The sequence below is a fragment of the Salvia hispanica genome, chromosome 1 (assembly GCF_029641045.1).
Source record: "Salvia hispanica isolate PSC_SH4W2 chromosome 1, Shi_PSC_v1, whole genome shotgun sequence".
NCBI classification, from domain to species: Eukaryota; Viridiplantae; Streptophyta; class Magnoliopsida; order Lamiales; family Lamiaceae; genus Salvia; species Salvia hispanica.
In genome coordinates, this window is record NC_142692.1 from 22,667,593 (window position 1) to 22,790,648 (window position 123,056).

The 123,056-nt window shown below is 36.0% G+C and overlaps 15 protein-coding genes, 1 long non-coding RNA gene, 1 other non-coding gene and 2 pseudogenes across 26 annotated transcripts; 11 read left to right on the forward strand and 8 right to left on the reverse strand.

Moving 5' to 3' along the window:
- The first annotated feature begins 6,735 nt into the window (after positions 1-6,735).
- On the forward strand, positions 6,736-16,248 carry LOC125221022 (uncharacterized; annotated as a pseudogene).
- Positions 16,249-17,447: 1,199 nt separating this feature from the next.
- On the forward strand, positions 17,448-20,874 carry LOC125219256 (DHHC-type zinc finger family protein). The gene is made up of 7 exons (XM_048121182.2): positions 17,448-17,866; positions 19,438-19,530; positions 19,612-19,713; positions 19,808-19,876; positions 19,972-20,070; positions 20,141-20,236; positions 20,354-20,874. Exons 1-7 carry the CDS (start codon positions 17,594-17,596, stop codon positions 20,465-20,467), a joined length of 846 nt encoding a protein of 281 aa, XP_047977139.1. The 5' UTR covers positions 17,448-17,593; the 3' UTR covers positions 20,468-20,874.
- Positions 20,875-35,976: 15,102 nt separating this feature from the next.
- LOC125218656 (suppressor of disruption of TFIIS-like) lies at positions 35,977-38,451 on the forward strand. 2 transcript variants are annotated; one of them, XM_048120373.1, is made up of 9 exons: positions 35,977-36,131; positions 36,823-36,877; positions 36,958-37,023; positions 37,118-37,215; positions 37,299-37,336; positions 37,430-37,517; positions 37,606-37,935; positions 38,010-38,075; positions 38,148-38,451. In XM_048120373.1, the coding sequence occupies exons 2-9, from the start codon at positions 36,829-36,831 to the stop codon at positions 38,304-38,306; spliced, it is 894 nt and encodes a 297-aa protein (XP_047976330.1). In that variant the 5' UTR covers positions 35,977-36,131; positions 36,823-36,828; the 3' UTR covers positions 38,307-38,451. The 2 variants fall into 2 exon arrangements, with proteins under 2 accessions (XP_047976330.1, XP_047976329.1); XM_048120372.2 differs by lacking the exon at positions 35,977-36,131 and adding an exon at positions 36,398-36,663.
- A 640-nt stretch (positions 38,452-39,091) lies between these two features.
- On the reverse strand, positions 39,092-40,345 carry LOC125185207 (mitochondrial inner membrane protease ATP23-like). Its single transcript, XM_048081707.2, has 5 exons — positions 40,054-40,345; positions 39,864-39,985; positions 39,655-39,792; positions 39,480-39,578; positions 39,092-39,404 (listed from the first exon to the last, which is right to left on the reverse strand). Exons 1-5 carry the CDS (start codon positions 40,175-40,177, stop codon positions 39,276-39,278), a joined length of 612 nt encoding a protein of 203 aa, XP_047937664.1. The 5' UTR covers positions 40,178-40,345; the 3' UTR covers positions 39,092-39,275.
- A 606-nt stretch (positions 40,346-40,951) lies between these two features.
- LOC125217752 (mitochondrial inner membrane protease ATP23-like) lies at positions 40,952-43,130 on the reverse strand. Of its 2 annotated transcripts, none has more exons than XM_048119277.2 (5): positions 42,983-43,130; positions 42,797-42,918; positions 42,584-42,721; positions 41,484-41,582; positions 40,952-41,293 (listed from the first exon to the last, which is right to left on the reverse strand). In XM_048119277.2, the coding sequence occupies exons 1-5, from the start codon at positions 43,080-43,082 to the stop codon at positions 41,165-41,167; spliced, it is 588 nt and encodes a 195-aa protein (XP_047975234.1). In that variant the 5' UTR covers positions 43,083-43,130; the 3' UTR covers positions 40,952-41,164. The 2 variants fall into 2 exon arrangements, with proteins under 2 accessions (XP_047975234.1, XP_047975236.1); XM_048119279.2 differs by having other exon boundaries at positions 41,178-41,305.
- A 79-nt stretch (positions 43,131-43,209) lies between these two features.
- LOC125217754 (membrane protein insertion efficiency factor) lies at positions 43,210-44,333 on the forward strand. The gene is made up of 5 exons (XM_048119280.2): positions 43,210-43,356; positions 43,437-43,509; positions 43,592-43,651; positions 43,739-43,879; positions 43,955-44,333. The coding sequence occupies exons 1-5, from the start codon at positions 43,234-43,236 to the stop codon at positions 44,011-44,013; spliced, it is 456 nt and encodes a 151-aa protein (XP_047975237.1). The 5' UTR covers positions 43,210-43,233; the 3' UTR covers positions 44,014-44,333.
- A 6,859-nt stretch (positions 44,334-51,192) lies between these two features.
- LOC125222516 (uncharacterized) lies at positions 51,193-54,188 on the forward strand. The gene is made up of 10 exons (XM_048125179.2): positions 51,193-51,344; positions 51,441-51,676; positions 51,762-51,966; positions 52,162-52,252; positions 52,329-52,474; positions 52,546-52,789; positions 52,857-52,961; positions 53,034-53,216; positions 53,298-53,502; positions 53,582-54,188. Coding segments are annotated over exons 1-10 (1,905 nt in total). The 5' UTR covers positions 51,193-51,342; the 3' UTR covers positions 54,070-54,188.
- Positions 54,189-54,224: 36 nt separating this feature from the next.
- LOC125222517 (uncharacterized) lies at positions 54,225-56,250 on the reverse strand. Of its 2 annotated transcripts, none has more exons than XM_048125180.2 (2): positions 56,113-56,250; positions 54,225-55,499 (listed from the first exon to the last, which is right to left on the reverse strand). In XM_048125180.2, exon 2 carries the CDS (start codon positions 55,460-55,462, stop codon positions 54,353-54,355), a length of 1,110 nt encoding a protein of 369 aa, XP_047981137.1. In that variant the 5' UTR covers positions 55,463-55,499; positions 56,113-56,250; the 3' UTR covers positions 54,225-54,352. The 2 variants fall into 2 exon arrangements, with proteins under 2 accessions (XP_047981137.1, XP_088918514.1); XM_089062388.1 differs by lacking the exon at positions 56,113-56,250 and adding an exon at positions 56,001-56,021.
- A 10,979-nt stretch (positions 56,251-67,229) lies between these two features.
- Positions 67,230-69,295, reverse strand: LOC125219012 (putative glycosyltransferase At5g03795). Its single transcript, XM_048120849.2, has 3 exons — positions 68,915-69,295; positions 67,934-68,489; positions 67,230-67,726 (listed from the first exon to the last, which is right to left on the reverse strand). Exons 1-3 carry the CDS (start codon positions 69,213-69,215, stop codon positions 67,243-67,245), a joined length of 1,341 nt encoding a protein of 446 aa, XP_047976806.1. The 5' UTR covers positions 69,216-69,295; the 3' UTR covers positions 67,230-67,242.
- A 1,084-nt stretch (positions 69,296-70,379) lies between these two features.
- Positions 70,380-73,116, reverse strand: LOC125224202 (putative glycosyltransferase At5g03795). 3 transcript variants are annotated; one of them, XM_089062788.1, is made up of 4 exons: positions 72,913-73,115; positions 72,640-72,781; positions 71,608-72,138; positions 70,380-70,917 (listed from the first exon to the last, which is right to left on the reverse strand). In XM_089062788.1, exons 3-4 carry the CDS (start codon positions 72,108-72,110, stop codon positions 70,431-70,433), a joined length of 990 nt encoding a protein of 329 aa, XP_088918914.1. In that variant the 5' UTR covers positions 72,111-72,138; positions 72,640-72,781; positions 72,913-73,115; the 3' UTR covers positions 70,380-70,430. The 3 variants fall into 3 exon arrangements, with proteins under 3 accessions (XP_088918914.1, XP_088918913.1, XP_088918912.1); XM_089062787.1 differs by having other exon boundaries at positions 71,608-72,181; positions 72,913-73,113; XM_089062786.1 differs by having other exon boundaries at positions 71,608-72,181; positions 72,640-73,116.
- Positions 73,117-76,909: 3,793 nt separating this feature from the next.
- On the reverse strand, positions 76,910-77,935 carry LOC125217685 (uncharacterized). Its single transcript, XM_048119205.2, has 4 exons — positions 77,705-77,935; positions 77,352-77,455; positions 77,161-77,279; positions 76,910-77,077 (listed from the first exon to the last, which is right to left on the reverse strand). Exons 1-4 carry the CDS (start codon positions 77,910-77,912, stop codon positions 76,984-76,986), a joined length of 525 nt encoding a protein of 174 aa, XP_047975162.1. The 5' UTR covers positions 77,913-77,935; the 3' UTR covers positions 76,910-76,983.
- A 141-nt stretch (positions 77,936-78,076) lies between these two features.
- Positions 78,077-78,907, forward strand: LOC125217687 (uncharacterized; annotated as a pseudogene). Its single transcript, XR_016134552.1, has 4 exons — positions 78,077-78,267; positions 78,411-78,493; positions 78,560-78,678; positions 78,743-78,907. The product of XR_016134552.1 is annotated as an uncharacterized LOC125217687 (transcript).
- Positions 78,908-79,309: 402 nt separating this feature from the next.
- Positions 79,310-79,382, forward strand: TRNAR-CCU (transfer RNA arginine (anticodon CCU)). Its single transcript has one exon. It is a non-coding gene; the product is annotated as a tRNA-Arg (tRNA).
- Positions 79,383-84,034: 4,652 nt separating this feature from the next.
- On the forward strand, positions 84,035-86,232 carry LOC125217686 (MD-2-related lipid recognition domain-containing protein / ML domain-containing protein). The gene is made up of 4 exons (XM_048119206.2): positions 84,035-84,222; positions 84,860-84,961; positions 85,602-85,762; positions 85,950-86,232. The coding sequence occupies exons 1-4, from the start codon at positions 84,123-84,125 to the stop codon at positions 86,061-86,063; spliced, it is 477 nt and encodes a 158-aa protein (XP_047975163.1). The 5' UTR covers positions 84,035-84,122; the 3' UTR covers positions 86,064-86,232.
- Positions 86,233-86,338: 106 nt separating this feature from the next.
- LOC125217684 (uncharacterized) lies at positions 86,339-90,426 on the reverse strand. 3 transcript variants are annotated; one of them, XM_048119201.2, is made up of 4 exons: positions 89,804-90,426; positions 89,007-89,162; positions 87,814-88,497; positions 86,339-87,673 (listed from the first exon to the last, which is right to left on the reverse strand). In XM_048119201.2, the coding sequence occupies exons 1-4, from the start codon at positions 90,164-90,166 to the stop codon at positions 86,618-86,620; spliced, it is 2,259 nt and encodes a 752-aa protein (XP_047975158.1). In that variant the 5' UTR covers positions 90,167-90,426; the 3' UTR covers positions 86,339-86,617. The 3 variants fall into 3 exon arrangements, with proteins under 3 accessions (XP_047975158.1, XP_047975160.1, XP_047975159.1); XM_048119203.2 differs by lacking the exon at positions 89,804-90,426 and adding an exon at positions 89,586-89,712; XM_048119202.2 differs by lacking the exon at positions 89,007-89,162.
- Positions 90,427-93,907: 3,481 nt separating this feature from the next.
- Positions 93,908-96,545, forward strand: LOC125219859 (uncharacterized). The gene is made up of 3 exons (XR_007176218.2): positions 93,908-93,991; positions 95,508-95,570; positions 96,348-96,545. It is a non-coding gene; the product is annotated as an uncharacterized LOC125219859 (long non-coding RNA).
- Positions 96,546-100,393: 3,848 nt separating this feature from the next.
- On the forward strand, positions 100,394-102,951 carry LOC125185495 (calcium-dependent protein kinase 26-like). Its single transcript, XM_048082023.2, has 7 exons — positions 100,394-101,390; positions 101,466-101,609; positions 101,700-101,852; positions 101,918-102,033; positions 102,123-102,290; positions 102,371-102,595; positions 102,689-102,951. Exons 1-7 carry the CDS (start codon positions 100,601-100,603, stop codon positions 102,809-102,811), a joined length of 1,719 nt encoding a protein of 572 aa, XP_047937980.1. The 5' UTR covers positions 100,394-100,600; the 3' UTR covers positions 102,812-102,951.
- Positions 102,952-113,549: 10,598 nt separating this feature from the next.
- LOC125218726 (protein WVD2-like 4) lies at positions 113,550-116,089 on the forward strand. Its single transcript, XM_048120465.2, has 8 exons — positions 113,550-113,707; positions 113,883-114,422; positions 114,500-114,552; positions 114,660-114,740; positions 114,858-114,942; positions 115,040-115,111; positions 115,208-115,315; positions 115,507-116,089. The coding sequence occupies exons 2-8, from the start codon at positions 113,904-113,906 to the stop codon at positions 115,828-115,830; spliced, it is 1,242 nt and encodes a 413-aa protein (XP_047976422.1). The 5' UTR covers positions 113,550-113,707; positions 113,883-113,903; the 3' UTR covers positions 115,831-116,089.
- Positions 116,090-119,895: 3,806 nt separating this feature from the next.
- LOC125222081 (fasciclin-like arabinogalactan protein 17) lies at positions 119,896-122,487 on the reverse strand. Of its 2 annotated transcripts, XR_007176467.2 has the most exons (3): positions 121,073-122,487; positions 120,227-120,375; positions 119,896-120,130 (listed from the first exon to the last, which is right to left on the reverse strand). XR_007176467.2 is itself a non-coding variant. In XM_048124513.2 (2 exons), the coding sequence occupies exons 1-2, from the start codon at positions 122,331-122,333 to the stop codon at positions 120,302-120,304; spliced, it is 1,335 nt and encodes a 444-aa protein (XP_047980470.1). In that variant the 5' UTR covers positions 122,334-122,487; the 3' UTR covers positions 119,896-120,301. The 2 variants fall into 2 exon arrangements, 1 of the variants encoding a protein (XP_047980470.1); XM_048124513.2 differs by having other exon boundaries at positions 119,896-120,375.
- Positions 122,488-123,056: the final 569 nt, after the last annotated feature.

A 123,056-nucleotide genomic window follows, 5' to 3' on the forward strand; every position in this document is an offset into this window, starting at 1 on the left:
ATTAGAGACCCTTGTATCAGCAAAATGAAAAATCCGTTCTTGACACTAAAAATTAAAAAGTGGCATCACCAGAATTCCTATGAAGATATTAAGTGGGTGTTAAGATTAGGGGTGTCGAAACGGATAGCGGGTATCGGGTATTTCCCAACCCGACCCGATACCCGACGGGTATCGGATACCCGTTACCCGCAAAATTCGGGATCGGGTTCGGTTCGGGTACAAAATTTTCAGAATGTCAGGTATCGGGATCGGATATACCCGATACCCGAATAAATACCCGATTCAAATTTGAGAAATAATGAATTTTCCCATATTTGTACAACTCATCATCTAATATCATTTACCTCAGTTTCAATGTGCGTCAACTTAATCAACTACCACCACTATTATTTCAGATTTTATTCAAAAACCATATCAATTTGAATCAAGATGAAATGAAATAATTTGGGACAACTTGGGTTAATATCATTCCAATTGCCATTACAAAAGTAATTCAACTAAACGTAAACGCAAACTTTTATTGTTAATTTTGAATATCAATTGAAATGAAACAACCATCAACAAACCAGTTTACAAAAATAGTTGGATTTAGACAAAAAAAAAAAAGAAAAGAAAAAAACTGTAAAATAAATTCAACATTAGAATTAGAATCGTAGATAAAATCAAAGATAGTAAGTACATTTCCAAAAAAAATATTAAATATTGTAAATTTTGAGAATTTACATGATCAATATTCTAATTTCTACAAGTAATGATATATTTGAACTTTGAGGTTTGCCGTCTTATTTCTATCAATAGTGTGTCTATTTCTATTTTTCTTTGTTTAAGATTGTTGAATATTGGACTCCTTGCTTTGGGCTTCCTTTGTTAATTGGTTGGGCTAGTCTTTGCTGAGCCCATATGATTAATTGTTGGCCAAAATTGAGCCTGGCCTGTTTACTTATCTAGAGTAGCTGGATGTGCGACACCTGGCACCTCCACGCGGATCAAGGCTCACAGCCGTTGGATGAGTGTTGTGTTTGTTAAGTGAGAGAAGGTTGTTTGACTTCTCTCATTCGATTCAATCTCTCTCTCTCTCTTGCTTCCAGAAACCGCCTTCTCTCTCCCCTACTCTCTAAGATTCCGGCGAATCTAGCTGGAGTTCTCCTTCGAGCTTTCTGTTCCACCGATGTTGCTCAGTTCCTAAGAGTTCTACCGGTGTATATTGAGTGTTAGGCAACTCCTTCGGTTTCCTTCCCTTTCTAGGGTTTGGTCTTCTGTCTGTGACCAATCCCGAAGTGCTTGAAGTGTGTGGTGAGGGTTCCTGTGTTCTTGGCTGTGTTCTGAAGCTGTGGGTGTAAGTCCGCGTGTGAGACGGCTGTGGTGTGCGGTGACCGGTGAGATCTAGGGTTACACTGATCTCTGGTTTGAGTTCGTTCAACGGTGCTCTCCTTTGTGACTTGCTGTGAGGATTGGGGAGGTCTGAGGCCTAGTGCAGTCACTGATGTGACCTGAGCCACTTGTGGCCCGATTCTCTGACTTAGTCCTTTCTTGTGGTTTAGATCCTTCGGGATCATTTCTTGTGTGACTAACTCTTCTATTAAGTGTGCAGGTGCAATCAGAAGTGATGGAATCTCAAAACTAGAGGAGTACTTGAGATTAGCCTAGGATTTTGATTGTAACTCTTGTACTTAGTGAGTAATCGTGATACCATTGCTGTATTGGCTTGTACCTCTGAGATTAGCCATCTCAGACCCAATCAATAAAAGAGGTTCCGGTAATTAGCGAATCCCGGGTGATCTGATCTCTACAAAGATATTAATCATTATTATAGTATTTGACAACACTGAATATTCTTTAATTTATGCTGAGTGTTTTGGATCTTGGCATACTTCCAATCTCAGAAATATATAAATAAATACATAAGCTTAAGTTGTGTAAAAATATTAGGTAATAAGCTTATTCACAAGTTAAAAATATCAGTAATAAGCTTATTCACAAAGGCCATCCCACATCGTTGATTGCATAATAAATGAGTCCTTAATCAAGGTATAAATATCGGCATATTTGCATTCATTATTTCAATCTAACTTGCCCGTACCCGCGATTGCGGGTGCGGGTTACCCGATGCGGGTATCGGGATACCCACAAGGCATTGCGGGTCGGGTGTCGGGTAGTACAAATTGTTGTTTTTCGGGTTTGGGTACCCGCAAAATCGGGTGCGGATACCCACGGGTACCCGTTTCGACACTACTTAAGACCATTAACATTTCACGGAGAGTCAACACTATAATAAAGAGTGATTTAAAATCAAAACTAAAAAATGTAACGAAAAGCTTTACCTCTTTCTGAAACTGGAAATCTCATCAATATCTTGGTTGATGTAAACACTAGATATATTAAAGTGCGTATTCGCTCGAATAGTAATATTTAACCTTTTAAAGTTATAATTTGATTAATAAAAAAAAGTTATAATTTGTCGCAACAGTAAAATACATATAATTAATAAAAAAAAATGACACTTATCGTGGAACAAAGTAGGTTTACAAAATTGGACAATAAGAATAGGCATTTTCCCTCTAATTCTTTCCATTTGTTGAAGATATAAATCAACGACATCCCCCACAATGTCCAAAAAAGCATGGATGTGAAAAAAAGGGTTACAAATACGTTCAATAAATAACAAAGCAAAACAATGATTCAACACTTATTGAGTATTTGATAGTTGGATTTCGATGAATCTAGATGCAGAATACGTAACAATTTTTCCCGAGTCGACAACCACACCAATTAGAGGTGGATAAACGGTTCTCGGTTATTAGGCTAACCGAGAATCGAATCGAAAAATGTCAGTTATCGGTTAACCAATAACTGAAATCTCAAGTTTGGTTCGGTTCCGATTAGTATACTTAAAAAAAAAATACGATTAATGTTGATTAATATAAATCTATTAGTCATAATGCAAATTTCTTGTGGTAACCCATTGGTTATGGAAATTGCCTTCCAAACTCTAGGTCTTGCGTTCGAATGACATGTTCAAACAATATAGTAGTATTAAAAAGAAATTGAAATAGACTATAAATCTAAATTATAAAAGAATTTGCATACAAAATATAAAATCTTATACTAGGAGTATTTTTTTTACTACCATATGTCAAACTATAACCACAGCAAATTTGATATGTATTTATCGAGTTAATAATTAACACATGTACGTGGGGTTGACTTTGTTCAGTAGAGAAGTGTTAACAAAATGGGAAAAAATAGTGATATAAATGAAATACCAAACACATGAATCATCCAAATATTTAATCATATAAATACTAGTATGATATTTTGGAAGAGAAACATGTTATTTGAATTGATTCTGTATACGAGTGTAACAATGTTCATAAGATTTTATTTGCTAATTTTTTTTCTCATTTAAATATTTCAACTTCCAGTGTAAATATATTTTTGAAGATTATTACTTGGATTCCCACATCGCCTAGACCTAGAATAAGAAAATGGGTGGATGGATATATTAATTATTAATCCTATAAAAGAGGACAACCATATTATTGATATTGTTGAGTAATGGGCTCTTCCAAAAGCCTATTGGCAATGTAATATGCATTCCAAATTCCCATTGGCAATTCAGTCACGTCGGTTTTGTGGTTAACCGAGCTGGTCACCGATTAATATTTTGGTTCGGTTGATATCTGAAAAATATAGAGGTGTAAAGTAAAGTTAAAGATGTAAAACTTATTGATTAAGTGTTGTGGGGTTAATGTGAATGAAAAAAATATAAAAAGTAAATGAATGTAGAATATTATTTTGGGTTATGTTTAGTGCAGTGGTCATAAGAAGTATATTTAAGTGTAAAGCTTCAAGCAAATAGAGAATAAAGGAGAGTTGATTATGAGAAAGATGGTGGCGGTTTATTCCTGGAAGGCGTTGGAGAAGTTCGGCGGTAATGATTAGGGCGTGAACGGCGTGGTGTAGAAGAGTCGGAGTTCAGGCGAATGACGTCGAGAGGTGTAGTGTGTGACTTTGTGAGGGAGAACCAAGGGTGGAGAATTTTGTGTAAGTTTTTCTACTTGCTTTTCTCTTTTTTCTCTATTTGCATGAAGATTTAAGGCCCTATTCTCTTTTTTCTCTATTTGCATGAAGATTTTAAGGCCTTATTCTCTTTTTTCTCTATTTGCATGAAGATTTAAGGCCCTATTCTCTTTTTTCTCTATTTGCATGAAGATTTAAGGCCCTATTCTCTTTTTTCTCTATTTGCATGAAGATTTTAAGGCCCTATTCTCTTTTTTCTCTATTTGCATGAAGATTTAAGGCCCAGGATATCATATTTTTTAATTTTTTCACTATTCAATAGTATTTCTGTACAATTTTAATATGTTAAAATATTTTATTTTTAATAATACCATAATTTTATTTTATATATATATAAATTTAGACTTCGTATGATCCTACTGTTTATTACTCTCTCCATCCGCGAGTAGGAGTCTCATTTCTTTCCTGCACAGGTTTTAAAAAATGTTAAGAAAAGTAGGTGGAAGAAAGTTAGTGAAATAAATGTCTCATTTGTATATTATATTAGTTTAAATGATATGTGAGTGAAATGAGTTATTGGAGTGTGAGGCCTCTTTACCATATATGGTAATTATGAACCGGAACTCCTATTCGCAGACGGACCAAAATGGAAAAACGAAACTCCTATTCGCGAAAAGAGGAAGTACGTAGTATTTCATAAAATAAAATAGATCGTGCATAGCACATTGTATAAAGAAACTATAAAAAAAAAATATCAAAGGCTCGTAAACCTAACATGTAAATAAAACTAGTATTACCTCCCGAGCTATGCACGGGTCATAAGATTTTTCAAATAATAAAGATAAATTTTAAAATGAGCGGATTAAAATTAAAAAAAATCAGAGGACAAATGGAGTACAATGATATTTATAGTTAAGAACATGTAAACAATTCAAAACATTATAAACAATAACAAAAGTACATAAAATATACTTCTCTCATCCCACTTTAAATAAAGTATTTCATATTCGGCAAATGATTTTATACAATTTTAATTTACAATGAGTTGTGTAAAATAAAATAAAACGGAGAAAAAAGAGGAGATAATAATGCACAAAATTAAAAATTTATTTATTAGAATAAAATATACCAATAAAAGAAAATGTGCTACTAAGGATTGAAGAGGAAATATATAATAAAACCTTATTACATATAAAATATAAATATATAAAAATGTGTTTCAATAATTTCAAAATAAAAAAATAATTGTACCTTATTATATGGACTTTAAAGATAAAAAATGTACTGCTCCATAATGGTAACACTTTATAAAATAAGATCAAAAACTGTTCTAACCAAAATATGAATTTGTTATTAAATAATGTAGATTTTTATTCTAATAATGTACATCGACTAATAATGTAGTATTATAGTCTAATAATGTAGATTTTCATCCTAATAATGTACACCGACTAATAATGTAGACATTTAGTATAATAATATAGCTTATCACAACCATCCAATCCAATAATTCAAGGGTTGTGATATTTCCAAGAATATATCAATAGATATTACTTCCTCCTCCAATTGAAATATTTCATAAATATTAATAGGTCCCACATTTCACAAAACTTTTTTCAAATCACTTTTTTCAACAAATTTAAATTGATTTATGTCATAATTTAAATTGTGACAAATCTTGAATTTAAAGTATAATATATCGTGTGTGATCATTGAATTAAGTTCTTTCACTCCAAGATAACATTATTTTTGGACAATTAAGATTAAAAAACATCTTTAATTTAAAGTTAAATATACCATTTAAATTAAAATTTGCTTTAAGATAATTAATCATTAAAATTTAACTAAATATATTTAATTGGATAGCCAAAAGCCCAACATTTAAGTCCATTTAAAACCTAATAAAAAAATGAGCCGTCGACCGTCGACCGTCGCCTTCTTCATCTTATTCTTCTTCCCCATTTTTCCGTTTCTGCATATCTCTCATCTCTCCGTCTTCTTCGAATAGTCTCGCCGCTCAATCGCTTTGCTTCGCTGCCCGCCTGCACATGCCGCCCCATCGCTTTGCCTCGCCAATTCCTCCGCCCTGCTTCACCGCTCGCAGGAACCTGGCCCGCTGCCCTCGCTGTAGTGTGCTCCGTAGTATTTTGGTGGTTCCACCAGCCACCTAACCGGCACCACCGGCGGCGGTTGCATTTCTCTCATTCTCCTTCCTCTTCTTTTTGTTTTCTTTTCACCTTTCTCTCTCGTCCATCATACAGTGGACTATTTTTTCCCCAATAATTTTTGCCATTCAAATTAGTACTTACTGTAAGAAGTTAAATGTCCATTTTGATTGTATAGATTTTTTGTCCACTAATATCTTCCTCTTTTTTGTCCAATAGTTGCAATTTCTTAAAATGATTAAAAGAGTAAACAAAATAACTTCACATTTTCCCTCCAAAAAGGATAAAAATGTCTTTTCAATAAACTGTCCCTTTAGATGAGTATAGATATAGATTAAACAGTGAGCAAATGAATTTTTTTAAAACTTGGCCCATTAATATTAATACTCCTACAATGTAAACAGAGCCGAAGACTATAAAAACAAAATAACAGTGAAATACCAGAAACAGAATCCTGAAGAATATAGCGCCGTCGCTTCTTGTGCACGTCAACTTCTCGGCCATGGCGGCGCTACCGGCAATGAGATATCTACGTCGGGACGGACCTCAGTAAAGCTCAATCCCACATCCCTGCAGTCCAGTATGAAAGTTGATCCCGAAGGATATAGCTCGGAGCTCTCGCTTGTTTACGATCAATTTAAATCGTCTCCCGACCTCTTTCATCAGCAAGCCGCCTTGAATCAATGTTTTTAGCCCATGTTGCGCCCTTTTACCCCAAGGAGTTGGCCCAATTTCCTACTGAATTGGTCCAGATTCTGGAATCTTCGGCCAAGAGTCTGCTCCCGGTGCAATTGACGAAAGCGTTGACACTTTTGGTCAATCGAAAGGTAACTATTTTCTCGGATTGCATTTTTCGAGATTTATGTGAAAACCTGAAGGAATATTGCTTTGTTGCATTTTCTGTGGAATTGGATTATTTTTCTGTGTATTGTTATTGTTAATTAATTGATATTATTAGAATTTAGTAAAATATAAATGCTTATTTTCCTCACTGTTTGGCCATAATTATGCAAAAAGTAACATGGAATATGGTGGCATACTGGAAATGTGTTTTTTAATCATGGTGTGTTATGATCGTTGTTTTTACTATGTGTGTAATTCTAGTCTAGGTACAATGAACAATCTCTAAGTTCTTGGTATGATTTCTTGCATTCCAGATCATAGATATTGCTGAGACACTGCCTGGCAAAGAGTTGCAAAAACTGGCATTTTCCCACGTTATTGAAAGCATTAGGCGGATGAATCAGAAACATAAGAACGATACGAAGAATAAGGCACTCCAGAACATTTTGTTTCGAATGCTGCAGGTGTATAGTGTTTACATGCTTTTGGCTCTCTCATCTCTGATTTTTTCATTTCTGAAGTGTGATGCAACTGATCTTTGTGGAAAATCAGCAAGAGGAAGAAGCAATATCTAAGCGAGCTAATTACCCAGTGTGATCTCCATTGGAGGAAAGTTTGGTGTGATGATAGGACAGCAAATGCTATATGTATGGCATGTTTTCATCCGTCAACAAGGTTTATTTTTTTGTGTTGCTTCATAAGTTATCAGGTTGATATCTAATTGTCTCTATAAATAAATTTACTTTGCAGAATCATGATTGCTGCCTTGTCGTTTCTTCTTGATTTTGAGAAGATCGAAGATAATGATAGTGATGATTCTGACAGCCAAGATGACCAAGCAACCCCACAGCCTCAAGTATTTCTGAGTAAAGAAGCTATATACAAGGTGTGTTTCATTCTTTCAACTGTTTATAGGCTTAGTAATGCGTTTACATCCTCGAGTACTTGACTCATATTTGAGGATTATGCTTTTTAGCTCCATGAATCTCTAAAAAATTGTTTATCTGATATATATGGCTGGTGCTTGAGCCAAGTCCTCGCCAGTTTCTTTTATCAACTTTTCTTGAATTAATTGTTTCAGACATCCATGATATATATGTACCAAATGTTTATGATTTACTTTGAGCAATTTAGGCAAACTTTAAAGGCACACCATCAAGCAAAAAGAAGAAGAAGAAGGCAAAACTGCAGCGTTTTATCCGAAATATGAAGAAGCAGCAGGGTTTATCATCCGAGAAAAGTAACACAAACTACTCCTCACCACTAAACCATTTGATAGATGCACAGGTTTGCTTAATAATGTGCACTGTCTCTTCTCTAATATATTATTCTTTGAAGGTGTTGGGGGAGACTGACACTGGTCAAATTTTGTCCACAGGGTTTTTCCGAGAAGCTATTTTCTCGACTGCAGTCTAGCACCAATGAAAAATTTGAGGTAATTCATTTGTGTACTTTCACATAGGACGATGGCTTGAAAATATATGCTTTAATGACGTGTTAAATATTTTGTTTGTCTTCTCATAGGTTAAAATGATGATGCTTAAAGTAATTGCACGAACTATTGGACTTCACCACCTGATTTTGTTGAACCTCTATTCTTATCTTTTGTTGAACTTCTATTCTTATCTTCAAAAATACGTCCAGGTATGCTTATCCCTAAACGATATAAGTGTTAGAGATCATGGTCAATCGAATAATGGTGTTCAAGTGAAAGAAGACAAACTGCAGAGGAAGTTGAATGGTGTTGAAAAAGGATCTCGGGATGAGTTGGCACTTGGTAAAGGAGGACCACCGAGTGCACAAGGTGATTCAGGTGTGCAACACACCAAAGATAAACTTGAACAATGTACCGAGCAGGACCACCTGAGGACGTGGAAGGACGTTGTAGTGCTTGGTGCAGTGAAGAAGAGATAATTAAGTTTCTGTTATGATTAGCACAAGATTAACATATGATTCTAGATTGTTCCTGGTGATAGTATAAGTATGTAGTATAGCTTTCAAGAGCTGCACGCAGAAAAATAGTTCATATGCTATTTTGAGTATTGAATACAAAATCACTTTCTTCTTCACGATGCTTTCTTGTGTTTTCTTTCATGGTATCAGAGCAGGATCTTTTTGATCCTGGCTCTAGGGACCTATCTTTGCTTTTGTTTCCTAGCTTGAAATGGCAGAATCAAACGATTCAAACGCCAACTCAATCCCCTTTTCTGTTTTGCCTATTTTTTCACAACTCCCACCAATATCAGTGAAGTTAACAGATGGGAACTACCTTATGTGGCAACAACAAGTAGAAGTAGCCGTATGGGGATATGGATTGGAAAGATTTCTCACTGGAGATGCAGTTCCACCACCCCAAATGGTGCCAGATCCAGTTCAAGGTGCGGCAATACCAAATCCAGCCTTCATTACCTGGCAAAGACAAGACCGGAGGGTAGCTGGATGGCTGTTGTCTTCACTATCAGAGGGCGCACTGGTGCTCGTGGTAGAGTTGAGATCTGCAAAAGATATATGGAGAGCTTTGGAGACTAACTTTGCAAGTAGATCCACAGCAAAGGTCATGCAATACCGCCAGCAAATGCAGAATAAGAAAAAGGATTCCCTTCCTATGAGTGAGTTCTTGACTAAAATGAGAACTTATTTTGATCTCCTTGGTTCAGTTGGGTGTAGAGTGTCAGATGGAGAACAAATTCTTCACATCCTGGGGGGTCTTGGACAAGATTATGATCCAGTTGTATGCTCAATCACCTCAAGATCTGATCCTTGGACAGTAGCAGATGTTTGTGCTTTTCTCCTCAGCTTTGAGTCAAGAATGGAAGCAACTAGAGCTCATGCCACTAGTGTTGAAGGATCACAACCCTCACTCAAGCTCCTGCAACAATCTGGCCAGAAAAAGGATGTTACTCCCTACAACAACAAATTTGAAAATAATGGTGGAAGGGGAGGATCCAGGAACCAGAGAAGCGGAAGAAGTGGAGGAAGAGGATTTGGCAGATGAGGAAACAAGATAATCTGCCAACTTTGCGAGAAGCCGGGCTATTCGGCGGCTAAATGCTGACATAGGTTTGAGCAAAACTACGCTCCACCTCAGGCTCAGATAAGGCCAAATCAGCCTTCTCAGCACCAATCCTTCTTCAACCCCTCAGCAAATCTGGTGCAATCTGGAACGAGATCTCCATCAACTCTTTCTTTTGGGAGTTCTCCTGAGTATAACTATGATGTAGGCACTTCTACCAGCTGGTATCCAGATTCTGGAGCTACCAATCATGTGTCAAACGACCTCAGTAATCTCAACATAAGCATGGAGTATACTGGAGGTAAGAACCTACTTCTTGGTAATGGAGAGGCAGTAGCTATAGCGAATATAGGAGAATCTGTGATTCAGCCTCACTCTTCAAATTTTTCAAGAATATTGCATCTTAAAAATCTCCTACATGTTCCTAACATCACCAAGAATCTCCTTAGTGTTTCTCAGTTTGCTAAAGACAATGCAGTATTTTTTGAATTTCACCCTACATTCTATTTTGTTAAAGATTTGCACACCAAGGAAATCGTGCCCAGGGGGGCACTTGAAAAAGGACTCTATCACTTTTTAGTAGATCGTTCTCCAATCAAAGGAAGCTCTAGTTCCAGTAGTTCCAGCCTCTCATCCATTCCAGAAAATCCAACAGCTCATTCTCTTCATATGCAAACTTCAAATTCTAGTAGTAGTTCAATGGCTGATTCAACTCTAGATCTTGCCTTATGGCATAATAGGCTTGGACATCCTACTCTAGATGTAGTGAAGCATGCTTTGAATGGCTGTAATATCCCTTATCAATCAATGAAAAATCATTCTCTTTGTGATCCATGCTCAGTATCAAAAGCTCATAGACTGCCTTATTCTCTATCTCATTCTGATCATGGTGTTGTCCTAGAATTAATTCACAGTGATCTTTGGGGACCATCTTCCATCATTTCCAGAAACGGATTTTCCTATTACATATCATTTGTAGATCATACCACAAGATTCACTTGGATCTATCTCCTGAAACATAAGTCTGATGTATCTGCAGTTTTCAAGCAATTCAAAATTATGGTTGAGACTCAGTTTGATTCAAAGATTAAAATTCTTCAGTCCGATTGGGGTGGAGAGTTTCAGGGTCTGTCTCCTTTTCTGAAAGAGTGTGATATTGTTCATAGGGTCTCTTGCCCTTATACTCCCCAACAAAATGGATTGGCAGAGAGGAAACATAGACACATAGTTGAAACTGGTCTAGCTCTTCTATCTCAGGCTTCTCTCCCACACAAATTTTGGGATGATGCTTTTATTACCGCTACTTATTTAATAAACATGATGCCCTCCAAGATCATCAAAAATATCTCACCTTTTGAGAAACTTCATTCCAGTAAACCAGATTATTCTTCCCTTAGAGTATTTGGTTGTTTGTGCTATCCCCTGATCAGGCCTTACAACAAGCACAAACTGAACTACAGATCAGTAAAAGCTACATTTTTGGAGTATATCACATCTCATAAGGGGTATAAAGCCTTACTTCCTGATGGGAGAGTGATAGTTACTCGAGATATTATCTTTGATGAAAATGTTTTTCCCTATCACTCTATGTCTGAGAAAGGTATAGACCTGGTCTCTTCTAGTCCACAGTCAGCTCCTGTACCCATATCTGCAACCCATATTTTATTTCCTGACCCTCCACCACCACCTTCTCCTACTGATCATAACCCCATTAGTTTTCCTTCATCATCTCATTTTCAGTCAGACTCATCCCCCCTTCAGTCACTCTATCTATACACAACAATTCTCCAGATTTAAATTCCTCTCCAGTTGTTCCCACTGAACCTGAAGCCCCTCCTCAAACCATTCAGTCCACCCATCACATGACTACTAGAGCTAAGGCAGGAATCTACAAGCCAAAAATTTTTACTCTTGCTCTTTCTCCTAACATGTTGCCTAGGTCTGCTCTAGAAGCCATTTTAATTCCAATTTGGGAAGCTGCTATGCTTGCTGAGTTTATTGCTCTCTTAAAGAATGGTACTTGGGTTCTAACAACATTGCCTCCGGGGAAGAACCTCATTGGTTGCACTTGGATTTTTAAATTGAAATTTCACATTTCTGGTGACATAGCCAGGCATAAGGCTAGGCTTGTGGCTCAGGTGCTCTCTCAACAACCTGGTTTTGATTTCAATGAGACCTTCAGTCCGGTGGTGAAGCCTACTACAATTAGAGTTATTCTATGTTTGGCAGTTTCTCTTGGTTGGCTTGTGACTCATTTGGATGTTAATAATGCATTTCTAAATGGTGATCTTGGGGAGGACATTTATATGAAACAACCTTTTGGTTTCGAGCAAGGTGGACCTCATTTGGTTTGCAAGTTGAAGAAAGCCATATATGGCCTCAAACAAGCTTCAAGGGCATGGTTTTTCACTATATATTCTGTGTGGGTTTCACTCAATCTAAGGCTGATGCCTCAATGTTCTTCAGAAAGAGGGGTGATGAGGTGATATACCTTCTAATCTATGTTGATGATATGCTAATAACAGGTAATTCGACTTCCTCAATTCAAAGAGTGATCTCACAGTTGAACTCCCATTTTTCTTTAAAAGATCTTGGGGAGGTGAATCTGTTTCTTGGTGTTGAGATTGTCAAAACTGATAATGGCCTACATCTTTGCAAATCTGCCTACATCAAAGATCTGTTAAAGAAAGCAAACATGGTTGGAGCGAAAGGCTACCCTACACCTATGGTTTCTGGATGTGAATTGAGTAAGAATGTTGGTGAACCTTTGAATGATCAGAAACTATACAGAAGTGTAGTAGGCGCATTGCAGTATGCTGCAATCACCAGACAGACATCAACTTTGCTGTAAACAAAGTGAGTCAGTACATAGGTGTAGAGTGGAATCATTCAGGCACTATACAGAAGGCTACCCTACACCTATGGTTTCTGGATGTGAATTGAGTAAGAATGTTGGTGAACCTTTGAATGATCTGCTACTATACAGAAGTGTAGTAGGCGCATTGCAGTATGCTGCAATCACCAGACAGACATCAACTTTGCTGTAAACAAAGTGAGTCAGTACATAGGTGTAGAGTCAGTACATAGGTGTAGAGTGGAATCATCTCCTTTAGACACTCATTGGAGAGTAGAGAAGAGGATTCTTAGATACTTATCAGGCACTATTGATTATGGAATTCAGATCACTAAGTCGAGTGGAATCATTTCTGCCTTCTCTGACTCAGATTGGGCTACAGACTTAGATGATAGAAGATCTACAAGCGGGTACTGCACTTATTTTGGGAGAAACCTCATTTCTTGGTGTGTTAAAAAGCAAAATGTGGTGGCAAGATCCAGCATCGAAGCAGAGTACAGAAGCCTAGTGCAGGCAGCGTCTTAAGTCAGTTGGTTGGACTTATTGCTGAATGAGTTGAAGATTGGAAGTAAGAAGAGTCCTGTGATTTGGATGGATAACATGAGTGCAATGGCACTTGCATCTAATCCTGTTCTACGTGCACGTACTAAGCATATAGAACTTGATGTTCATTTTGTTAGAGATAAAGTCTTGGGAAAGAGATCGAATTGAGACATGTTCCAACATAGGATCAAATTGCAGACATCTTTACGAAGCCTTTGCATAGACAATCCTTCGTGAAGCTTAGAGACAGACTGGGTGTAGTGTCTCTATCTACGCTCGGATTGAGGGGGCGTGTTAGAGATCATGGCCAATCGAATAATGGTGTTCAAGTGGAAGAAGACAAACTGCAGAGGAAGTTGAATGGTGTTGAAAAAGGATCTCGGGATGAGTTGGCACTTGGTAAAGGAGGACCACCGAGTGCACAAGATGATACAGGTGTGCAACACACCAAAGATAAACTTGAGCAATGTACCGAGCAAGACCACCTGAGGACGTGGAAGGACGTTGTAGTGCTTGGTGCAGTGAAGAAGAGATAATTAAGTTTCTGTTATGATTAGCACAAGATTAATATATGATTCTAGATTGTTCCTGGTGATAGTATAAGTATGTAGTATAGCTTTCAAGAGCTGCACGCAGAAAAACAGTTCATATGCTATTTTGAGTATTGAATACAAAATCACTTTCTTCTTCACGATGCTTTCTTGTGTATTCTTTCAATAAGGAGGGTATTCATCCTGATATTTATCCAAGTCTGCTTGTATTCACTGTAGCAACATCAACCAGATCTTACTACTCTACTTGCAGCAGCTGTTCAAGCCTGCCACGAAATGGTAACCTCAATTTTATTGGCCGAATTTATGTGTTTTCTGTTCTTGATTCCTCATGAGCTTATCTTATTTTCTGGATAGTATTCTCATTCTGTCATTCATACATTTTGGATTCTTTATACTAGGTACCACCTGATGCAGTTGAGCCATTGTTTAAGCAAATAGTAAACCAGTTTGTACATGATCGATCGCGACCCGAGGTACCATTGTGCTTTATTAAGAGGAACCTGGAGTTCAGTGTATCTTGAGTATCTTACAATTTTCATCTTCCTTTTTTTCCGGAAAATCACTGTTGGTTTGAATGTAGTTCGCGAAATATGTCTTCGCATGCCTTTGGTAAGTTCATAATAGTTTTGAAGTATGTTGTTAGAAATGTAGTTGCAGAGACTAACTATGCATTTTGCTCCTAATTTCAGTTGATGACTGAAGAACTGTTACAAGACCTTGTATTATATAGAAAGTCACATGAGAAAGCAGTTTCTGCTTCTGCTCGATCACTTCTTACACTATTTAGAAAGGTATATATCTCTCTCCACCCCTTGTGATTGTCTTTACTCAAGTAAGCACCTTTATTGGAAAATCACTTGTGTTGTGTCGGGATTTATTTCATAGAATCTGAAATTTTGGTTTCTAGATTTGCCCATCATTGCTAGTCAAGAAGGATAGAGGGAGGCCTGCTGAACTTAAAGCTAAACCTAAAGCCTGGCGTGGTGCATGTTGAGAGCAATATCCCAGGCATTGAGCTATTGGAAGAAGAAGATCAAGGGAGCCTATTATCAAAGTCAGCGACATGTTACATTCATATAGAAACACACAACCCTTTGGGATACTAGCCAAAAAAAAAAGTCTTCATTCAGAATTAAGAAGCACAAACCTTCAGCTCTCTGATTCTTTGGAAGTCCTCGTTGGAAAGAATTCCATCATTTGAGGATGAAGTGAAGTTTCCTGCTAATTTCTTCAAAGCACGAAGACTGTTATTGGCAGCATTCAACTGTCCCTCAAAATAAGAGAACTTGCTTTTCTTCTGTTTTAGTTTATTGCTATCAACATCAGCCTCCTTCCCAATACTATTATTGGTTTCTAGTAAATCATCATCTTCACTCTCTACATCACTGATTTCACTAGCACCGTCAACACTGTAATCAATATCATCTCCATCAGAATCTTCATCATCTTCGCCGCTTTCATCACTGCCATCAACCAATTCATCATAAGAGCCAATGGAGCCCCCGCCATCACTTTCGCATCCTCCATCATCTTCAACAAGATCAACAGAATCATCTCCTTGGCTATCATCCCCATCAATACCTCAGACCAGCTTAGCCTCAAGAGGGTAGATGCTGCAACACTCGAAGTGAGCTCTCCTATTTCATATCAATCACACGCAACATGATATTTGTTTCAAGTACCCTGATAAATAAAAGGAGATTCCGATTAGAAATGACACAGTTCGTTTAATATCTTCCTTTTTAGGAAATTCAAGCTTCATTAATTGAGTATTCAAGTTGGAGCATTATATTATTTATTCCTTACCAATCTTAGTTCTTCTTCTCTTATTTTAGTGAATACAAATCTAATGCATTTGCTATTGTGCATCAGGCAAACATAAAGAGGAAGCTGATAAAGGAAGAAAAATTGGCATTGATCAGAGAAAGAAGGGAAGACAGAGGGAAATATCAAGCCTGGAGCTCTCTAAAGAAGAAAAATGTATGTTACCTATGCTGTAAGAACTTCATGATCAGAGAGGGACCTTTTGATTCCACATCGTAAGCAAGATTGTTTTCATGATTATATACCAGTCTAGGTGTTTTTTATACGTATCATTGTTGGACAGACTGGTGGTTTAAGCAATCGGGAAAAGGAGCACAAAAAGTCATGCCTGATGCCGCAAGAAAAGGCAGGATATCAAGAACGCGCCAACAGAAGAAGATAAAACAAAAACATTCAGATAAACAATTCCGTGGAAGGAAAGTATGGAAATGATATGCGGTCTGGGTAATCTTGGTTTGTGTTTTATGCATACATCTTCGAAATCTAGATCATATGTTGACCCAATGCTTATCAGTTCATCTAGAGAATGTCTGGAGTTGAGTATCGCACAACACACTAAATCACTCACGTCAACCCTCATTGGTGATCTAATTAAATCCTTTTTTTTTCGTAATTTCTTTCAAGACTTGTGTGTCTTGTATTGCTATCGACTATCGTGTTGGACAAATTTTCGTCTGGGCAAACTAGAAGTCAAGATCATAGAATTTTGTCTTGAAATCATCTCCTCCGACCTCACACTGAGAGCAACCACATAAGTTTGAGTATCTTTCCTTAGAATTTTAGATTTGAATCATGAGCTTAAGAGAGTTTTGTGTTGTTAATTTTTAATTCTACAAGTGCGTTGTTTTGTGGAATCAGGAAGTGGTTCATAAATATTTGCATGTATCGTACTAAATTTTTTTGGGTTATTCTTCTCAATATGAGATAACGTAGATATCACCCATAAATGAATAATACGTATACACTTTCAATTTTGACTCATATTCTTATAGTACCTATAAGATAATAAAGCAATTAATTGCAATATATAACAATTTAATTATCTTCGTAATTTATTGGCGCATAGTTTGAAATTTGCACAAATATTACTCCTACTATGTAGTACTTACTAGTTAGTAGCAGATCTAGGATCAGAAATAGAAGGAGCGAAATCTATAGTATCAACTTGATTTAGTGCGAATGTGGCTTTTTTTTCAGTGTTTGGGCAACACCAGAGGCAAACGAAGAGGGCGGACATGGTAATTTTACGTTCCGATAAGGAGAAATTAATCACACGGAGGGGGTGACCGCTCCTTCTTGTCCCCCAGATCCGTCAGGGGTATTTACATTTCACTTTAACATATATCGTCATGTATATTTAAACACTTTAACTTTTTAAAGGCCTAATGTAAAAAATATAAAAATGATGGTTTTTTTACTAATATTAAACCGTAATAAACATTTTGTGCCTATATAAAAAATAATATTGGAATTATCCGACAAAAAATTGACTTTATCTAAAAATGTGGAGTAATTAAAATGAATCACGATTCACGAATGAAAACATTTTTATGTGAATTTTAAACATTTAATACGGAATTGGACAAAATGCTAATAAAAATAAAAAGAAAACTGGAAAAATTTAAAACCCATTAAAGAAATAAAAGTGGCAGCATCGGCAAACCGCACCAAATTAAAACCCCAACCAGATTTCAGGCCCACTCGCCGGGGACGCCGCCGTAATCCGCCATTACGCCGGCGCCTCCGTCTCTTGGCAGTTCGGTGAAAGATCAACGGAATGGGGCGCACGTGCAAGTTCTCATTCCACGTCGCCGTCGTCGCCGCGGCAATCTTCTACATCTATTTCTCCACGGTGTTCGTCTTCATTGACCGCTGGTTTGGCCTCGGATCCTCTCCCGGCATGCTAAACGCCGCCGTTTTCACTTTCATTGCACTCGTGAGCATATCCAGCTACCGCCGCGCCATTTACACCGATCCGGGTCGGGTCCCGAGCTCATTTGTGCCCGATGTTGAGGACGCCGACACCCCGATCCACGAGATCAAGCGCAAAGTTAGTCATTCTTTTGTTTTTCTTCTGTTTCGCCTATTATTTTGAATGTCTTCTTACGGTATTTCCCTCGTGATTTTGTTGCCTTGGAGGAATTTGGGCGTTTTAAGTTAGTGCGGAATTCTTGCCAAAATTGATACTCCTATTTCTCTCGCCTTTTCCAGAATTGCTGTTGTATTCTGAAATGTCTGCTTAAATCTAATGCATGTGCTGATTCCGCTGATTTCGGAGTTGTTTGTGAACTAGTATTATACAGCTGTCAAATAATCTGCAGCTTTTTCAATACTTGAGTCATTTTAGTTTGTCCAGTGCTGATTCTAGCCATGTCCCTTGTGATTTAAAATTTTCTCTTACTTTCATTCTATTGTATTTGAAAATTAGGTTTGTCCCCATGTTTTTTGGAGTTTGTTCTGGAATTGATATTAGAAAGCTAGATCAAATGTTTTATGCTGATTGGTCTACAAAATTGGACTTTGATAGGCAGAAATCAATCCCTAAAGATTGGAATCATCACGATGCTGATTGGTGGTGTTAGCTTATTTGGCCTTGGCTTAAATTTGTTGCCTTGATTTTTTTTGGGATTATGTGATGTCATTCAATGGTTACAACCGTGTCATAAAGTTGGGGTCTTGAATTTCTTTCTCTTGAAAAATGCAAATTGAATTTGAAGTTAGCATAGTTCTACCAAATATGGTTACCAGACAGTAGAAATACTGGTTTCGAGTTTTCATTGTTGTTGTTGTGTTTCGTCCTTGTATGAGAGCCAAATGTCAGTTTTTGAAATTCTATTTTTCCTATCCTGCTCAGCACGTTAGTATAGTCCTTTTTCTTTAGGTGGGACTTTTGGCCACTTACATTAGTTTGTAACATAAGCTTGTTGATAGGTTATCATAATAGCGGTGGTGTCGTTTATAGTTCATTCATTGAGCCCTCGAATCAAATTCTGTTTGATGCGCGGCAACATTTAAATTGAACTCTATTGTGGTAAGGCCCCTTTGGAGATGTCTTTATTGTTGTGTTTCTATGTTGGGTTCTGTTGGTCTAACAGATGGCGTTTCTTGCTACCCAATATATGCAAGCAAGATGTCAGTGGCTTAAGTTACATTCCCCATACTGCATGAACTGTTGATATAGTCATTTTCTTTAGGCTGGTGCTTGTGGTTGGTGGCACTAGTCTATAACTCGAGTTTGTTTGTACTAGGTCGTCATCATAATGGTCATTGCGTCATTTTTAGCTCATTTATCGTGTTTCCAGATGAAATTCTATATGTAACTTTTAACTTCAGAAAATTAGTTCACATGAAATTTGTTTCCTTGATATTATCAACCTTTAAGTGATAGCATTTGGCAATTTAAATGGGTACTATTAGATACTTGCTTAAATTGCTCTTAAGATAGCCTTTCGGATTAGGTAGAATACTCTAACTATTGGAAACGTGAACGCATTTGTTCAGACAGCAACATTTACTTAAGTGATTCTTTTTCGTCTTTTTCCTGTAGTTTATTTGGTGCTGGATGTGGAAGGGCATGATTCTTAAATATGATTTCCTGAAGTTCTTCAGAATTGTCTGCAGGGTGGTGATTTGAGGTACTGCCAGAAGTGTTCGCACTATAAGCCTCCTCGGGCCCATCATTGCCGCATCTGTAATAGATGTGTTTTACGAATGGTATGCCCAATCCATGTAATGCTTCTCCATTTTCTCGACTGCCCTGTATAATGCTGTTAAACAGTTGCCTCTTGATGCTAGGATCACCATTGTGTTTGGATGAATAACTGTGTGGGGCACGGAAACTACAAGATCTTCTTTGTCTTTGTGTTTTATGCTGTTCTTGCTTGCGTATACTCCCTGGTACGCTTTACTTTGTGATGCACCCTTGTTACCTTTGTCTCGTCTGCATTCACGCTTTGATATGAATCATTTTATCGACCTTGTGTTATTTTAGGTATTGCTTGTTGGAAGTGCGACAGTTGATTCTCATCAAGACGCTGAAGACTCTTCCAGAATAATACATGTGATTACTTCTAAGTTTGTTTTTTGTTTTTTGTTCTATTGCTTTCTCTGGATTTATATTCTTTGTTGTTGGACTGACTAATGATCTATATACAGGTAATTTCAGGTTTACTGTTGGTACCCTTGTGTTTGGCGCTAGGATTTTTCCTCGGGTGGCACTTCTATCTTATTTTACAAAACAAGACTACAATCGAGGTTCTTATAGTAGTTTCCTTCTACTTTTCGGCCAAAAAGAGTAGTCTTAATTTATTTTTTGCCTTGCCAGTACTATGAAGGTGTAAGAGCGATGTGGCTTGCCGAGAAAGGAGGCCAGATCTATTCACATCCATATGATATTGGCACTTTTGAGAATTTGACAGCAGTTAGTGCTCTTTCTGTCTCTTGTTTGCTGCTTCAAGATCCTTTAGTACCATCTTTCTGGAAAACTCGAAAAGAATTTTACTTGTCAAACCTAATTGGTTGTCTTCATCTCCTACAGATTCTGGGTCCAAAAGTTCTGTGCTGGCTTTGCCCCACTTCAGGACATATTGGGTCTGGCCTTCGTTTCAAAACCAAATACGATGCCATCATGGGATTGTCGACTCCAGATTGAAGACGAGTCTGTGGCCTCAGATGATATACACTCAATACTCTGCTGATGATGGTAAAGGATAGTTGCAAAATTCAAACATGTAGTATTAACCAAAAATAGTCTTGTAGCTGAGGTCAGTAAGCTTTCTCCTGTTCGAGCTGTAGCGTGTTGTATCATGTAGGTTTTGTTTCATGCCCACTTCTCCGCGTTGAGTTGGAAGTTTGAGCTTCCCTCCGGTAATCTGTATAGAAGATTTACAGCATTCTGATGTACAAAAAGGCACTTAGCACCCCAGTTGGCCTATACAAGTAGAGGAGCAGGAAACTGTAATCATCTGATCACCAAACATTTTTCTTGCAATACATGGTTTGTATAATTTGATCTGATTACATTTTTAGATCCCAGGTATTTCCAATTGTTTGTATTTACATGGTCCGCTAACTTAGGTCAGTAGCCCTGCTGCACAATCTCAAACACAGATTTAACCTGATAATTAAAACTTAAAATTCTTAAAAACGAAATTAAAGATACATAGTAGTAATAAAACTAGATCTTAAAATCTCGCCATTTTCATTTATAATTTTTAAAAGAAAAGTTAAAATAAATGCAAATATGAAGTATGAAATAAATTATTTCCTTTGTATTTGATTTAAAGACCCGTTTTGATTCGGGGGATGTTTTAAAATATTTTTTTTACTTTCTAAAAAAAATGAGTGGTTTGTTAGTCATATTTTTATATATTGATTTTCTAATGAAATATGAGCGTAATGATTTAATGGATTGTGCGTCCACACCTTTAAACTACGGACGTACCGAAATATGATAAAATATGACATTATTGTACGTAGAGAGATGGTAGTAGTGTTTCTTATGCAGCCCATTTCAGTCCAGCCCTGAGCTAAACCAAATTTATTAGTAGAAAAAACAGTTCAGCCCACTTCAGTTATGACCAAACTAGGCAGCTAACTGAGTCTTCCTGGCTGGCCTACCCAGAAATAATTTTGCAGTGCCAAAATCGATTTTTTTTTTCAACGACAGAAAGAGCTAAAATAAACAAAAATTGCTACAATGTATAAATCATATATGAATATTTTAGGTTGGGGTGTTTCAACGAACCCAAGCACCATTAAAATTCGCCACGAATCACGATTACCATCTTGCTGCATCATGTCTAATTTCTCTTTAATCGTTGTTGTTTTTTTTTATTTTTATATAACTTTAGCGTTCTTATCGATTCGAATTGTTGAAGCTGCGACTTTGATAATGCTAGAGTTAATATTCTCTGAGTTTATATTCTTGAATGAACATAATGGATTATTTCTTGCAGTTCTGCTGACTTTTACTTTTACTTTGATCTAAATCAATGAAGAAATTACATGGAGTTAGTTAGGGGCTTAAGCCCCTACTGAATTAAAATACTCTATATTTTCATTTATATAACATCGTCAAATTTTTTATAATTTATATTAATTATTATGTAAAAATTCCTATTAATTATCACAATAAAACATAGAGTAATTGTGCGTCGATCCCTGATCCGAATTATTCTTGAAACTGCAAAAAAGGTGAGATACATCATACAAGTTGAATTTCTGTCGAAACCAATCATATTCTATTAATATTAAATTAAAAAAAGCGCATTCTCATTTAATAATTAGTTAGGACTATCCAACCTAAATAAAAAACTACGAATTTGATTGGTTTTTTTTATAATAATTGTAATAATAATAGTTAATATTTTTGATCCAGATCACACTATCAAAATTAGTGGGCCGTGCCATTTTGAGATGGATAAGGTCATGAGATTGGCATCAACAATTAGTAGACTATTCAAAATTTATAATTCATTCGTCCCATAAAAGTTAAGTAGTATTTCTTTTTAGTCCGTCCCAATAAAGTGAGTCATTTTCTTTTTTAACAAAAGACAAAACATCTAATCATTCTTACTTTATCCATCATCATTTACTTTACTCTTTCTTATCTTTTCTACTTTTTTCATCTCTCCTATTTATTTAATATAAATTCTTAATCTCTGTGCCCAAAAGTTTTATCTCAACTTTTATGGGACAGGGGCACTGATGGAGGCAATTCAAAACAAGGGGGGATGGTGGTTCCCCCAAATTTTTTTCCTTTTCACTACTATTATTATTATATATATAATTTTATTAGTAATGTATTTTATAAATTTTTCAAAAAGATAGCTGTGAATATTGAAGGAAGAATCGTCTAAGGAAATAAAATAAAATATAAGCTTGCTTCCTAGAGATGACTTCTCTTCTTTTGACAAAGAAAGTGTATTCAAACTTGCAAATTTTTATCCTTCCAATTTTTCAAGTATTGATTTGAGATCTCTTGATTGTCAACTTGATATACTCATGGAGAATATGAGAAGAGATAATGGCTTTCAGAATTTGCAAGATCTTAGTTCTTTTTCAATGAAGCTTTTTGAAACAAAGAGGGATGTGGCTTACCCCTTTGTCTTTTTGCTTATCAAGTTGATTTTGATTCTTTCAGTTGCTACCGCAAGGGTAGAGAGAGTATTTTCTGGAATGACGTTTGTAAGAATAAGTTGCGAAATAAAATTGGTGATCAACCTGATGATTGTTTGGTAACTTACATTGAGAAAAAAAATGTTTCTACAAGTCTCTGATGATGATATAGCCCATCACCTTGAGAAAATGAAGACTCGTAGAAAAATAAATTAGATGTTATGTATAGTTTTTGGTTTATTTTATTTTAAAATACATGAGTTAAAAATTGAATAATATTTCAAATATTATTTTACCATTATTTTTTTATTTTCTTAGTGTTATTTAATTATTTATCATACGACTCGTACCCTAGATGATAAATCCTGGATCCACCACTGGACGAAGGGAGTAACTTTTGTGGCTTACTTGCTGCAAACTGCCATCTTTTAGAAAAAGAAATCTTATTTTCATGGGACTTTTGTAATAATAAGCACTCGTTAATGAACATATGTTATACTACTCCACACATATTTGTGGTTGTAAGAAAACACTAAGCTTAAGTTTTGTTTGCTCCACACTTGTAGTATATTTTATGGTTTAGTGGTCACGAGATTTTACACTAGTTTTTAATTTTTATGGTTATTTAAAAGATTTACGTTAAATAGTATTCCATATATTATGATGTGATGGGATGTCATCAACTATAAATTATAACACATGAGATGAGCCAATGACAGCCACGAAATATGCTTAATTATCATTCGAACCATATATATAAAAGTATAGAAGTGGTATAAGAAAAGGCCAATTTCTGAGTAGGAGTTGACACTAATTTTGTTCATTTTTATGTGGATGACCTTATGTTGATGGACAAATGGCTGTAATGACAATAAAAATGGGAATTTATGGCTTTTGAGCTATATATGACAGAGGAATCCTATGTAAAGTGACACATATTTTATTGCTTCCATGTAGGATAGACATTGAAAACTTATCTGTTTTGTGGCATGGAAATTAATAGTTAATTAATTGTGTACACTTTGCCATCAAAAGAGATTAGACGTGACTCAAGTAATCTGTACGAGGCTAGCTAATCCTAATTACTCCATACATAAAGTATAAGATATGAATTATTATAATAATATAATAAAGAGATAGATTTTGCCAAGGGTCCATTTATTTTGGACATGGATTTTAAGAAAATTATATTTTTTGAGTTAAGCGGGGAGAATAAAATATAAGCGGAGAAAAAGTAGGAGATATAAGAGTGTCCACAATACCAACGCCGCAACGCCTATGGCTGCCCTGGGGAGCGCCACAGTAGAGGAGAGAGCGCCGAGGAGGCGGCGAGGACGGGGCGGTGGAGCGGCGGTCAAAAATGTTTTTTTTTTTTTTGACATTTTCTTAATTTATTTTGTGATGACTAGGCAGGCAAGTTTTTGTGGCTGTGCCGCCTTATTGTGGACACTCTAAAGAGAGAATAAAGTATAAATATAAAGGTGTTGCTTTTTGCCAAAAAAAAAAGAAAAAAAAATTCGATTACTTACAGTGGAACAACCAAAATGAGAAGTTCATTACTTATAGTGGAATGGACGAAGTATGCCAAGATGATAACAAGATCATGTTAAAATTTAAGATAGAGTAAGACTAGATAAACTGTTCAGGAGTAGTAATTATCATAAAATTAGTTTGGTGTTTAGCATCCTAGATTATGTATATCAAAGTAAATGCTATTGATAATTGGGAAAAATAGTAGGAGTATTAGTTTATATTGGTGATACTTAGGCATTTTATTTGTGATTCATTAGTCTACATTAGTTAATTGAGGAAAAAGTGTGGTGGTTTAATTAATCAACATATTAGGCTGTATCTGACTAAATTGAATAAATTAAATATATTACTCCATTCGTCCCATAAAAATATGTGCACTTTCCATTTTCGTCTGTCCCATAAAAATATGTGCATTCCAATTTTTGAAAAGTTATATCAATTTAATAATGTAGGTTCAACTATCCCCTAATACTACTTTAACTATCATTCCCCTCCTCTCTCTTACTTTACTATACCAGTCTTCTCTCTCTTACTTAACCAATTTTTTCTTAATTCTCATGTCGTCCCAAATATACATATTTTTTTGGGATGGAGGGAGCATGATTTAATTTGGCTAATTTGATACTAATCAATGAATTTACTAATTTGTATAATCCCTGTCGATTGATTGATGAACAATGAGGAATCAATTAGGAAAACGTTGTGGAAGCTTTGATAAAACTGGATAGATGATCAGATAGATTGAGTGGATGTTCACCCAACCTAAATGAATTTAAGAATGTGGAGTAGTAAAATGACGCCAAAGAAGTATGATTATTGACTCAAAGAAAGATTGTCCAAATTTTGGTTGAACTTGACCTTTAAATAGGTAAGAGACATCCTAAAACTAAAAGGAAAATCTAATTTGCAGAAAAGCATTTCAAACCAATTAATAATAGTCAATAACTTTATATCTATTTACTCTATTTAAAGGAAACACTAATTTATATATAAGCAAAGCAAATTAAGCCAATTAATATTAATCATTAATTTTTCATCTACTTATTCTATTAACTAGGAAAATAAATATCCACGAAAAACAACTTAACAACGATGATTTCATCATTTATCATTGCCTTTCATTGTGGTTGAATTTATTGACTTATAAATTGATGGGAATGTATGTCTTCAAAATTGAGTATTGCTAAACAAGTTGAGTCAATTTAAATAGATTTCACGGTGAAAATAGTCATTGGATTGACATCTATTCCATTGGAGGAGGCCCAGAGGTCCAAGTGGGATTCTTAATTCATAAGACTCTGCCTCATCTTAATTGAGCTTAGTTTTACAAGGCATTTATGAAGGAAGTCAATTTCATGGATCAAAGGTTCATATGTTTTGGTATCTAGAGCCATAAGTTTTTGCCTTGCAAGAGTTTGGTTGGATTCCTCATTTTCCTTGTATGATCGGAATAGGAGTAGTTAGAGATAATGGTTGAATCTGAAATTCTAACCATATGTAATATGTTGTTGTTCAGTGGTGTGTCTACAAAAATATAGCTCAACATTCCTTGATTAGTTGGTCCATTGATTGGCTGAATATTAGTATTACGTACCATGCTTTGGAAATTAATAGTTAAATTGCGGATCAATTCCTAAAGCTAATTTGTCGAGGATATATTTTCCCTATTTGAGGAGTGTGTGTTTCCTAGCCCACTATTGTTTAATTAAGCCTTTAATTATGAGTGATATTAGGTGAGGATTGGGAATAGGGAGCATTAATTGGAAAGTGAGCTCTTCATAATAACCTTCCTACTTGCGTGTGTGTTGGTTTTTTTGCAAACCACAATGGGACTTGCCCCTCCCTAGTTGTTCATATTTTGCTTGTGTAGTTCCACCATATTGTTAGGGATTTGCAATGGAAGACTTATATAACAAATCAAATAAATTAAAAAAAAAAATTATTTGGTCGATTGTATAATTAATTGCTTTCATGCTTAAACAATTAATTACATACTTAGAACGCAAATTATTCATATAAGGAATTAAATCCTATAGTTTGATCAAACTTATAGGACTAGTTCTAGAAATGAAATAGAAATTGGCTTGAATAAAAGTTGAGAAATTTGAATCCGTTAAGGGAATTTTGGAAAGTTATCTTTGTTGAGGGCTCGAGGCTAGGGATTTTGATGTATTCTGAAAGATATACTATGTCTCATGTCTCGTCTTCAATTTATAGAGTTTTAATAGGTCGGATTAGGGATCTATTTACTGAGGTCACAGAACTTTAATTTCACTAATTAAATTAAACTTAAATTTAATTTGAAGTCAACAAAATATTAAAAAGAATTTCTAAAAATATAACTTATGCAATGGTTTAAATTCTAACTTCTCCAAACTATTTAGATAAGGACGATAGGATAGCATAAACAAACAAATTATGATTAAAAAACTGATCCTCTATCCATTCTCTAATAAATTAAAAATAGTTAAATTTCTTCATACTCAACATTCTGCATGTGACATGTAGATTATGGATAAACTAATATAATTATTTAGTTATTATTTGTAGAGCTAGGGCTTTCATTGCAATAATTGTAGAAATACATCATCTAAATCATGTAGCAAGGGTTGAAAATAATATATTACATGTGTACACAGTACATATATATTACTATTACATTAATAGTAGTTTTTTGTACATACATCTAAACTACATTATTGGCGATCTTGGGCTTCAAAAGGCAACTCGATTGTGATCAATTATGACAAGATCCACAATCCATGAAAAATGAGCACTTATCTTCAAGCAATAAATCATTTTATTTTTCTAAGAACAATATTATTTGTGGACCATCTCTTAAACTAGACTAATAAGTGTTAAATATTTATCTCATTTATAAACTTACTTTAATTAGTATTACCTTCGTCCTTGAAAGTTTCACACAGTTTATCGTTTCGATTCGTCCTTGAACTTTTTACCATTTTTGGTAGTGGACCTCATATTCCACAACTCATTCCTACTCACATTTTATTATAAAACTAATACTCCCACCAACTTTTTCAACTCACTTTCCATTACATTTCTTAAAACTCGTGCCGGATCAAAGTGTGTCAATATTTGGGGGACGGATGTAGTTATGACGAAGATAATCAAAAATGATTTTAAGGCGTGTAATTTGGGAGCTTCATTCCTAGTTAATAATTCAAACATCATAAGAAAAATAATTGTTGGATTCGAATTCAGGGCAAATAATTGCAAGTTCATTCATCTCACTACTCAATTATCTAATACTAATAAAAAAAACTTGATTTGTTCTGCTTTTAACTTTAAACAAATGAATAAAAAGAGTAATCGAATATATTTGTTGATGTATCATTATGAAAGTAAATGTACTATAAAATAAAAAATAATACTCATATGAACGGATGCAAATATGCTCACGAAAATAGATGGAATATATTTTTCGTGTTACATATTTTACACAAAAAAACTATTTCATGATGCAAGATATAGAAATGTTTAAATTTTGGCACAAGTATTTATTCATTGAATATAAGTATATTATGGATTGTGATCAATACTAAATTAGTCATAAACCTTAAACGCCGAGCAATAATAACCTAGAGTTCATTATATAGTATGACCTCAAATAGAAATTTTGAATTTTGACGTTTCATAACAAAATGGTGGTAAAGAATCAATGGTTTAGGTGGCATTAATAGTTATTTAATTCCCATGTTGTAGCTGAAATAAAACAATATTTAGGATCTCCGTTGCTGTAGCTGTCACAAAGCCACCAACTGGATGGCAGGATTCAGGTATTATTAATCACAGATTTCAGCACCAATTATTTGAATATTTCTATTTTTATATACTATCATATATGTGTCGTGATCACAGCCAGCCAGTGAGCTCAAATAATTGCATAGGTCATAAAATATTGAGTTATTGTGATGATATTTTTAGGAAATAGAATTGGGGAGAAAAAAACCCCACGAAAAGTAATATACATATTGCCAGATTATTTGTTGGGACAAATGATTTCATTGAAGTGTTAAGTAGCATTTGTTACTATAAATAGTATGTTACCGTGTCTTTTTCATTAATTAATAGATATGAAGGAAAGATGGTTCTCAACAAAATAAATACTCAGAAGGTCTTGATCTTCAAAAAATATATGTTCAAAGTGTTCCAGCAGCTATATATTCTGTATGTAATACTAATTACTTATCCCTTGGTTTAAAAAATATTGAATATATGTATTTATTTTTTATAATAAGGTGTTGTGTGTACTTGTTTTTAAAAATAGAGGGAACATCTTTTTTAGTCCACGAACTTTGTCAAAGTATCATTTTAGATCCGTAAACTTTGAAAATATCATTTGAGGTCTGCCAACTATGGGTTAATATCAATTGAAGTACTTTTTTACTATTTCCAAGATTTTCTGGACGAAAATACCTTCAATATTTTTAAGGGTATATATTTTTAATAAACTTATCATATACTCATATTTTTTTATAAATATCTTTACTATATGTTTTTGATGAATTTTCTAAATATAATTTGACCTTCAATATTATCACTTAATTTTATGACATGCAAGAAAAGATCCTTTTTTAATTTTCTATTATTAAAAAAAAAATTCTTTTTTCAATTAAAATTCTTTAATATAAAAAATTGAAGAAGCAATTTTACTTTCATGTCACAAAATTAAGTGATAATATTGAAGGTCAAACTATATTTAGAAAATTCGTCAAAATTATATCGTAAAGATATTTATAAAAAATATGAGTATATGATAAGTTTATTAAAAATATATACCCTTTAAGGTATTGAGGGTATTTTCGTCCAGAAAAACTTGGAAATAGTACAAAAGTACTTCAAATGATATTAATCCATAGTTGATAGACCTCAAATGATATTTTCAAAGTTCACGGATCTAAAATGATACTTTGACAAAGTTCGTGGACCAAAAAAGACGTTCCCTCTTAAAAATAAGTATATTTGAACCTATATATTTATATACTAAAATAGTATGATAAGAAAGACCAAACAATAGTCTTCTCTTTTCCCTTCAAAGAATATTCTGGGATACCATTTTGTACTTAGTTTATTGATTCAATTATTGTTCTGATTAATTAAAAATTACTATGGAGTTATGTCATAAGACTGGTCATTTTCGGTTTGACATTAACATGGGAGTATTAGTATAGTTAATCTTCAGAATTTGTAAAGGAATTTTCTTGTGTTTACACACAAGCAAATTATTTTAATGAACGTACTTCCAATTTTCAGAATTTGTATGGAAATATGCTTGTCTTTACACACGAGCAAGTTGTTCTACTATATATTACCTATGTACCTCCATATAGAAGCAATTTTTTTAGATTAATTAGTGTGATATATATTTAGTCAAATTTTAATGTTCATTCCAAAAAAATACAATATATACTTTACAAGTTCCTAAATTACACAATATAAGAAACATTCAACTGACGATAACGTTCTTTAAAGGATCTAAACTTTTACAAAAATTAATACGACTAAGTATTGATATACTAATCAAAGATAGTGCACTTATGTATATGCAATAAAGTTGACGAAATCAAGTGGATGTGCACATCATTCCAACGTCTGTAAAGTAAATATCTATATTTGGAGACCAGTTAAAATACAAATCTCATTACAGTGCAAGCATGAGGACATTTATATATACTGTAGAATATTCACAACCTCATGATCTTCGCTTGCACTATTCATGAATTTCATAACTATATTTTGAATTACTATTAGTTTAACAAACGTACAAGCAATATTTTAAAAACCAAATCTATAAGTGAATTGTCAAAATGAACCAGTTTATCTATTGATTGGCTAGCTCGAAACATTAGAATAAAATATAATAAAATATGCTACATAATATACAAAAATAATAAAAAATTAATGCTTGGTAAAATATAATTAAATACTATTATTATACAAATACTAATATTAATTAATTCAATTATAATATTAAATAATTGAACATCAATTATTAGATAGTGGAGTGTAGCCAAAACACGAATTATTATTCATTTCCCCCTAATAATAATATATATGGATGATGGGGACGTACCATTATAAAAATGAAGAATCAGACTCGACTCAGAGGCAATTCTTGAGCATACAAATGATTAAATTTGGCGTAGCAAGTTGTATGTGTTCAGCACGTATTGCGAAATGGTTCCCTTTTACTGGAAAAATGAACAAAAACAATTAATGGAATATATAACTAAGTTTTACGTCAGATAAGTAAATTAATCTCACAAAAATGTCAGAGCATTCACATTCACATGCACATTCCTCCCATCACATCATCATTCTCTTTTTTTTCTCAGCACTAGGCCATAACTCTCATAATAGACATTCTTTCCATACGAGTTACTCCTCCCCATACCTCTCACATTAATTTGCATTATTCATTGTTTTACTGTAAAACTGAAATACAAGACAATATATAACATGAAATTACTTCATTAAAAACATTGAAAATTACAAATACTTAAAAATTAAAATTAAAACACATAAAACTTAAATTTATAAAAATGAAAAGTGAAAAAGTACGTCAATGCTGTAAAATGTTTATGTATGACCAAATTTCTTCTATTAACTCTTCTTGGAGGTTGCGGTGGATTTGTTTTTCATGCATAGAAGCACGACGGGCTACAAACTTGCGAATTTTTGGAGGCAGGCCTTAAGTGTGGGGTCGCTTACCACAGTCGAACTGGAAGCACCCGATTCTTTTATTTATTTATTTATTTATTTTTTCAACTGTAGGCACCCGATTCATCTTGTCATATCTTGACGTTGTCTCATTCATTTTCAACTATCATGTTATTCATTATTATAGTCCACCGTGCTTGGAGGACCCCAAATGCATGCTCGATGTCACTCTGAGCTGTCTCATGTCTCATGCTTATGACTTATGAGCGAACAACATCGGAGTTGTCAGGCACGTTATCATCTTCACAAAGATAGGCCATTGTAGGTAGATCTTATGTGCCAAATAATACTCCCTTCGTCCCACAATAAGAATCATGTTTTGTCATTTCGGTCCGTCCCACAATAAAAGTCATATTTTTCACTTTTACCATAAATGGTAAGTAGACCCCACATTCTACCAACTTATTCAACTCACATTATATTATAAAACTAATATGTATAAATGAGACCCATATTCCACTAACTTATTCATCCGACTTTTCTTTATACTTCTTAAAACCCGTGCCATGACTAAATAGGACTCCTATTGCGAGACGGTGGGAGTAGCTTATATTGTACGAGAGACCATTGGTGGCCAACTGTACGCCCATTGATCATCCAAAATGGATCGATTTGTTCAACACATTGAGATCGTTGCTAGACCTAACGACTCCGAAGTGTGCATGCCAGATCCACATACGTTGGTCGGCAAACGCCTCCAGCACGATAGTCCGATGTGGGCCCTTGTGGCCGCTAGTAAAAGCAACCCTCCATGCCACGAGACATAACCTGAAAAACGCCAATAATATTAGTGTATTTAAACTAGGGGTGGTTCGGTATACCGCACTGTGAGTGTCATACCGTATACCGTACCGAAAGTTACAGTATGACAAAACCTCATACCGATACCGTACCGAACTTTTCGGTATACCGTAGGTTGGTATAACGGAAATTCGGTAAGGTAGTTTTTAATACCGCTACCATACCGTGTTTTCGGTATTACCGTACCGCATTTCAGTATATCGTACTTTTGTGGTATACCGAACTGCGGTACAACATACCGTTATAGTACCTGTTATACCGGAAAAAAATCTATTATACCCAAAATATTCAAAAAAACAATTCTATTTTTTATTTTCGTATAATAGAGAATTCTACTTTTAAATTTTAGTATAAATATAATATAAATATAGTATATAGTATGTTTATGTATATAATAATCAATCGGTATACCGGTATACCGAAGTGTCGGTATATATCGACTATTCGGTATGACGGTATATGTCGGTAATGCGAAGATTCGGTATGCCACGATATACCGCGGTATAGGAAATCAAATACCTTTAACGTACCGAATCATTCGATACCGTACTGAAAACTACGGTATACCGAAAAATCGGTATTTTCGGTATTTTTTCGGTACGGTAAGTCCGGTATTCCAGTATATTCCCCACCCCTAATTTAAACATACTATCATAATTAGAAAGAAAAAAAATGTTTCCTTTCATGGAACTTTTTTTCTAAACCTGAACATCTCAGGAAATCCATGAACAATCACGCATGTTCACCAGCATCTGGACACCAACATTCATTTCAGTTTCATATTATCATTTTTTGTTTCCGAAACGTGGACAATTTTAAAAAAAAAGTAGCGTAAATAGCATGTTTCGAACCTAGGTCTCAAATTTCGCACAAGGACTCCCCACCACTAAGTTGCGTTTCAATTATCTTTACAGAAAAAAATAAATATATATGTACATAATCTGAAAAAAACCAATAATATTGGCGTGTTAAAACGCACCATCGTAATTGACGTTTTTAAACACGACAAACATTGAATGCTTGTTACACATCCTTTTCGCGCGAACTCCTATTCTTGAGAAGATCAAGCTCTTTTGTTCTCAGTTGGGCAGGGAAGTTGAAAAAAAGTACTTGACAAATGTCAGTCATTCAGATAAATGTTGTCCGCAAGATAGTATCCCATGTTATAATGGCGTCCATTGATTGTGAACGCCATCACCGAGACTCTATCATTTCAAGACGTCGTTAAATATGTTGGAGTGGTTAACGTCGTTGGTGTTGTTCTTGGAGCTGGCAACACCGAAAAACACATGCAAAATCAAAAGTTGGTGGATAATCGCTGCTTTTAGCACCATGTTTGAATTAGAGCTATGGTGAACGCTAATATACGAGCCCGCTAATGTTTCCAATCGTAGTGCGTGCAAATGATGATCTCAAGCATGCTTGGTAAGACATTACATGACTCCTGCATATGGATCAATTGCTGAGAGCCAAGAGATGTGGGTAACATCAAATGTACAGTGCCGCATGCATAAAAAATGGCGCGACATATTAATTTCAAGCATTCTTGACGAATTGATCGACACATCTTTTAGAGACAAGTTGTTGGAACGTCGATGTGAACTTTTGAATGAACATATTAAATATGAAATATTTGCTTTTCGACACAGACTTTTATGTAGTGTTGTTTGTAAGTTAATAAAAAGAGAATAAAATAAGAGAGAGCGAATAAGTAGAGATTATGGATTTCCATTTTAAGAAATGTTTCATTTTCAATGGGACAATCCAAAACGAAAAATGTCATTTTTATTGGGACAAATGGAGTATTTGTTGTGTGCATGAATAAATCTATGTGCAATTTCATGAGGCGAGTGATGACAACTTCTCATGGGATTTAGTATAATAAAAAATGGATGAAAGACAGTACATTTTGAATTCTTCTACAAGCAAATTCCTGGAATTTTATTTATACACTTAGTTTGGTTCAAATTCAATGCATTCAAATCGATTTGCTGGCAACAAAAAGTAGTAATAGCTAACTCGAACTTGCAACTAAGGAAATCCCCTACCTTTACACTAGCTGGCAAGTTCAAACATAAAAGTTTCAACCTAATTTAGCTAAAAATCCATTTTAGTGATTCGGACAGGTCAACAAATTGTTTTCAATGTTGTAAGCAGGTAACTAACTAATTACTATATGAACTTTTTGTTCAATTTTAATTATTGAGTTGTCTGAATTGTTCGCGTTTATGTTTTGGATTAAGATTTGAAGTAGCAGTATTCCTTTTTAATAAATTTACTTTTTTATTGGATTGAGGTGACAATTAATTCGATCTAACTCAAACCAAGCACAATGGCAGTAATCCGAATATATTTTCTAAATTCTTTTGGCGATACTAATTAGTTAGTTACTAGTAGTTGTTTTTTATAGTAATTTGATTGGTATTATTGTAACAGCAAGGAGAATATTTTCATTAGGTAACAACAGTAAAGTTGAAATTATTCTCCAATTAAAATAAATAACTAAAAAGTTGAAATTACTTAATTAAAATTTCTAAAATTATAGTACTCATTAAATACAAAAATTTACATAATTTAAATTCTTAAAATAACTAAATTAAACATATAAAAATGCATAATTTACAAAAAATAAGTTACCTAGATTAAAACTTTAAAAAACCATAATTTAAATTACTTTGGAAATAGTTCGCCTTGAAATAGTTCGTGCAGGTGTTCATGGCATTTTCTATTCACTTCCATCATTACTAACTAATCTCATGTAACAGAATGTACTAAATTGAAATACGAATGAAATTTTTTGTATGATTTATGTAAACTTCAAACTTTTTGTACTAATATGAAACAAATGTAAAATTTTTTGTATTGATTTATGTAAACTTCAAATTTTTTGTACTAATATGAAACAAATGTGAAACATTTTGTATGAGTTATGTATTTACCCAAGTGGGTCTGTTGTAGCCTTCCCATTCGCCTTCCTTTTGGCCACTTTATTCCACGTGAAACGACTTTCGGGCGTAAAAAAACCATGACCATCATTGTTTCTTTATTTCGCCTTTCTGGAATTTTGGTTTTTAAATTCAATTCAGCCTATTTCACCTTCAAATTGCAATGATTTAATCTTAGCAACAAAAATTTGGTAAAGCTGGTTTTTGAAAATTTCAAATAGAGTAGGAAAAAAAAAAATTTAATACGGACTTAAGCTTTACCCTCTCTTTACAGGAGAAATGGTTAATTTAAAGTAAAAATAATTCAACGCCAAAAAAATAATACCATCAAGGCACCAAATATAAAGTTTGATGTATGGCATTGTTTTCATTTTCCGTAAATGCATTATAAAAAAACAAGTAACTAATAGTACTTCAAAACTTAACATCCGATCGAAATACATTCTCCAAAAATGTTATACTAGTTTTTTTCTGAATAATAAAAAAAATCTATTTTCTAACCTCTAATTTCTATTATGTACCTGTACCTCATTATTCTCGACAAGTAATTAACACTCCACACAATTAGAAAGAAATGAAATAATTTATTTTTATGGGATAAAGAACAAAGCAATCCTCTAATGCATATGGATAAGAAATACATGGAAGAGTTGGCCTAACAAATCAGCGTCTTAAACCTCTTGTATTGTTCTTTCACATCTAATCTATCATTAAATATCCAACTCCAAAATCCTTTATATACAAAATGAAAATCAGCATTTCTAAAAAGGAATATGCTGGCATTGCACCCTATTATATGTAGCAACAACTACTTATTCCTCTATAATTTATAATATATCTAATTTATAAAATATCTGGTTTGTATGCAATGGCGAGATCGAAAATTTCGGACAAGCAGCATCTAGAAAGTACACTAATCAATTACTTAAACCATAGTTTAGGCCAATTAATCTTTACAATAATTAATCAAAAATTAAAAAAAAGGGGGGTGGGTGGTTTGCACACGGGTTGTTTGTCTATTTAAGGCAGCGTATGGCATGAATTCTCTTCCCCCTCTCCTCTCTTCTCCTCTGCTTTAATACCAATAATCCATTTTCTACATTGCAATAGAGGATTGCCGATCTTCATATTGTGCTCTCTGTTGCTATATTCGATTCTATTTCCATCCTTCTGGTAAACTTCCTTTCTTGGGATTTTGCCATTTTTTTTCATTTTCCATGCATTTAATGTATTCCGAAGCTCTGCCAATTTATGGGTTCAAATTGTTATGATCAATAAATAAAATGCACAAATGAGGGCTAATGTGAAACTTTGATTCAGGTTAATTTTTTTTTTTTAAAAAAATTATGGGAGCTTTTGGTGCTCTTCATAATTTGAATGATGGAAAGTGGTGTTTTATAATGATCTTCTTAGTTTAATGGAGAGAAAAGTTTATCTTTTTTTGGTGGGGTTTTTATGTTCTGTGAAATTATTCAAGTGGTGTTTGCTTGCACTCAACTTTTGGCCTTGTTTTTTGTGGTTCATATTGTTTCTTGGGGGTTTCGGTATTACAAATGGCAAGATTCATGTAAATTACGCATCCAAAAAGTTTTTCATAATTATACACAAAACCAAACCATCCTAACCATCTCATAAAAAAGAGTGGCTTGATATCATTCAAATAAAGTCTTGATTCATGAACTTTTCCTTTTTCTTTCAAGTTGTGGTAATCAATAACATTAGGAAACTTCCCTTGTTTCCCTAGCCATGAAAAGATGCATATTGAATATTAAACTGAAGTTGATTTCAATTCAATTTTGGTGGAGCTATGTTATCCTAGCACACAATGCTCACATATTTTGGTTTTTTTCTCAATTTGCTGTAGATTAAGATGGAATACAGTCAAGTCCAGGTGCCAAAGTATGATTGCCTTCTCTTTGGTAAGTTTCAAAAGACACAATTTTGAGGGAAAATATGATAAAAGTTTGTAACATTTGTGATTTTGTGTGACTTGTCTCAGATCTTGATGACACCCTTTACCCTTTAAGTACTGGTCTAGCAGCATCAGTCCTCAAGAACATTCAAGGTAAAACTTGTTTTTCTCTGCTGCATATTGTTGTTAATGTTGGTGAAATTTTTTGTTGGTGTCTGATGTTTTCTGAATATGTAACTTCATTCAGCTTATATGGTTGAAAAGTTGGGTATAGACGAGAGCAAAATCCCGGACTTGTGCAATCTACTCTACAAAAACTATGGCACAACAATGGCAGGTCTTAGGGTAAGCCATCCTGCTCCATTTCGTTGTGGATTTGGACTTGGTTACATTCGAGAGCTTATCTGATCACGTGTCTTCCTTTGCAGGCAATAGGCTATGATTTTGACTATGACGAGTACCATAGGTAAGTGGAACAGGACATCTTGCTGGAACTATGTTGTTTTTTCTCCTTTCATGGTTTTATGTTATTAAACGTTCAAAACTTTCATTCTCGCAGCTTTGTCCATGGTAGATTGCCTTACGAAAACTTGAAACCGGATCCTGTGTTGAAAAGCCTCCTGTCTAGCTTGCCCATCCGCAAAGTGGTGAGTGCGTTCAACCTTCTTTGTCGACTTCTAGCTAGCTCACGAGCAATTTGATGGTTCACTAAAAAAAATTTCATTGCACGAACAGATCTTCACAAATGCTGATAAGGTGCACGCGATCAAAGCTCTGAACCGGCTAGGTTTGGAAGACTGCTTTGAAGGGATAATCTGCTTCGAGACTCTGAACCCTACTCACAAAAGCACTGCATCAGATGATGAGGATGACACCGAGTTCATAGGATCAACGCAATCCTCTGCTGCAGTGAATGGAAGCTCTGGGGTTTTCGACATCATTGGATATTTTTCTCAGCCTGATGCAGAGGCATCTGGCTTGCCTAAAACACCAATCGTCTGTAAACCATCAGAATCTGCCATCGAAAAGGCCCTTAAAATCGCCAGCATAGATCCTCACAGAACAGTGAGTCACCACTCACTCACACTCCAAAGCATTAGGCTAATCAATACTCATCAATCTTCATCTTATCCGTGCAGTTATTCTTCGAGGACAGTGTCCGAAACATCCAATCTGGAAAATGCGTAGGGCTCGACACTGTACTGGTAAAGAAATATTCTTGCAAACATATCTGTGTCCCTTTAAAAACAAAGATTTACACATAATATTGAATGCAGGTTGGGAAATCACAGAGAGTGAAAGGAGCAGATTACGCGCTGGAAAGCATCCATAATCTGAGGGAAGCCATACCTGAGCTGTGGGAAGCTGATAAGATTGGCAATGTGAGCTACACTGGCTCAGGGGTTGTTACAGTTGAGACATCTGTGACTGCTTAATTAGGTTTCTATTGTCATTTTCATTGCAAGGGAGATCCCATGTTTCATGTGATCTTCTTTTCTTGCATTTATGTCACATGTCCATTTCAATCAAGCCTTGTAAATGTTTTGGTGTTAATATAAAGTTTATGATTATTTGCAATGATTCTATTTGTGTTATGTGTTTGCCACGTGATTGAATTGCAACGGATGGTTGTTACTTGCTAGTCCCATCTAGCAAGTTGGAATTGAGTTTGTTACGAAATTGAGCTGTTGATTCAAATAATTTTAAAGAGATTGTGAAAGTGATGTAATTGGCAGATTGAAGAAGTAACAAACTAGCTATAAGTCATCATAGTCAAGAATCAAGATTAGTGATGGATTAGTATATGATTAATGACTGTGTTAAAACGGTGTCTTGATAGTGTTGCCATGATTAGTGAAAATACTTGTAATCTAGTCTTTTCGATTTCGTAGTCGATGTCGCTGTCATTATAAAAAAACTGGGGGATTTTGTTTTCTATTAATATAAGTTGCTTTAGAGGTATATATTTTTCTTTAAACTTGCCTTTCTATCTCCTTTAAAAATTATTACTCCGTTTAGGTGTGGCTGGCTTGGCACACCATACACAGTGTATGAAAATATTAAAGTATTAACATATGTAAACATCATATAATTTCTCAATCTATACAAAAGAGTTGTTCGCAATTTATTTGTCTAATATCCTCATTATAGTACTATATAGTCAAAGGAAATAATGTAGTAAATCTTAACTATCCACTGCTACAAACATTAAAAATCATCATTCAGAGCTGCAGAAATGGGCATGAAGATTAATAATTGTTCAAGAATACAAAACCCAGGGAAAGTTTTGCTTAATGAAGTCACAGCTTCAATGAGAATTCAACAATTCGAAAACCGAAATGCTCAAGTAACAAAACATAAGTCTAATTCCCGACTAAGAGAAGCGAACGTGAGAGGTGGAGTAGTCATGGAACTCTGTCGAAGGGCGCTGTATCGTTATAGCAAGTATCCCAAACGCCTTCCACGGCTCTCTTTGCTGCGGCTGGTGAATGGTGTGCAGCCACTGATTGCATTGCTCTCCGCTTCACACATACCTATGGAATCAAGTCAATAAGACATAGTAGTATATTTCAGTAATTTATGATTAGAAGAGAAACAAGGAAACTCACAGGCTCATGACCCTTTATCCTTAGATCATTCAGCTTTAGATGACCACGAAGAATCTCTCTCACATAATGGCAATTGCCAGTGAGATGATTAGCTCGAATCTACTCCAACAAACAGCATACAAGTAAGAATAATACTAGTAATAAAGAGAGAAGCTATGAAAAAAATGTGTGTAACCTCACTGCAAGCTTGATGAGCGCTGTTAGACCAATCGATATTAGCAGCACGACAGTCATCATATGCGTGAATGAGCTCGTGAATCACCGTTTGTACCACCTCGTCTTTAAAATTTAAGAAATTACTGCATATAATAATCTAGAGACAATGCTATTGATGAGTAGACTATAAAAGCGATTTCTGAGATCAAGTAAGTAAAAAGGCCATACTCCATCGCCCCTCTCGAATCCACCAGAAGCTGGCCGACCGCAAGTCACGGCCCTTATGAATTTGCTTCCGATGCTGCAACCACATTTCTCCAAACTCTCCATTACAAATTTGACCCTCGGGTCTGCAACATCAACAATTATCAAAACCCTATCAAAATTCTAATTCAAATTAAATACAAACTTTACTCACCTTTTTTGATACTTTTCTGGATAATAGCCTGGCATTTCTGGACCGTCATTCCGTAGCCCCGGATGGGGGCTCGGGAGTCTGCAGGTGATGGTGTTGAAGTTGAATCCACATCTTCGTCTCCCATTGAAATCAGCCAAAACTACAGAAACAATTTTTATGATGCACATTTTTTTTTTGTTTCATTTTTGAGGTTTTGTAAGCCCATTAGTCAAAGCCTGTGAACTATTCTGCTTTTGACTACCAAACTGCATCTCATCTTCTCAGCCTTGTAAATACAACAGAAATTGCCGAAGATAATTAAACATTTCATATACTACAAAATATTTAAACTTTGTTCCATATAAATACAAAATGTTTCAAGTTTATATAAATTATAAAAAAAATATTCAATTTAATACATTTTGTCATATGTGTTTGAACGTGGTTAACTCTTTACATACGTGACTTACGTAACATGAAATAAGGATGAAAAGTTTTGTACTGTAAAACAATTATTAGAACTTTTTGTACCAACATAAAAAAAATGGTTGAACATTTTGGCTATTAAGTATCATTCGAGGACAGGAAATACACACACGTTATAAAAAACATATACTCCCTCCGTCCCACATAATTTTACCCAATATTCCATGTTGGGCCGTCCCATATAATTTTACACACTTCACTTTTACCATTTTTGGTAGTGGACCTCATATTCCACTAACTCATTCCTACTCACATTTTATTATAAAACTAATACTTTAAAAGTAGGACCCACATCCCACCAACTTTTTCAACTCACTTTCCATTAAATTTCTTAAAACCCGTGCCGGGTCAAAGTGAGCAAAATTATGTGGGACAGAGGGAGTATAACCTTGTAATCCTTTTTCACTAATTTCGAAATGCAAAGAAACAGAGCTGCAAAAATGGACATGACCATTAATGATAGTTCAAGAATACAGAATCAGGGTATACAGATTACAGACACAGTGCAACTTCTGCATATAGATGTCACAGCTTCAGTGACCATTCAACAATTCGGATCAAGAACGATGCTCAAGTAACAAAACATAAGTCTAGTTCCCGGCCAAGAGAAGTGAGAAATCATCAAGCAAGAATGTGTTAGGTGTAGTCAAGGAACTCTGTCGAAGGGGGCTGTATCATTATAACAAGTATCCCAAACGGCTTCCACGGCTATTTTTGCTTTGGCCGGTGAATGGTTTGCAGCCACTGATTGCACTGATCTCCGCTTCACACATACCTATGGCATCAACTCAAGACAAATAGTATTTATAATCAAAGGAAAAATAGGATGTAGTTTCATTTGCAGTTGCACCAGAAAATGAGTAAGACAATTAAGGAAGGAGGTAGAGATAGATAAAGCCATCCATCCACTCCTCAACTGGTAGTATAGTACTATAGTATACTGGAGACAGAGAGAGGAAACTCACAGGTTCATGACCCTTTAGCTTTAGATTATCCAGCTGTAGATGACCACGAAGAATCTCTCTCACATAATGGCAATCGCCGCTGAGATGATTAGCTCTAATCTGCTCCAACAAACAGCAAGAGATTTAAAAAAAAAAGGGATTAAATTCGCTGACCTTTCAGAAATTGGGATTAATTTCGCTAACCTTTCAAAATATAAGATGGAGGCAAGCAAATTTTTTCAGAATAAGGGATTTTTGCTTCTTTTTTATCCCCTTTTCTCTCTCTCTCTTTTTGTTCTATTTATTTCACTCTCAACATGTATCAATTGACCAAATTGCCGAACTCAAATTTGGACCCAAATTCTGGAAAAATAATAGAGAGAATTCTGCAAGGGAGGGATTAAAATACAGAGAAATGTGAAGCAAGTTTTTTGAAGAGATAAGAAATTGAAGATCTGTGGAGATTCAACAGTATCTGAAAATCAAAATTAAGATACCTCCTTGCAACTCTAAGTAAAACACCAGAACTCAACAATATCCGAAAATCCCACCACACCCAAAATGCCACTCCCTCAATTGAAGATTCAAGCTTGCATTTTCAAATTCAAGTTCAGATTTTTATGCAAAAAATTGAACTTCAAAAATAATGAATCAAATAAAGACTGGAGAATAAATGAGCTCACATAAACCAGAATATCAATGGGCTGGCCCACAATTTAGATTTAGGAAGAAAATTATCATCACAAAATAACACTCTCAGCTATATTTTTCTTTCTTCTTTTTCGTTTCACGCTTCCCCTCTGAAATCCATGTAGTTTCTCCTGCCATTGCTTCTTATCACTTCAAAAACTTTGCTTCAAGTTTATCTGTATTCTACAATCCTTATTTCCCCATAGAAAATTTCCGGAATCAAAAAATTGAAGACCTGAGAAGACCATTGCAGAATTCACTAGATTGGGACTAAAATCCAAATTTAATTTCAAAATTTGAAAGGTGAACGGATTAAATTTTTTTTTTCTGAAATCTCTCAACAAGTAGGCATAACAGAAACAACCCCCAACAGTCATATAAATCTAAAAAAGAGAAAAGCAATAAAAAAATACAGCATAGATTATTATAACCTCACTGCAAGCTTGATGATTACTGTCGCTCCATCTGAGATTGGCAACACGACAGTCGTCGTATGCGTGAATGAGCTCGTGAATCATCGCTTGTACCACCTCGTCTTCCATATGCAAGTAATTACTGCATATTTCAATCTAATGACAATGCTATTGATCAGTAAAAGCATGAAAATGATTTGTGAATTCAGGGGATAAGCAAAAAAGGCATACTCCATATGCCCTCGCGAATCCGCCAGCAGCAGGTTGATCGCAATTGACGGCCCTTATGAAATGGCGTCCGATACGGCAGCCAGATTTCTCCAAATTCTCGATTAGAAATTTCACCTTGGAATCTGCGAAATGAAATCTATGAAAACCCTAACCAAACGCAATAATAAAATAGAAAATTACTAGTACTTTTTTTGATATTTTTCTGGATAATGTCCTGGCATTGCTGGCGTTTGTCCAGGAAGGGGGCTGGGGAGGCAGCAGATGAACCCACATCGTCGTCTCCCATTGAAACTGAAATCAGGGGTTAAGAAATTATGCAGATTCTTTATTATCTAAAAAAAGTATTGTAGGCCCATAAAACAAAGCCCAAAGTTGAGTGCCCAGGCCTTATTCAGTTTCATATAACACTTGCCATTTGTTATTTGCTTTCCATTAAAATGGCGCTGCTATTCTCTCCTAACCATATAAACTGCCAAAATCCCCAATCTTCAAAAACCCCTAACTTCAAATTCAATCAACTCCCGTTGCAGTTTCAGCGCAACTCTTCATCTTTCACCGACGTAATTGCTCCCTCCCCCCCTCTCATTTCATTTGTATCTCGTCGAATCGTTGTATGATTTTTGTGTCTCATTTTTGTTAGGGCCTGAAAGGACGGCGCTGTGTACGCGCTTTCAGCGGTTCAGGAGAAGATTCTTCTCGGAGCGGTGTGGAGGGTACAATGTTAACTAACCATTTACCAATTGTCACTGCACTATCTCTCAGATTTTGTGAACTTGTGTGTTTGTCAATTTTCAGAGGAAGAAGTTAAAGATATAGGCGTCAAAGCAGCTCTGTCGATGTTAAAGTTCTACAAGAGTGAGTTTTTTTTTTTTGGATGAATTCTCTGCCGGATAACATTCTGTTGATACTAATACTTTTTTATTTTTATTTCTAAAATAACAGGGGAAATTTCGCCGTTGATGCCAAATAGTTGCCGTTATGTCCCAACGTGTAGTGAATACTCGATGATTGCTTACAAAAAGTATGGAGTTGGGAAGGGGACTATATTGACTGCTTGGCGTCTCTGCCGCTGCAATCCGCTTGGTATCTTCTTCTTCTTCTTCCACTTTTATTTTTGTGCAAAATATCTCATTTAAATGAAATAAATGAATATGATAGGAGGATCTGGTTTCGATCCACCGCGATGGTTTGGGGAGACCACTCCCCCACAAGAATGACGACTTCAACATTGAAATGGCAATGCTGCATGAATATGATATCTTAATTCTCTTGTGAAAACAAGAGAAAAATGGATCAGTAACATGAACAAGCTTTTGTGATAGAAAGAAACCACAAGTCTGTTAATTTAACGCTTTATTAGTTGAGAAATGTGGACATTTGTGTATGTAGGGATTTGAGTAACTTCTATGTGGAGAAATGCAAACTAGTCCACGGAAATGAGTGTTTGTAATTTTTGGCCATTCTCTGTTATGGTATAATGCATGAAATGACCAAAAAGCCCCCAATAAAAATTCAAATTTCCAGCAATTTTGGTAAATGGTGGAAGGAGGAGCAATCTATTTCCTCTATCTCTAGAACCTGTTAGGGAGATTCAATATACATAACAGAAAACAGAACGGATAATTTATCTGAAAGTCGTGATAAATCACTTTCAGATCAAATCAATTTCGGTGGTTTTACCAAACTATTTGATCGGATAAAATTCAAATAAATCAGAAATATCATATGTATATTCGAGATTGAAAACGAACCAAGAGTTGATCAGTTCTTAATCAAGATGAAGGGTTGCATTTGTTAATTTCGAAAAGTTGCATCTGTTAAATTCCTAACCGAATTTAACTGATTTTCAAAGTTTTCGAAATTGCAAATTAGTCCTTTGATTTTAAGAAATTACATTTTCGGATGAATTTCTTATAAAGCAATTTCGTTGGAATAAAAAAATTCCCCAGGGGCTCTGCCCCTTGGACCCTGCTACCCGGGGGCGCTGCCCCCGGACCCCCGTTCATCTGTTAACATAATAATGAATTCAAATAAGCGTGCACTCCGCACCTCCATACTTAAATGATGTATCATTATAATAATAATGATCAATCAAGTTAATCCAATTACACTAAAAAATCCAACAATCCTCCCCTATTTTAGTGCAATCCTTGATTAACTAAAACAAGTCATCTCAAACATTCAAACTTTTGCATAAATGAAATATCGTAACGATGAATTCCACCTTAGTACATTACACATTCCAAACATTCGAATACCCCGGGTGTCTCTAGGGATTGAACCCTGGGAACTCACATTGAATACACGAAGATAATGTACACAAAAGTTTACATACGAATATGTTCTATCTTGACACTATATTTTACTAGCCTATGTCCTTATCCTTCATAAACACGTCGAAACCAAGTCCCAGTTTCTTGATGCGGCTAAACTTCATGCTTATATAGGTAGCTCCTTTATTCTTGCACCTACATTTGCAATTTTCCAAAAGAACTATTAAGAATATATGCATTCAACCTTCTTAACTTGTAGGTCCGAACACATACCTTGGGACGATTTTCAAATGTGTTCCAATCTCCAAATATTAAGTCTTCCACATTGAATTCTGCATCTAGTGTCATACTAAATGGGAATTGGGTATCTTAATATCAGAGACTTGTAGTGGACTTTAATCCCATCCCTATAGCCGATTTGTGTACAAGATCTCTACTTAACCATTTGGTTAAATGATCGGCTAAGTTATCATGAGTTCTCACAAACTCCACAGATATCACACCATCCATAATAAGTTCACGAATCATGCTATGTCTAACACCTAAGTGTCTTGACTTTCCATTATACACTTGACTATATGCCTTAGCCAAGGTAGTTGCACTATCACATCTGATAGATATAAGTGATATCGGTTTAGGCCACAATGGAATTTCATATATTAGATTTCTTAGCCATTCAGCCTCTTTACCAGTTGCTGCTAATGCCACAAACTTCGATTCCATTGTTGAATTCGTGATACAAATTTGTTTCTTTGATGCCCAACATATAGCACCACCTCCAAGACGGAATACCCAACCACTTGTGGAAGAATGATCTTCCATATTGGTAATCCAACTTGCATCCGAATATCCTTCAAGAACAGAAGGAAATCCAGAATATGTCAACCTATAATCCATGGTTCCTTTTAAGTATTTAAATACTCAATTCATTGCTTGCCAATGGATTAAATTTGGATTATGAGTATATCGACTCAATTTTACAACAGCAAAGGCTATATCGGGTCTAGTACTAATCATAACATACATTAGTGATCCAATAGCCTTTGAATATTCAAGCTGATTTACAACAACTCCTTTATTTGGCACGAGTTTTGCACTAAGATCAAAAGGAGTCTTAACTGAAGAACAATCTTCGAAGTTAAATTTTTCCAACACCTTCTCAATATAATGTGATTGAGAAATGAAAATTCCTTATTCTCCATGTGTGATCTTAATTCCAAGAATCACATCAGCCTTCCCCATGTCTTTCATCTCAAACTTAGATGACAAAAATTCCTTTGTTTTATCAACTTGATCTTGGTCAGTACCAAAGATCAACATGTCATCCACATATAGGCAAATGATAACCCCTTTACCGGTAGCATCAAACTTGCTATATACACACTTTTCTGCTTGGTTTAATACAAAATCATTCGACAACACCACGTCATCAAACTTCTGATGCCATTGCTTGGGGGCTTGCTTTAGTCCATAAAGATATTTTACCAACTTACAAACCTTATGTTCATTACCAGGCATGACAAAACCTTTTGGTTGTTTGATATAAATCTCTTCATTCAATTCACCATTCAAGAAGACAGTCTTGACATCCATTTGGTGAATTATAAGATTATATATAGCAGCAAGTGCTAACAATAATCTAATTGTGGAAATCCTAGCAACGGGAGCATAGGTGTCAAAATAGTCAATTCATTCCTTTTGTCTAAAGCCTTGGATAACCAATCTGACTTTATATTTGTCTATGCTTCCATCCACCTTCATCTTCGTTTTGAAGATCCATTTACTATTCAAGGCTATACAACCTGGTGGTAAATCAATCAGTTTCCAAGTACCATTTTGGATTATAGAATCCATCTCATCTTGGATTGCCTCTTTCCAAAAGGCAGAATCCCTTGAAGCCATAGCTTCTTTGTAGGTCCTTGGATCATCACCAATAGTAAAACAATATTGATATTGAAAATTAATTTCATTTCTTGATCCTTCAAGTAAGTACAATTGGAAATCATTTCCAAAAGACTTAGTTTTTCTTGCTCTACCACTTCTCCTAGCATCAGGAGGTGTATCAATCACTTTTTCAGTTACACCAGAGTTACTAGACCTTGCAATCATGTCTCTAGGTTTAGGTATAGACGTGAATCTATCCTTATTGCCAAAATCAGCATCCCTTGACTCAATAATAGAGTGCACAGATACATAGTCATTGGGTTCTATGGCATAGAACCTATAGCAAACAGAATTTTCTGAATAGCCAAGAAACACACAATCTATACCTCTTTGACCTATGGTTTTCATTTTAGGGTCAGTTAGTCTTACCACTGCTCGACAACCCCAAACTCTGAGATAACTCAATTTTGGTGGTTTCTTATGCCAAAGTTCATAAGGGGTTATCTTGTTCCTTTTATTAGGAACTCTATTCAACAAATAACAGGCTGTTAACATAGCCTCACCCCAAAATCCTTCACTTAGACCAGAATAACACACCATTGAATTAATCATTTCTTTCAACGTTATATTCTTTCTTTCAGCTACACCATTTTGTTGTGGTGTATATGGAGCAGTCGTTTGATGTACTATACCAGATTCAAAATACGCTGGATCATAATACTCACCTCCCCTATCAGTGCGAAGAGTTTTAATCTTCACACCATGATGAAGCTCTACATTTTCTCTAAAGATTTTAAATTTATCAAGAGCTTCATCTTTTGAATGGCATAGATAGACATGACAAAATCTAGTAGCATCATCAATAAAAGTAACTACATACTTTTTATTACCAAGTGATGGAGTCGAATGAAAATCACACAAATCACTATGTATAAGTTCTAATACCTTAGTAACTTTATTGACATTCTTATTGAAAGGTTGTCTAATTATTTTAGTTAACATGCAAGTTTTACACTTTTCATTGTTCAACTCAAATGCTGGTATTAAACTCATTTTCGACATATCTTTCAATCTCTTATAATGTACATGTCCAAGTCTAGCATGCCACAATTCTGATTTACTAACATGATTACTAATACTAGTAGAAGTCATGCAAACATAATTACTAACAAAAGAGACATCTAGATTCAACCTAAACATGCCACATAGATAACCAAATCCAATAAAAGTACCATGCCTTGACAGAATGTATTTGTCACTTTCTAACACTTGTTTATAACCACAATTATTCAATACAATGCCAGAAACTAGATTCTTACGAATACCAGGTACATATACAACATTTTCTAATACTAAGGAATTTCCAGAAGTAAATACTAGGCTAACAGATCATATTCCTTTGATTGGTTCAGTTGCAACGTTGCCCATCTTCAAAGACGATCCATCTTCAATTGGTTTAAAATCCTTGAACCATTGACGATCCTTGCATACATGACATGTTGCACCCGAATCAATCCACCATGACAGATCATCATCCTGCACATAAAATGCTTCAGAGATTATTGATGCATAATAGTTCTCAACAGAATGATTATTAGGTACAGAAAACGAACCTGATTGCTTTTCAGGATCCTTGGATCCACTTGAACCAGCCTCGTTTTTCCCATTTCCTCCACCCTTTCCAGACTTACAATCCTTCTTGAAGTGCCCGGATTTGCCACACTTCCAGCAAGTCATATTAGGCTTCTTATTCCCATCCTTACTGTTATTCCCTTGAAACTTACGTTTCTCTTTACTAGCCTTTGAGGATTCACCCTCTTCCACCATGTTCACAGAAGAACCAACCATGTTTTTAGCATTACCAACGGAACTCTTTTCCATATCACGTATGGACTGTTCAATTTGGAAATCACTTCCAAGGTCGACCAAGTTCAACTCCTCCTTCTTGTGTTTCAGATTATTTTTAAAATCCTTCCAAGAAGGTGACAGTTTATTAATAATGCTAGAGACAGAAATGGATTCATCCATTTTCATATCATATTGGGAAAACTGTCCCAATATCCTCAACAATTCGTTGTATTGTTCCATGACAGGCCTCGAATCAACCATTTTATAGTTAATAAAGTTACCAATAAGAAATTTCTTGCTAGAGGCATCTTCTGCCATATATTTGGCTTCGAGGGAATCCCACAATTCCTTAGCAGACTCAACATTTTGATACACATCAAATAGGGAATCAGACATACCGTTTAAGATGTGACCACGACATATGTAGTCATCGTTCTCCCACTTCATCCGCCTCCTCGTCTGTTCCAGAGTTTCATTTTCAATAGCCTCGGGCATGGGAGTACTCATAACGTACACCACCTTGAGATTTGTCAGCATGAAATGCATCTTCTTTTGCCAGCGTCTGAAATCTTAGTCAGCAAATTTATCCAACTTTGCGAAACCTTTCGTTCCTTCCTTCACCGTTTCCTTGTTCGACATTTTTAATATTGATTTGATCTTTGTTGGGGAGATTCAATATACAGAACAGAAAACAGAACGGATAATCTATCTGAAAGTCGTGATAAATCACTTTCAGATGAAATCAATTTTGGTGGTTTTACCAAACTATTTGATCGGATAAAATTCAGAGAAATCAGAAATATCATATGTATATTCGAGATTGAAAATGAACCAAGAGTTGATCAGTTCTTAATCAAGATGAAGGGTTGCATCTGTTAATTTCGAAAAGATGCATCTGTTAAATTCTTAACCGAATTTAACTGATTTTCAAAGTTTTCGAAATTGCAAATTAGTCCTTTGATTTTAAGAAATTACATTTACGGATGAATTTCTTATAAAGCAATTTCGTTGGAAATAAAAAATTTCCCCTGGGGCTCTGCCCCTTGGACCCTGCTACCCGGGGGCGCTGCCCCTGGACCCCCGTTCATCTGTTAAGGGACTTCGCCCCTAACATAATAATGAATTCAAATAAGCGTACACTCCGCACCTCCATACTTAAATGATGTATCATTATAATAATATTGATCAATCAAGTTAATCCAATTACATTAAAATATCCAACAGAACCATCTTGCTCTTGCGATTTGCTCGTCGTTTAGCCCATTGGATGGCTTCGACTCGACCATGTGCTCATAGTTGTGTTGTGTCCTCACTTGCACTCCAACTAATGGGGCATGGAAGAGTTAGAAAGTCATCTTCAATGTTGAGAGTGTTAAGACCAATTTAAAAACATCTAAAATAAATTTTAGTTGAATTTAATATATGGTTGTTGGTAGGAATGTATAAATATAATGCGTATACATCTATAAAAATAATAGTACTAGTAATTTCTTAAAATATAAAAATGCCAATAAATTTTAGTTAATTATATTTTCAAGTGATTTAGAAGCATAATGAAAAAGATAAAATTAAAAATAATCTAAAAAATGCAATTAATAATTTTCAACAGATATTCTTTCGAGTTTTAGAACATAAAAGTCACAAATCATTCAAATGACTTAATTTAAAAATTACTCTTACAATAAAATAAAATAAAAAATGAAAAAATGTCGTTCGATAGTGATAAGATCCATATATTTTTAAAATAAAAAAAAACTTGACTTTCTTAGGCAACGGCGTTCGTGTATCTGTGGTGAGATGTCGCAGTCGCACTAGTGTACCCCTGCAGCACCACTATTATGTGATGATCTAATCGCCACGCCACAATTTAATGAGAAATATCTCATGATTTAATAATCGACTAAGGCGGCTGAGGATATTAGTGTTTTCTATTTAAACAAAATATTTTTACTTTTGGGTGTATAATTTAATCGTAGGAGTAGTAAAATAGAAGAGTTAGTTAAATACTTACAAATTAGAAATAGGGTGGGTCTACGAATATAGAACCATTAATGTATTCTTAATCCATATAAATAGCATTAAAAGTGTTTGGCGGGGTAGATTCGCTCGAATTCCAATTACCTAATCCATACTCCATTTGTTCGTTTGTAGTGCTCAAAAAGTAATCCATTTTTGTGTATATATAATTTATTTAGCATGTTGGTTGTAATCTTATCTTTATTTGACCAATCTAGAATTATTGATCAACGCATTGTGGGGCTAACAACAACTCACCAGTGTCAGTAGCTACACTTCATTTTGACCCAGGCATTCATTGCACTTGATCTTCTCCTCAAGTTCTAACACACACACTAGCACAGACCACCGACTTTGAGTGTGGTAAGTCTATTCATTCTTCTAAATTAAATTCATCTATGCATTACTCTGAAATTATCAAACTATGGAGTATATAATACTACATCAAAGCAAGTAAATATAGCAGCAAAAACTCTCCAATTGTAACTAGCCACCAATCTTGTTTTTCTTATCTGCAATTATTACATGTATGTAAGTTTTGTCTGATACTATTATTCCATGTTGTTCTTGCATGCTATCCTATGAAGCAAAAGTAACAAATTTGTTTGTTGTTAAATGTGAAGGGGCAGAGGAGTAAGTATGGGTAAAGCTCCTTCAATATTGGTTGCAATTATCTTCTTGTGTTGCTGGATTTCGATAGCAAATGCAGAGTACAACACATACCAAGATCCCAAGCAGCCAGTGATGAAGAGAGTAAAGGACCTGTTGAGCAAGATGACTCTCCAGGAAAAAATAGGCCAAATGACACAAATCGAGCGCCTCGTAGCATCTGCCGATGTTCTAAACAAATACTACATAGGTAAAATGATAAATCAAACCTCTTTACAAACCTCAAAAGTATTAAACGTTCTCTGCTAATTCTGCTTCTGATGTCTGAAAAAAAGGCAGCGTGCTGAGCGGCGGAGGCAGTGTTCCGTCGCGCAAGGCGTCACCAGAGGCATGGGTGGACATGGTGAACGGCTTCCAGAAGGGCTCCCTGTCCACCCGTCTCAAGATACCCATGCTTTATGGGATTGACGCCGTCCACGGCCACAACAACGTTTACAGAGCCACCGTTTTCCCTCATAACGTCGCCATTGGAGCTACAAGGTAGTACTTCAGTAGGCATGTTAAGATAACACGAGATAATTAAATTAAAATGGGCTTTAAGTGCCTAACTGGCCTCATCTTATATTAAACAGTCAAATAAGCTCATATTACTCTTGGCCTATCTAGTGTACCAAACAAGCACTAAATCATTTCCAGCAAAGATGTAGATGGATAGTGAATGATGAATACGTGCAGGGATCCACAACTGGCCAAGAGGATCGGAGCTGCCACTGCTCTGGAAGTCAGAGCTACCGGCATTCCTTATGTCTTTGCGCCTTGCGTTGCGGTAAATTGATTCAACAATGGAGTACAACATTAGGTGGTCATTTGGTTTGGCTTCTTACAGTTAGATATGAATATAGGTATGCAGAGATCCGAGATGGGGACGATGCTTCGAGAGTTACAGTGAAGATCCAAAGCTAGTTCGGGCAATGACAGAGATCATACCTGGATTACAAGGAGAGATCCCTTCCAATTCTCCAAAGGCTGTTCCCTTTGTTGCTGGACAGTAAGTATATTACATCATTTATTTTTTCTTTTTCCAATTCTTTGCTTCTCATTTATCACACAACTTGTCAGGCAGAAAGTGGTGGCTTGTGCCAAGCACTACGTAGGCGATGGTGGAACTACCAGGGGAAGGAACGAGAACAACACGCTGGCGAGCAGGCATGATCTGCTTGGCATTCACATGGCTCCCTACTACAACGCTGTCATCAAAGGAGTCGCCTCCGTCATGGTCTCCTACTCCAGCTGGAACGGCGTCAAGATGCACGCCAACCGCGATCTCATCACTGGCTTCCTTAAAAACACACTTCATTTCAGGGTGAGAAACCAACTTCCAACTCCCTGCACATTGCATACATACCTCATACGCATTCCTTGCGTTGCAGGGATTTGTCATCTCGGACTGGCAAGGAATCGACAGAATCACTTCCCCGCCACATCTCAACTACACGTATTCCATCTTGGCCGGAGTTGGCGCTGGAATAGACATGGTTGGTTGATCATCAAACTTCAAATCATGCTATGCAAGTTGACACAATATTAAGGTCTGAAATAATCTCCAGATCATGGTTCCGTACGACTACAAAGAATTCATCAGTGGCCTTACCTCCTTGGTGGAAAGGAAATTCATTCCCATGAGCCGGATCGACGACGCAGTGGCAAGGATCCTAAGGGTTAAGTTCACCATGGGTCTGTTTGAACACCCCTTGGCTGATTACAGCATGGCCAAGTACCTCGGTAGTCAGGTTAGTCAAAAACTTCGATCAAATTATGTTGTGATCGGTAAATGTGTTTTTTGGTTAAGTGACACTGCAAGATTCCAACAGGAACATAGGGAGCTTGCAAGGGAGGCTGTAAGAAAATCCCTTGTGCTTCTCAAGAATGGTGGATCTGCAGATGAGCCATTGATCCCACTTCCTAAAAAGGCATCAAAGATCCTTGTAGCCGGGACACACGCTGACAACATAGGCTATCAGTGTGGTGGCTGGACGATCGAGTGGCAGGGCCTCTCAGGCAACAACATCACAGCCGGTATAACCCTGCTATCATTCCATCTCATTTTCTCATTTCATTCTCTTGTCGAAAAGTCTCACACTCTAATAAACATCAGGCACCACGATCTTGTCTGCAATCAAGAACACAGTGAACCCCAAAACAAGAGTTGTGTTCCAAGAGAATCCGGATTCTGCATATGTGAAGGCCAACAAGTTCTCCTACGCCATTGTTGTAGTGGGAGAACTACCGTATGCAGAAACATTTGGAGACAGCACCAACTTGACACTTCAGGATCCTGGGCCAAGTATCATCACAAATGTGTGTGCCTCGGTGAGATGTGTTGTGGTTCTGGTCACAGGGCGCCCAGTCGTGATCCAGCCTTATCTTGCACAAATCGATGCCCTAGTAGCCGCTTGGCTTCCAGGGACGGAGGGCCAAGGTGTTGCAGATGTTCTGTTTGGAGACTATGGTTTCTCTGGCAAGCTCCCTCGTACATGGTTCAAGACTGTCGATCAGCTTCCAATGAATGTCGGTGATCGCCATTACGATCCATTGTTTCCCTTTGGGTATGGACTCACCACTCATCCTGCAAAGGCTAAGTAAAACTTGTAATGAGAAAGATGTAAATTTGGGCAAATTTATTGCTCACTTCCATTAATCAATCCTATGGTGATGAAATGGTGAAATAATAAATAAAAGATTGCATTGATTTTCTCTTGCAATGTGGATAACAAGCACAAGATCAATGGAGATGGAAGTATTCAAGACGTAAAATACACTCAAACTTGAAAGTACAGAGAATTACATCGAAATCACAGGTAACGACAACAGATATGTAAAAAGTAATACAGATAGGATAGTATAGTTTACAAAAGCACACCATTTTCTAAGAAATCTCAACTGTATTTAGCTTTTCTTTGTCTTCATCGCCAGCTGCATCCTTGGTCGTCGTCTTAACATCGACAGTTTTCTTATCCTCAGCTTCCTTTACCAGTCTCATGATGTCCTCTTTTTTCTCAAGAAGACTCTCAATCTTATTGTTGATTTTGTCCAGCTTCTTTCTCAGCTTATCAAGGTCCCGCGCATTGTACTTCTCTTTGAATCTTTGTTTCTTCTCTTCCTTCGTCTGCTTCTTGGATATCTCTCCATTTCCATTTCCTTCTATGTGAACATCCCTTGAGGCGACTTCCTCTTCAACCTCATCTGTTTCTTGATCAGATTTCCCTTCTTTTCCTTTGGATTTCTTTTTCTTACCATCTTCCTTGCCTTTGCCACATTTTTTCTTTTTCTTCTTCGCCTCCGACCCCTTTTCATCTGAGACTTCTTCACTCACTTCACCTTCCGAATCTTTCTTCGTCTTCTTCTCCTCATCTTTGCCCTTTCCTTTCTTCTTCTCTTTCTTGGATCCATCTCCTTCCAAATCTTTTTCAGCTTCTATGTCCTCCTTGTGCTTGTTTTTCTTATCCTTCTTCTTCTTTTTCTTCTTCTCCTCTTTTTCACCATCTCCCTCCTCGTTTTCTTCATTCGATTCTCCTGCAGAACCTTCGACCTCTTTGGATTTGTCTTTCTTCTTCAGTCCCTTATCCTTCTTTTTCTCTTCAACTTCCTCTTCCTTGTCCTTCTTCTTGTGTTTCTCTTTATCTTTCTTTTTTCTCTTCCCCTCCTCGCCTTCTTCTACTTCACTTTTCACTTTCTCCATTTCCTCATTGGATTCTTCTCCAGATTTCTTCTTTTTCTTCTCTTTATCCTTGCCATCTTTCTTCTTCGTGTCTTCTTTCTTCTCCTTCACTTGTTCTCCTTCTACGTCCTTCTTCACCTTTGCCTTTGATTCATCTTTCTTGTCTTCATGTTTTGGCACCACAGATTTCGCTTCAACTTCAATTTCCACCTTAGTCTTTTCTTCTACTTCACCAGGCTTTACAATTTTGCTCTCGGCCTTTAAATGAAGCTTTTCCTTCTCCTCTTCACTATGAAACGTTGCAGATCCGCCCCCCATTATCGAACCAATTAATCTATTTCTTGATAATATGTATCTGAACAAAGAAAAAGCACCAAATTCAAAATCATAATCACAAAGATAACTGTAATTACAAAACAATTATACAAGTGTTCTAAAATGATACTAGTACTATAACAATATTTATTTCAACTGAAGCGAAGTTACGGAAGGAAAAACCAACAAATTATAGATATCATTCCCTCAAAAATATTATGTTTATACATTGATCAAAAAAATTACCAAGAGAAATGCAAAGAACATGATGCATCATAACAATTGAATATATGTATTAAACAAAAGTGGAGTATAGAAAGGTATAGATGCCATGAAAAAAAGATATTCCGCACTAATTTATTTCGTTCGTATCCATAAAAAAGTAGGTTTTGTAACTTTTATTCTTCAAAGCCACTATCAGTGAAGGGTTAATGAGATCCTAAACAGCATCAGTCGTTAAACTTCAACACCAGCCGATAAATCCCCAAAATATATACAACATCAAAATTCAAACAAAAATAAACAGACAAAAGCAGACTACTTATTCAACACGTAGGCATTCAATCAAAATTCACTGGCAATGGCAATGCAGAAGATTAAAAAATTAGGCGCAGATTAGTTGCAGAAGAAATGCATTAAAACCATAACGCTACCTCAGAAAAAAAGTAAAGTAGCAAGAGAATTCCTTCCGAAAAAAGCGTAGATATTGAAAGATTTGAAGGCCGTTTTTATAGGTGATATTATGAAGCTTGAGGGGTCCGGGTCCGTGTTAGAAACGCTAACACGGTTTTCTTTTCCCTATGAAGCGTAGCAATAAATCAAAATTAAAATCTATTTACAGCTGGGACTCTACGCTCACGCCAACACACAAATTTCTATATCCATCTAGATTTTACAAATAATATTTTATTTTTAAATCTTATCCAATTAATTTTGAGACATTTCTCCAATGTAATTCAAGCAGTTTTTCCGATTAACATATGACTGAGAAGTGGGCTACAGTCTAAGTGAAAGTAAAAAATAAAAGATTTTGACTTTAACAGTCAAATACTTTCTTATTAGTTGAGCAATAATAATATAAATTTATGATTACTTAATTGGTAAGTAAAATAAGTTGTTGTGCAGTGACAGTCGGGTCAGGGCATTCAAAGCTTTTAATTCTACAACCCCATCTTCTTTTGCCAGTCTTATGAAAAGCCATCGTATTGAATAATAGTATAGATTATATATTGGGTGATTTTGTAAATTTCCCTCTAATCCAACAATAACATTAATTTTCTTCAAAGGTGCACTCCAAAGTAGTTTGTGTTTAATTAATACTATATCCGTCCCACTTGCTTTAGGAGTTCTAGTTGAATTCGGCACGAATAATAAGAAATGTAAAAATAAGTTTGTGAAAATAGATAGTGGAATGTGGTCCTACTATTTTATATTAGTTTTATAATAAAATGTAAGTGAAAAAAAGATTAGTGAAATGTGAGACCTAATACCATTTATGAAATATTCTAATCGTGACTCCTAAAATGGGACACCCAAAAATGGTAAACCGAAACTCCTAAAGTGGGACGGAGGAAGTAAAATAATGAACTACATAGATGATTTCTGAGTTTTTCGTGTTGCACGCCAATAGTTTCTAGAATTTAGAAATATTCTGGTAAATTCCTGGACTAAAGTGTAATTACATAATTTTTCAATATTTATCCCAATTTTTTTTTTATTAAAAATACCCCATAACATGGAGGATATTTTAAACTTAGATAAAATTGAGATATCAGAGTACTAAGTATTTTCTCAGTAGAAAATCTCCTCTAACTTTGGAGACATAGTAGAATAATCTGGAGAAGTTGATATTGTTTTCCTTATTAGCTAGTCGTAATATGGAAGCTTCAAGAATATTGTAAAAATACTATTTCAATTCATATTTTTTAATAAGAAATTAGTTTTTGAATTAGAAACTAACTAAAATAGTTTTAATTCAAAAACTAATAGTTGTTGGAGAAAAAATCCAGTGGTCAGGGCATACAAAGGTGTCAATCCTATTTGATATATCCTACCAATAGATCTTTGACAAATGGAAATACATATATTCATATTTCCAATTAGATATATAAACAATGGAATACTCCATGTATAATTCATACACAACTTGTTTCAATATTCAATCATTTTTCACGATTATTTCACATAAATATAGAAAATGATCATGGTTACCCATTTTAGATTTTAGGTGATTATTTTTTTTCGCTTTATTTATATATACAAAAAATCTAGATATATAAAAAAAATCTAGATAAATAAAACATGTAATTATAACTGCAAGTTTATTAGCATTGGATACTATAAATAAATTAACAATATAAATAATTCTAAAGTATATATAAATTAATTATATGACTAATTATATAGTGGAGTTTTTGTTTAATTTTTTCATTTGCACATTGATTGTATGAATATTATATAGAAGTGCTATGTTAAATTACCATAAAAATAATTAAATAATAATAAGAAGATCTTAAAACAATAATTTTATCCTTTCAAATATACCATCAAAAAATTTCATAAACAAAAATTCCATGAATAACATTTATATTCAAAATTATAAAAAACTAAATTTACTATAATCACTGGCAGAGCCAGGGTGGGGCCGGGGGGGCCCTTGGGCCCATCACCCATTTGAATTTTACCTATGTGCTATATCATATGTATGCAACAATATACTCCCTCCGTCCCCGATTTTGAGTCATACTTTGATCGGACACGAGTTTTAAGAAATGCATGTAAAGAAAAATTGGTCGAAAAAGTTAGTGGAATGTGGAACTCATTTTTATATTGGTTTTTATAATAAAATGTGAGTGAATTGAGTTAGTGGAATATATGACCTACTCACTATTTATGGTAAAAATGAAGTATGACTCTTAATTGGGGACGGACCGAAATGGAAAAGTGTGATTCTTAATCGGGGACGGAGGGAGTATAATGCTACAACGCAGTTGGTTTAGATAGTGGACTATCAACTTATTAGATTTGAGTTCGACTCCCAGGTACTCAAATTTGATTTTGTTTATTTTCTCTAGTTGTAGGTAATAATTTTGTATAAATAAATATATTATGTAATCATAAAGAATTGTTTTCATAATTTATGTATAGGAACTATTTCTTTAATCTCATAAACATGTAAATGTGTCATATAATATTATTTAAAATTAATTTTAATAATTTGCACTTTGTTATTAAAAATCTAGGATATAAAATATGCGTTAATCACATAAATAAAATTTCAATACTATTGCTCTCTTTTATAAAAATCTAGTCTTAACTATTTCGATGTCAACGTTATCATTGTATCTCTAGTTGCTAATGACCTCTAATTATTTATCTCATTATCCATCTTTTAAGTGCAACTGTGTATTACTCATGTTTGAGTTTTTTTTCATATCGTTAACATCAACTGTCAACAAATTAAATAGTACTCCCTCCGTTCCATAAAAGATGTCACACTTGTGGGACGACACGAGATTTTAGGAGGTTTTGTTTTGTGTGTTAAATGGAGATATAAAATATAATTTTTATATTAATGTGATAGAGAACTTTTTCCAAAAATGAAAATGTGACATCTTTTATGGGACAAACTAAAAGGGAAAATGTGACATCTATTATTATGAGACAGAGGAAATACTAGTAATTTGAACCCCCAGGATTAAAATCCTGGCTCCGCCATTGACTATAATAGTAAAATTGATAGTGATCCCAATTAAAAATTTTAATCTTACCAAAATTAATCAATAGTAGTTAATACGTGAAATATCTCACAATGTCATAATAAAATAAGAATATAATAGTTCTAAAGCTATCATTTTTTTTCGTATAAAATGACTGACAATAATGGTGAATGATAATTAAATATTTAAATAAATAGAATAATGAATATGTCCTGCATATATAATGTATTTATTACACATGAAATATGGAGAAACTTTCCTTATAATATAATGTTTTCCTAGTGTATATATCTAGTTGGACGCTTGATTATATATATTGTTACTTGTCAAATATCTATTAGTAGGGCATACCATATAGGATTGACACCTTGGTATGTCCGGACCACTGAATTTTTTCTTTGGTTGTTGACTAGTTGGACAAATGTATACGTAGTTAAGCTAAATATTGTAGTGTAGTTTGGTGTTAATATTAGTATATACCATCGTGTCTTGTATTTGGTGTTTCGTATATATTTTTCAAATTTAACAAAATCATGTTGTGTTTGTCGATCATGAAGTATACTAATACTCATAAATAATTATCCTCGTTAATGTGCTCAATTCCATTCTGATCAAGAACGGTGCATAGTAGCTCTTTCTCTCGGCTAGAGTGTATATACAATGTAGGAAGAACGCATAGCAAACTTTGCCGTTAGTATGCTACCATATGTTCTACTAACATCATTATTCTTTTTCTTCGAATTAATTATTTTACACGCCCTCTTGTAATCAATCAATCATACTATTCTCTTCGTCCTTATGATAAAGGCGTTACATTTTGAGCAGTCGTTTTGAAAAAAATTCCCTCCGTCGGACAATAGGAGTCTCGTTTTTCCATTTCGGGACGTCCGCGAATAGGAGTCTCGGTTCCCTTACCATATTTGGAAATAATACAAATTAATTTACTATCCACCCTACCAAACCCACCCCGTGTCAAATACACCTCACTTTCACTCTCACTCTCTCCATCCTCTCACTACCTCAAACCCTAATCGCTGCCGGCTCCTCATTCTCAAACCCTAATCGTCGCCGCCTCGATCTATGAAATGGACTCCTATTCTGAACTAGTTTCTCTTATCTCTCTCTCGGAGACACCTAATCCCCTTCCATTTCCTCCTCCTCAAACCCTAATCGTCGCCGCCTCGCCTAACTCCCAGGAATGGGAATTCGACCTCTTAGAGGCGTCGATTCTGACCCAATCGCGACCCACTACTCTCCAATCCCAACATACTCGTAGGAGAACACCGCCTACATGTATGCAACCGTTGTTCTTGAGACGCCGATGGACGAAGACCTATTTCCTGAAACTCTGGTGACTGTGTCGCCTGAGTTTGATTGCATGTCTACTGTTGTCCCTGAGACGCCGATGGACGAAGCCCTACTCCCTGAAACTTCGGTGACTGCGTTGCCTGAGTTTGATTGCTTGTCTATTTTTGTCCCTCAAATGCCGGCGGTCAGGCGAGCGAGAAAACGCCCCATTGAGGAGGAGAAGTGGTTCAAGGAATTTTTGGTGATGCTCTTGCTAGGCATGGCAGATCTACTCTAAATCCGTGAGTCATTCTGTCAATTTGCCTTAGAACCACCCCATGCATTCATAGGGTTTGGAGGTTCATAGGGTTGGGGATTTATGGGATTCCGAGGGGATTGGGGATATCTGGCTCTATGATGAAGGGTTTAGGATTGTTGGGTTTAGCCACTCCCAATGTTGGGTTAGGAGGCTGCTCTATGATGAATTCTTTGTGAGGAGTATTGGTACTTGGTTTGTCCCTGTCTTGTTGTTAAATTTAGTTTAGCCACCTCCAATGTTGGGTTTGGAGGCTGAGTATAGACTGCCCCATGATGATATTTTTCTGAGGGTAATTGGGAGTCCTTGATTGGTTACTGCATTCTGCTATGTTTGTAGATTTATGGTTCTGATTGGTTCTAATGGTGTTGCTATTGTGTTGGTGGTGCTTCGTTTGTCTCTGCCTTGTTGTTAAATTGAGTTCAGCCACCCCTTTAGAGGTTTAGAGGCTGAGTCTAGACTGCCCTATAATGATATTTTCTGTGGGTAATTGAGGTTCCTTGACTGGTTACTGCATTCTGCTATGCCTGTGGATTGATGGTTCTGATTGGTTCTATGGTGTTGCTATTGTGTTGGTGGTGCTTGGTTTGTCTCTGCCTTGTTGTTAAATTGAGTTCAGCCACCCCTTTAGATGTTTGGAGGCTAAGTATAGACTACCCTATAATGATATTTTTCTGAGTGTAATTGGGGTTCCTTGATTGGTTACTGCTTCATGCTATGTCTGTGGATTGATTGTTCTAATTGGTTCTAATGGTGTTGCTGGTGATTGGTTTGTCTTTGCCTTGTTGTTAAATTGAGTTCAGCCACCCCTTTAGAGGTTTGGAGGCTGATATGTGATACGCTCGGATTTTGCACGGTTTTAAGGTCATTATTTGGTTAGTTTTTAATGTCGAAGTTGCATTGCATGTCCATTATTTGCATATGTTATACATTTTGGTATTTTGACATGTTTTGGAGAAATGTACATATTTGAGCCTAAAAGGGGAGTCAAAACGCGAAGTAGGAAATCTGGAGTTTCAGGTAGCCTCCGGCGACCGTCGGCGCTCAGCGGCCGACACTTCTGTAGCGTCCGTTTCGGGAAATCTGTGTATGGAATGAAGACATACTCGGTGACCGCTGGGAAGTGCGCAACCGCCACTAAAGAGTCAGAAGCTTCGGATCAATGCGTGGCGACCGCAGGCCAAGGTGTGGCGGTCCGCCACTAAAGAGTGGCGAGCAGATTTACCCTACTTTTCTCTCCAAGATTTACTATATTCTGCAACCCTTTTCCTTATTTGGGAGGGGCGAATTTCTCCTTATAAATACACCCTCAAGCTTCATTAGTGTGACATCCCTAACCCGAAACATACATCATTTTTATATTTATACATTTTAGATAAGTGCATTTTTATATTATTATTTGCACAATAAACATTATATATATATATATATATATATATATTGCCTTAATTATTAATTAATTAATTTAAGTGTGTGCTAATGTGAACGTGTGCTTTGGAATTATGGAAGTATATATATTGTGCATGACTAGTATCTTAATTATCAAGCAAGCTCCATTTTTATATATTTTTATTTAGATTATTAAATAATTATTTGGTTCATAGTATATGTGGGTGATACGTATTCTATGTACATGCCATTTGGATTACTAATACTTTAATAATAAGCATAAGTCGGCAAGTGACCGACGTGAACTTTAATATATTATTGTATATATTTATGCAAAAAAAGAGAGATATTAGAGAAGAGTAAACCGAAAGAACGAAAATGCAAGAAATTTATTGAAGTTCACTTTGGGGCTTTAGTCGATCAAGGGTTATAAATCAAGAGTTAGAATCAGGAATTCAATAAGTTACTTATCGTAATCAGGTGTGTATAAATCACACTTTTAATTTTACATATTTTTATGTGATTGATTGCAATGTGTTAAATGGAAGTGAATATTTGAATTATATGATGTGAGCTTGAAATGGTTATGTGTTATTTGATATTGATGGTCAAATGTGATGTGGATATGTGGTTTGTGCAAAATATATGTTTACCTATAGTATTGGAATTAATTGATGAAATATATGGTTATGTAATTGGTGCAATGGATATGTTTGATGTATCATATTGGGATCATTTGAATCATGGGATTAAAGAGGATATGTGACACTCTTGCTATGGATCTGATATACAATGGCAAAAGACCTATGGGTCATATACAATGATAATAGACCTACGGGTCAATACAAAGAGCAAAGAGGGACCTTCGTGGAAAGGTCAAATCAAAGAGGGGCCTTCGTGGAAAGGTCAAAATATGCAAAGAGGGGCCTTCGTGGAAAGGTCAAATCAAAGAGGGACCTTCGTGGAAAGGTCAAATAAATATAAGGGACCTACGGGTCGTATACAATGGAAATCCCGGGCAGATACCAGGCTTGATGTGTCACATAATAATAAATCGAACAGAGTGGCATATGCATATGTATATAGAATTGTTTCTAATATTTGTTGGTTATTGTTATATGTATTGATTAAAGAATATGTTTGATCTTGAGATGTGGAATTAAAGGTAAGGTTTATATACACTGAGTTGTGGCTCATATAAACCACTAATATTTTTCAGGAATAAGATATCAGTGAACCTTTTTGTCAACGTGAGTCATAGGAACTCCATATGTTATCAGGGTCGGCGGCTGATGCGTTTTAGCAACCTTCTCCTCCTCATCACATTCTTGCATGTGGATAAATGTATAGTATATAGAGTGGTGAGAGAGTCTCACTACTGTTAGAATGTTGTGAAATATGTACTTGATAAAATAGTGGTTTTTGAAATTTTATAATATGTGTGCTTTTGAAAATTTGAATTTATTTATAGTAAGTGCATAAGTCATAAGGGTTGATGTGTGACAATTAGAGACCTTCTTTTTGCAACATATTTCTAGAGATTAAAGGTTAGAGTGCTTCATTGTGCAGGGAATTGAAAAAGGATTCAAGAACATCAAAGCTACAAGGATTCTACCTTTGGGTTTTATTTGTTTTAGTTTTACGTTCCAATTGTTTTCCCTTTAATCTATGTCTTTAGATTATTACATCATGTGTAACTAAATTCATATGATTCTAGAGATGTGTTAGTAACGACTTTGGTTATTCAATTTCTTTTCTATTTTAATATCTGTTTTGTTTTTAATTTGTTTCTTTTCTAAGTGAATAATGATGCTTCATGATTGAGTGACACAATCTTGGATGATTTAATATAACTTGCTACATAATCGTAAGAGGAGATTGGCGAGTTAGATCCACTAAGTACACTACAATTAGCTTCCTTTAAAACGACATTGTTAATTGAGAGTGGGGACTTTTCAACGGTCTTAGGAGCTTTTAGGAGTTACATATTTAGGATTGACAACCCTAATGTTAGTAATCAACGTTTGTATCGCATGAACACAAACTAGGTGACTCGTCCTATCAAAGTAAGAACTATGCTAGGGTATTGTAGTTGGAACTTGTATAACCATAACTGTGAACGCACATCCCTGTATACTTTTATCTCCGTGATTTATTTGCATCTAGTTGTTTATTGCTTTCAAATTATTCTGTTTTCAAAATTCTCAAAATCTTTCGGTTTCCAAATAGTAATTGAGTTTTAGTAGAAGGTAGCCAATTTGTGATTGTTTTCCCCGTGATCGATATTCGGTACTGACCTTAAGCTATACTATTCCTACTCTGTATACTTGCAGGTATTTATAGTGCTAATAAAAAGTGTATTAATATGTCTTGCAATATGATGATATTTTTTTGAGGGCTTTGAAATAAACTTCAGTAAATATGTGTATTCCATGTTCTTTTTACTATTTCTACATACAAAACACAAAATATCAGACTTTACTGACCAAAAACATGAAGGCCTTACTACCAAAACACTTCCACTATCTATCTTGAATCCAAAAGCAGTAGCCAAAGCCCTAATGTCATATCTACAACCTGCATTGTTCTCTGATTGCTGTAAGTACTCCAACACATCTCTCACAAGCTCCTCATCCACATCCAGTGCATTGGGCAGTCCCACAGTTCTTTCCAACCTGTCCTTGTTAATGTGAGGGACCTTGTAATTAATTATTCACACCCCTAAATACCATGATCTCTGTGAGGCAAGCCTGCAATGAGAGGAATACCCTGTTTAGGGTTTGTGGTGACAGCGCTGCATAAGAGCTACACACTTTCTCTAACAATGTGTCAACACTATTGCATGGTTTCTCGTGCTGCAGTGTTTGAATGGCCCTGAAAAACCCTAAGTCTAAAATGTTGGTGTCAGGTGAATTGGGTGGTTGACAAATGGCAACAGCCTCAAATTCAGCATCCACATCATATATGTGGGGTGTGGCATTGTCTTGCTGGGTGTAGATCTCTTTGCATGCCCACTCAGACCACTTGGCCTTAATTGCTGGCACAATCTGTAAAGCACACAAAAAAAACCTACATGATGATGTTTATAAACAGTATGATCTGATAGGTTGGGAAAAATAGCATACCATGTGGATAATGCAGTCCCTCATCACACTCTTATTGACTGACTGGATTGGTTTAGTCTCAAGTTTGCCTTTTAGGCCTATTCTTGGATTTTCTTTTTGCTGCAAACACTTCAGTAAAAGGAAAAATACCCAACTTTCCATCAAATATTGGTTTGGCCATCCAAGCCAAACACAGGCCTACTTACAACACACATGAACATGACTTTGGTGATGAACCTCTCTGACTTGCATGCCCTATATGGCTCATCCTCATCCGGCAAGAGGTAATACCTGTCTGATGACTTGGTCATATAGAACCATTTTTCATCAATATGCACACCATTGTGCATGCTTTCAAACTGAACTCTACCTGCATTTATAGTTGGCTGAAGTTTACTAAGGCGCACCATTTCAACCTAGCTAACTTATTCGCATCAGTTAGGGCAGGTTTGATAGCATTTGTATGTGGCCTTAATTTTTTCTCCTTAATCCACTGACCAAGTGTGCTTTTGCCAACAGACAATTTGTATGCAATTTTTCTAATTGAAGACCTTTCAAGTGTGGATAAAATTCTGACCTTTTCTTCATCTAGAGTTAACTTTTCTGAATGATGATAACCTTTAACCTTGCCTTCCATGATTGCAAGTTCCTCCATTTACATCTATTGTTTTGCTTTCTTCCACAACCTATAAATTGTCTTCCTGCTTATGTCGTACTCCTCGCTGCCTCCATTACTGCCCCTCTTGTGAGCACTCCATCGATGTTTTGTTTCAGGAGGAACTGCACCACCAAGTTCTTCTTGCTGCTGCTTAAGAACAGTGTTGTTCTTGGCCCCTCCTCCATCCCAATGATGAACTTTTTCTGAGGGTGTATGAAAAATTTCTTCCTACTGTTGTTGGATTTTTTGTTTTTTTTTTTGAGGTTGGTGGAGGTGTGTTAAATGCAGCTTGTTAATGTATTTATAGGAGGCTACAAAATATGAATTTTAAGTGCAAATTTGTGTTCAAATTTCCCTCTAAAATGTTTAAGAGGGAAACTTTAAATCTTTTGGTCACCTCTTGTAGCAATATCTGCTCCGCCGGAACCAACTGCGTTAAGCCCCTGCGGCCAAAAATAAATTTATGTCACCTCTTGTACTATGGGAACAGATTTCGGTAAATTCAGGAATGGAAGGCAGATTTGGGATTCACTTTTTGGTTCTATTTTATTTATGCTTATTTCAGTTTTTTTGAAATTTAAATTAGGAATACTAAAATCCAATGCTTAAATCAGTAATTAAATTCAAAATTAAAAAAAAAAATCTTTCATCCGCACTCAAATTATTAAAATTTGGTCATCTATGTTTTTTATGAATTCAACCAACATTTTAAGTGGGACCCAAATTCCACTATCACACTCCATTTATTACGCACTCAAACTCTTTCTTAAAACCTGCGCCAGTTGTGAATGAGAGTGCTATTGCTGGACGGAGGGAGTAATAAATAGTTAAAGTATAGAGAGACTAAAGTAAAAGAGAGAATAATATAGATAAAGTTTTCTCTATTTTTTCTCCCTTACTTTAATTTCTATCTACTTTAACTATTTATTATCATTTTTCTAAAACGAAGACTGAAAATAAAATGCCTCTACTGCAGAGGGATGAAGGGAGTACATTTTTCTAAAACGAGTGGTCAAAATGAGACTCCTCTGTTGCAGAGGGATGGAGGGAGTATTATTTTACTATTTGGTGTTCGGTTTTAGTGTTTTTAGAGTAAGAAAATTTTTTATGGACATTACATGTGTTTGCTTTGAATTTCTATATTTTGGTTGGACCTTGAACCCTAAACCCTAAAACTTAGAATCCGCATCGGGCTCAGCTCCACTGGAGGTTGTAGTGGGCCTGAGCTCAAAAACCATAAGTGTTGCTTATCAACCAGCCACAACTTTTTTTTCTAATCTAAAACACCCACCTCAAATAAAATAAATAAACTAAGGTATAACTCTTAAAGAACTTCGCCGAAGCCATAATTCATACATAACCAAGTAAAAAGCATCATAATCTACGGGAGAATGGTTCCACTGAAACTGTTTCCTTACCTTTAATACATTGTTTCTTAAAATCAAATACTCCTCCACACTTATTGCATTCAGGATTTTCTTCAGAAGAGGGATGTCTAGAGTTGCAACAATCACTGAGAAGCTTCTCCAGTTGAGTATATCCTGAAATGGCAGATCATAGTGATTCGCAATTATTACAGGGACGCAACCATAGTATAGTGCATCACCGATACGCGCTGTGTTGACCTCAAATCCTTTTACGTGAAGGCAAAATTTGCTTCGTAGAAGCTCTTCAGAGTAGGACGTGTTGAGGCGCCCAAAGTGGACTGATATTTCCGAATCATTTTGCCACACTTGAAGCAGCCTTTCACGCACTGGTGAATTTATCGCTCCAGCGAAAAAGGCCAGTTTTGACCTGAAATTATCCGAGATAAGGCTGTGAAGATCTCGAGAATATCAAATAGGCTTTCGATGATATGCAATCAAATCATTTCTCATAGAATTACACTATCTGTTGATGAAATTTCATAGCTCCTAATGTCGAAAAGGGCCATAAAACATATACATTCATGAGCTAATTAACTCAAATAGTTCAATGCAAGCAAACGGAAGAACATCACACCTTTCACGTGCAAGATTTGGGGGATCGCCTTGCCTAGGCCAAATCTGAGGCAGAGACGCATCTTTGTGAGCGACATAGGAAAATACATAGTAGCTCGACGAGCACACAATCTGGATAGCATTAAACTTCACTGCTTCGGCTTTCTCCATGGCAGCACGGCCAATCGAGTGGCAAGCAACATAGAAATGATCGGCACCCCCACTACGGTTCCAATAAGAATACTCATGACTAATGTTGAAAACGTAATCTCTGATAAAATCTTGAATCCCATTAATTCCCACACGCGGGTCGTGCCTCAACCTTGCAATGGAAAAGGGTAAAAAGAACAAATCTGCTTCAGAGGGATCCTCTGTAATAAAATGACTACTCATGAGAACCTTCTTGAAGTAGCTTTCACTGGCGTAGTTACCGCCAGGCTCAGAATCCACGGGCAAGAGCACGTTAGCGAACTGATCATCTTGTCTGTGTGGATAGATATAAATCCTTAAGCTTGAGTTCATCTCCTTGTAGTTTGCAAGGAAGACATCTCTGTCATGGAATAGCTCTTTGTCATTACCTATAACCAATCATTCCAATGTAAATGCCATAAGCTTTGGTGAAGTACAAGAATCCACACCATTGAAAGTTTTAGTTTTTTTTCCATGAATTGCATCAGATTTAGAATGTAGCCTCAAAAACAGGATTTTTAACAACATACCCTCAAAAAAAAATCATCTTTTCCATTTTGTGGCCTCATTTCAAACCATCCTAAAAATACATCTAATATCCAATTTTCCCCTCTAATCACACGATCAAATACACGATATGCTGACCATTAAATTCATAAGAAAAATTAAAAGTTGTTGAAAAAAGAATATTTGAAGCAAAGATTATACGAAAAATGGAAACTTTATTCCATTTAAATTATACTCAGAGCAGAGGACTAAAATTGAAGATAGCAAAATCAAGAATTAAGCAAATATGAGGTCGAAATTGACTAACCCTGAAGCCGCAATTGGAGTCTGAAATTACTCCGATCCTCAGCTTGTGGAATAGTAAAATCGGGAAATTTAAGAGGAGGGAATTGGGAAAAATTAAGAGAAGCCCTAATTTGAGGGTGGGGGTGAATGAAGAAGAGATTAGAAGTGGAGGAGATATAGAGCAGAATAAGAAGAGAGGTGGCGAGAGCCAAGGTTGTGGGCATGTAAAAGAAGAAGGATTTGATGGGAAGGGGAAGATGGGCTGAGTCGCGGCGGCGCGTGAGGAGGCTGTGGAGTACATAGAGTGAAGACGCGGCCGCCATTGATAGAAGAGGTGGTGATGCTGATGACTATGCACACAAACTAACTCTGGAATTGGAAGGTGGAGCATTAAATGAGTGAGGAGTAGCGAACATATTAATAAACCACTGCGTTTTTAAATTACATGTCTAAAATAATTAAAATCTTTTTGGAACCAAGCAACAACTGTTAAATTAAGGTATCTGTCTATGCAGTCTGTATTTTTTACTTGAGCACAATAATTTCGACACTTTCCTAGGTCCGATTGTCCATGAAAACTACTCTCTTTGTCCCGTTGAAAACAAAATATTTTTTTTGGATTATCTCTTAAAAATGAAAAGTTTCATTAATTTTGTATACATAATGAGGGAGATGTAATGTGAAACCCCTGAACAAAAGAGACGTATAGTGAAAGAGAAACAAGATTGGAGAATGGAGACTGTTGATTGAGCACATAATGAGTCGGATTTTTGTTTTCTTCACACAATAATGTCAATTTTGGATGCAAGTTATTGATATTAACGTTTTTAAAACAAATAAACATTCCAAAATTAACAACTTTTGACGGAGGTAAGTATACATGAAACGACTCAAATTTCCTTTCTTGGCTCGATCAGGCCAGATTCTCGAGCCATTAATTCGGCAGCTTTTTACCAAATTTATACTGGTCAATGATTTGGGGATCTAAATTGCTAGGAATAATGTGTGAAGTATATCAGGAAATTTTTTTTACAAATAACAGCATTTTAAGAAAAATATTTATTTTATTTCATATAAATTTACTCACTTCATCCATATAAATAATCTCATTTTGTGAAGCACACCTGTTTCAATATGTATTTGTAAAATAAAAGAAAGATAGAGAAAAGTTTAAAGATAAAAAAAATAATGATAAAGTTTTTATAAACCAAAAAAAATAAAAATGAGACTATTTTTCAAAATAACAAAGTATATATAAAAACGCCAAATGTTTCATTTTATCTTTTTAACTAGTGAGATCAATCAAATACCTTTATTGATTGGGTAGCTCTTTTCAACAATAACTCAAATTATGTTAAATTTTCATGTTTTAACGGTTAAGTTTAATTCGCGTCCATAGATGGAAGTAGCATATAATTATACTTTTTTATAATTTAAGATAATTACTGGTTAAACAATGTTCAATAATTCACTACTATAATTAGGAATTGACCAAATACTCATACATTATATACAAACAAATGAAATAAAGAAATAAGTCAAGTGTTGATACTTACATGACTTCTCCGAAGCCACAACTCATACATAACCATATAAAACGCATCATAATCAACTGGCATACTATGCCACTGAAAATGCTTCTGGACTCTCACAACATTCTCTTGCAACCTCAAATACTCACCTGATCTAATCATTTCTAAAAGCACCCTTTTCATGATCGGAATGTCCGAAGCCGACAAAACTACCGAGAAACTCTCCCAATTCAAGATGTCTGCATATGGAAGATCATAGTGGTCTGCTAAAACTACAGGCACACACCCATAATACAAAGCATCCCCTATTCGAGCTGTGTTCACTTCAAATCCTTTAGCATGGATGCAGAACTTGCTCCTCAAGAGCGACTCCGAGTAGGGCGTCTTGAGCCGGGCACGGTGGACCGAGATCTCAGAATCGTTCCCCCACGTCTTCACCAGAGACTCTCGAACTCTCGAGTTCATTGCTCCAGCGTAGAAGGCTAGATTCCGCCTGTGGGTCAGAAGTTCGAGTTGGAATTTTGGTTTATGCCACATTATTCAAGATTTGAATGACAAACCATAAAATTTTAAAAATTCTCAATTGTGTCATTTAACCAAATTGTGCAATTACTTTTAGTTTTTAAGCTCAAAACAATGTCTTAGTCTTCCACATTGTCACGTCAATACACATTTACATCACTATTTATTGACAACACTAAAATTCAACAATGTAGAATCGAAGATGCCCTTGAATAAGTTATCATGAGGAAAATTTTGAGAAATTTTTTGAAACTTTGTGATTTATCATTCCAATATCGAAAAGTGCAAAAAATAAATCAAAATTTGACCGGACTTTATGATTTTATAGATAAATAACGCATAAAATTTAAACAAATTAAGATGAGTTCCATATGACTCACCTTAATTTTATAGACCAAACTTTGTGATACTATCTTGTTCTTTTCTGCATATGACTAGGCTTACTAGTAAAATATGAACTTGGAATGTTCACAAAAATGAAGCTAAACATATAGTATTACGAGACCTGGTCAAATTTTTTATATTGAAATATTTAATGTGGGATAAACGTAAACAAAATTCAATATTAGAAGTCCATAAGAAAGCGTAGGTCATAAATGAAAACAAAGAAAACGTAAAAGTCATAAATGACTATTACTAAGCTATAAGAAAATAGTAATACCTGAGTGATGGTGGGCGTGTTGGGCGTGGGCCTTTCCTGGGCCAAATTTGCGGTATGGATGCATCTTTGTGGGAGACGTAGCCCGGCAAGAAGTAGCTCGAGGAGCACACCACTTGAATCGCGTTTAGTTTAACTTGGACTGCTTTTTCCATTGCCGTCCGCCCCACTGAATGGCAGGCGATGTAGAAATGATCTGCGCCGCCTGTCCTGTTCCAGAAGGGGTAGGTTTGACTAATGTCTCGAACGTAGTTCTTGACATAGGTTTTAATCCCACCAACGCCTACTCTCTTGTCGTGCCGGAGGCTGGCGATGGAGAAGGGGAGGTAGAAGAGGTCCGCGTCGGAAGGGTCATTTGTGAGGAAATGGCTCTCGAAGAGGGCTTTCTTGAAATAGCTCTCGCTCGCGTAGTTGCCACCTGGCTCAGAATCCTCCGGGAGCAACACGTTTGCGAACGCCTCGTTCTTGCTATGTGGATATGTGTATATCTTCATTCTCTTCTTCATTCTCGCGTACTCTTCTGTGAATAAGGCCCTATCGTGGAATGCATCGTAAACTTTATCGTCATTGCGCGATCCTATATGCACCGGAAACAATTACTAATGCTGTTGTACATTGTAAAATACTAGTGTTATTATGTCTCATTGAATATGAATAAAATGAAATGTTACATTTTTTGGGACCATAATGTGGTATATAGGTAAGTGCACAATACTCCAAATCTCCAATAATAATTTATTTAAAATAATTGTAACGTCTATGTATATATATATAATGCATGTCTTGACCACAAGCGCAGCAGCCTGATTTTGACGTACACGTGAATGCTATGAAGCAAAAGGCAAAGAAGAAAATTCAAAGAGGAATAAAAAACGACAGAAATTTAAGTTCCAACTTGTACCAATTACTATGACGCATCAAAGAAGAATGAAAAACGTTCAACAATTTCTCAGATTATCATCATCAATGACAACTAAGCAATTAGAAACAAGGTCAAAATGAATTAATACTGAATTAACTACTAGCAATTCTTACCAACTGATTCATGATCCCTTTTTTCCTTTGGCAATGGTGTTTTCGACGCCGCGATGACTTCCTTCTCCGGAAGAACAGCGTTCACTTGCTGATTAACTAATTCTTGAGAGATGAAAGGGTGGTTATGCACAGCCTGGTGCGGCTGTTGAAGAGGTAGGATAGCTTTAGGCGGGTGAATTAGGCCTTCTTGGTGATGAATATTGTCAAGTTTTATGCTTGAAAATGAGTATAAAAAGAAGAAAACCGAGGTGGTTATGAGGAGAAGGAATAGACCTTGGAGTGAAGACGGCGGCGGTGACCTTAGGAAGCTAGCGGCGGAGGCCGCCATGGCTTGTAGTAGAGAGAGCTTTTTAGAAGGAATATTTGATGATGAGAGAAGAGAGTGAGTTTATGGAATATTAATGCAGGTTTGGTAATTAAAAAAATAATGCCTATTTGATATTCACCTTTTATGCTTGTTTGATTAAGTTGGTGTTTGGCTGCTTTAAATTTGTTTCAAAGTATTTGTTGGGATTTAGAAAAGTAAACAAGATTCTTTTCTTATATGGTAGTTGTATGATCGAGTAATCAATTTCTTTAAATATTATAAATATACGTTAAGTACGGGTAATTAAAGTTTTTGTTTAAACTCAATCAAGACTCAGGAAAAATATAAGATTATTCTACTAAGTAATCAATTAAACATGACAATCCTTGAACATATATTATAGTCAATATTATAATTAATGCGTGGATTTTAGGGAAAACGTACACGTAAGCCTGAAAGTAACATACTTCAATCGAAACGGAGGTGTGGAAGTGGTATAGGCAAGTTTGTAAATTATTATATTTAGGCATGAAATTTGATGTATAAGCTGAACTTAGAGTATAATATTAGAGGACCTAGATTTATGCTATAAAATATTTTTTGTATGATATAGGTTCGATGCGTTCAAACAAATTAAAAGAAACAGTATCGATGATGATTAGGGTGGTGTGACTTGGTTAATTGATATCTTCAATGTGACATCTCTCCTAACATGATGGTTAGAAGGCTCTAAAAAACAATATACGAAAATCCCAATTTCAGAAAAAGAATAATATTATCAGTACTAGATTTGGTTTAAATATATGTAAAACGATGAATAGTAAAGGTCAACTTTTTGACATCATCTATTGAAAAGTCATGAAAGAAGGGTTCTCTATTTAATCTGATTTACCATTTTACCCTCAAACCGATTGTAGGATCGGATGTACATTCTTTTTTATTGGACCGCTACGTACGATCAAATAAATTGGTATGCGCAAGCACTCATAATTATCACAGAATATATGCAACATGTTGCTAATATCGCATAATCAGACAATATGTATGACGTGGTCACGTGACAATAGGTTAGAGAGGTTACCGGTGCAGATAATAAGTTAGGAGGGGCAATTTGGTCAATTACATTTGTTGAGACTTCTTAGACTATTAGAGCATCTCCAGCCGCGGACGTCCCGGCGGGCGTTGAACCGGCGTGCCCGACGTCCGCCATAAGGCGCGGAGGGGATGGACGCGGACGTCCGTAGCGGACACGGGAGATCCGCGGCATTCTCGGCACGTCCGCCATTGTGGCATGCTGACAGACGTCCGACGGACGTCCGTTGCGATTTTTTTTTTTTTTTTTATACAAACTCTATATATACGGCTCGTTGCAAACTCTAAATATACAGCAAGACGCCCGTCGGCTAGCGGCAAACTATATAGATTCAACGCATATGTATGCTTTTTTAAAAAAAATAAAATCGTCGCATTTTTCCCATATTCGTGTCTAAATTTTAATTCTGTAAATTGTTTAATTTGGTGAATTTGTGAATTTTTGTTATTGCGGGAAGTCCGCGCGGGAAGTCCTTGGGATGTCCGCCACTGTGCAGTGGGAAGTCCTTATGACGTGGCAGTACTGTGGGAGGTTCTTATGACATGGCAGGAGATGTTTTTGGAAAGTCCGACAGGAAGGACGAGGGACATCCGCCCCTTTGGAGATGCTCTTAGTCTTATGAAGGGATGATATTCTTTGTTCTTGAATTATTGGTGGACTTATAAAATTGTTTGTACAGAAAATAATTCTTCGTATTATATGCTTTGAAGTTGAGGTAAATAATTTTTAAAAATCCATTGAAATCCGTATGTGTGTGATTTAGACCTTTTGATTTTTCTTTTATTTTACAATTATGTGAAAAAACTACTCCATCCGTCCCACTCCAAGTGGAGTATTTCTATTTCGCCACGAGATTTTATGTAGTGTTGTTTTGTGAGTTAAGTGGGAAAAATAAAGTAAGAGAAAGCGAAAAAAGTAGTAATGTTTTTACTTTTAGAACTATATCATTTAAAGTGGGATATCAAGGAAAATATTGAATACTACTTTAATCGAAAGCTTGTAAACTTATTGTACTACAGAGAGAGAAATAGCAAGGAATCAGATTATGATCAAATTAAATGAGAATATAATGGTTAATTTGTCAAGCAGAAAACAATGGGATTCTGTTTTGAAGAGCTTACGTACCTGGACCCTGGTGTGTATTTTTATATGAACGTTAACTGAAATTTCTTCCCTCCTCTTAGCTTCTATTTAATCGTAGCCGCCAAATAATTATGAGCACAACTAGAAGAAGCAATAGCATCAAAATAAAAGTCATTTTCATTTTAATATCAAATTGAACGATGTAATTTTTTTACACTGTAGATTGGTGAAAATGTTTTATTGATTTTGGATCCTCGAATGGGCTATATTTAGTTTCCTTTGTAAACATTCAATATGAATATAAATCACGTTTTCTTCTAGTTTTGTTGGTAATATTTTAATTTACCATACAGTTTAGATTTTAGATTTTTTTTTTGTTAAATATGGGAGTAATTTTGAGAATTCGAGTAAAAAAAAGGAATATAAACAACATATACAACAAGTGTAATATTATGAAATAGAAATAGATATAGAAATAGAATACAAGAAATTGAAATAGAAAAAGAATATAAGTTAAGTTAAAAAAAAGGATAAGATATTTTAAAGTGAAAAATGAAAAGGAAACAAGTTTAACTAAGAGACTTAAGAAAAGAAAATAAAGGTTTAATGAAGAAAGAAAAATAATCTCTCTTCCTGCAAATTAATTTGATTTCCAGTTTAACTCGGTGTAAATTTTGAGATGTTATATTTCATTTTGACTCAGTCCAAACTTTGACCAATGAGAAGGCATATGAGCGGAAATATTTAATAAATATAGATCTCATTTTATAGTACTATATAATAATATATAAATTTTATAATGAATACGAAATATGAGAAAAATACGTTAGTGTTAGTCAAATAGAAAGTAGACACTTTATTTTGAGGAGGTTAAATATATTGGAACGTCAAAGTGGTAAACCGTAAAGGTTCGGTTCTGGTGCATGAATTCGCCCCTCTATTTAAATTAATTAATAGTCGCACAGACAAATAGATATGATGATATAATAAACACTTCAAATTAATAAAATTAAATTTAAACTAAAAAGAGAAGCATAACTCGATCAAAAAATGTTACGTATGAGTTACGAGTTATGACACTAAAAAAAACGTGTAAGAATTTTTTTAGTCAATTAAATATGTTTGTTTGTGTTTCTCAATACACATCTACAAATGTCTTAATCTTAAAAACCGAGTAAAAATAATTTTATAGTCAATTAATAATGTTAATAATCTTTCAGTTTCTTAAAAATAAGAACTTTGGAAACAGCATAAATTTTAATATAAATTTAGTAAAATTAAAGAGAAGATAAAACATAAATAAAATAATAGAGAAGAGTAGAAAAAATAGAATTTGTATTAATGGATTGTGGGGTTCATTTTTTAAAATATTTTAAAGATTATAATTTAGCTAACAATTGTTAGGTCAATTTTTTATTACAAACAAAAGCATCCAAAATATGTAAAAGATTAAGGTTTAATTAACAGTATATTGTGCTGTCAATTTTTTTATATTGCGCATTAGTAATTATTTTTAAAAAATTCGAACTACGTAGTTGAATCACTAATTTTGTATTGTGAAATATAACTCAGAATACAAAATCCTGAATATCTCGAGAAGAAAAGAGATTAAAGGATGGTTTGTCACATACTTGTACTCCCTATTTATGATTTGCATTGAAGTAACAGTTATAGAGGTAGGACCATCTCCATACTAGACAGCTTCGTACTTGCCAGTAGCCCCTATAAGCGGGCTAGCTACACAGGTTTAATGGATGCAACTCAACTTATAATCTCACTAATAGCAATTTCACAGAGAGTTGATTATGATTATTTATTGAAGGATTGTAAACACAAACAGGAAATGGTGTTGGATACAGTTTCAGTCATGAGGTTGTTTGGGAGGAGGCTTCACCACCAGCACCGGACAATGGACGTGATGCACACAGTAGTTGCTCACGCTTCCTAGCAATGCCCTGCCACACGCTTAGTCCAATTTAGGTTTTCTCTTTTTTTTAAAAAAAAAAGAAAGCAAAAGACGCATTAATTAAAATATGACCTTTTAATGGTGCCAAGCCCACGACTACCGATCACTAAGAGATCAACGTGCAGTTCTTCTGCTGCTTCACATATCTTATCTTTAGCGTCTCCTTGTAGTATCAATGTTTCTGCCTTTATCTGCAACACCAACACCTTATTTATCATCATTCTTCAATCCATTCACACTTAATATTACAAAACAAAATTAACCTTCTTCTCTTTGCAGATGCGCAAGCCTCGCGCGAGTATGGCCGCAGCGTTCTGCTCCTGCGCTTTCTTCACCGAATCAATCACTGCCGGAGTTGCGTACACAACTATACATGCATAAATGTACATTATTGAGTTGTTCGGTTTGCAGTATTAGATCTCAAGATTAAATATGAATTGTGTTTGGTTCGTGAATAAATCTCACAACTTAATTCTAGGTAGACAATGATACGATAATTAGTTATAACTATGCCCTCCGACTAAAATAATCTTAGATAAACTATTCATGATAATTAGTCATGACCCCATATGATTACTAAATTATAGTAGTACAAGTACAAGGTTATATGCCAGACCTGGGCCAGCCGGATAGATGAAGGGCTGGAAAATTGGCTGCACATTCACTAACGTCAGGGCGCCTTGCTCCTGCTCCGGCGGTTCGAAACCAAAGAGGTGGTCGACCGCCCACCTCAGCGCGTACAAACTCCCCTCACTCTCATCTACCGGAACCAACACCTTCATCCTCGTCTGCTCCTCCACCGCCGCACCACTCGTCTCCGCCATCCAATTCAAATATCACAGATTATACTATTGAATAGTTTAACAGATTTTAATCTCTCCTCGCCGCCACACCTGTCAACCATGCAGAACAAATATAGCCAGCGCCGGCCACGTTATTTTGCAATTTGTCGGTTTCTGAAGCACTATTACTGTATTTATGTAGAGAAATTCACACATAATTAATTAATGGATCCAGTGATGAATGTTTTGGTGGCGGTGGACGACAGCGATGAGAGCTTCGCGGCGCTCCGTTGGGTGCTTGACAAAATCCTGAAGCGGAGGGAAGATTCGACCACAGTGGTCACGATTGCACACGTCGCGGAGGCGCTGCCCCGCTACGCCTTCCCCGGCGGTCATGGTCAGTATATGTATATACTTCTATATTGAGGATTGTATTCAGTCTCCAACTAATTTTAAAAATTGAACTTGAGACCAAGTCAGCCATCCAATTTTCTAATCTAGTGGATTCAAGTGCTATGTAAATAATTATTGACGGTGCAGTGGTGGAATCTGCAAGCAAAGCACAGGAGCAGAATAGTGCGAGGATATTGTCACGTGCGTACGAGATGTGCAGAGAAAGTTCGGTATGTAGGCTTTGATTTGATTTTAATGTAATGAAACTCAAAATGGGAGTATGTGCCTTGATTTAGTTGAAAGCTAAAACAATAATTCTGGAGGGGGATCCAAAAGAGACGATATGCAAGGCAGTGGAAGAGATGAACATACATCTTCTTGTTGTTGGTAGCCGTGGACTAGGCCAAATCAAGAGGTACGTATTTATTTATTTATTAGTGTTGTTGTTTTGATCAGGTTGAACTCATGGATTGATGCAGGGCTTTTCTGGGAAGTGTGAGCGACTACTGCGCCCAACACGCCAAATGTCCGGTTCTCGTAGTCAAGCAACCGCATAACTGAATCTAGAATTTCTACCTCTTTTGTTCTTAGCTAGCTTTACTATAAATAAATAAAACTGGCTATCTCAAAATCAGATTCATAAATCTCAACTTGATCACATTTCTTCAAACGCAATGATGTAAGGAATGAAGCCCCAAATAAAACACTACTGACCACTTGCTAAAACCTCAGGCTATTCCATAAACAAATCTTACGATTGGAATCACGTATTGTACAATCAAATTCAGAGTATCCACTTCCATTCACCCACCGATACACCAAAGGAAAATCATTTCCACTAGCAAATAGTAGTAGAATAATGCAAAACAAGACGAGTGAAACGTGGGGCTCTTATGTTGTGGTCAAGTCATTGCCGGCGCCGGCGGTGCCATAAGGAGCAGGGGAGTGGTTAATTACAATGTTCCTCCCTAATCTCCTTCTGAACTTTTACCTCTATCTGTTAAAACGTGGTCTCATAAAACTAGTGTTAGCACTACTAATCGAAAGCGCCTGTAGCTCAGTGGATAGAGCGTCTGTTTCCTAAGCAGAAAGTCGTAGGTTCGACCCCTACCTGGCGCGATCATTTTTGTTTCAATTTTCTATGGTTTTTTTTTATCATTTAATAAGAGGATCGGTTTTTATTGAAAAGTATTTCTTATTTTGCATTTTTTTTCAAATATAGGAATTATTAGAGTTTTACAATATACTTTGCTGTCTACTATATGTTGTCTATTATATAAAACTAGTATCACGCTTCTGTTATGCACAGATTATGATATTTTAAAATATTAATTTTTGATTATAAATAAATATAATAAAATTAGAATCGATATTATTATATTAAAATTATAAATAAAAAATATACAATATAATAACAATGAAAAAAATAAGTAACAAAAGTTAAGTTAATATGAAAATTAAAAATATATACAATAATGCATTGAAACGTAACCAATTTGAAACAAATTAAATAATATACTCCCTCAGTCCATAGAAATAGGCCATATTTCATTTTCCGTCCTTCCCATACAAATAGTTCATATTCATTTATGGCAATCTTTTTCTCCTTCTCTTTTATTTTATTATTATGCGGTCCCACTATCCACTACACAATTTCAACTACTTTTTCTCCATCTCTCTTACTTGACCAATTATGCATTAAAACCAGTGTCCATATTAAATGGACTATTTCTATGGGACGGAGGGAGTAATAGAAAACACATTCTAAGCTGGCGACAATAGATTTGTCTCCAGATTCATCAAGGAATGTGAACTACATGGTTTCAATATCTTCATCCGGTAAGAATTATGATCAGAATATTAGTAACATAATAATCACTCAAAAAAAAGTGTATAAAATAAATGAATATAAATATATTACTATTATTAGTAAAGAGTAAAAACCATGCTTTTTATAAAAAAAAAAATTAGTGATGCAACCCGAGAAGATAATAAGGAAGCGAGTTATAAGCTAAAAAAGATACTACTAATTCTAATATTCTTTGAAGGTGTGGAATGGTTCCTTGGCGTCAAGCTTTCCTCCTATGGCGTCAAGCTTTCCTCCTATGGTAAGAGCAAAAATTGTATGTTTGAGTTCTATAAGGTAAGTAGGTATGTGCGGACAATGGCGGATCCAGAAACCGATAATCGTGGGGTCGAAATAAATGAGATAACTAATATCTTTGTTCTGCTGGAATAGAGTCATATTCTTTCGACGCAAATATTAAGAAAAAATTACTTTATTATAGTAGAACATTCTAAAACGAAAAATATCTCAACTATTTGGAGCGTTAGGAAATATATATTTAAATAATTATTTTAAATAAAAAATTATTAAAATTTAAATAGCACTCTGTAAATGATAATTGGGTTCAATGAGTATTCAAAATCTGAAAACAACTAAATATAATTTTATTATTAAATTTATCATTTGGATATATTTAATAAAATCACCAAAAGTCAAAATATATTCAATTAAGAATCCTTATGATATACTATAACACTTTAATATAGTCTCATTAAGATAAGCAAAGTAATGAAATCAATAAACAGTATATTAATTATTATGTTTATTTCAAATATGATAAAAATGAATTTACGGATTAGAGAAAAGAATATACTTATTAATTAGTACTCGTACTGCAAAGTTGAAAAAAGAAAATGATAAAATTTCCTTATAGAAAAAGTAAAAGTATCATATTAATGTTGAAACTAATGCTAAAGTTTTCGTATTCAATATTATGAAGAATTAATTTAATATTGGAACTTATATTAAAATACAAGGTAAAAATGAATTGGGCTTTAACTAATTTGTAGTAATGAAGAAGGCCCAATCAATATAAAACTAATACAGGAAACATAACCCTTCTTCTCTAAGCCGCCAGAACTCATGTTGAAGACGGGGCGGAGATGCAGAGACTGTGGGGTCGGCGGCTGATTGAAGGCGTTTTCAGGCAATTCACCGGAGCCGGCGGTGGGGTCGGCCGACCCCACTCGACCCCACCTAGATCCGCCACTGTGTGCGGATATTTAGCTTTTAAATAACATATTTATATGCTAAAATATTATGCACGTAACCCTTGTAAAACCTCCCATTCACTCTACTTAATTTAGAGGCTCCACTTTGTATTAACCGTGTGATTACCATTTTTAATTTAATATGAATTTTGTAAATTTCTCCAAATTTAAATGACATAGTAAAACCTCCCACTCACTCTAATTAATCACACGTTTTTAATCAAATGACATAGTAAAACCTCTCACTCACACTTAATCAAATGTCACTCCACTTAATTTAGAGGCTCCACTTTGTATTAATAGTGTGATTACCATTTTTAATTTAGTACTCCCTCCGTCCGCCATTAGGAGTCCCATTTGTGGGCGGCACGTGTTTTAAGAAGTATTAAGAAAATTGGATGGAAAAAAGTTAGTGGAATAAGAGTCTCACTTGTATATACTCCCTCCGTACCATAAAAGTTGAGACATAACTTTTAGGCACGGAGATTAAGAATTTATATTAAATAAATAGGAGAGATGAAAAAAGTAAGAAAGATAAGAGAGAGTAAAGTAAATGAAGGAATAAAATAAGAGTGATTAGATGTTTTGTCTTTAGTTAAAAAAGGAAATGACTCAACTTTGTTGGGACGGACTAAAAAGGAATACGACTCAACTTTTATGGGACGGGGGGAGTATTGGTTTTAAATGAAATGTGAGTGGAATGAGTTAGTGGAAAGTGGAATCCTGTTACCATTTATGGTAAAAGTTAACCGAGACTCCTATTCGCGGACGTACTAAAATGGAAAAACGGGACTCCTATTCGCGAACAGAGAGAGTATAATTAATCTTGTAAATTTATCCAAATTAAAATGACATAGTAAAACCTCCCACTCACCCACTTAATCACACGTTTTTAATCAAATGACATAGTAAAACCTCTCACTCACACATAATCAATCGTAAAATGGCCTTTAATTACACATTTTAATTTAATATAATTTTTTAAATTAAATGACAATCTTGTAAATTTCTCCAAAACTCCCTTTTTATATATTGTATAGATGCGAAAGAAAAAGAGTTGAAATAATATAAAATATGAATTTCATTTTTATATATTAGCTTATTCAGAAAAGAAAAAATAAATTATTTTATGGATGAATCAAAATTGAAAAAATGAATAACAATTTTTTTATCATTTAATAAGAGGATCGTTTTTTTATTGAAAAGTATTTCTTATTTTGTATTTTTTTTTTCAAATATAGGAATTATAAGACTTTTACAATATACTCCGCCGTCTACAAAATGTTGTCTATATTTGACTTGGCATAGATTATATAAAATGTGAAAGAAAAAGAGTTGAAATAATAAGTAATATATGAATTTCATTTTTATATATTAGCTTATTCATAAAAGAAAAAATAAACTATTTTATGATGAATCGAAATGGAAAAAATGAGTAACATTTGGTGAACACCAAAGTATTTTTTTTTATATAACTACACAGCATTTAACCCAACAAAGTTGAAAGAAAAAATATTTAAAACAAGATGATGTAACATTTAACTCCGATGATAAAGGTTGCACATGTATTTGTGTAGTACTCTAATTTCTTCTTTTTTTTTCTTGAAGTATCAACTATTTATGAAAATATTTTTTCCTTATTTACTTTATATTTTATGAGCTCCATCATTCAGTAAATTATTACTACTTTTTTTCTTTTTCTTTTATTTTATTAATTATGCATTAAAACCCGTATCATCTTTAAATGACTTATTTATCCGGGAGGAAGGAAGTTATAGTTATATTTATACTATATTACTAATGTTTTTCACCATGTAGAAATATGGAACATAATAAGATAAAATATGTAGATCATTATAATATAAGAAAATTTTCCTTTCATTCATTTTTTTTCATATTATAAAATTATAGAACATATGACGAAGTAGAACATACTCACTTCGTTATGAGATAATTGAGTCGTATTCCTTTTTAAGTTATTTAAAGGTAGTTGAGTCATTTTTCTTTTTTGGCAAAAAGTCCTTTTCTCCTAGTACTTTACACTTTCTTCTTGCTTATTTTATTCTTTCCATTTTAATCTTTACCAACTCAATTTCTTAAATCACGTATCCAAAAGAAATGCATCAACTACCTTGCGACGGAGAGAGTATTAAATACTTCCGTCGTCTCTAAAAAGTATGGACATTTAGTTTGCTACGAAATTTTAATGTATAATTGATAAAGTAAGTGAACAGAGGTAATGTAAGTAGTGTTAGCGGCGGTAAGCTCCACATTATTAATTGTGTAGTGTAATGGTATAAGTTGTAATAACTAATACAATGATATGTAGGGAAATATGTTGTTTATGTAAGTTATAATAAAATGTGTGTGAAGTGAGTTAGTGGAATGTGGGACCTACTTACCATTTACGGTAAAAATGAAGTGTGACTCTTAATTAGAGACGACCGAAGTAGAAAAATATGACTCTTAATGGGGGGACAGAGGGAGTACTTTTCATTTCATGAATAGATAGAGCACAACAAAAATTGGTTTATAGTTTCTTCAAAATGATGAATAGCTTATAGGGCATAATTCAGAAATTTGTGAGCGGGCGGGGTATTTTAACTATCTTAACGGGTCGGATCCTCCCGCACCCGCGGATCGCGGCGTCTTCGTCAAGAAAAGAATATCATTTTCTTAAACTATTTAATGGTCCTACCTAATCCGTATAAATTGTCGCCGATAACTGAGTGAGGACACGTGATTTTTTTTCTTCATCAAAAACCGTCTGATTCTCTCTCCAAAAACACTTCAGTTCGAAGAATGGCTGGTGTGCCGATGAAGGTCTTCGGTTGTTTTCTCGTTGCTCTGTGTCTACTTGTACCGTTGATTTCCGCCAAGGCAGCCGATGTCAAGTATTGCGGTCTGTTTCTTTTCTTCTCCCGCCGATTTAAATAATCGCTCACTCCAGAACTTCGATTAATTGACTTCTTTCGTTCACTTCAGTTTCCGTGCTCATATTTTGATCTGTTTATTGATTTTGAATTCCTGATTTATTCCTTTTGTTCGTAGTGTTTTGTGCGCTTTGGTTTTTTCGCCTAGGGTTTTTGGATGGTTGATCTGATTTTTTTTTGGTGCCGATTGCCTCTGAACTGTATTCAATCGGTGATGTGGAGGTTACCGATCATGCCTGAGTTATTATTTTTTTGTGAAATTAGAATTACTTAATTTGGATTGGACTGTTTAGTCGATTCGTTGACCAAGAAAGAGGGAGAAGGCTAGAAAAAGAAGATATCTGTAGAATTGATCACTCATTGCATGTTTCTGTGGTAGTATATCTGTAGCCTTAAAGCCCTATGGTTTCGAGTTGCCTATTTTAGTTTGAAATGTCGGCCATTATTTGCTCCTTGATCTGTCATATATTGGTGCTTGCGTGTGCTTATTAATTACGTATTTAGAATTCACAAATCAGAGCAAGGTTTCATTTAACTGTTATGCTCCTAATTGAATATGTTCTTGCATTCTTTTAATTTTTTTTTCTTCTGGGTAATGAATTGCAGATAAGAAGGCTAATTATATTGTCAAGGTGAATGGACTCGACATAGATCCGTATCCAATTTCCAGAGGCTCGAATACCACCTTTGCAATTTCTGCAACTACTGGTGACTGCTTTTTCTACATTCCTTTACTTTTGTATGATGATGTACTTTGGCAAACATAATTTCTGTAGCTGACTTAGTCTATCAATTTGTACATTGAAAAGTTGCTCCTGCATACGCTAATTAAAGGATGCTAGTAGCTTAATTAACTCCGAATTTTGTTTCATGCCAACTGTGATTCTGATCTTGACACAGTTAGTTGTCAAGCTATTATATCGCCACTGATTTAGGGGTATAGGGGAAGGCAGATGGGACTGCAACTTTGACCATCTCTTTTTTTTTAGAATTAGTTTTGCCATCTTTTTGTGTTTAATTGTCTAGGCCCTAGGGATCATGTATATTGTGCTTTCCGGACAGATATTAGTCTTGGGATGTGTTACTGCTAGGATATTCATGGATGGTTCTGTATCTTGTAATAATTGCGCATATATAAACCAAATGTTGGTTTTCATTTAATTTTTTAAACCTGCTTGTGTGAAATTACTTGGATTAACTTGTTATCTTCTTCCCCATGCTCTTCTGTAAGAGCTGTCCACATCTCCGTAAGTGGAAATTCATGTTCCTTTTTACCAGTCTTCAAATGTCAACGTCACACAGTTAGTTCTATTGAGTTCAAAGTTTGAGAAATGATTATTGAATGCAGGTCAACCAATAACTGGCGGGAAACTTGTTATTGATGTCTCGTACTTTTGGTTTCACGTCCATAGCGAGGATCGTGATCTCTGTCAAGACACTTCATGTCCGATCAATGTCGGTGATTTTCTGGTCTCTCACTCCCAGGAATTACCTGGAATCACCCCACCTGTGAGTCATTTACTCTCTATTCCTCCTGAGTTTTTTGTTAGGCAACTACACATTGACTTCCTTTAAGTGGTGGCATGTATATGTTGAATTATTATCAATCCAACTGCAGCATCAACTTCTTGAACATGTTCGTCTGTATAGCCCATACATGAATACATCTAATTTACACATGTTATTCTTTATGCAGGGTTCATACACTCTGACAATGAAAATGGTGGATGGGAACAACAATCAGTTGACATGCATTACTGTTGACTTCAGCATTGGTTTCATTGCAGAAGAGACCTTGGCTGTTATGTAAGCTATAGAATGTTCTCAGTACTCCCATCTTTCCCAGCCTTTGGCTAATGTATAGAAGACTTGTTTTATGTATCACGTCCGAACCCTTTCACCTTTAAGTATCTAATGCATGTATTCAGACAGTGACAATAATCTCTCTTCCTCGCTTGGCAATGATTTTATAATGGTAATCTACGTGACCACACAAAATACCACAATTTGCAGTAGGCATCACCAAAATTGGTGACTGGGGAACTCAATAAACAGATAAACAAAAATGACTAAATAAATAATGGATATCAGTAACAACATTGTTATGTCATTCAAATCTAAAAGAAAGTTAACAGCCAGTGAATGAAAGACAAAATCAAAGTGGGATCCAAAAAATGCTATCACCTTATACATTACTAGAAGTACAACCTAGAGCAATCGGGGAATCGAACACAATATGCGTACACCAAGATGAACTTCAGTGTAGATTCCTAGTCCTATGATACATCGTAGTCAGCACACGCCCCTCTTCGAAGGATTTTTGAAGTTAGCTATACACCCTAGTCAGATATACATTTACCAGATTCAGGCCTCAACTTCAGGTATAGATACATCAACCTCCGTTGCCTGAGAAACAAACGCTGGTTGCTGCTCCAATCGCGTGTAGTGAAACTCTATCTGCAGCCGGTGATGAAGGGGAGTCGACATTGACAAACCTTTCTTCACATCTGCTTCCAGTTCTCTGATTGGGATTGCAACCAAGAAGTTTTTTATGTACTCTTTGCACGACTCCTTACCGTGAAAGAGAACCTCTTCATCCTTCTCCTTCTCCTCCGACTCTTCCTTCAACTTAGCTTCCTGCACGTTTGAGTCAACGGGCTCAACTGACGCAGCAGAAGCACATTGCTCGCCAGCAGATTTTGCTTCTCGTGATTCATCACCATTTTTCAGGTTATAGATAGTCGTGTTCCTGTCGAATTTCAGTATGTAAGCTTGATTGCATCCTTCGTGCAGACGCTCCCCTAAAGTGTCGATGATGTAGTAAGCATCTGTCTCGACCTTGAGGACGAAAAAGTGATCGTTCCAGCTGACTATGAAAATCGGAGCTTCACCACTGGTGGAACTCTCTGGCCTGCTGATCTCGTCCCAAATAACATCGAAGGACATGGCACCATGCAGAAAATCAAAATGTTCCCCTTCTATACAATCAGGATGGAAAAACCCAACAAAGGAACTGCTGGGAACGATGCAAAGATCAAGGATTTTCGTATGGAGGACTGTCTCTAAGTCGAAGTGTTTGTCGGGAAAACGCTCCTTGTAAATTTCATTCTCACAAAGATTTCTCCATTCCAAGGATCCATATCTGATCAAACTATCAAACTGCGACTTGATGGGCATGAGGCTGCGGTTCTTCTGCAACCAATCAGCAATAACAGCAACAAGAACCGTACAAGCACTTTCTCCCGCAGCACGCTCACTACGCTGATCAATCGAAGCAAAAAAGACTTGCGTCTGAATCTTCATGTGTCCATCCCTGCTTGTTACTTCTCTCTGCTCCCAGACTCCAACAGCAAAATTATCATCGCCAAACTCAGACAACGATGATCGATTTGCATTTGGATCCTTGTCTGTTCTTTGCCACTACAACCAAGATGCACAGAAATACTCATTATTTTTTATATATGAATTAGAATGAACATTGATTTGCATTTGAATCATCTTGTGGTTTACCACAAACAAAATATCAACTTAAAGGAAGAAAGGTGCACAAGATTCATTACCTTTGGAGAGAGAGATTCATCCGAACTAAGCTGCCTGCGGTCAAAATCTATATCATCTCCACCTTCTTCACCATTAGCCTTTTTAAGTAATGGTTCGCCTTTGGCTTTAGGAGATCGGAAACTCAGCTTCCTCTTCCTCCAAGGCAAAATACTACGTTTGGAGTTTTGTATCAGTGATAGCTCCGGAGCTGAAGAAATCGAGTCCTCTACAGGAGGGCAGCCAGCATCTGATCCCCGGCGGTGACTGTAGTAAACCCAATCTTCAGCATCATAGCTGGTAGCACCAGAATAACATGACACACCAGCATGATTAGCATAAGCCAGTGTTCCGTAGCTAAATGACTTCCTAACAGCACAGTCCTTTTTGCCTTCATCACATTCTCCTTCCTCAAATTCATCAGTTGAGTCCAATTCACAAGGGTAAGCATATTCGTCGTCCTCACTCTTAGAGAAGTACCTGCGTTCACTACCCTCCTCTTCATGGCCGGTCTTTCTAGGCCTCCGAGTTGACACATATTCAGTAATGAATTTGACCTTCCTGAGAGCAGATTTAAGTGCAGATACCTCCTCGTCTTTATCCATAGAAGAAGCTTCTCCGGGTGCTGAAACGGGCGGAACATGCAACTCAGGGACCAACTCGGCTGATTGATGTGCACCTTGAAGTTCTAGCAAGTCGAGAGATACCTGCAGATTTATATAAAGATTGCATCATCTATAGGGCGAGCAGGAAGGTGATGCAGAGAGGCATTAGTGCAACAACCATTTTCAGCTTAATGATGGAGTTAGTGAAGAATAATCAAGGTCAAGCTCTTACTGGGTATTGGAGAAAGTGGATGACAACAACCATTATTAAGCATTATGATTTGATTATCTTTCGTTTTAGACTCACTTAGTGGAGTCCTATATAATGTTGTGTAGAGGTGGAAAAGGGAGACATCGTTGGATACAGCATTGAACAACAATTAGAACTGAGGGTTTCCTAGTAGGGATGAGGGATTTCCGTGAAAGGTTATTTTCTTATTTCCATCGTACTTGTTTCAGCCAAGCTATCATGGTAGCAATGTGTTACGCTACTTATGGCAACATATTATCAAGAATATACGGTCCACCCGCCTTTCATTTTGCATCATAAGGGACAACTTAGGAATAAGCTTTGATAACAATATAGTGTTAAACATTCAGTAGTTACTTACGAAGAGAGAGGGATGGTGATCGACCGCGATGTTGGACACGATTAAAGGAATTTTGACTACACAAAGTTCCTCCTTAGTCTTTGAAGCATATTCAGCAATGTTTAATGTTCCCAAACCTACAACTGAAATCTTGTTCTTTGCACCTTGGTTCAACCCCTGATAGAAAAGAAAAGGCTAATTTAATGCTCACAAACTTGATAAGAGCTTGAAAGAAGAGAAAGCAGAAATCGCTGGTACAAAATCACTTGCCGAAGTGATGCTTTATGAAAACTTTTTTATATACAAGGCAAAACTATTGCAGTGGTTTAACTGTAGTATTCGAGACTATTACTATCAAGATCTTCTGCATCAATGGTCAAAGACTACGAGACTCATTTTTCAATTATAACCATCTGAAAACTGTGCATATATGAAAAATAAAACAGAACCTCTGGCACATGTACTACAAGAAAATAAAATAACAGCAATCTAGTTTCATTGACAATGGTGATCAAGTCCATTTTCACTGTTTCATTGACCAAGCATGCTTAGCTACTAATGTGGGGAAAGAATAAAAAATACAGTTGGCAAGGACCATACATTTTCCAGAAAGGTTTCTTCAAGATCCATAAAAGGATATTCTAATCAACCGCAATCAGACTTCACAATCCCAACCACAAATTCTCCTCTTCATCCGGCATTAACCAATATTTGAAGACCAAAAATTGCAATTTCATTTACACTGTGATAACACACAATAGCATCCCAAGAAACTTAACAAGTACATTATCATTATCAAAAAGAAAGAAGAAACTGACCTCAGTGACTTGCAAGACAGCAAAATTGATCTCCCAAGGATGAAACACATTGTCCTTGTAACCAGAAAAATTACAGACGTTACAAAATTCCTCATCCCACTCCAACAAAACGGCGTCGTTTGGGTCAGCAACCCTCTTAACCGACTCTTCCCTTGTACAGTTCCTCTTCACAGTTCTCCTGAATGAGCCCAGCGATATCTTGGGGCCCTTCCACCTGATCTCCACCGCGAAACCAACATTATCTTTGTCTGCACCCTCGCACACCCAATCACAGCCCTCCAGCTTGTGCACAGTGAGCCTCACCTCAAATTTCCTGCAAATCAGAGGGGGCCATGGCCTCCATTTCATCATCTTCACCACCATCGACTAGATGAGTTGAAACAAAGTGGGGAATTCCGAAAAAGATTCCTCTTTTTTGAAGAAAGGTCCATCAAAATTTTGAGCTAGGGAAGAGAGAGGAACGACCAAGATCTGTTGATTGTTAATGGAGTAGTAGTACAACGTTGGATGTCGAGGTTTCCTGACAATGTGGATGAGAAAGAATTGTACTCCAGTTTCGAGGACTCTATACACGGCGAGATGAGAGAGAAAGAGTGCCGTTATTTTCAAGGCTAGGCAAAGGAAAAATGAGAAGCCGGCTATTTTACCTATTAATACTCTTATCATATTTTATGAAATCTTTTTATTTATACTTTTTTATAAAATTAATTATATAAAAATAATATTTACATTTCGTTTTTTCAGTTCATATTTCTTCCTTAATGTTAATATCCAAAAAATGGAACTTCTAATTGTCAACGTATAGAATATAATCTTAGGAATAATTATACTAAAATCACAAAAGAAGTTTATAAAATTTTGGTAAGTGGCATGATATCTGAAAATGATATGTATAATCAAGACTAATTGGGTTGTATACAATAAAACTAACATGTGATCGCTCCAATGTATAATCAAGAAAATTAGTCCTATCTATATAGGAGGAAAACATTTAATTAATCATGAGAATTTTAGGACATATGTTTAAAATCAAACATGATTATATGCTAATAGAGTAAAAAAATATGCCATCAAATAATAATGACGTTTGATGAATCTTGAATTGTGATAAACTTGTATTTCATCGTTTTGTTGATATGATTATTGCGAGTTTATAGCTTTCAATTGTGTATTTATGAACAATTGTGTGATTTTAGAATGCGCAAGATAACATGTGAAAATAAGGCAGAATGATGATTTTTACTCAAGGCAAAGTCAACTAAGGAATGAAGTCAAAATGTAAACAATAATCAGCCTACCAAGATGATCTCCAAATGCTATTTTATGACAACCATTCTCTTCGTCTTCTAAAGATCTTCGAGTGGGTTCCTGACACGCCTCAATCGGATTCTGGTAGAGAAAGTTGTGGTCGTTTTACGAACACTACGCTGTCTAGAAACTTCTATTCAGACGGGTCACTTTGGCCACTATTGACCTGGACGGGCCGATTTTGCAAGCCTTGGAGATTTTAGAGAGATTGACCCATTTTGGCGGAATCTCAGCTATGGACACATGATTTAAAAAAGAAAAGACATGCTTAGGTTCGTTCCATTCCACTTCGATCTACTAGCGCACACTCCTACACAACTCAAGAACGCTCTTGGACACTAAATTGAGGAGTGAAGACTTTGAATTTAAGATTGAAGTTTCCGCTGAGATTATTCATCCCTTGGAGTATCTAGTTTGCTATTTCTTACTATGTTTTTGCTCGAATTAATTATTTTAAACTTTAATTTAGCTATGAACGTAAGATGCTAAACTCTTTTTCTATTATTCTTGGTGAAGATGCATTGAGTTTATATATTTATCCCATTAATTTTTTCTTACTTTGCTCGTGGTTGTTTGAACGGAAACGTGTACCTTTTTCATTCAATTGATTAGCTACCTATTAAATGTGTTAGAGTTAGTTAAATTAATCGGGAGATGAGATAATTAACCTACAAATACATTAATTTACGTTTTGATCAATAGAACTCCGGAGAGTTGAGGTCACTGGTGGAACCAGTATAGGGACAAACCCCCGCTCCAGCGGGGGTTGCCCGCCGCCGGTCGCTCACTTATAGGTAGGAGGAGTTGAAGAGGTTGAAGGGAAGGGAGAGAGGGAACACAACGGTGAAAGAAAGAGGAGGCGGAAATGGGTGTGGATAGACGAGCGCAGAGGAGAGAGAAAAGGGAGGGAGAAAATGGGACAGAAGGAGAGAGAAAAAGTATTTTCCTACTACTACTACTTCAATATTTGTCAGTTGATTTAGTGTATAAACTCACGAAAGACTATGCAAATTTTTATTTTGAAAATTATATTCATTCTTAAAAAGATTTGGTACTTTTATAAAATCTTTAAATTTTTTGCATTTTATGTGATAAAATGTCATACATTAATCACTAGTATTTACTTATGTTATTTTCTAATTATCTTATAATATCATAATCTATGTATATTTTTATTACTCCATATGTTCCTAAAGAATATGCACTTTGGGTTCGACACGAGTTTTAATGTAAAATTGGTAAAGTAAGAGAGAGGTAGAGAGAAAAAGTAATTAAAGTATTGTTAGTGGATAATGAATCTTACCTCATAAGAGAGAAAATACTTTCCAATATTAGAAAGTGCATATTCTTGTGGGACGGACTAAAAACGAAAGAATGCATATTCTTATGGGACGGAGAGAGTCATATAAAAGGTATTGTTTTCTTTGTCTACAATTTAAAGTTACATTTGGACTCATCATGAGTTTTAAAAAATTATTTGACTTTGTAAAAGAAATGAGTGAAAAAGTGAGTAAAATTTGAGTCTTCTTTTATACTCTATATATTAACGATGGTAAAGAATTTGTACCATAAATTGACAATTCTGATATTGTGGCACTAGTAGAATAGGCTATCCGCTCTTGGAGATAATAGGTTATTAGTGCCACGTTGGCATATTTGTAGTTAAAATTCAGCACCGACTTCTTTAAGTTTCTGGTTCCGCCACTGGTTGAGGTTTCCAGTGAATTTGGGAGTTAGATGTTAGGCTTTGGAGGGGATTTTGATCCCAACATCTAATCAACGGAAATCTCACCTCATAAGGGGGTTTAATCTAATTAAATTACCGACCTAACAACTCTAGCGACAGACAAGGGGAATTGATTAGATTATAGTTTGAATATGTGCATTGGATACTTGTAACGCCCCGAATTTTCGTTCCCTTCCTTCGGGATAAATCGGATTTAGTAGCTTAATCTATTCCCTTTAAGAAGCCGTGTAATCGTAGTTATCGTGGTAATTTTCAACTTTTGGATAATCTAAGTATTTTCGTTGGAAGAAATAAAGTGCAAGGAAATTTACATTTCGAGGATAAAAGTAAATGCCATAATTTTATTAGATAAGTACTTGGAGGAATTTAAATACAATAGTACGTGTTTACATATGTGAGAGTGACAACACACACATCTATTCTACACCCTTTATCCTACAACACTAATCAACAAGTTTGGAAGCTAGCTATTTTGGTGATGGAGCCAAGGGATCTCTAGAGGAGCATCTTCTTTCTTTCTCTCTCACTCTCTTTCTCGATTAGGGAGCAGCCACAAGACTCCAAAGCTCCAGCCATGTACCTGCAAATTAGCACAAAAATGGGGTTAGAAGATGACTCACAAATAAAGAGGAAGGGAGACACAAGCTTAATTAGGAAAGGGAAGTAGTAGGCAAGGTAGAGGCTGCAGTATAGAGCCTGAGGTCAGCCATTTTTGGTACATTCTCAACTAGCATCAAAGAGGAACCAAGACAAGAGAGCTTAGTAGAATGAGCCTCTACACAAACCCAATGTAGACATGAGCAAAATTTTAGTTTTCCCATCGATCAAGGCTGAGGAAACAGCCAAGAGAGAGACAGCCACACATACACCAAAGTAGTAAGAATGACTTGAACATGAAACTCAAAAGAGGTAGAGCTGGCAGCCCCAAAATAGGAGCCTTTGCCTCCAAGTCTCAAGCACAAACTGCCAAAATGGAAGCCTATATAAGCAGCCCCAATCTCCTTCTCCTCCCCTCATTCTCAACACTATAATTTCACCAAATAAGTCAAGGAATATAGCAAGGAAGGGAGAAGGAGCAAGGGGGAGTTTGAGGCAGGACATCGGTCCCACCCAAGAGGATTCATCAAACTTAGGTAACACCACAACCAAAAAATTTGCATCATGTAGAACAACAAATAGATAGCACAAGAACTTAGAACTTCCATAGGATCCTCACAATCAAGTATGGATCAGTAGCAAGAGCCATCAAGTCTTTACACAATGAGCTAAAAGCCCCAAATGAAAAATTAGAACTTTAATACCATAGCCAAAGATCATTCTAGTGAGCACTCAAAAGATTGGATCATGGAATTTAAATACTCCAACAAGATCATACGAAATACCATCAATCACCAATCTACTAGAATTTAAAGAAATTGAGTAAAGGAGAAAATGGGAGGTGAAGGGGCTGGCGGGCGACGAGCGAGCGTCGACGGAGTCCGAAAATTTCCGCGGAGCGGCTACAGAGGCGGCTGAGAGAGGAAGAGGGAGACGAGGCCCTCCTCTCTGCCGCTGGATTCGCCTAGAAGGCGACGGAGGCAGCGGCCCTGCTCGCCGAAGCTGGAGGCGTAGGTGCGACGGCGGACCTCGGAGCTCCAACACGCGAGCCAGAGAGAGTACGCACAACGCTAGGAGCTCCCCGACACTTGCTCGGCGGCGGCGGCGCTGCGATCTCCGGAGAAAGAGAGAGACCCCGACAATGAGGGCTCGACGAAGAGAGATAACTTGAAGAAGAGAGAGAGCTCGAGGAAAGAACGGCGGTGGAAAATTCGTCGGAGGCGGCGACGAGCTGAGGATAGGAACCGTCGCTGCTTCTCTGTTCTTCTAATTTAGGGATTTTTGAGATTTGGACTAAATTGGGGTAAATGTGCAAAATTGGGAGAAGAGGCGGAGCCGGCGACGCTCCGGCGACGCAGAGAGGCCTCGATTCGTCGGAGAGACGGCGATTTTGCCTATGAAGAGAGTAGAAAACCGCTGCTGCATGTTCTAAGTTGGGAATCGATTTTTAAGGGAGAAGCCACGGTGGAAGGGGAGTATATAATTGGATTGACTCCCAATTTAATTAATTGTTGGGCCTAATGAATTGAGAGGGAATTGGGCTAAGCTCCATAGGAATTAATTAAAGAGTATATTTTGTGATGGGCTATTTTAGCTTGGGCCATATGAGTTAAATGAGGAGATGAGATATTCCCATTTAATTAGTGGGCCAAGAGATTTATTGTTTGGGCCAAGATTTAATTATGAGAAGTTGGAATTATTTAAGAATTGAGATGTAACTCAATTAATTAATTTCCAAATAATTTATTTAGATTCCGGGAAAATAAAGTAGTAAAGTGGGAGACGCGAAAGCCGACCGGCGCCGCCCCGCGACGCCTCGGACGGCCGCTAAGAAATAGGAGGAAAGAGAGACGACGTTCTCGAGCCACGAAAATAATTAAGTTTAATAAAGAAGTGCTATTAATTAAATTTCCCGATTTAATTAATATGCAAGTTTCTAAAAAAAAAAATTCCTAGAAGTGAACAAAGGATAAGAGAATTAATTAGGGGCATGCATTCCTATAAGTATGAGAACTTCTTAAGTCTTATTAGTACGTTCTTTGCTTTCAAAAGGCTATCTCTGCAAGTAAAGGCGGAGTGAGGAAAAATCAATTTAAGGAGTTTTAAGCGAACGAGGTGGGCTTTCTATTTAAGATACGATTGTTGCCTTTATGTTTAAAATATGGGTTTTATGAAGAGTGCCAAGGTGATATGAAAAGTACAGTTTACATTTACAGTTTCATGAACAATATTTTATGATGAGTGCTATTTACATCAAGTGAAAGTGATGTTATTTAGTTATGTGACATTATGTGTTGCTTTACGGGTGCTTGTGAACTGTCAGCCTTCGTTGATATTTTGTTCGGCTTTGACCGATAGAAATAAGTTTAGTCGAAAATGTTTATGAGGAAAGGAAGTTTTTTGAAAGTTATGTCAAGCCATGTTTTGTTTTGAACTTTGCCTATCTGATTGTCTAGCAAGGGCGATGTCCCTACTAGACCAGGAGTTTGTGAATTAGTTTCACCAGGAGTTGTGAATTCGTTTCACCAGGAGTTTGTGAATTTATTTCACCAGGAGTTGTGAATTAGTTTCACCAGGAGTTGTGAATTCGTTTCACCAGGAGTTTGTGAATTCGTTTCACCAGGAGTTTGTGAATTTATTTCACCAGGAGTTGTGACTTCGTTTCACCAGGAGTTAAATCAGATATGGCATAAGTTCCAGGAAAATAGAACAGCAGATCGCTTTTGATAATGACAAGGAAAATGATTTAGTGTTCTCGGATCTTTCACTTAAAATCCCGAGTTTACTTAGGAGTGACTTGACAAAATCAGTTTTTTAGTAAAAAAATATTTCGGCACCTGTCCACTGAGTACACCAAGTACTCAGCCCTGCATATGTTTTAAAAATGTACAGGTTGAGCAGTGATGACGGCGAGCGGTGTTGAGCATAGACGATGAAGATCCTTCGATAGAATAGTACTTGGATGCGTCGTGTCTCCATACACGATGTCATCTGCTCTTGACTCTTCCGCTGCAATGTAAAAGTCGAGATTTCATTCTCTTCTACCATGCACTCTGATTTATATATATATTCCAAGTTATTTCAGTTCAAGTTCAGTTGTGCCACAGTTTTCCCCTTTCTTCCCCGCTTCTTTTATCCTCCCCTAGTCGCGATTAACCGGACTTTCTATCCTTAGAAAGTGCGGTCGTGACAATACTAGAATTCTACTATCATCTATATCATCTTTTCAAATCGTATTTAAATGCCCAAGTTTCACTTGTGTTAATTTAATTTTGTTTAAGTAGTTGATTTTGAATAAAAAACTATTTTGAATATTTTTTATAGTAGTTAAGATTGGTCCATGGTTATTAGGTTAGCACATTGGTCTCAGGATACGATATACTTACTTGCATTGTTGCATTAGATACACTTGTAGGTTGCTTAGAGCATTAGTAATGGTTGGCCGATGGGAGGGCCTTCCCCATCGGCCTCATCGGCCAACCATTGCGGTGAACGGGCCGTCGATCTCCCCCCTCCCCCAACGAGCCGATATATCGGCCTATGCCGATGACGAGGGTCCTTTGATCGACCATCCATTGTGGAGCAAGAGCCGATCATCGGCCCTCTCAAGGTTTTTTTTTTTTTTTTTTTTTAAATTTTGTTGTGAAGGAGTAGAGAAAGAGAGATAGAGGAAGAAGAAATACCTGAAGGAAGAAAAAGAGCAGCTGTGAGTGAGGAAGAAGAAAAATATAACCCTAATTTTTTAAACTTCTTTTATTAATTCTAATTGGGCTTACTAGTGGGCCAATAAATTTATTAAATACTCCCTCCGTCCATGAATAGGAGTCCCATTTCTTATCGGTGCGGGTTTTAAGAAATGTTAAGAAAAGTGAGTGGAAGAAAGTTAGTGGAATAGGGGTCCCACTTGTATATATTAGTTTTAAATGATATGTGAGTGGAATGGGTTGGTGGAATGTGGGGCCTCTTTACCATTTATGGTAATTATGAACCGGGACTCCTATTCGCGGACGGAGGGAGTAAATAATAGTATCAATTTTTTAGTATTCCTAAATAAATAAGTTGTCACATATTTAGGTTTTCATCTAATTATTTAATAAGTTGTCACATGAGATCAATTAAAATTTATTTCATGTATTATATTATTTTTGTATTTAAATTTATTTAATTTTGATAACATATTAAATATAGAAGTGAAAAATAATTAAAACAAAATATTGATGAGGTGAAAATGAAATGGAATGGGAGGGTCCTACAGGAGGGCCCTTCCATAACAGGGAGATAGACCCTTTGGACAAATGCTGATATGGAATGGGAAGGCTCCTTCCATTACTAATGCTCTTAAGCAGTAAAATAATTGAGTCCAATTGGTTGAATAATTTAACATATATAAGGATAGTTTATGATGGGTCATGACATTGACCATCTAATTTAAGATTTTTAAAATATTTTGAAACATTTTAAAACCTGGAGTATTTTAGAATTCAAATGGTTTCTTATGGTATTTGAATTTCTAATTCATTTACCTATTATTATCTTATATTAATAAAAAAATTAGTATGTACGTATATTAAATAAAAAAAATATTATTTTTTATAGTTATTTATATTATAAAAATAATTGTTGAACTGTCAAATTAATTGTTCAATAAGACAGGAATACACAATAGTGCACCTAGGTCCAACCCACTGAGCTAGCTCATCTGGTTCCGGAACAGTCTATTCAAGTTGCGGGCTAATCAAATTATAATGTTATCTGACAAAAAAATTTCAGTCAGTAACCTTCTAAATTTAACGAGCTATTTTGGCGAGCCCATAAGTTTTAGGCTGCATTGACATCCAGACATGGTTGGTAACTAAACTAGTGGCAAATTTTCAAATTTTCGTTATATTCGTTTTTTATGTTCTCTCTTTATAATCATTCATTCATATTATTGTTTTTGTTTTTATTTCTTATATTTACAATAATATTATACTATAAACTCAATAATAATTTGTGACAACATATCCCTACTAAATAGGGAAATAATATACTACAAAAATGAAGAAACGTGTGAAAAAAGAATGATATAGTTGCTTGTGCCGTGGAATAATATCTTCTGCGTTTACGTGTTAGTTTGTTTTCAATTTTATTTGGAAGGTCGAGTGTGATACTACTCGCATATCACAACTTCACAACTATTTATGCGTTTACCCTTATGTACGTCTCACAATAATATAAATACAATTATTAATGTTTTATATTAATTGCATGATGTATTATCTGAAATAATGGAAAGTTCAAACTTCAAACACTGAATGAACGCATCACCCAAATTTCAATGTGACGTTTTGTTTAGTCAAAACTCCAATAGACGGCAATTTAGAGTGATCAGAATCCAGAAAGGCACGTGAATTTTTGAAGAAAGAAAAATTTATACATCGTATTTTCCAGTATGTACATTGACCTTTCCTATCATGAGAAAAATATTGGCATGTACTCATTTTGTCCATAATTTAAAGAGCCACTATTTTGACTCGGTATAAATTTTAAAAAATTACTCTCTCCGTCCGTCATTAGGAGTCTCGGTCATTTTTGCGCACTCGTTATATAAAAATGATAATAAATAGGTAAAGTAGAGAAATGGTAAAGTAATTGAGAGAATAATGTTGACAAAAGTTTTATATAAGTTATTTTCTCTCTTACTTTACCATTTCTCCACATTAACTATTTATTACTACCTCCGTCTCCCAAATTTTGAGAAATGTAATGGAAAGTGAATTGAAAAAATTGGTGGGATGTGAGTTCTACTTTTAAAGTATTAGTTTTATAATAAAATGTGAGTAGTAATGAGTTAGTGGAATATGAGGTCCACTACCAAAACTGGTAAAAAGTAAAATGTGTCAAATTTTCAGGGACGGATCGAAATAGTAAACTGTGTCAAAATTTGGGGGACGGAGGTAGTATCATTTTTATAAAACGAGTGTGCAAAAGTGACCGAAACTCCTAATGATAGACGGAGGAAATATTTGTTTTTATGAAAAAAAAGTGAATAAAAAATTAGTGTAATCTGAGTCTCATTAATACTCCATTAATTTTATAATAAATTATAATCGAAAAAAATTAATAGAATATGGTTTCAATTTAAAATGAAGTTTAGTGTTGCTGCACTATAACGAGAGTCTAACTATTCGCAGTAACATGAACAAAATATATACCTACTTGAAAAAAAAAACAAAAACAAAAAAAGTGGTAGAGAAATGAGTAAAGAATACAGCTGGGTGGAAACATACTCCGATGGAATCGCTGCCGCAGCAGCCGGCTGCCGCTTATGCATGCAATGCTGGCGCCGGCGCTCTCTTTATATATATAAAGATTTATCCTTTAGCTAGCGGTCTACTATTTCAATTCTTTCTTAGAATTAGTCGTAAGTCGTCGGATTTTTTTTCTTTTTTGTTAATTATAATATCTACGCTTTAATTAAATATTCAATACAGAACTAGGTCTCTTTTCATACATTATGATATCTGATTCAACGTATTATAGCGAATCAGATCACTTGTGTTTATCCAAAAGAGAACATTAAATGATATTAAATGAAGGCGTACAAGTTTAGGAAAATAAACTCCAAATTACGAAAAATAGCATAGAGAATCCGATCTGAATTATGTAACGTCTTTTGGTTTGGTAATTTTAGATAATTACACAAATTTACAGATAATTTATAGTAGTAGATAATTACACAAATTTAATCCAACGCGTACGTGCAATTTGGAAAGTTGAAACATTGTTTCTAACTGTAAGATCTCTATTTCTCATTTGCGTTTATTTCAAGAAAAGTGGGTGTTTCGACACATTCAAAACCCACCCACGGTTTACACACTTTCTACGTTACAACATATGAAAAAAAACCCAAATTATAAATATAATTCAACACTAGCCATTTTTCCTCTATTCCACACTTTCTTTCCTCCTTCTCATTTCATAATCTTGCCACCTTCTCAAATTTCCACTTTTCCCCCCTTTGAAACATTCACTCTTTCACTATCAATTTATTTTTTAATTTAATTAGAATTCTGGAATTCCATATATACGCTGCATTTCCTGTGTTCCTATTCAGTTGAAGAAGCGTTACATATGATGCTTGTGAGATAACAGTTTTCATCACAATGGGAAACAATTGCGTTCACGGAAAAATTGACGATCACGGCGCTCTCTACGGCCTATTCTGGCCGTCAAAATCACGAGAAGACAACGCTGCCATTAGTCAAAAAACCATCAAAATCGAAGCCGAAGCTGCAACAACAACGACACCGCCGTCTCCGAAGAAAGTGACGATCGATGTGAAACAAACGGATGAAAAAGTGTTCATGATCGTGACGGAGAAGCCGAAACCGCCGCGTAAAAAGGCTAACGCCGTGAAGAGGAAGATGAGCATAGGCCTCGAGGTGGACTCTGTTCTCAAAACCAAAACAGGGCACCTCAAACAGCGGTTCGATTTAGGCGAAAAGCTCGGGCACGGCCAGTTCGGCACCACGTTCCTCTGCACCGAGAGGAAGACCGGCAACAAATTCGCCTGCAAATCCATCGCTAAGCGGAAATTGGTGCAGAAAGAGGATCTAGAAGATGTGAGGAGAGAGGTCGAAATCCTGCACCACTTGTCCGGCCACGACAACGTCGTCTCCATCCAAGGAGCGTACGAGGACGCTGTCGCGGTCCATGTCGTGATGGAGCTCTGCGGAGGCGGGGAGCTTTTCGATAGGATCATCCAGAGGGGGCATTATTCGGAGAAGAAGGCCGCCGAACTTACTAGAACAATCGTAGGTGTGTTGGAGGCTTGCCATTCGTTGGGAGTTATGCATAGAGATGTAAAGCCGGAGAATTTCCTCTTTGTTAATGGAGCTGAGGATTCGGCTATGAAGATCATAGATTTCGGTTTGTCTGTTTTCTTCAAGCCAGGTATACTCAGATTTTCCATTGGTTTTGAGGAGGTAGAGTTTTGGATTGGTTAGTTAGTTGATTGATTGAATTTAGGGCAAGTGTTGAGTGATGTGGTGGGGAGCCCTTACTACGTTGCACCGGAAGTTCTGTGCAAGCGATATGGCGCTGAGGCCGACGTCTGGAGCGCAGGAGTTATAGTTTATATCCTTCTCTGTGGAGTGCCTCCATTTTGGGGTGGTGAGATTTTGATTTGCTCATGAGTTTTGGTTTTCAATGTTTTACTAGTTGATTTCTGATGCTTTGTATTGGACACATATTGTTGTGCAGAAACAGAACAAGAGATATTCAAAGAGGTTTTGTATGGTGAGATTGACTTCTCATCACATCCTTGGCCTAACATCTCTGAGAGTGCAAAGGATCTTGTGAAAAGAATGCTTGTAAGGGATCCCAAAAAAAGGATAACTGCTCATCAAGTTTTATGTAAGTACACATGTTTGGTTAGAAATGTGAAGTGTAATGTTGATTGAGTTTTGAATTTGTTGCAGCACATCCATGGGTGCAGGTTGGCGGGGTAGCTCCAGACGAGCCTATTCACTCTGCGGTGCTGAGCCGGATGATGCACTTCTCGGCCATGAACAAGCTCAAGAAAATGGCTATAAGAGTATGTGACATACTATCAAGAAAAATGATAGTACTACTCTACTAATGTCTTTTGTTTCAGTAGTAACGCTTGTGTTTGTATCGATACAGGTAATTGCGGAGAGTCTCTCCGAGGAAGAGATTGCAGGGCTAAGAGAAATGTTCGAGACAATAGATTCAGACAACAGCGGCTACATCACCTTCGAGGAGCTCAAGGTTGGCCTAACAAGATACGGAGCTAATCTTGAGGAATCAGAGATACATCGTCTGTTGAAAGCTGTAAGTATACTGAGACAACACTTGGAAAGTTGGAATCTCAAAAGCTCGAAACACTTACACATGTGTTAAACTCTCTGTAGGCAGATATTGATAACAATGGTGCCATAGACTATGGAGAGTTCATCGCAGCAACGTTGCACATGAACAAAATCGACAAGGATGATCATCTCATTCGCGCATTTTCTTACTTTGACAAAGACGGGAGTGGATACATAACGCAAGACGAGCTTCAACGAGCTTGTGAGGACTTCGGGATTCAAGATTTCAAGCTTGATGAAATTATTCAAGAAGCAGACCAGGATAATGTGAGTGCCACATTTTGTTACAAATATTTGTTGGGTTATTGAATTAATTAGATATGGAATTCGACAGTAACATGTTGTGATGATTTGGTGCAGGATGGCCGAATAGATTACAATGAGTTCGTGGCTATGATGCATAGAGGTAACACAGATTTCAGTAACAAAAAATTCAAGAATAATTTTGGTGTTGGATTGAAGGAGCCAATGCCAGTTTGTTGATACGAAATATTTTCCTTTTTTTCTCTCTTTTTTTCAAATTTAAAATTACTCTGTGTAAGTTATATAAATGGCCCAACAGGTCCAACTCCATATTCTTTCAGTTAGCGCTTCTAATTCTAGTACATATACTTTTCAAGCAATCTTTGTTGGAATTTAAGAATAAATTAATTGGGCTAATGCGATTTGGCACATAGTAGATTTTCTGAAAGCGCAAATGGACCTCGAAATGCGATCTTTTTCTTTTTGATTAATCGTTAGGAAATTATAATAGGAGTAATAGATAACGGTACATAATTAATAGGCTACAAACATTATACACGTACTATATTTTTGCTTTGCATTATTTAGAGCTCCCAAATATGTCGCTTCACAATAATAAGAAAAAGAAACGTCGAAAGCAAATACAGTAGTAAGTAAAAACCGGATCATCGAAATTATTACTGGCAATTACTAATAAAACTCCTACCTTTTTGTTTATTATCAAAATCAAGAATAATAGGAAATAAGGCATGATCAAATATCAATATCTCGGCTAATCTATTATACATCTATTTCAATATTTGATTTACAGAAAATTCAAAAACTAGGAAATCTCATACGGTCATACCCAATTTGACACTCGATTACTCAAACTCTAATATACTAATGTATAAATGAGAAAATTCCAGTTTCGATCAATAATAATATTCATCTGTAAATAATATTTCATCCGTTCTGTAAAATAGTCAAATTCATTTTGTTCATCGACTAAAATTAGTAAGTACATCATTCTTTTATGGAACCTTTATCAGCACTTTTTTCTTTTTCTCTCTTAAACTTTATTCACTTTTCTCTTTCTCACTGATTATACTATTGTCAATCAAGAATGAGCTTTTTTGTGAACAGTGGGACTGTTATAAATACCACAGGAAGAAAAGTGCAAACCATACTTGATGTGAATCAAATTAATAAGCTTTATTTTTTCCATGAATTTCATTGATTTTAGAATTCTTCATTTCCCGCGGTAAGAAAAAGGCATCAGGATTATTATGGGGATAAATATTTACTAAACATCAAGAATGTATGATGAAAGCAATGATTGTTGTTAGGTACTTATCTTGATTGGAAATTATTACAGTCATCCATCATCAGATACAACCAAAGAATGCGGATAATTATAACAGCACAAAGTTGTCAAATATGTGCAATTAATGCATAATCTCAGTGGGGTTTGTCCTAATCGCGTTAGAAATAGTACTAATACTAGTATGATTTCCGTAATCAACAATAATTTCATCCCATTGTATGATGATCGAAAATGGGTCCACTCCCATTTTTATATAGGATCGTTGATGTGTATAATGATTAATGATGGTGAAATGAAGTAATTGTGGTCATTGATCAAGAGGAATATGAATTCTATGCTCGTATATATTGTATGCATTTTACTAATTTTGGTTGCGCACCTCCAACACTATCCAATTATATTATTCTTGGTCTTGTGATAATAAATTTGTTAGGTAAAATTTGTTGGGAGTGAGAATTATTTAGTGGAGTATTTATTTGAAAAAAATGAATTTTACGAAAATAATGATTAACTATTGAAATTATCAGTCCAATAATATTTTTTGTCTAATAAAAATAGTTGTATTTGCTATTTCTCATTTTCTCTTCTTATGTCAGTATTTTATTAGCCCGCACCAACGCCGGTACTAGCGCTATAAATTATGCCCTTAAAATTCATCATTCCCTATTTTCACCACTATTTTTTTTTAATTTTTGAGTTAACAAATGAAATAAAATAACAAAATACTTAACATATATTAAAGGCAATTCCAAACCATACTTGATTTTTTTTTAAAGTTACTACTAAGCAAAAAAAAAACTACTACAACTACACTAAAGAAATAAACTAGATCAATTGAATCTCAATTGTGTTGTAAGGTTGTTGATGAATTGCTCAAAGACTTAACTCTCTTCCTCATCCTGGGTAGTGACTTGACGGTCTTGAACAACGTCTTGGGTCACGGAGAGTAACCGCCGACGTGGGCCTATTTTCCTGCTACAATAGGTGATAGGGTGGCCTTCTTGCAAAAGAACGACATCAATCCCAAAGTCCGAGGCATCCGTTTCGACCACAAATGGTAAGTTAAAGTTGGGCGAGCATCGGTCGGTTCTCCCAAGTAAACTTCACCGTACCATCGCGGAAGTTTTTGGTCACATCCCCCAAAACCTGTAACCACTAGACGCCCAAAATAACATCCGGGTCCTCCACTTGGAGAATAAACAAGTCAATGTTGAATTTGTGGTCCTACCATAAAATTGGTGTGTGGAGACACGCATAAGAGCATTTCAAGCTGGAACTATTACCTTAGAAGACACGAAAAGGAGAAAAAGGATGGACAGTTAAACTTAGTTGTTCAGCAACGGCGGGCTTGATGAAATTATGGGTGCTGCCGATGTCGATCAGTACAGACACCTCAGATGCATTGATGTAACCGATCAGGCGAATTGAGCGAGGATGCACAAATGTCCAATCACCTTTTTATAACCAAAGTCTCACCATTATCATCATCATCGGTCTCCTTGAGGGGTTCCTCTGTGTCGGACAAATCATCCGCCTCCTCGTCACCCATAAGCGCATAAAAACGCTTAGCACAAAATGAGAGCGGGAATATTTCTCGTGGAACCACCAACATAGGCCCCTACGAGTCTGTTCTTCGCGCTCTGCCTTTTTAAGCCGGACAATAGGTAGCGTCCCTGCTAGTTGACCTTCACGAATTGGTTTCAGTGGGGGTATCTGGATCTTAGGTTCGTCCGAGGGCCCCTTCAAAGGTCTCTACTCCTGTCTTGACCAGAATGGTTTTGGTGGGGATACCTGGGTTGCCAAGATTGTCTGACACGTTTCAACCTGTTGCGCTAGGGCAAAGGCTTCCTACAGAGACTCTGGTTGCTTCGTCAATAGATCATGTTTCAGAGCAGGTTTGAGGTCCGCCATAAACAGAGACGAGAGCGTAGCATCATTCACGTTGGAGATATTTAGATGGTCGGACTCGAATGCATTTTGATAAGCCTCCACCGTCGTTTATTGTCGATTCGTTAGGCGACCCACATAGTCCTCGTACAGATCCGGCGTGAAACGTTGCTTCACATCTACCAAGAAGTCGGTCCAAGTCCGTCCTTCATTTTTGTCCTCCCAATAACTCATCCAATAACTCAAACTCGTCAATCCGTGTTTGATTGTCACGATTTCGCCGGCCTCCGTATCCCAAGCGCGGTACACGACGCCGTAAGATCCCCGGTTGACGACATTAAGAATTTGGTAGCGATTCTGTTGAGATTGATGATGAGGATTCTTGGGTTGCAGATGTAGAGGCATTGGGTTGAGGAGAGACATGTTTACAAACGATGGTAAGTAATTGATAGAATTATGAGTTTGTAGTGTTAAATGAATTGGGAGCGATGGGTTTATATAAGCATGAGAATCGACCAATTATATATAAGGTAAGTTACCGTATGGAATCAATTGAAACAGTTTGAATTCTAGTTTGACTCAAAGTATATATGCTAATAATCTCGATACTCAAGTTACTCATAAATCCAGTTTAGAAAAGATTTCGGTTGCATGCAATTCGTCAAAAAGTTCATCCGCCGTAGGGATGGGAAAGTGGTCGGGTGTTGTGGCGGCGTTTAGTGCTCTATAATCGGCGCAGAATCGGAGGTCCCGTCCTTCTTGCGGACTAACAGCACCGGCGATGAGAATGGACTCGTGCTATGCTGGCTCACCCCCTGTGCCAATATATCTTAAATTTGTCGTTCAATCTCGGCCTTCTGAAAGTATGAGTATCTATAGGGCCTGACAATCATTGGCTTGTTGGAGCTGGGGATATGGATGGGATGGTCTCAATGGCGAGGTGGTGGTAGACCCTTTGGAATGTCAAACAACGTATGAAAGGCTTGAATGACCGCCGCAATTCGCGGATCAGTTGGTGCTAATGTGTCAGATGCGTCCTTCTGGTCGGATGGCAGCGAGACAATTTCGAAAACCTCCGAACCCGGATCAACACCTATTAGAAAAAAACAAGTTGCTATAAGATATCCGGCGTGATCTTCCCCCGCCCCCTTGCAGAAAGATCGGTCGGTTCTCCCAAGTAAACTTCATCGTCCCATCGGAAGTTTTTTGTCATATTCCCCAAATCCTATAACCATTAGACGCCCAAAATAACATCTGGGCCCTATACTTGGAGAATAAACAAGTCGATGTTGAATTTGTGGTCCTGTAATGAAATTGGTGTGTGGAGACACACATAAGAGCATTTCAAGTTGGCACTATTACCTACGAAGATTCCCGTTGACGACATTAAGAATTTGGTAGCGATTTTGTTGTGATTGATGATGAGGATTCTTGGGTTGCAGATGTAGAGGCATTGGGTTTAGGAGAAACATGATTACAAACGATGGTAAGTAATTGATAGAATTTAGAGTTTGTAGTGTTAAATGAATTGAGAGCGGTGGGTTTATATAAACATAAGAGTCGTCCAATTATATACTCCCTCAGTTCCGCGTTAATAGAGTCATTTTTCTATTTCGGGAAATTCCAAGGTAATAGAGTCATTATAAGGTAAGAATTAGGCATTTTAATGAGATTTTAGCCAAAATTAATTAACACCCCTTATTACAATTAACTATCATAATTATACAATTAAAAAATGAAAAATCCCCCAATCCAAAATTTTCAACTCATTTCTCCACCTCTCCTCTCTCTCACTATCTGCCTTCCCTCTCTCTCACTATCCCTCTCTTCATTTCCTAACCCTAGATGTGAAACCCGCCGCCTCCCATCTCTCTATGTACATCTCCTAACCGTAGGTGAGTAATCCGGCGTTGTTCTCCTCTCATTTCGCCACTCTTCTCTTTCTCAATTCGTTTCCTTCTTCTATAAGTGGCGGCAAAGGCGATGCTCCCGATCACTAGAGGAGTAGCTGGCGGCGAAGGCGACCACCGAGGCGGGAGGCGGAGACGGCGATGACACCGAGGCTGAAGGCGATGCAAGCGACTGCGACTGTATATTGTCTTAGGAAGAGTTTAAGAGGCGATTTTTCGTCTCTGATGTTGACAAAGCCCTTTGGGAGAGATGTGTTGCTGAGGCAGACCGAGGGGTGAACGGACTCTTCGGGAAGAGTTGCTTGGATCCGTAGTCAGATGAGATCGAACTCGTTGGTTTAGATCTTTCTATTTTTTTTTGGTTCAGTTGTTGGATATGGTGCAAGTTGTGTAGTGCTTTTTTTGTGGTTACTGGATATAAACTCTGATTATTGCATTGTTGGAATAATTTTATCTTTGATTGTTGCATTGTTGGAGTAATTTTACTACAGATTGTTGCATTGTTGGATTTTGTGTGTATTTTGTGGTTGTTTATGATTCAGATTTGGTTTAGTGGAGCAGATGGATGTTGTCAATTCGATTTTTGTAATCACAGATTCACAGAAGTATTCATTGTTTGTTTTATGGAGAAATGAAAAGATGCAACATTTAATTTGTTAAACATTCACTTCAGATTTATTTTCCGTGTAAAATTGAATTTAATTTTAAAATGCAACATTTAATTCTCAAAATCATCATTTAATTTGTTGAATTTATCTTCAATTTTTTATAGTCAGAGAAGAAAAAAAATACAATACACCAATATTATTAATATTTAATAATAATTCAAAAAGTAAAAGCCACCCATCACATAACTTTATCTACTTTATTATATACACACTTAATTCGCTGAACATCCATTTCTTAGACTTCGTGCACAAAAGTTCCGCCTCTATTAAGCAGAACGGAGGGAGTATAAAGTAAGTTACCATATGGAATCAATTGAAATAGTTTGAATTCTAGTTTGACTCAAAGTATATATGGTAATAATCTCGATACTCAAGTTACCCAAAAATCCAGTTTAGAAAAGATTCTGGTTGCATGCAATTCGTCAAAAAGTTCATCCGCAGAACAATTGAAGGGATGTGGCGCAGCTTGGTAGCGTGTTTGTTTTGGGTACAAAATGTAGGATGGGAAAGTGGTCGGGTGTTGTGGCAGCATTCAGTGCTCTATAATCGACGCAGAATCGGGGGTCCCGTGCCTAAATGGCCAAGGGAAATTCCAAAGTTTCAGGATATACATAGGGAGGTTGTTCTAGTTTTGTCTCTGAGTTCACATGTTCTTTACACTTTTATATACATCATGAACTTAGAACTCATAGGAACCTCACATTTATACACTACAACCCTTGCCCCATTATAACCTAAATAAAAGACCTTAAGGAGTTAGCTTCTGTCAACAGAACTATAGCTTCAATGGTATGGAAAAATGAATGAGAGAATGGTCCTAACAATTCTGGTGAGAATTGAGTGACTGAGTGAATCCAACAGCTGGAAAGATAGGAGCTATCTTGACAAACGGACAAGCATGATTAGGTAGAAGAGGAGAGGAAAAGGAATCTGAGACTGTAGATGATCGGATTGACCTTAAGCTTGTGGGGACAATGTGTTTTTCTCTTTCTAGGTCTTTTACGCATGTGTGTCTATTTGTTGTTATCTAAATAAGAACCATGCTTTGAAACTTGACTCTTTCTTAGTATGGGTTAAATGTGAGCAGTTTGGCTCGTTTCATGCATGTGTTCTATAGTAAAATTGCATCAAATTCGGTAAACTAACATCTATTTTTGAGCCACGTGTGAGTGAAATCCGCCATTTTCAGAAGAAGAACTAATCTATTGGGCGGACGAATGAATCATGGAAAGAAGGCAAAAACTACGGCATTGAGTTGATCGAGTCAGAAATCAAGAGGAGCCAACAGGAGTTCTGCATTAGAAGTAGAGCTAAAGACCCTCACCACCAATTGTGAAGGGCATGAACGACATTTCAAAGAGGATGATACCCTAAGGATAAGAGCCCTACGCCTCTCTATATAAAGGAAGCCTGAAACAAGAAAAAGAGAGTCCCAACCAATGGTGAAAGGAGGGTCTCATGAGCTTTCTTAGTTAGAATATCTTTAGGAATTCAGGTCTCTTCTAGGGCTGAAATCGGAGTTCTTTTCACTTCATCTTCTTGATTTCGTTGCGCACACACACACACACACACACACTCTTGGTCCTAACTTAGTTTAGTTTAGTCGGTATTTGGTAGTAGTTTCCTGCAGTTTCAGCTTTCGGTTCTGTTATATTACTCCGAGAAGGGTGATGAAACAATCTACTGCCTTCGTAGTTAAATTGTAGTTTGGTTTTAATGTTAATGACTCTTGATGTTTTGATTTAGTCAATTTGAAGTTATGTTTTCGTTTTCAGTTGATGTGTTCAGTTCTTCATGCATGATGTCTCTGGTCTGTTTTCGATTCATTTTTCTGTCGCATGTCTTAGCTTAAAAATGTATTGTTCTGTTTTGATTTGGTCAGATCTGGTGTTTAGGTTTAAAAGTTCTTAGGATGTTTAGATCTAGCAATTTAAGTTTTGTTTCTGCATGGTTATGGATTAATATTCTTGTTTACGTAGTTGTAGCTTAGATCTTAGAAGTAGATTTATTTTTATGAGTTGTTTTGATGTGTCGTCTTCCATAACTTTTCAGATCTGTTCTTTACTCTGCTTTCGATGTTGATTTTGTGAAGAAGATAAAGTTGTTAGAAAAGTTTTTTACTTTACAGTGCTTTTTGTAGGGGACTGACAGTTTCCCGTTTATGTTGTTTGTTCAATTATGGAAAGTTCGGTTAAGTTGATCAAGTAGACTAGTTTAGTTTTCACGAGTTGATCAATTTAGTTAGTTTTAATTTCTCAAGTCAAGTTGTTAACTTAACCCACCCCTAGGAAGCGTGGCCGCAGCCATTCCCTTTTCGGGTCTCGCAAACAAATGTTAAACACATCATCTATGTGGGATCGATCCTGACTTCTCTATACTAGTTAATAGTATTAGTGGGTTAAGGTTTTGAGAACGTACTTTTTTAGATCTTCGGTTCATCTCACTCAAGTCGAATCTAAGTTGAGTTGATCAGCCTGAGTCTCCAGTGGATCCATTCACCGGCATTTTGCAGGTAGAAGGCACGTACAGGCCAGCTGGATACACTTCGTCGCCGTGATTGGGGTCAAGACCTAGCCTTGACAAAAGTTGTAGAAGGCGGCGGTGAGAGCGGAAGTCATCGGTCTGCCATTAGGCAACACCGGGGGACCACCTGAGTAGGGACCACTAGAACTCCGGAGTTCCATCGGGAGCATTCGAGTTTGAGAAACGACTGAGATTCATTTTTGCTAGAGAGAGAGAAATGAGATGAGAAGAGGTTGTGTGAATGGGTGAATAAATTAGGTGAAAAATAGTGTATTTATAGTGAAAAAAAGTGGGAAAAAAATAGTCAAGATCAACAGAACAATTGGTGATTGGCGCCTACATTAACAACGATAGGGCGGCGATCAGCACGCCCTATGCATCGTACATTTCTCTCGGCATTGTAATCGGTGTTGTTCTTGCAATAGCGCCGATTTTTCTGCCGATCGCGTGGTGTGTGTGTGGGGGGGGGGGGGAATCTGTGCTCTGGCAAGGTGTCATGAGATCGGTTCGCCGTAGGTGAATTAGTATTCTTCTATAATCCAAATATATTAGTACTAGATTTATGTTCAAAATGTACCCTGATTTACTCCTGATAAGGAAATTGGGTTAAAACAATTTAGATGTAATTAACTGAGTATCTACAATTTTATGTTTTAAGTATTTCACTGTTTCAAAAAATAACAAGCATTACTATATATAATTGGCACATGTAGCTCCAGATAATCAGGAGACATAATCCACATGAGTTCGTCTAAATTAATTGTTAATTACTCGAGATAGCACCTTGAGAACATTAATCATTACTACAAATTTGTACCAAGTTAAGTTAGGTTAAGCGTTACTTCAATTATGAAAAGGAGTTGTGGGGCATAATTAATACAATTAATCCAAAAGTTGAGACCTAACAACTAATTAAGACAACTTGAATATCGCTGTTCCAATTAAGAATTTGCTTTTTTTAATTGTCTTAATCAAACTAATTAAGACAATTTGCTTTTTTTTTTATTACATTAATTTCCAAGAGTGTTTCTTTTTGTCTGAGGGTTCTCAATTTTAAGTATTACTATTTGTGCAAGACCTAAAAAAATCTTAATTTTTTTATAGTATAGATGATAACTAAACTTTTTTATGTATGCTACTATATTTCGCCGGATCCCGCCGAGGATTTCTAGCATCTATGCTATTCTATCTATTACTATTATAAAAATGTGTGATTAAATTTACAAATTTTAATATATACCCATTTCTTACTTCTATATATAGTATGATCGAGATGGGAATCCTTTTATAGTATATGTTTTGAAATTTTAACAAAATTTATAAGGTTTTGGAGATATATCATTACATTCATAAATCATAATCTAGTTACAGCTAATAAACTAATTAATACATCTGTCCAAAAAAACAAATTAATACTTAAGGTTCAACCATATAGAATTAGCCATTAGCCCATTAGGTGGGCCTTATTAGAAAACTAACCACACGCTCATCAGAAAATAGTTATGGAACCTTGACGATGCCTCTAATTCAATGTGACTATGTGAGTATTAAATTCATAAATTTGAAATGTTAATACTCCATTTTTATTCGAATCATATATTTGAGATAAGGACGCCCTTGTTATTTTCCTAGGTAACGCTTAATCAACGAGTGGACTATAATACGAGGGAAATTAATGTATTTATTAAAATAATTTCAAAATAACACAAATAAACAAACATATGCATGATGCAGAACAATCCCCTTATACATTTATAATTACTTTCTTCCTATTAAAATTAGACTTATCCGTCTGAAGAACAAAATCCCAAGTACAGTTAATAAACTATTTTTGTCATAATTATCCTGGCATAATATTGCTCATCTGTTCATAAAAAATAATCTTATTTATAGATGACACAAGTTTTAATAAGAAATTAGTAAGATAAGAGAGAAAAGAAGAAAAGATAGGTAAAGTATGACTATTTTAAAAAATAAGACTAATTTTTTGTGAATATCTCAAAATGAACAAATAAGATTCTTTTCTTTAGACTTAATGTAAATAGGACGCACAATAAGAATGAGACACCACAATTTTGATCGTATTATTTTGCAAGTAAAAACATACTCCACGTACTATGATGCAATTTAGACATTTTATATTTTAGTTACAGCGATAAACTGTTTGGCTATAATTTGAACTACATATATTAATTTAGAGAGAACGGTTGATGAATTAATAAGCGTTTTACCATCCTACCAATTAATACGAGCAAACCTCAAAAGCATCTCAACTAATTCGAACATTCTAAAATCTCATCCTATCACTAAATTAAAAGTTAAGTAGAATGGTAGAGATTAAATGTAGTAGGTATTTAAGTATAATGAGGATGAGAAGAAAATGAATGATGATGATGAAATAATGATAATTCCACTTGTATAAGGCAAGGCCAGATTGAATACAACGTACCAACCGCAAAATCCCGTAGCCAGCGCCTCCAACTACAATCATACGGTTTGACTCTCCCATCAACGGCTAGCCTTCATTTGCGAGGAGCCTTCTCTGCCGTTGGATCGCCTCCGCCAACCAACAGGTTTTGACAACTCACGATCGACGGTTGGTGGTAACAGGTCACTGTGGGGCCAATCACGTCGAGCCACGTCGGTCACCCCCCTAAACCATCAGCCTCCCACGTTCTGCTACAGTTATCCATTTTTGCCCCTCTTCATCATAAATTCTCCAATCAAAACTCACTCATCTCTCCCCGTCCGTTTCCAAACATACATTCCTTCCCACCTTTTTAATTGCACAATACAACAAGATTCCACCGCATCTCCTCACTTCCCGCAATCCACTTCCAAGGTAATCAATCCTACTTATCTCATTTTTCTGCTTTTCATTCTTCCATCTTAACAATCCACGATCATCATCCAATCCATCACTCTTCTTTCTGTCATTTAGAGTATGTTACTGGATCCACTCTGAGTAAAAACTGAAATTGGGCTCATAATTGATTTTTAATTTTGATTTGTTTTAGGAATATTCGCTTTTTTGTGGAATGGAGTCTGAAAATGGGATTTGTGTTGAAGATGAAAAAAGATTAGTTCTTGAAAACTCTAATAGCGAAGGCTCGAGTGTGGATGTGAACAAGGAGAATGTGATGAGTGGTGAAAATGAAGTGGTAAAAGACAAGGAAGGCATTAGTTCATCTCCGCCCCAATTCGAATCATCTTCAACTGTGTCAAAGACTACTAAAACCTCCAATGCTAAAAATCCTAATGGGAGATCCAAAAAAAACAGTGAATTGGCCAAGAATCAATCTGATTCCAAAGGATCAGTGGCCTTTGGCCGGAGTAGGAAGCCAAGCCTGTCACAGTCTCTGTCCTTTCCGTCCAGAGGCCGTCACTCTGATCCGATGAAACGAAGCATTGAGGTGCATCCGGCAAAGCCAGAGCCTGGGAGAAATGGTGTGAAAGATAATGATGATGCCAAGGTTTCTGGTGGATTGAGGGCAGGGAAGGTTGCTGGTGGTAGACGTGCAACTTTAGCTTCGATGCCTAGTGCATCTCAATCTGTGGTGAGGTTTTTGCTCTTTCAGTCTTACATTGATGTGTGTTTGGGTGTTTTGTGCTTAGTGTTTTGGTTTGATTTCAGTCAGGGAAGCAGTTTCCTGGTGATGGAAATGAAATGAAGACTGAAAGTGACACGTATGTTGTTTGTTGCTTATTCTTGCTGCCTATGGTTTTAGCACATTGATTGCTCAATGTCTTACCTATGTTTCTGCGTAGTTGAGTGTGTTTAGTTGGTGATGCAGATTGGTTGAGAAGAGTTCGGAGCCTAGCAACGACGTGTTGCCTGTAAGGGAGGAGGAGGATGCTCGTTCCACTACATCATCGTACTAATCATATATCTTAGACTTTTTATAATGTTTTTTGAACTTCATCTAGTCCTGTGTTTTGTTCTGGTTTGTGTTTAAATTGAATGTTCGCGATTTGTTTTTACTGTTGAGCAGAACTCTTACTCCTCGGACACAGCAGAGGATGAATGTCTTAGCCTTCTCGTTCAGGTTGGAAGAGCGTGCTGAGAAGCGGAAAGAGGTAGAAACTAGAAGCTTCGAGTGCATCATCATATGTTGTTTAGTTTTGTCTAGTTTACTAAAAACATTTATGTCTTGGTGTGATGTGCCATCGTCAGTTCTACTCGAAGATAGAAGAGAAAATACATGCCAAGGAAGTTGAAAAGACTACTCTGCAAGCAAAATCGATGGTACTACTACTCTCTGTTTGTCAAATATTATAACATTAGAATTTGATTGTTTCGGTTTGGTCACTCTCTTTTCTCGTCTTTTATATGATATATCAGGAAAGCCGAGAGGCAGAGATAAAACAACTGAGAAAGAGCTTGACCTTCAAAGCTACGCCTATGCCAAGTTTCTACAAGGAACCTCCTCCAAAAAACGAACTCAAGAAGGTAGAGTGAATGAACATTAGAGGCTTATTGTGGGATGAAAATCCATTAACCTTATTTCTTCAAGATACAGAACTTCTTTAAAGATGTGTTTTATTACATAACATATGTCTACCTCAATAAAGTTCCACTATCATGATAAACCTTGCTCATGCATCATTAGTTTACTCAAATCCTTGCATTCCTATACATAGATACCAACCACACGTCCGATATCTCCGAAGCTTGGAAGGAACAAAGGTGCTGCTGCTCCCGCGTCTGCCAACTCCCTTGAAAATGATGGCAATTCTCCTAGGTCTCCCAAGATCAATGGTGTTAAAGGCATTGTTGCTTCGAAGAAGCCAACGAGAAGCTCCCTGCTCAAGCCTAAAACTCAAAATTCTCCCACAACTACAAAAGCGAAAAATGTGGAGACAGGGGTCCAAAACAATGCACAGACACCAGATAAAATTGGGGATTCTTTGCAGTGCAACGGATTTTCTGAGGCGGCGGCTGCTGATGTTAGCGTCGAAGCTTGAATTAGGTGATCAATCACCTTTGCATGCTAAATTTCAAGGTGTTTCAAACTCCATTTTGCTGTGAATACAGTTGGTGTATGTTGTAAGTTTGAGTCAAGTATATTTGTTCAATGTGGTTGCTGTTTAATTTGTGTATTATGTATCATAGTGGAACAAGGAAGTAATACGTTGTACGACTACAGTAGATGTAGGGATGCATCTACCGTCTGTAACTTCTTTTCTTCTCTCTCTCTCTCTATATATATTTAATAGGCTCTAATCATGTGTTGTTCATGGCCTCTACTCATTATACTGGAAATTTGTATATACACTTTTTCAAACATATATATGTTCATTTTACTCGTCACATGTGATTGTTTTCTTTATTTGATCTTATTTTGCCTTTGGTGACATAGGATTATTGGTCGAGGCCATTATAGTGATATTTACTTCTTTGACAAAGGGAAATAAGTAGAGTTTAAACTTGGAAAGGTACTCATGCCAAATATTCTTGTGGTTTCTATCCAAATATTCCATATATTCTTTTTTTATTGCACAAATATGTAGTATATGTATGTATACATAGAGAGAGATTATAATCATATGATAACATCGTTTCAAAGGTTAGCATATCATTCCATCTTTTGACCCTCCTATCTGCCGAGTGGCGACTGTTATTTTCATTGTTTTTTCAATGTAATAGTTTGACATTTCAATACAAGTTCATACCCTTATTTTTTAGATGATTTTGGTTATATAATATTTAGTGGGAACATTTTTTTCATTGTTTGGAACTATTTTTGAGCGAAAACACTCAAGTCCATAAAGGGCATTTAGTTAATATACTCTCTTCTCCATTTTGAAACAGAGGAAACATTTTTTTAGTCCCTAAACTATTTATTAGTATCAATTTTGGTCCGTAACGTTTAAAAATATCATCTAAAGTTCTTTAATTTTGATTTAATATATTTTGAACTACTTTTCACTGTTTGGATATTTTTTTAGGGCAAAACTATCCGCAAAGGCGTTCCAGTCTACTTGTAATTAGGGATGTCAACCGGGTCGGCCCACCGGGTTTCGAGCCAGCCCTATTTGGGTTGCGGGTCAATCGAGTGCGGGCTAGTCGGGTTGTGATTTCTTTCGGGTTATAAAAGTTCAACCCTAATCCTAAAAGCTCGGGTTTCGGGCTAGCCCAACGGGTTAATCGGGTTGCTACCGATAAGAATAACATGCGATCAATCCCATAAATAATGATGAAAATTAGTTATATTCATAAAATGTAAAATATTTAATAATGATAAACGTGAGATATATGCTTAAACTCAATCATAAACATGATCAAATACTAATATTTGAGATATTTCGTAAAATTTTAATGCATATTTTAGAAATTTAAATAATTTTTTTAGTGAATTTAAAGTTTTTAGTTTATTTATCAATTATTATATTAATAAAAATTCAATATATAATTTATATATTTAATATAAAAATTGAAAGTTACTTTTTTTTAGTTATCTATAATTATAAAATCAATCAATGAAATGTCGAATTAGGAGTAAAAATTGCAATAATAAAAATTTTATCGGGTTTCCGAGCCAGCCCATCGGGCTTTCGGGTCTGGCCCTAACGGGTTGCGGGTTAATCGGGTGTGGGCTAGTCGGGTTGTGATTTCTTTCGGGTTATAAAAGTTCGACCCTAACCCTATAAATTTGGCGGGCTATTCGGGCCAGCCCACAGGTTGCGGGCTACATTGACATCCCTACTTGTAATAGTCTGCTTGTAATGAAAGAAAGAACTTTCTACCACAATTCAACTTTTTAAATGAATTAACATATTTTTGCATTTTGTAATTGAATTTTCTTCATTAATCTCTCTCTTCTTCTTCTTAACATAGACTATTATTGTTGGTCAGTGTATATGCAACTTATGAAATTTTGTTCATTAATCTCTCTTTGCCAATAATAACAGTTTTTGAGAAGAAAAAGTAAAAAAAAGGGAGAGAGACGAAGAAAGTTGAATTGTGGCAAAAAGTTGTACTCCCTCGTCACTGAAAAATTGAGTCGTATTCATTTTTAGTCCGTCCCAATAAAGTTGAGTCATTTTTTTTAACAAAAGACAAAACATCTAATTAATTTTTTTATTCCATAATTTACTTTACTCTCTCTTATCTTTCCTACTTTTTTCATTTCTCCTATTTATTTAAATAAATTCTTAACATCGGTGCCCAAAAATTTTATCTCAATTTTTATAGGACAGAGGAAGTATCTCTTTTTCATTATATATAGACTGAAATGCCCTTCAAGGTAGTCACTCGAAAAATTATCCAAATAGTGAAAAAGTGTTCAGTAAATATTAATAAAGTTAAAGGATTTCAAATGATATTTTAAACGTCACTGACCTAAATTGATACCAATCTATAGTTTAAGGACTAAAAATGTCTTATTTTAAATGAAGAAAGAGTAAATTGCCTGAAATGCAATTATGAGCTTAGGGTTTTTTTTTTTGCAAAAATATAATTTCAAACAGTTAAAAATTCAAAAGATATTAAATTGAAGCTAAAAGAACTCGGATGATATTCTTAAACGAACTAAAATTGATACTTTTCCAAAATTTAGGGACTAAAAAAGTATTCTCTCTAATATTTAGTACTCCATGCATGTGAAAAGTTTCTACAAGCATCCTAAATCATATTTGGTGATATACTAATCCGCATGATCAATTGCTAACTAATTAGCAATCTTATACTAAAATTAAATTTTAGCCACTAAATTAGAAGATCTAGTGATTGAAATAATGTCACGTGATTATATTTTTAATTAAGAAAATTAATAAATAAAATTAGAGGGTATTATTGTCAATTCCCTCTCATTAAAATCATCTTAAAACTTTAAATTTACGAAATTCTCTCGATTTAAATTATTTTTTCGCAAAAAATATATCATATTAAAGATAATTTTATAAGGATTCCAACGAGATCTCAATTGCATATGTTCCGACGATGTTCGGATGATAAAATTTGATATTTTTCATTTTAGTTTTCGGATGATGAAATTTGATAACCAGATTTTTATCAACAAATATATCAAAAAATTTCAATAAACCATGTAAAAATCTCAATAAATATGTGTTGATATTTTCTTGTACTAGTGTTGATATTCTTATGTCATATTGTTGATATTTGTAATACACAATGTTGATATAAAAAAACATTTACGAAAATTATCATATGATAACATAATGACGATGTTACCCTTTTGTTGATATTTTGTCTACTATTTATTGAGATTCGGAAGATTTAATCTCATCCACTCATTTTAAAATCTAAGTATGGAGATTTGGTCTTGATTTTGGATTAGGGTGGTATAAGCATTAGAATATGACCCTACTACTCCTTCATATTATATTAGTAGAGTTATTTTGTCATTTTAATACATTGTATAGTAGTGGAATCAGTTTTGTTTTTAGTTAAATCAACACATTTCTTCTCACTTACTTTTTCTTACTCTAATCTCTACCTTTTCCATTTCATACTTTATTCTATCTTTACTTAACTCACTTAATACAGTTTTTCTTAAACAGTGTGTCGAAAATAAACGATTTCACTACCGCGGAACGGAGGGAGTAATATTTCTTTTATTAATCTAATCCCGTCAAAATCTTTCAATTTATTTTGCAAACTTGGCATACTTTGAAATCACAAATTTGACAAAATAAGCTTTTAAATATGAAATGTTGAGAACAGCCAAAATGATGCCAACACTAATGCAAAAGAATTTCCTTCAAAAGAAACTTAATATGCTAAAATATCACTTTCAGTGAGATTCAGACACCATCTGACGCCCCCGCGGCGTGACAAATAGTTTAAATTTCATAACTAAAATAATTAAGGTTAGGTTAAACAAACCTTCACAAAGAAATTAGATTAGACAAAACACATGGACTGAAAATTAGATTAGACAAAACGCATGGACTGGAAAAAAATTTCAAAAATGATAAAGTGAATAAAAAGGTCACAGGACTTGAATTGGAGGTTAATCATATAGTAGTACTAAAACACCCAAAAAAAGTGACAGCAGCAGCAATATATATCCTTCAAAAGGACTGTATTTTTATTGGAATACAATGTCGGTGAGCAAACTTACATACAATTAAAGAAAAAAAAAGAAATTGGATACTCTAATTACAGTATTTATGCCCAAATAAGACAAAAAAACAAAGAAAAAATAAAAATAAAAAATTCTCCTGTGGGGGGTTCGGAAGAACAAACAATTAAACACAACTATGTCCTGTCTCTCACCCCTTTATGTTGTTGTCTAATAATCTGGCATTATTTAAACAAAGTAAAAACTTTAAGTTAATTTGGGATAATTTCAAGAATATACAGAAAAACACGTAAACAAAAGTCCTACTCACTTACCTTTTTGAACCATCTCCTCCCCATCCCTTTATTCTTTTTTTGTTTTTTTTTTTTCATTTTTTCCAAGTGTGATAGTTAATGACAACTAGAGAAATGAGAATCCTGTCCAACAGCTCCAAGCATTTTGCATGTCACTTCCAATAGCTTCCCTGCACACCATATTATTGTTAACTATACAAATTAATAATCCTTCTACGTTTAAAAAAGCATATTTTAAGATTTATTGTCTACTAAATCAAATACTCCAAGTACAAGTCAAACAATCAAGAATTATTATGAAAAAATTGAGCCCACAGCTGGCCAAGGCTGGATGACTAATTGGGGCTAAAATCTGGTGGCCGACACTCACTACAAATTATCATACACCCTCGCACAAAATCCAGTTATCATGATTAGTTGATTACCAAATCCTATTATTGACAAAACCCACGAGGTCAATCCGTGTTCTCGACATCACTGGATACTAACCCTCCACCGACAGATTCTAGCTTCCTAATTTTCATTTCATTAATTAATTCAGATGTAAAAGAAATTAGTGAAAGTGAAGCCATAACTAACACCTTGAGACGTCCACTGATCAAAACTTAAAACAAAAGTAACTAATTAACTTCACCTAATCCATAAAACAACTTAACCTTGCAAGTCAATCTAGAATGGGTCTCTCATCTCTGCTTGTTTTAAAAGCTAATCAACGTCTGCGTGAATAAAAATAAAATAAAAAACTGGCCCTAAATCCCAAAATTCCATAATCAACCCAAATTTAATTAATCAATCCCTAATAATTACGAATTAACAAACTAAACCACCGCCGGCGTAAAAAGACAAAAACACAAATTCGAAAGATACCTCTTCTCGGCTTAGCAACAATCTTAGCGGCGGGAGCAGCTTTCGGCGCGGCAGTGCCTTCCTCCGCCGGAAACAGAACTCCGTCGATTCCCTGAACGGAAATCCTACCGTCGGTGTAAATATCGGGGTCGAATAGATAAGCGGATCCTTCGCCCCGCCCGAATTTAACGGAGCCGTCAGCCTCCTCCGCCGCCACTTTATGCGGCAATCTCAGCGTATCGTAATTAACCTTCCCGAATCTCCGCACCGAATTGTACATACTCTCCTCCGTTTGGTATTCGGGGATCAGATGATAATACATGATCTGCTCCGGCGCCCCGGGCTCGCTGAGCTGCTCGGTGGTCAGCTTGGCCATAGCCTCGTCGTTGGGGGCTAAAACCGTCAAAACGTAACCCTCGGAAACAAGTCTGCCCATCTCAGTTGCTAATGAGGTGAGATTGACCAGAATATCGGCCAGCTCGTTGTAGCCGCCGTAATGCAGGAGCGTTTGGATGAAGTCCTTCACCTGGCTCTCGCCGTCGAAGTGGTGGTGGGGCCCGCCGGGGCCTGGGGCGGGGGCGGGGGCCAGGGAGGGGCCGGGGGCCATGGCCTCGAAAATGGGGAGGGCGGGCGCCCCGCCGGCGGGGACGGGCGGCGCGGGCTTTTTCAGGCGGTGCGTCCGCGGGTCGACCTCCGGCGCGCCCTCCGGGATCACGGCGGAGGTGGTGCGGAGGCTGCGCCGGGCGTTGAAGTCCTGCTGGACGGATTTCGGGATGAGTAGGCGCTCAATGCCGTGGATTACTCCGTCGGGGCGGATGATGTCGTCGGATTTGATGAGTTTAGCGGTGCTCACGGTTTTGTCGCCGTTGAGGGGAATGTTCTCGCGGCAGAGGGTGGTGTGGTGGAGGGGCTTGTCGGGCCAGTGATTGGACTCAATGCGGGCGGGGATCATGTGGAAAAGCAGGAGATTTTGGAGGGATTTTAGGTTTCCGGGCTCGAGAAGGAAGCGCTTGAATTCGGGGTCCAATTCCCGCTCCAGCGCCTCATTTCTGGGCGCGAAAATGGTGATGTTGTGTTTGGCGACGGCTTCTTCGAGGGTCTGGAGGAGGAGGGCCTTCTCGACCAGCTCCGAGAGCTCAGTGTAGTGAGAGTCTAAGAGAGCGACGAGGACGGAGTTGGAATTGATCTGGGCGGTGGAGTTTGAGGGCTTGGCGGTGGGATTTTCCGGTAATGCGGAGGCGAGGGTGAGAAGGAAGAGGACGCCATAGATCTGACAATCCATGGCGTTTGATGAATTTTGGGCTCTGTGTGTGTTGTTTCTCTCTCTAGAAAGGGCTTTATTTAGGTGGGGGGTTTGTTTCTCTACTGGAAAAATGTTGAAAATGTGGACTTGCTTAGCTTTGGATTGTGGGGAATGGGATGTGCATTTGCTAGTTTGGTGGAAATATTAAACTACACCATAGTCCTCGATACTAAATTTCTAATACTGCTAAACAAAGGGGGGAAATAATTATTGAAATATCGGTCTTATTGTACTAACTAAAAAAATATTGCGTGATTTTTGATATAATATAGGAGTAATAATTTATCGAAATATTTCAATAAAATAAGGATATGAATTTTTGTATGCAGTAGTATACCGTGGCATAACAAAATTTGGTAATACCATAATCTGTGTATGTTATAATGCTAACTTTGTGTTAAATTAGTAACTTGTTAATTCATCAACGCAATGTATTAAAATATCAACTAAGTTTATGTTGACATTTAAATTGTATCGTGTTAACATTTTTAATACACTGTATTGATAAATTAACAGAGTTAGCAACTTTAAAAAGTTAGTCACAGATCACATCTCTACGGTAATTACCATATATGTTGATAATAAGGTATATAAGACATACTGTATAGGGTATATACTGAATTTTTCATATATACTATAAAGTATAATTATAATCATAAAATATAGTACTCCCTCCGTCCCGCTTTAGGAGTCCCGGTTGAT

Bases quoted from the DNA above. Each gene is read 5' to 3' on its own strand.
- LOC125219256 (XM_048121182.2), top strand. From the start codon at position 17,594: ATGGGGCGCACGTGCAAGTTCTCATTCCACGTCGCCGTCGTCGCCGCG. The intron at 20,071-20,140 runs GTTCTTATAGTA...TTGCCTTGCCAG, and splicing joins AAAACAAGACTACAATCGAG to TACTATGAAGGTGTAAGAGC. The intron at 20,237-20,353 runs GTTAGTGCTCTT...CATCTCCTACAG, and splicing joins CTTTTGAGAATTTGACAGCA to ATTCTGGGTCCAAAAGTTCT.
- LOC125218656 (XM_048120372.2), top strand. From the start codon at position 36,634: ATGAACTTTTCCTTTTTCTTTCAAGTTGTG. The intron at 37,216-37,298 runs GTAAGCCATCCT...CTTCCTTTGCAG, and splicing joins CAACAATGGCAGGTCTTAGG to GCAATAGGCTATGATTTTGA. The intron at 37,337-37,429 runs GTAAGTGGAACA...TCATTCTCGCAG, and splicing joins GACTATGACGAGTACCATAG to CTTTGTCCATGGTAGATTGC.
- LOC125185207 (XM_048081707.2), bottom strand. From the start codon at position 40,177: ATGGGAGACGAAGATGTGGATTCAACTTCAACACCATCACCTGCAGAC. The intron at 39,986-40,053 runs GTGAGTAAAGTT...TTGATGTTGCAG, and splicing joins CCAGAAAAGTATCAAAAAAG to ACCCGAGGGTCAAATTTGTA. The intron at 39,579-39,654 runs GTTACACACATT...TTGTTGGAGTAG, and splicing joins CTCATCAAGCTTGCAGTGAG to ATTCGAGCTAATCATCTCAC.
- LOC125217752 (XM_048119277.2), bottom strand. From the start codon at position 43,082: ATGGGAGACGACGATGTGGGTTCATCTGCTGCCTCCCCAGCCCCCTTC. The intron at 41,583-42,583 runs GTTATAATAATC...TTGTTGGAGCAG, and splicing joins ATCATCAAGCTTGCAGTGAG to ATTAGAGCTAATCATCTCAG. The intron at 41,294-41,483 runs GTGAGTTTCCTC...TTGATGCCATAG, and splicing joins AGCTAAAGGGTCATGAACCT to GTATGTGTGAAGCGGAGATC.
- LOC125217754 (XM_048119280.2), top strand. From the start codon at position 43,234: ATGGCGCTGCTATTCTCTCCTAACCATATAAACTGCCAAAATCCCCAA. The intron at 43,357-43,436 runs GTAATTGCTCCC...CATTTTTGTTAG, and splicing joins ACTCTTCATCTTTCACCGAC to GGCCTGAAAGGACGGCGCTG. The intron at 43,510-43,591 runs GTACAATGTTAA...GTCAATTTTCAG, and splicing joins TTCTCGGAGCGGTGTGGAGG to AGGAAGAAGTTAAAGATATA.
- LOC125222516 (XM_048125179.2), top strand. The intron at 51,677-51,761 runs GTAAAATGATAA...TCTGAAAAAAAG, and splicing joins TCTAAACAAATACTACATAG to GCAGCGTGCTGAGCGGCGGA. The intron at 53,217-53,297 runs GTTAGTCAAAAA...AGATTCCAACAG, and splicing joins CCAAGTACCTCGGTAGTCAG to GAACATAGGGAGCTTGCAAG.
- LOC125222517 (XM_048125180.2), bottom strand. From the start codon at position 55,462: ATGGGGGGCGGATCTGCAACGTTTCATAGTGAAGAGGAGAAGGAAAAG.
- LOC125219012 (XM_048120849.2), bottom strand. From the start codon at position 69,215: ATGGCGGCCGCGTCTTCACTCTATGTACTCCACAGCCTCCTCACGCGC. The intron at 68,490-68,914 runs GTTAGTCAATTT...GATTGGTTATAG, and splicing joins ACTCCAATTGCGGCTTCAGG to GTAATGACAAAGAGCTATTC. The intron at 67,727-67,933 runs GTGTGATGTTCT...GGATAATTTCAG, and splicing joins CCAAATCTTGCACGTGAAAG to GTCAAAACTGGCCTTTTTCG.
- LOC125224202 (XM_089062786.1), bottom strand. From the start codon at position 72,967: ATGGCGGCCTCCGCCGCTAGCTTCCTAAGGTCACCGCCGCCGTCTTCA. The intron at 72,182-72,639 runs GTAAGAATTGCT...CGGTGCATATAG, and splicing joins AAGGGATCATGAATCAGTTG to GATCGCGCAATGACGATAAA. The intron at 70,918-71,607 runs GTATTACTATTT...TCTGACCCACAG, and splicing joins ACACGCCCACCATCACTCAG to GCGGAATCTAGCCTTCTACG.
- LOC125217685 (XM_048119205.2), bottom strand. From the start codon at position 77,912: ATGGCGGAGACGAGTGGTGCGGCGGTGGAGGAGCAGACGAGGATGAAG. The intron at 77,456-77,704 runs GTCTGGCATATA...ATGCATGTATAG, and splicing joins CATCTATCCGGCTGGCCCAG to TTGTGTACGCAACTCCGGCA. The intron at 77,280-77,351 runs GTTAATTTTGTT...TTGGTGTTGCAG, and splicing joins GCATCTGCAAAGAGAAGAAG to ATAAAGGCAGAAACATTGAT.
- LOC125217686 (XM_048119206.2), top strand. From the start codon at position 84,123: ATGGCTGGTGTGCCGATGAAGGTCTTCGGTTGTTTTCTCGTTGCTCTG. The intron at 84,223-84,859 runs GTCTGTTTCTTT...AATGAATTGCAG, and splicing joins AGCCGATGTCAAGTATTGCG to ATAAGAAGGCTAATTATATT. The intron at 85,763-85,949 runs GTGAGTCATTTA...TTCTTTATGCAG, and splicing joins TACCTGGAATCACCCCACCT to GGTTCATACACTCTGACAAT.
- LOC125217684 (XM_048119201.2), bottom strand. From the start codon at position 90,166: ATGGTGGTGAAGATGATGAAATGGAGGCCATGGCCCCCTCTGATTTGC. The intron at 89,163-89,803 runs GTCAGTTTCTTC...CTTTTCTATCAG, and splicing joins CTGTCTTGCAAGTCACTGAG to GGGTTGAACCAAGGTGCAAA. The intron at 88,498-89,006 runs GTAAGTAACTAC...ATAAATCTGCAG, and splicing joins ATCACCATCCCTCTCTCTTC to GTATCTCTCGACTTGCTAGA.
- LOC125185495 (XM_048082023.2), top strand. From the start codon at position 100,601: ATGGGAAACAATTGCGTTCACGGAAAAATTGACGATCACGGCGCTCTC. The intron at 101,391-101,465 runs GTATACTCAGAT...GATTGAATTTAG, and splicing joins GTCTGTTTTCTTCAAGCCAG to GGCAAGTGTTGAGTGATGTG. The intron at 102,596-102,688 runs GTGAGTGCCACA...GATTTGGTGCAG, and splicing joins AAGAAGCAGACCAGGATAAT to GATGGCCGAATAGATTACAA.
- LOC125218726 (XM_048120465.2), top strand. From the start codon at position 113,904: ATGGAGTCTGAAAATGGGATTTGTGTTGAAGATGAAAAAAGATTAGTT. The intron at 114,741-114,857 runs GTACTAATCATA...ACTGTTGAGCAG, and splicing joins GCTCGTTCCACTACATCATC to AACTCTTACTCCTCGGACAC. The intron at 114,943-115,039 runs GTAGAAACTAGA...TGCCATCGTCAG, and splicing joins GTGCTGAGAAGCGGAAAGAG to TTCTACTCGAAGATAGAAGA.
- LOC125222081 (XM_048124513.2), bottom strand. From the start codon at position 122,333: ATGGATTGTCAGATCTATGGCGTCCTCTTCCTTCTCACCCTCGCCTCC. The intron at 120,376-121,072 runs GTATCTTTCGAA...TATGGTGTGCAG, and splicing joins TGTTGCTAAGCCGAGAAGAG to GGAAGCTATTGGAAGTGACA.